General features: G+C 39.0%; 3 protein-coding genes across 3 annotated transcripts; 1 reads left to right on the top strand and 2 right to left on the bottom strand.

Moving 5' to 3' along the window:
- Window positions 1–2,038: 2,038 nt before the first annotated feature.
- LOC135442939 (ATPase family AAA domain-containing protein 2-like) lies at window positions 2,039–30,112 on the bottom strand. Its single transcript, XM_064703211.1, has 21 exons — window positions 29,884–30,112; window positions 19,991–20,099; window positions 19,010–19,121; window positions 18,714–18,829; window positions 17,305–17,479; window positions 16,603–16,691; window positions 16,095–16,254; window positions 14,826–14,916; window positions 14,097–14,412; window positions 13,386–13,511; window positions 12,730–12,910; window positions 11,103–11,288; window positions 9,745–9,880; window positions 9,405–9,601; window positions 8,010–8,169; window positions 7,486–7,612; window positions 7,342–7,427; window positions 6,505–6,795; window positions 5,672–5,793; window positions 3,533–3,661; window positions 2,039–2,077 (listed from the first exon to the last, which is right to left on the bottom strand). Exons 1-21 carry the CDS (start codon window positions 30,110–30,112, stop codon window positions 2,039–2,041), a joined length of 3,177 nt encoding a protein of 1,058 aa, XP_064559281.1.
- Window positions 30,113–30,470: 358 nt separating this feature from the next.
- TERF1 (telomeric repeat binding factor 1) lies at window positions 30,471–48,966 on the top strand. The gene is made up of 10 exons (XM_064703552.1): window positions 30,471–30,690; window positions 32,486–32,581; window positions 34,650–34,780; window positions 35,903–35,989; window positions 37,275–37,424; window positions 39,505–39,611; window positions 40,759–40,824; window positions 40,909–40,952; window positions 41,960–42,024; window positions 46,253–48,966. Exons 1-10 carry the CDS (start codon window positions 30,477–30,479, stop codon window positions 46,409–46,411), a joined length of 1,119 nt encoding a protein of 372 aa, XP_064559622.1. The 5' UTR covers window positions 30,471–30,476; the 3' UTR covers window positions 46,412–48,966.
- SBSPON (somatomedin B and thrombospondin type 1 domain containing) lies at window positions 48,544–57,161 on the bottom strand. The gene is made up of 5 exons (XM_064703553.1): window positions 56,945–57,161; window positions 50,969–51,163; window positions 50,319–50,409; window positions 49,333–49,509; window positions 48,544–48,684 (listed from the first exon to the last, which is right to left on the bottom strand). The coding sequence occupies exons 1-5, from the start codon at window positions 57,159–57,161 to the stop codon at window positions 48,567–48,569; spliced, it is 798 nt and encodes a 265-aa protein (XP_064559623.1). The 3' UTR covers window positions 48,544–48,566.
- Between the last annotated feature and the right edge of the window lie 61,472 nt (window positions 57,162–118,633).

Consider the following 118,633-nt stretch of genomic DNA (forward strand, 5'->3'; position numbering starts at 1 on the left):
CTGGTAAGTACTTTTTAATAGGGTTCTTAATTCTACTTGAGGCAATATGGAAATTATAGAAGACCAATTCATGCAGATATGTAAAAGCAAAGGAAGCCTTCAGAACAAGGAAATTAAACCACTGCAATTTCTAGTGTTTGTGGGAGAAAAAAAACAAACAATGGAGAATGTTTGGGGAGGACTGAAACTCCTGAGATGCTAGAATGCATTCCAAACCACATTTGCAGCAACAGTGCAAAATAGTGATGTGATGTAAACAGTAGTAAGAAAGAATATTGCATCTCAGCATATTTTCCAATATATATATAAAAAACTACTTAATCTAGCACTGTTGGAGACTAAAAACTTTATAGTCTTTATGCCTGCTGAAGAAGCTCTGCGTTCCAGCACAGAGTTCTGTCAGGCCTATTTAAAGTCAAGTTCAGACTACCCATGTGCTATACTCATATCTCTTGTTTCTCCTTATCTATTTCCTTCTAAAGGCCAGAAGAGAATTGTAAAAAAATGAGTTCATGCTATGTTAATAGTTAATACTCACTTGATAAGCAGCCAAAAGCTTTATTCTCAGTAGGCACATGCAGAGAGAGCACATGTATATACCATATCTATACATAAATATTCACACACATACATATACACAGTTGGACACACATTCTGTGGCATGGTTTGGGTTGGAAAATAAATAAATATCATCTACTTCCAACATTCCTGTGCTGGCCACCTGCAAGGCAGCAGTGTGGTCCAACCTGCCCGTGCCTGCACCACTGCTGTTGGTAAGGGCTGCTGGGGGACAAGGATGGGGCAAGTGAGTGCTCCCCTCACCCCTGTGAGGTGACAGGGTAGCCAGGGTCACAAGCAGGAGTGGCGTCCTCTGCCAACCTGTGGCACAGCTGGGAGGCTGATCTCAGTACTGCCTCTCACAGAATCACAGAATATTCTGACTTGGAAGGGACTTACAAGGATCATCAAGTTCACCTCCTGGCCTTGGACAAGCCTGACCCAAGAACTCCACCACATGTGTGAGAGCATTGTCCAAACGCTTCTTGAACTTTGTCAGGCTTGGTGCTGTGACCACTTCCATGAGGAGCCCATTCCAGTGCCCAACCACCCTTTGGGTTGAGAACTTTTTATCTAATATCCAACCTAAACCTCCCCTGACACAACCTCAGACCATTCCCTTGGGTCCTGACACTGGTCACCATAGAGGAAAGTTCAGTGCCTGCCCCTCCTCTTACCCTTATGAGGGCACTGTAGACTGCAGTGAGGTCTCCCCTCAGGCTCCTCCAGGCTGAACAGACCAAGTGACCTCAGCTGCTCCTCATACAGCTGTCCTTCGAGGCCCTTCACCATTTTGGTTGCCCTTCTTTGGACACTCTGTAGTAATTTAATGTCTTTTTTATATTGAGGAGCCCAACACTGCACACATGCCTCAAGGGGAAGCCACCCCAGTGCAGAGCAGAGTGGGACAATCCCCTCCCTTGCCTGGCTGGCCATGCTGTGCCTGAGGCACCCCAGGACATGCTTGGCCCTCCTGGCTGCTGGCTCAGATTCAACCATCAACCAGGACCCAGGTCCTTTTTGTGGCACTGCTTTCCAGCATCTCATTCTCCAGTCTGTACACACAACCAAGATTGCTGCATCCAAGGTGCAGAACCCAGAACATCCCAGCTCACTTCTCTTCATTAGAAATTAGAGGAAGAAGTTAAAGGAAAAATAAAATCAGTCCCCGCATCTCACAGTGACAAAAATATTTGGAAGCTTTGTGACAATATCAGGAGTCAGAAACAGGACCCTTTAGAAGAATTTCATGATGTTTCCATGGAAAGTAAACATTGTTGTCTTGAAAGGGGCTTTCATCCAGTGTCCAAGGAGATGATCCATAGTCAGAGTGGAGGTTATGTCTGGTTTCCTTCATACAGTAAAAGATCTTTCTTTCTCCTGTTCTTCTGTTCTTAGTTGTTGCAATTACTGAGACATTAAACATAATTTTTCCATTTGGGAGAAGTACATCAACATTGGAATATACTGAAGTCAAGTATCACAGATAACTTAACATTGCAATTTCTTTCACCATTGCCTAACAAGAAAAAAAGACAAATCAGGAGTCACAGTGTGAATGCAAGCAAGAGAACCTTGTTTCCTTCTTCATCAAAAGAATCAAGAGTCTGTTGATATTTAAAATTATTAGTAATGTTTAGCCAATACATGTTTAGCCAATACATGTGCTAACATCTTTCTAGACCTGTTAGCTTCAAACAAATCATTAGGCACCCAAAATACAGAGCAGGCTAGAGAGACTGGAGGAATCTATATTATGGGACTATGGATCTTTATCAATGATGGTTTCAACAATGAGAAAAGCAGCAGTTCCCAAAGAACCACAACTAAAAGCTGGAACTGTTCTTTTCTGCACTCTGATTAAGTACTTGTTAAAGTCTCTCTCTTCATATTCAGCAAAGGTTGCCCCTGATCAGTTCATGCAAGGTACTCTGAAGAGGAGGTGTTTTTTGGTTAAGATAGAAGTAGAAAACAAATCAAAAAATCAAGTCCAGTCACAAAAGCTCAAAAGCACTGAGATAACACAAGTAGTTCCCTATTCACACCACACCACATCATTATGCTAGATGAGAAAAGGGTGGGTGCATTTTTCAGGACTGGCCTGCACAATCAGAACAGAGTCTGTTCTAACTATCAGCTGTGGAAGAAGAGATTAAGATGGCTAGGGCCAAAGAGAACAGGCTTGCTCATTTTTTTAAGGCAGACTGAGAGGCATAACAAATTTCATCTATTCTCAGGCACAAGCATCTGAAAGACAAAGGGATTCAAAAGCCTTGAAGCTGAGGACTGAATATCCAACCTATCTTAATGAACTGAAAATGTCCAACTGGGACCATGGGTGCCTGTGGAAGATTTCTGCCTAGTTCTGACAACTCAGAAATCCTCTCATAGAGGGAAAGACTAGAGAATTTGACTCATTAGCAAACTATCATAGGCAGAAAACTCCGCATTTGTCAAATTAAAGATGCTTGGGCCATGCTAGTTAAAAATAAAGTCTGATGAGACTAGAAAAAAGTCTCAAGTTCTTGTTATGCTGTATCCTTAATTTCTTTTCAAGAACTGAATTACTACTATACAAGCATTACCACATGTGCCTGCCTCCAAGGGGAGAAAGAGGAAGTGACACACTCAGAAATGCACCCTCCTTTTACAATCTCCCACCCCTGAAAGGCTTCTGGAGAAGACTATTGACAGACTGAGGTTAAATGGTTTGAGAGCCCTGAGTGGGTGGACTCTGCCTTCAAGCCTTTTCCTGCTGAAACTGTCAAAAATTATGCTACATACAACAAAGGCTTTGCAATATGAATAAATGTCTTCCAGGCTGAAATGAAAGCCTTGAGAGACAGGCAAGTGAGCTGTACAGAGTAATGCTGAATAAGCATGATGTTCACAGTGCACCCACACACATACACAACACCCACACACACATGTACAATAGCATGTGACACAAAGGGCTACAAGACAAAAAATTTACCTTCACTAACTCAGTTTTGTCATCGTCCTCCCGATGTCGGTAAATGCACTGACTAAGAAGAGCATAGAGTCTTTCCATGCGAGATATACTGACATTCTCAGTTGCCACAATGACCAAATCCAGCACTCGCTGAAGCAAAAAAATGGAAATTGCAATTCAGGGTTGCACAAGATACATCCTATTTTCTTACATTGTTAAATAGAAGTGGCACTTCAGAAAACTGATTAAGTATCTTTAAGATTTAATTGGAGGAAGCAAATTAATATTCCACATGTCAGAGAAAAAGCTTACATTTCAGACAGGATTTTCTTACTCATCACTATATGACATCAGTGATCATAACTGTGATTCAACTACTTCTAGAACAGTGGAGAATGACACGATCCACTTTGTCACTGAGGAGCTGCCTCAGGGAAGTCATGGTTGCATTTCATTACAAATGCAATACAGGGCCCTAGAAAATGTATTTTTAGAAACAAGCCTACAGATCTCCCAGACAGAGCTGTGCCAGGTGGAAACAAGCATCTTTAGGTGCTCACCTCTCCCCCATTAGCTGAATCAGTGCTGTGACTAACATCAGTCAGCTCCTACCCTTCGATGAACTAGCACAGCAGTCTGTAAGAAATTACCAGTCTCTCACACAGTTCCTTGTGTTACCAAAGACATGAACGTGGTAATCTGGGGAAAGCAACACTAACAAGCTATCAGCAGCACTGCTGGGGCTGTTCAGTAGCTGTGTGTAGTGGGAGGCTGTATAGATGTATCTGGAGAGCAGCCACACCAAACAAAAATATTATAGCCTCACACCTGCTTGCCATCAGACTCAGCCTCCCTTATGTCAGCTATCACAAGATTTGAGTTCTACACCTAATATGAAGCAAATAAGTGAACACACATCCAAAGGAAACCCCCAAGAAAACAAATAAAATCAACTAAACAAAAACCCCGTACAAAACCAAGCAGATCCATTTTGGAGGGGCTCTCTGCTACAAGCAGTGAGTTCCAGTGACACCCATGTTATGGAAACAAGACTTCTAAAATATGTGTTTCATGGCTGCAGCCCTCTCTTCACAGCTGAAACACATATGAGCAGAAACATCAGTAAGGGCTCTACCCTACCACTTCTCCAGTCAGTAGGCAGTAAATTCAGATTACATGCCATTAGCATCCTGATTCTAGAAAAAAACCATGTAGCTTTTTTAATATACAAGCAGTCATGAACAACACAACCCCCTGAAATTTGCTTCCTCTGGAAGCCACCTTGGAAAGTTAATTCAACCTCTACAGTTCAGATCAACACTTAAAAATGTGACAGAAATTATGCTGGTGAGCCCTTTTACCAAAGGAACTTTCTCCCTGCACAAGGGAAACAACCAAGTAATACTCCCTCTCATCGTGGCAGGTAAACAGCAGCTTCCTCTGCTTTGACTGACCTCCAGAAATTCAACCCAGTAATTTCCTGAATTTTTCTTGTGGCTATATCACCTGGAGGGCAGGTCATTCTTCTACCCTCTCCAGTTCATGCAAAGGAACCTCCTCTTCCATCTGCAGCTAGGCCCATGTTTGATCCTTTCCCTGACTATACCTTAGGATAACAACTTCTATCCTACAGGGGACTAGAAAAAATGTGTAACTGTATGGATGTAAAATTCTAACACTGAATTTTGAAAGCATTTGAGAAAAGCAGATATTAGTACTTTATCCAAGACGATCTTTTGATCAACCTCCAAATTTCAGGTTTAAAGTCATCACTGCTAAAAATCAAGGTACTTTTCCAGGTCCTAATTAATGAAAGCATGCAAACAGCAAACCAAAATACCCATCTCCCCAGTCCATCATAAAAACTGCTAGCCAACAGCAGTAGCAGGTTGACAGTGAGCTAACTTAAAACTTAACAAATATTTTTACATTGAAAATTAGGAAGAGAACAGTCTCCTAAAATTCAGTTCACCAAAAGCAAAAGCAGCCACCAACACCAGCTCTGGAAACAACAGTCATTACAGGCTGAATTATTTCACAAGCTATATATCCCTCTCATTGTTTGAATTGGCATTGGTTAACAAGTGACTTAATTGACAACCATACAGGTAGCAAGAAAGCAAGCTACTTTAGTATCAACAAAATTGAAATTAGACTTACTCTAAGTTCAGAGTAATCCACAGACACTCCCTGTGTGTGAATTTTCTTTGCTTCTCCACATACTTGCAGTTGCTCATCCACTTGAGAATGTCCCACACAAGTTGTATGATGTACTTGTGAATCTGGAATTACACATATTTTTGAAATCAAGATTTCTTTATCTGTAATACAGTATCAGTGAATTATCCTGTACCTGGAAAAGACTAGCCCTCTGCAGTAACAGAGACAGAATTGTTATCCATTTTTTATTACAGAGAAATGCTTGACTTCTATCCTTCTAGCGCTGCTCAATAAAAACTAGGAACTCAGACATGAAAAAAAGCACTAGGGGAAAAAAGGCATGGTAAAACTAAGAAAAAATATTCATGCTGCCACTCCAGCACTGCACAGTAAACCTGAAGTTAAAAAAACCAAATATGGTCTAAAAAAGTAGTATTTTAGGTTAGGAAACACATCTACACATCTTACATTCCAAATATTAGGACATAATTCTTCTATTCCACAGGGTTCTCTGGGTCCACACTCTTTTAAGTACAGCTGTACAGTTTACACTTAGGCTGCTTATCACTGGGAAGAAACTTGTACAATTTGGTAGCATTTGAAAATAAGCTGTAGAATCAAAAAAAAAAAAAACCAGCCACTGTAAAAAACCATGGCTGTAGCCAATGTAACTACAGGAGAAACATCATTATGCAAGGAACACTGTGTGTTGATTTGAGAGAGACACAAAAGAAGTAACAGAATGAAATTCAAGAAGGCTAAAACCTAATAAATAGTGTAACCCTCCTCAAGAACAAAAAGGAGCTAAATTACCTGTTTGACCTTTCACTTACCACTTGAACCTGCATCTTCAACAGTTCTGGCTATTTGGCAATCTGGCATTTCACTCTCCTCTCTTAGGTCTGAACATTCAGGAAGCATGACACTCTTTTCTCCAGCAGGGGATTTAGCCACAAGGGTCACTCTCACACTTTCATTTTCTGTCACATTTTTCTGTTGTCCTTGAAGTACATTTTCATGTTCTTCAATGGGACTGTCCTGGGAGGATACAAACTGAACATTCTCCTTCTTTACTGAGACACTTGAAGAGTCTTCCTTCATTTTGCATTTTCTTTTTGACTTATCTACAAAGAAATACCAAAAAAACCGTAATCCAAAACATTCCCAAAGCAGTTCTTTCTTCAAAATGCAGCAGCAGCATCTTGCAAGGAAAATAACCACAGGAGCTTCAGTACCATCTCCCTGCGTGTGTCTAGAGAAAAGGTTGCAAGTTAACGAGATCAGTTCTCTATTAGAGATATTACAGGCAGGATAGGGAAAAACAGTTTCATGTATCTGAAAACTAGTTAAATATTCAAAACAGACACAGACAATGTTTGGAACTTCAAGATGTAGGTGCCATTAAATGTCAGTTGTGACATCAAGGCCAGGCTCTTACAATGTCATGCAGCCAGTGCAATTAATTTCAGAACCATACTGAATGAATGACCTCAGGATTTACCCCACAATTTGAAGCAGTACAATGAAAAATGCAATGCCTCTGGTGTGAAGAACCAAGCATCACAGGAACCTGCTTTTAGGCCACAGGAACAGAGAAGGTAGCAGTGACTTTAGCAACTTCTCCAAAAAAGACTGAATAAAATGCAACTAGCCATTAGAGCAGGAAGTACCAGTGTCCACAGGTGCTGTGGGCATCTTCCATTTCTCATTACACTTTGGGTTTGCTTTCTTACACCCGCAGTGCGAAGAACTGGGTCTTGTATGGCTGGTTACAAAGCATGAGACAAGTCTTAAAATCCTGAGCATCAAAAAACATACCTCTTTCCTTACGAGAGTCTTTAATTTTTTGGCAGCGTTGCTCAAAACCTTCATCCATTTCATTCCTCACTATGGAATATGCAGTATCACTCAAAGTACAAGCTTTGTGCCTCAGGAAATGATCTGAAATTTTTACAGCCAGAACTGAGCATTTTCTACCAGTCAATGAAACTCTTTATTTTGGTTAATTAGAATGACTTTTTTTTTCATGTGCAGGTTCTGAAAGATTATCTCAGTCTGTATTTTCAGAATAAAACCAGAAAAGTTATTATTTAAGAAAAAGCACTAGTTATCAATGAACATATCTATCACAATTCCATACCCAAACAATATATTTAATACTAAAACATTTACAACCTGGCAAGAAATGCTCTCTGGTGTTGTTTAAAATTGTCTAATGGGGCTCTTTAAATTTATGTGATACCATATCCACTGTGGGATTACTAAATTTCCACAGACAAAATCAATCAATTTATACATCTGAAATTTTTCCAAATTAGGCATAAAAATACACCCATACCTGCAGGCCCTTTATTTGGTTTGTACTCTAAAGCATTGCTACAGATTAGATCGATGTCCTTTAGAAAATCTCTTGCTGTTAAGTACTGGTGCATGTCAATCTTGGAGAGAACTGTCAAGAGGTCCATGGGCTGTTTAATGGTGTCCCTGTAATTGGGTGCCTACAAATTAAATATGCATGCTCTGAGATTTAAGCTACAAAAATTAATGACTTTCATAAAGTCAAATAAAGGACTTCATAAAAGACCCAAATATTTATAACACCCTCAAAGATGCAGAAAATAACCAGCTTCTTGAAAACAGAAAAGGTATTTCAGGGGTCTTTGGAGAGACAAACCAGGAGAGGGGGAAAAAAGAAGCAGGGTGGTCGGAAGCATGTGTGGAGCAGAGAGGGGAACTGGCAGGATGCATTTCACTTCCTTTTAGAAAATCACAGCAGAGAAACCTTTCTCAGTAATGTCATCTTGGATTCTCTTTGTTGTTGGCAGCAAGAAAAAAACTGCAGGATTTGCACCTTTGAAGCACCTGTCCTAAACATCTACTCTAGAATGAGATAACTGGACCCAGAAAAGTCAATTCCTTTACTTAGAGCTTAAAAGGAGCCTAATGACTACTTTAGATGATCTATATGTTTACAGGTTATTCACACCTTGGAAACTAAAGGAAAGAAAAAGAAAAGTGAGTGGATGCTTAGGGGAATGGGACTTTGCTGAAATGCACAGCTGTCTTAAAACTACAACTGACTTTGAAGTACATGCCCCGGCAGAGACTTATTCAATAAATTCAATGGGAAGTGTATGGGAGCAAGAAAAAATATTCAATGAGAAGTGTATGGGAGCAAGAAAAACAACAGCCCTCATGGTTGATTATGTACTGAGAAAAACCACAGATGAAACTGGAATAGTATCTGAAAATTCATTTGACAAACTGTTGCTTCTGTTCTCACAGAAACTATTTAATCAAAGAGCTTTAGACTTTATTAAAGCAGCTCTTTAGGTATTTTTATAAATATAAAGTGATCCCTCAGCTTTTTAGTGCTGTAACATACCTATGTATCCAAACCTTTCCATGGGCAAATTGTGTCGGTATTTGGTGTAACTGGCACTTGTACTAGACCTTCCTTGTAGATCCCTTCTAACTGAAATATTCTAAAGTTTTAAAGACCTTTTAGAAAGAACATAGGACTTTCAGTGAATACACAAATAATAAACATTTGAGAGTCTCAAGGAGTCAAGTAAAAGCAAAATTCACTTCTTTCTTCTTGGAAAATCAGAATAGTATGGTCCTAACATGAAAGATAAACCTTCCTAGAAAGAGCACAAGAACACCAAGAAACATAAACACAGAGGAATTATGAATACACACAGTTATAATGGCATTATAAGTCAATACTAACCTCCTCTGAGACAATGGGCTTTGTAAATATTTTGAAACGTTTGTCAATGACAAGTCTTTGAGCCACATCTCTTAAGTAAATCCTGAGTTCACGCAATGTATCCTCTTCCTGCTCTTCCAACTGTCTTATTTCTTCCTCTGTCAGCTTTCGAGGCTTAGGTGGTGGTGCTACAGGCAGCACTTCCAAAGGCTGGCAAGCTGAATTGAATCAGAAAGTTGTAGGTAGTTGATGGCACTCATATACAAGCACATTCATTAATAGAAAATGATCACCAAGCAAATACTGTATTAACTGTTAACATAGAGTTAACAAAGTATTATATGTAGAGTATCCTCCTCACTTGTGTTGGTTTTTAATGCAGGAGGTTGAGCAGCTTGCTTCATAACTAAGTCCTCAAAAAAACGTCTTCTCTCAGCACAGGTCGGACGCGGGATTCTGAAAACTTCTTCATATTCATTATTAAACAATGCTTTTATCTAAGGCATGAAGAGAAAATATACTTCAGTTATACAAGGCCATGCACACTTCTTATATTCTCTTCCAAACAAATTAGTACCTCTCTGAATTAAACTGAATACTTATCTGGGCAGACTATAAATTGACAGTTATCTTTGTGGCCTTAAAAGACTAGGTTTTTATAGCATGGCAATTTCAAGTGCCTTTTCTAAGGATCACATTCTAGATTTTAAACTCCATGAAGAAACTGAATGATAAACAACTGAGAAAGGAGTGACTGGGGATTTACCATCCCCAAGGCTGCTTATTTTCCATTTATGTGCCTTGCTGTCCTTTGGCTTGAATCTTTATGGCAGCTACAGAGGGAAAATGGCAAGGCTCAGAGGAAAAGTGCTGGCTTTTTAGTAAGGTGATTGGGCTTTCTCTGGTTTTATTTTCAATTAATTTAAATGAAGTGTCTCAATTTAAATACTTCCAAGTTGTATTCCATTTTTCTATTTCTACTACCAAAAATTATGGAAGGGATTTCAATCTTTATTTTAGAAGGCAGTTATTAACAGTATGAAAACTTCTGTTACTCAGACAATATAATCTGAGCAACACATTCACATTTTGAACACCTTCCTTTAATGGGCAGTCTCACATGTCTACAAGGCTTAGCATGTCTTCTTGAGGAATTTTGTTAAAGAATACACCTAAAAATTGATTTCCAAGTTGCTTAAACAGAAACTGAAACTTAGCTTTCTAATATGTTGAGTTCTCACCTCTATGAAGGAAGCAATTTTTTTAATAAGCTTACATTTGAAATTACATTCCATCAATAACACTGTGACCTCTGTATTTTTTCAGCAAAAATATATCTGACTTTTCAGTAAAAATCTTTTCAGAAAAACAGTCTTTCTTTCCTAGCTACTTTTCAAGCACCACACTCTTCACTAAGGACACAGCTAACCACCTTGAAACCACCAAAACCATTGTTGGAAGCAAGTCCATACATCTGTCTAATAATCTTGAGTATGTGAGAAGGGAGAAAAAGCTGGATCAAAGTCAATTTTTACTCAGAAAATATTAGGCAAATGCTTTCAGCACTGTTTTGTCTAAGCAAGTTTTAAGGGGCTGGGTTTGGATGCTTGAGTAACAGCTACGAATTTGCTTAAGAGAGGCATGTAACTCTAATGCTTCAGGAATTATAAATTATCAAGGAATTGAGTAACAAAGGAAGAAAAGTATCGGCTGTAATACCTCTTCTGGGAGATCTCTCAGTTGTACATTAGATGTTGCAAGGAATAAAACTGGAGTAAACCTTGGGATGTTCTGCAGTAGTGTTGTAAAAACAGATCTCAGCGTAGTTCCAATAGTGTCCCACCATGAAGGGATTTGTGGGACATATATGATACTCGGTGCTGATCTCTGAGCTTCTCTCATCAACTAGTAAAATGAAAGGTTTTTTGGATAAAAGAACTCCACCACATACAACAGACTACTAAATAAGTAGATAGCAGTGAAACTACCTTATGAAATAAGTATAAACACAAGACATGAAGACAAATTGATAAAATACTCCTTAATAATCAGGTAAAATTTGCACTTTGACTCCAATATGGACATTTTTATGCAGAGAGTAACAGATTTGAATCTCTGCCTGATTTCAAAACTACTTAGTTATAAAATAACTCTAAAGAGCCTAAGAACTCCTCACTCAGTGTAGTAGTGTGCCTAAAAAAACCCAAAGCTAACTCTTCAGCAAGATGTATTTGCCTGGAGAAATCACTACACAACTGCAGCTACATAATTTTCAGTTCAGAAGGGACACACACCCAATTCAGACTGGAGCACAGGCTCAACAAACAAAGGTGTATGTGAAAAGATGAGGGCTAACACAGTACAAAGTGCCTGGCTATAATTCATAACTTCAAGCACATTTTATGAGAGGTGACCAGTCCTTAGACTGTCTGAAGAGCTAAATCACTCACTGCCTCTCATTACCAAACGTGGGCTTAGAAAAAACACAAGCCACTGCCTACAGATGGCACCTCAATCACAGAAGACAACTCACATCTACTGCATGAGGGAAATGGAACAGTCCTTTCACACAACAAACTTCTCCATGCACCACTTCAGATTAACAATCTGAAAAAGACTTGCTCCTCCTATGTGACAAATGAGTATCCAGTCACATAATGTGTCTGATCTAACTTGTACAGCTCTGAAATGCTGCTACTAGAGATAACAATATTTTAACACAGTGATGCCAAAAAAGAAAGTGGATTTACTGCCCAAAAGTAAAAAAGCAAAACAGCACTACATTGTTTACATTTCCTTTTCCTAGTTAATGAAAACTCAATACCATACAAATCTAAGTATTCCATGAATTTTAACACTTTTGCTGCATGTACTGCAGCATTAAAAGCTGCATATGTAAAAAACTCCAAACAAAGAAAAAATTATTTGCCTCAAAACCTTGGCTGCCCTACAAACAATTAAAAAAAGAGGCTACAGAATGTACACTGACATGCTGTCAGGTCGATGCAGAGCCATCTACTGGTAGCACAGACTCTTAAGAAGGAGCAAAACCAACTTTCTAAATCCCCCATGAGACCAGCAGGATTTCTTGCCACAAAGAGAGGTTTATCAGCAGCAATTCCCATCTTCCTGAGCTTCTAGTAATGTTTTCCCTGTTACATTTCAAATGGATAACATGGCTATGTATAAAATCCTTACGTGGTGTCATTCTATCGGAAAAGTGGATTTTCAGACAAAAGTAAACAAAACAGCACGTTTAAATCAGGCCACTTATATTGAAAATGACTTTTGCTTACTTCACTAGTTTATACACTAATCCTATGAGACTAACAAGAAAAAAAGCTACCTGTACACATGTTTCATCTGGTAATGTGCTAGCAAACAAAGTTGGTGTATCTAGTGAATAAATTGGAAACTTTTCCAGGGAATGTATTACTGCAGCTGCCAAATCAGAAGCTTGCCCAGATCCTGGCTCTTCAATTAGTAAGAAGCGTGGCCTGTAAGATGTTGGTTGGTCACGAGGATTTCTACAGCAATAAGTAGAAAACAAGTTTAAAAATGAGTGATGAATAGGAAAATAGACATTAATTTTTTTTCCTATGCACTTTGTTTTGTAAATACTCTCCCTGTTCCACAAAATAATAAGCTGGCCTATGAACAGGAAAACTATCAAGGCCTACTTTCTCATAAACTGGTACTTTGCCTCTGCTAGAAATCCTGCCAGTCCCCAGCAGATCTGCAACTCTTTTGGCTGGGTTTAAGTAACAGCTCTTAAATCCCAGAGTGGGACTGTCCAGCCAAATACGCACACAACAGTTCAGTTTGATGGGTCAGGGCAATGTACTCAGAACAGGAGTAACCAGCTGAACCTTCACACTTATGTCTGGCAAATATTGATCACCCCACACACACCCTTCAGCTCCTTCATCTAGCATCCCTCACACCAAACAGTTTACACACTCAGCTGTCTTAAAAACAGAGCCATAACAGGGACAAACGTACCTGCTGAAAGTGAGGAATTCTGCCTTCTTGTGATCACATGTTTTATGAGTCTGCTTTTCTTCAGAGATTGATGGTGATTCCTCATCACTATCAATCACATAATTTCCTAAAATAGGATTTAAAGAGAGGAGAGGGTTGTTAACTTTCCTGCATAGTCCATCTCTGTCTTGCATTAATACACCTTCAAAATCGGTGCTGAAAAACACTTCTCTTGTATTTCATCCTTTGAATGCTATTTCCTGAGGAGTTCATTCTACCACAAATCAAAAGAGAATGCACAAGTCTCTACAAAGCTGTCCTATGTCCCATGATTTGCATCAGGTATTATCTCTCTGTTGACAAAAACTTGTGAGTTTTTCTCCTTAGAATAAAGATGGTTAGGAACAACTTATGTAGCTCCCAGACACTTGAAAAACATTTCTCCTGCTTTAAACATTTATTTGAAAAGACTTGGTAATAATTTAAAGCTTAGGTTCCTCTCCGCAAGCAATAAATGTGATGTTAGCTCCTGTCAGAAACAGGGTCTCCAGCAGAGAATGTGTAGTTCTTGACTGCTTTTGCATGTCACTCACAGCTCCCACCCAGCACTGGGCACACACAAATTATAAAATTGTGCTGCTAGTACATCTGAGTACATTTGTGTATGTTGATTACCCAGATCACAAGCTTTTGCTCTGGCAGATTTTAAAACAAGTGGATGTAGATGTTCTACCTTGCTGTTGGTCCTTCTTTAGTGCAAGCTCAGCATGGGGAAATACTCTCTGCAAGGTTTGTAAAATCCTTTCCAGGGTGTCTTCTAACAGTGGCTTTGAAATAGCTGATAGTGCTTGCCCAGGGGAAGGCACAGCCCTCCGTGAAGCTGGAACAGTCTTCTGCATGGCCATGGAAAAATCATTTGCTTTTATTTTAATTGAATCCATGTTTATCTGCAGTCTCTGTCTGCTTTCGTATAGCTGAGGATAGCGATGCCGCAAAGCACAGAGACCAGTTTCGGCACATAAGGCTTTAATATCAGCACCACAGTATCCTAATAAACAAAACAGGAATCAAATGTTATGCCAATCTCAGACAAAACAGAATTCTAGGCCAATACTTCTAAAGGGCAACACTGAAAGACTTTTTATGCAGCCAAAAATTACCAGGCTAAGAGACAATTTAAAGAGTAGCTGCACCACAGAAAAGTTATGTTACATGCCTCACAGCCTAATATCCTGCACTTAGGCAGCAGCCTGCTGCTCAAAACTTTGTTCCTGGGAAAGATGTCACAAACCCATTCAATGTTCTGAGAGACAAAAAGAAAATTGAAATTTGCTCCCATGCCAAGTTTCTCCTCACTGCCTCCCTCTGCCACAAGGTACAAGAGCTCGAGTGCTGCCTGCTACAAGCTCAGGTTCCCTAGGACTCAAGCCACATGTGGCAACCCACAGTTTTCAAGCTCACCAACACATTCTTCAGCCAGCTCTTCAAGTAAGTGGTCCGATGGCTTCGGCTTCCAGTCTCGTGTGTGAATTTTGAAAATTTCTTTTCTTGCCTGGAAACAGTTGCATTTTAGTTTGCTTTAAGTTTTCTTTTAAAGGAACAATGACAACACAAACCCACAAAATCCCTCATACCAATACAAATGCTTTTCTTATCTGCTAAACCTTTTAGTATTTTAAATTTTAAAATACACTGTCTGCTTCTTCAAGCAGGAAATTTAAGAATTCTGAACTTGTTACATTAAACTCTTGCTGGGGGCTGCAGTAAAGTAAAAGGCATTTACATGTACCATAAAGGTGAGTTTTCCCATGTGTGAGACCCAATGATTCCAAAGAAAAAAATCATTGTAAAATCTTTATTTGCAGTGTTTTCATCAAAGAAAATTCTCTCAAATTAAGTAAAATTTCATGAAACTTTTAGCACACAGATTAATTATGGCAGATTTATAGAACTCTATCACAGTAGAGAATCATGCATTAGATCTTTTTAATGGCACCTCATCTCCTCTTCCTGAAAGCCAATGAAAGCTGGAGAAAAATATTTGTGCACTTTTACTAGTTTTTAATCCAATAAGCCTTTTTGTCCTTTTTCCAAGAAGTGATAAGAAATATCAGAGACAGCCAGTGAGAAAACACAAAAAAGAGGTCACCAGTTTTGCATGCTATCTCCCGCCTTTCAATCTTTTTATTTTACCCATTTTTATATTACTTAACTATTGCCATAGAAGCTTCCCAAGCCCTGCACCTGTGCAGTATCCTTCACATCTTTTTCCAAGTCCCTGTCAATAACTTCCAGTAAGATCCCAACATATTTAATTAGCTCTAGCATCAGCCTTGATCAAAGTTTTTGCTACCAAGGAGGCATTCTCTCACCCTTTCTTTTGATTTCAAGATGCTAGAGGGGTAGTTTAAAACTAATTAATATACCCATTCTTAAACATTTCAGTCACTATCAGCATCCCATTTTCTTCACCAGTCACAGAGAAACCAAAACTAAGTAGAGAATCAACTACGTGTTGAAATCACCCTAATCATATATACTCAGTGCCAGGTCTGTCCTGTACACTACAATGAAATTTCTCCAATATCCCTTTTTGTCTCCCTATGGCTTTGTCCAAACTGTACACTACAGATGGAGACTTGCACTGCAGCACAATGCTGCCTTATTACAGGGATTTGTCATGAAGATGGACTTTGCCACAGAAGCGCAAGGTTGATTTGAAGTTCTGACCTCTTTGTTTGGCAAACTGAAGCGGAATTCTCGTTCAAAGCGCCCAGGTCTTCGCAAAGCAGGATCTATAGAATCCAGTCTGTTGGTGGCTCCTATCACCACAACCTCTCCTCTGCTGGCTAAGCCATCCATAAGTGCCAGAAGTGTCCCCACAATAGAGCTAACAGAAAAATATGGTTTTCATTCACCAGCTTAGTAAATTTTCTTCAGTTACACGTAACCTTGTCCAATGATCACTCAAAAAGGACAAGTTTTTACTGATGAGATGCTGTTTAGAAAAAGACTCATTTTAAGTAGTAATAAAATACAGGGAAGGTAACACAGACCTTTTGCTGATATCAAGCTCAGCAAACTGTTTTCAATTACTGTTTAAAAATCTCTGAGATTCATTTGCATGGAATTACTAATTTTTAGGAAAAATGAAATGTGACACTTGAAGTTAAATAAGTTGCCATCTCTTTTTCAAAAATATAAAGCAGCTTCTATGTAGATACAAAACATATCCTACCTATGAATTTGGTCTTGTTTACTGGACCGTACAGGAGCCAGAGCATCAATCTCGTCAAAGAAAATAATTGAAGGTCGCATCTGGTAGGCCTACAATGAAAACACAGGAATATTGACATCAGGAAAACAGCCCTATTTGAAAGAGAAAATGCATGAAAAACATCATGGTTGGAAAGGTAACTAAATTTTACAGACTCTCTTAACTGAGCTAACAGAGTAAAGTGGAATGAGTAACAGAAGACAGCAGTCTCCATTGACTCAAGGAGACTCGGTGACAAGAAACAAACCACATCAGAAGTTTTTACTGGCAGCCACAAGAACAGAGACAGGACTTAGCTAAGTTACAGGTTCTGGAAGCAACTCTGTGTTTTCAGTTTAAATGACCCTGCTTTCAGCCTGCATCTCTTTCCCTCTGATCTTAAGCCACCACATCTTACTTCTTGAAACAGTTTTTGTGACTTTTTGGGAGGCTGTTGGGTTTGTTGTTTTGGGGGAGAGGGGGGTGGTAGTGGTGGTGCTTTGCAGGATTTTATTATTTCCTTTACTAATCTTTCCCAATACATATGAAGATTTCAACCCCTAAAACTTCACTGAAAAAGGAAACAGTGACAATCTCATTTCAGTGAAAAGAGCTGACAAAACATGTAGACCATAGAAATTTATTTCCAACTCAGACAGAACACATGCCAAATTTGAACCTTACCTCCTCAAATAATGTACGAAGCTGTCGTTCAGATTCTCCTATCCATTTACTCAGGCACTCAGCACCTTTTCTCATAAAAAAGGTCACTCTCATGTCACCTTGACTGCATTCATTAGCAAGTGCACGAGCAAGCAGTGTCTTTCCTGTCCCCGGTGGACCATAGAATAGACAGCCTCTGCAATTAAATAAAAAAAATTTTTAAAAAGTCACATAAGAAAAAAACATCATGGAAAAGCACCTATTACAAACCCCATCCTTAAAACACATAACTCTGCTCTCCTAAATAAAACACCTCACGCAGAAGATTGCAGTAATTGCTGAAGTATAAGAAAAGTCAAAAATGTTCCTGCACAATTCTCCAAGGCAGCAAAAAAATCAGTAAAGAGGATAATGAGGAAATATAAAACCTTGATAAAAGCTTGCAGCATCCTAAAAGGCCACTCTCAAAACTTCTGGCAATCCAGCAGGGGTGGCTGGAACCAAACAAGAACAAACTTCCAATGCAGAATCTGAGACTAGGCTAACTTAGGAATCATCGGTTCATTTTTCAATTATGCACTCCATATTCTTTTTTTTTTTCAAATAAGTCAAGGTTTTACAGTAAAACATTTTATTCCCCTTTGAAAAGCTTTGAGTTACTGGAATTGGCTTCCCTTTGCTGGTGATAAAGGAAAAAGTATTCTAAAGCTGGAAAGATATTCTGCATTTCTGCATTTACCTCAACTAGAAAAGCACTGCTGCTTCAAAAAAGAATTTCAATTAATGAAGAAGCAAAGCACAGAAATATTTTCTTTCTATTTTGAAATACTTTTTAAGTTACTGAAGGCAAAGAATTTTAGGTCCTAATTCAATATGCCATGACTGAGTTTTGTTGACCAAGAATGTATAAAGCTAACAAGTAAAACACTGGTATTTTTTTTAACACAGAAGCCACTTAGCTCTGCAAAAAGAGGACAGATTCTTATTTTAGCTCAAGTACAACAAATACTGCAAGTTTCTAGCTGCATATCCTATCAGTTGCAAAAGTGATACTTGAGAACTTGAAAAAAAAAAGAGTTGGTGACAGAGACAAGTGGACTTTCACTAAACAAACATTTGACTTTGAGTAGAAAGTACTTCCTGCTTACAAACAAATCGAGTCCACTTCCATTTAGAGCTATAAAGAAAAAATCCCCAATTCTGCCTTTGAAAGGCAAGACACTTTGATAGGTTGGCCTCACCCTGCAGTAAATCTTCGGGCCAACATAATATATATGGATTCTATTTTTTTTTTTTAAATTACATTTTACTACTGTTGAAAAAATATCAACTGCTGAGAATTTGGAAGCATGAAACTAATTGATGCCCCAGTTGAATTCTCCTAAAAATAGGTAAATTAGAACTTAAGAGTTTTAAACAGTGTCTATTACCTTGGAGGTTCAATTTTCAATCTCTCAAAGATTTCGGGATAAAGCAATGGAAAAATGACCATCTCTTTTAAAGATGAAATGTGGTCAGCAAGACCACCCACGCCATCAAACTGTACCTAAAGATGAAGTCAACAGAACACATTTTATATGTTAAGGAAAGGTGCAGCCTTGATAAGGTTCCATGAGAAGCTGGATTGCTTGAGAGAAAACTCAAGGAAGGTATAGATGGACCATTACTAGAAGCTTTCATAAATACTGTAAATGTCTCACTGCCACAATGAATCAAAAATACTTACTGAACCATCTATTTGCATTTGTTCCATGTCAGCCAGACTTCCTCCAGTTTTCATGGTATCCTTGTCAGCTCCTGTTGAGGCACACTTCTGAAAGCTGACCAGAAGAGATCTGATTTGAAGTGAGGAAAAAAGGTGCTTTCCAACTTACAATGCAGATAGAACATTTTTGATTTTCTAAAGACCTTATAAATCAGCATGAACTTCCTAAATCGGTAAATACTCATTCCGGTGTTTTACATTTAATGGCTATGAGTAGATAAAGGAAAATGGTCTCTCCAGACATTAAACGAATTAATTATTTTAACATTACCACTTATGAATATCCAAGCCAGTTAACACAGCACATATAGGAATTCAAGCTTAGAACAATTCTCCATATGTGGAGACCATGGACTGACCACAGTTATTATGATGGAAGAATTCCTCCCCTTCCCAAACACACTGACATCTTTCAAATCGTTTTAGCTTTTACCTTCAAAAAGTTACAGCCCAGAACACTTATTTCAGTGGGTGTTAACATTATAAAGGCTGCCCTCAACTCTGGGCTTTCCTGAGGACTTTGGAATGTGTGTGCCAGAAGATACACATCTGAAAGATGTCAGCTGAAAATCCATTTGTTAGACTGTTATTAAATTAATATTCCAAGAACATTTGTTAAGTAACAAAATCTATTTCCCCTATTTTCTCTTATAGTGGTTTTCGCTTTGAAACAACAACAGCAAAACACAGCAGCAATGAAGTTTTACATCAAGAAAATACATCAACATGTGTATCTCTGTGTTTCCTCCCATCCCCACCTGGAAATTAAATTTCTTATTAAAAGTCAATCCTAAAAATCCAGTCTAAGAGACTCCAATTAGAGTTGTCAATACCAACAGGTATGATAATTTTGAAAAGGTACAAGATTAAGATAGCAACACTTCATAATTAGGAATATGCAAAGTCCTCCCAGGTACACTCCTCCCTCCCCTATTCACTAATTTCATTAACCTCCTTAAATTTCTCTTCTTCTTCTGTATTTCAAAATCCTCATCATCATCAGAAGAGGAAAAGGAATCACTGCTGAGGACTCCATATCTCTGTCTGGAAACATTCAAACAAGTAAAAAATTAAAATGCACTCCAAGTAATACCAAAATTTAAGTGAACACTAGCTCAGCGTGTACTTTGAAATATACAAAGTTTTCAGATCATTGGAAATTTTATCTTATTTCAAAGCACATTATGTGATTTTCCTTGTGACAGCAATATTTGATTTTTCTTAGGAAGGTAAAATGTATCACTAGTGTGCAAAGAAATTTCTCAATCATGTTACTCCTTTTATCCAGTCTCTCTCTCAGTCACACAAATCGAGTTTCACTTAGCATTATGTAGCCACTCTGTGAAACATCAACATTTTAAACTTATTTAAAAACTTGACTTCAAAACCCCTTCCTTCCATAATTGTCTGCTTTCAATGATACTAAACAAAGTGTTCCTATTTAGCAAGGGAAGGCACTCTCCGTGCTCTGTTTGAATGATCTGACACTCCTTTGTTATTAATACTGCAATTCATAAATTAGATTTTCATTTAATATTTTTCTGGTTTAAGGATAGTTTCATAACAGAAACATGAACTGTTTCCAAAGAGACATCAGAATCAGTGTTTGAGTGATTAAAAAAAAATCCATTAAAACTTCCATGCAGGCTCTCCCTCTAACTAAATTGTCTTTGGTTTTAAGAAAACAACTTTCATCTCTCAAGATTAAATAGTCTAAGGTTTTCAGAGGGAGATTCTGGCTTCAGTTACCCAACAAATTAACTTCAGTTACACAATCTTAGCCACAACCCTCATCATCACCTTATCAATGACCATAAGTACTGCATTCCCAAATAAGATCTGATGGCTAGTAAAAAGAATGGCCTGCCACTGCCAGCTTGTTTTCTTTATACTCTTAGACTACCACAATAATAATAATTATCTTATTTGCCACCGGTCCAAAACCCCTTGAAAGCATTATTGAGTCAGCACTATTGAGACAGAAAAACTATTACTTAACCATACACAAACCTTTTGTTCCCTTTGCATGAATCTCTCTCTGAGACAGATGAAGACTGGACTGAAGAATCTGTCTCACATCTTCTAGGTGCTGTTGAAAGCAAAGAATTTAGAATAATGTCACAAACAAGTTTAAGATAAAGCAGGATAGTCAAAGAGGCAGAAGACAGCATGTGTATCACCCATCTCTAAGTTCAGGAGAAGTTTCAAGGCAGGCAGGGGTTAATCAATGCACAATAGAAGTGAAAAAACACACACCTGATTTTTAATGAGAACGGTAAAATACTTCAGTAAGAATATAAAGTCTCTTTAATTACTATTTTTTCAAGGCTAGATAGGTCATATTTTTACTGGAAAACAATAAGGATCCAAAAAATTAAAAATTAATAGCATGTACACAGGATAAAGACATTTTAGAAAAGGTGCTGGCAGAATGAAGGTAAGAAATTTAAAGTTGAGAATATGCATGTATTTTATTTCAAAAAATCTTGCTTCCATGCAAGAAATTAGCTCTTCAGAAAAACTGTGGCTAAAATGTACTTTCCGATGTATCTTGATAGCACTCAACAAAGCAAAGCTTTTTTCTTCTTGATTCACTTCCTTATGATGAAATTACTGCACACAACATTAAACTCTTTAAGTACTGTTGCAAATAATGATATATTCAAAATGCCCTATGCTACAGGTAGTCCCTCCTGTCCACAGCCTTTTATCATGCGCTTCTTTTGGAAAAACACTGAGAATATTTTTGTCTGAATACCTATGAGCTCTTTTCCAGTACAGCCCTGAAATCTGTGGCTATGGCTTGTAAGGTCAAGAGCAACACAGATTTTTAATAGATGAAAAAATCCCAGTAATTCAGTCCATCTCAAATGTTTAAGAAAAAGCTTTTGGCTGGGGTAAAGTCAAGGAAATTTAGAACAGAAGTAGCTTACAATGCTACCTGGATTGTCAGTTGTTTCTTTACCAGTTGTTTCCATATGTAGACTTTCCTAATTAAAAGAAACAGGAAAAATCACACAAACATGCACAAAACCTGTGAGCATATCTGGTGCCTTTATAGTATCAGTTTCAAGGCACTCCATACATACAAAAGATTAAACTAACACACAGCAAGAGGGAATAGAAACACCACTCAAGAACCCAGGATTAATAACAAGGATTTCTACTCTAAAATAGGGTTTAGTAGATGTGAAACTTAAACACTTGGGCAGATACAAAACTGGCTGTATCAATAAGTCACAGGTTAATTATCTAAGAGTGTGGTAAAACCCAGGACAAAGCAATTCTTAGCAGAAAAAAAAAAATCATACTGGCATTTGCGAGATGATTTAGAAAGTACTATGGTAAATTCTGGTTGAAACAAAATGCAAAGCAATTCATATCTGACCAAAACTAACTATGAAATCAGGATATGGATGTGTATAGAAAACAAAGTTCCTGGTATTCAAGCAGACAGTGGAATACCTTGATTTAACAGAGCAAAACCAAGACAAGGAAATAATATTGATCAGTGTCTATAATTTTAACATGAGTTCTGCTTGGTACAGGGGACAACTTGAGTTTGCAGGCAAGAACAAACTGGCACAAGAACAAACACAGATAAAGCAGGTACCAGTAAATTCACTTTTTAGTAAGATTTAAATGAAACCCCAAGCCCTGAGACAGCTATTTGTAAAAAGCTGGGGGTTTTATTTATCCATTCAAATATCATAAGGCAATTCAGCAAGCATAGTATATTATATGTTTCAGCATTTCACTACTCTTTCTTGTCTTCTAAAGAAGGTATTTCCTCCACCTTAGAACGTAGCTGTGGCATGACTGTAATAGTAAGATGTTAAATTATAATCAGAGAACACTAAACTTTGGAAAAAGTTTTCAGCTAAATTACAATTAAAGTAAGCAATTCCTTTACATGAAATACCATTCATATAGAAAAATAGTAAATTATTTTGGTATCTGCTTTTGTGTAGTGGAACACCCACAGTCTCTTTGCTGTCTAGGTGTCTTTTCTACATCATCCCTTTATTTTGTAAGATTGCCTCTGCAGTACTAAGATACAAAGTTGACATGTAAGAGCACAGACAGGTGAGCACAAAAACCCCACTGAAAACAACACAAGTACTTAGCACCATATTTTAATATAGTGTGCATAAAGCAAGAGTCATCAACACTTCACCAAGTTTTTCAACACTACTTAAAAAATAGGTAAAATGTTCAGTTTTTCATAGAGAGGATTTGCAAACATAAATTGTTTTGAGTTAATTTTCCCCTCTTGCTGAACACAGTACAAAAAGAATATCATTTAGTAGGAAAAAAAAAGAATTCTGAAGATCATATGAAGATAACAAAAAGAAATCATGGCAGTTTTTCACAGCACTTAAGTTGCTCAGCATGATAGCATTAAGTGAATTTTAGTTCTCAGACAACAGGTTCCTTAGTCTTCTTTTAACTGGAATTAAGGTCTCATGCTGATTTTCCATGAATATACACACTAGAAAAAATAATATATCCCTGTTGATATACTTTGAAAACCTTTCAGAAAACAATGTCAATTTGGGCCTCAATTTGAGCAAAGAGAATCAAGTCACAGACACACAAGCAGAAATGTAGGACTGCTTCACTTTGCCTGTATCCAACTTTCTGACATTTCCTAACAAGACACTATTTGCAAGCATGAAAGAAAAGTTAATTAAACATTAAGCCAATGCTGGTGCCAAGAAGATAAATTTAGAGGGCAAGGTAACATCTAGTGAAAGTCTAGGCATGAAGTGGTCATATTAGTTCTCAAGAAACCAGCCCACATATAAAAGATGCTCTGGTGCAAAGATCTCTCTACAACTGGTAATACCAAAAGGAAGGCACTGGTGGCCAATTTAACCATTGACTGTGTCCAAAATCTTTACACATAAAGCACCTGACAAATACATCCTCCTGTGCACAGTCTGTGAATTGTAAACCTTAAGAGAAGCCGCAAGCAGGACACACTACCTGACCAAGTGCAGTGGAACGTTTATGGAATGTTTGTCAGGTTGCTTGGCAGTGCCCCCCCAAAGTTCCAAGCTTGATCATGCCCAACCCCCAAGTCCCTGGTGGGACTTTAGTGGCTGGCACCTGATGCCCAACACTTGGCAGTCACAGAACCATAGAAGGGTCTGGGTAAGAAGGGACCTTTAGTGACCATCTAGTCCAACACCCCTGCCAGGGACAGGGACACCTTCCTCTAGGACAGGTTGCTCCCAGCCCCATTTAGCCTGGCCTTAACACTTCCACAGCTGGGGCAACCACAGGTTCTCTGGACAACCTTGCCACCTTCACAATAAAGATTTACCATATACATAGTGGCACATAGGGAGGTCTCAGCCCAACCAATGTATGCATTTACCACTTGCTGCCAGGAATAAAAACATCTTCGGCCATCAAAAGAAAGTCCCTAGCCAGTAGTATGCCCAGCACAAAGGCTTGCTAGTAAGGCTCATTTCAGTAGCTCTGCATGATGAAAAAAACCCAACTTACTTTGTTCTAGGACTGCAAAACAAAATAGACAGATTTATAGTGGTGTAAAACTTTGTCAAAGTCTACAGCTTCAACAGACCTCTAAATCCTCTAATCAAAATTTTCTTCATCCTTTAAGCAACCAGTATTACAGAAAATATAATGTAAAGATGGTTTGATAGAATTATATTCTATATACAATAGAATTGACCTTGGGTTGAAGCCAGATGCCCACCAAGCCACCAAGCCCTGGGTGACAGGACACCGAAAATAAGATGGGGAACAACTAGTAGCTTGAGATAAGGCCATTTACCAAAGAAAGAAAGAAAAGGTGAAGTTTGTGCAGCTCAGCAGTAGCCAAAGCACAGGTGTGTTATCAGTACCTTTCCAGCTACCAACACAGAGCACAGCACTGCGAGGGCTGCTCTGGGAAAATGAACTCTACCTAAGCCAGACCCAATACAGATTACTTTGCATAAACACAAATGAATTTGCATTAATTCTGCTATTCACTTTTAATTATTTATTGATTCGTTTCATATTAAATCTTGCATTAATTTTCCAAGGATTTTTTTTTCTTCTATTCTGTGGGTTTTTTTTGTAAAGCAGTCAACACACATGGAGTTAGCATGATGGAGAACTACAAGTAATTTTAAAAAATAGAACTGATAATAATTTCTTTATAAAGCTGTGTTTTTAAGGAGATAAAGAATAAAAGAAAGGTAATGCAGATATATACACAAATATTGTGATAGGAAACAAAGAAACAAAAAAAGGGAGATTACATGTCAATGTGGGCCAGTACAATATTGAAAAAAAAACCCCACATTTTATCTTTATTTGTTGTGTGCTTGAACTTTTAAAATATGCAAGTATGAATTAAAAGAATTATTAAGTCACAGGTAAAAAAATGAATTAAAAATTTAAACTAATGTCTGATGCATTCTAGAACAGTCACATTTCTTTATAGTATTTTCAGAGGCATGTTCAAGTAGGAAAGCAGCTGAGACCCACCAGTGCCACTGAAACAAGCTGTAATATCAAAATATTGAATTGTCCTAGCCTTCAGTCATTAATATTAGTTAAAATATTGAATTGTGTTCTTCACAATTAGTGTTTTAAAATCTGTAATGATCCAGCAACAATAAGAAACCATTATAAATTTAATTCCGTATTTGCTTCTTTGTGATTTCACATTCAAAACAAACTCATGCAAAAGAAAGGCCACATTAAGAGAACATCAGTGACTCATTTAGGAAATCAGAAACATTTGACATTGCTTTTACAATGTTAATTCATCTCAGCTGTATGAATACCTTTTCAGGTCATTTAATGAGAGGGTTTCTTTCAGAAGATCCCCATTTCATTTATATCTGGCAATAAGTGAACAGTTTGTGGTGAAGAAGATGCTAAATGAGAGGTAGCCAATCCCTCATTTGCTGTAGAAGTATTTGATATAGTGAATAAGGTAACACTTGCAGAACAGTTGTCAGATTAAGGAATTTGAGTACTGCCCAGAGACATTCAAACTTCTCTTTCTCTATAAAATCCAAAACCATACTGGAATAATTTAAATCATAATTTTTTAAAAATGGTCATTAATTCTGTCTTCCTCATTTTCTATACTCTATTTTAAATCCACCCAGCTTGGGTTGTGGAATCTTAAGATCTCATTGTTGTAATTTAACATTTCATAGACTTCAGATCATAAAGGAATTGCAGCTATCCACAGTCAGAAGTCGAGCTTTAGGATACCTATTCTTCATCTAAACCAAACTTACCGAGAGAACTTGTCCTTCTTTCTTCTTTTAGTATTCTTGGAACTTGATTCTAGAGGACTATAGGTAGCCTATAGTTATGAATTTCTATGAAATACCAGGTCCAAGGCATCCGAAGTCAGTGAATAATTCTGGCTAGACTTCCTTTGTTTCCATCTAAAACATGGCATGAATGGATACACGAATGCACTTTATTTCATATTACATTTTATTGGGACTTTCTAGTTCCCTGATATGTTGAATCTGCTAAATCTCTAAATTCAAAGTTTGTATCTTTACCAGATAGATACATGTTCCAGTTACCCAAGCATACCCTGACAAATGTATCCACTAGTACTCAACAGTTCATGGAATTAGCTTATGAACAAGATACAAGAAATTACACATCCAACTAAACAACTTCCCTCTGATGCTTGCTTTTTCTAACCATCTGGTCTACACCACAATATTATTGTCACATACACTTTTTGTTCCCTGTAAATTTCACTTTTATTTCCATATTAAAATATGGGTTTAAATAAATTATTTTATAAAGATTAGTTGAAAATCTGTGGCATGCCAGGCACTACCTGAATTTATAGATTCCTGGTTGGTGCTTTGGTCACAGTAAAATCCTTCCTTCCTTTTATTACTCAGTAGAATTCAATTCTTAAAATATTACTGCTGGAAAACTTCATTGAGTCCTGTGATTTTTTAAATTTAAATAGCAAGAGAAATGTTTTTTCCAATAGCAATATTGAATGAAATTAGAGATTGATTCTTGTCTTGCTTTCAGCGGGATCCAATCTCCAGCTCAGCTTCTCACTTGCACAAAATTTACTCCCTACAGCATTCTAAATGTTCTAAATTTTAATTCAAATTTTCATTCTGTGTGCATTACCACCTGTGAGAAAAGGCACTTTCTTCACGCACTTCTTTTCATTTGTGTTAAGTCAAATCTCCTTAAATGTTCAGTTTAACATTCAGTTGGTTCCCAGCTTTATAGAAGGGTACCCTATCATTTGGGCAGCTATGGATAAAGTCTTTATCCATCATTCTGATCCCTATTTTTCATACATCGGTGCACTGAGTATTCTAGCAAGAACATTTCCCACCCATCCAGCAAACCAGAGCACCATTGTGCAAGGGAGATGTCAGGCTGGGGCCATCTACTGGTTGTATTGCTGAGCTTTCATTGACAAATTTGAAAAACTGCTTTACACATGTAATTCTATTGCATTCATAAAAATAACAGCACATATTAATGTATTAATCACCTAAGTATGTGATGTTTCTTGTGCAATGGTTCTTTGCTCTTAAGATTAAATACTGTATGAAGTTAATATGGACCATTTATCCAAAGAAAAAATAATTTATTTTACTTTCATAAACAAAATAAAAATGGGAGGAAAGGGGCCTCCTACTTCCCAATAACACCTAAAAGAAAATGAAGAATAAAGTAACCAAAAAGAAATTGAAGAATAAAGTGTAAGATTTCATCATGAATTTGTATGTGTTGTTCTAAAATAGCTAAAATGCTAAAATGCATTGTTTTCAGGGATTAAAAAAGATCTGTCAATTTTATGATGTACCTTAAAGATTCTTATTAAAAATAATTTCAAACCAAAAAAATTTAGCAAATTAAGAGAAGACTAAAGGCTTTTAAAATGGAAGTTCTAATAAATGAGCAACTACGAACCAAGAATAATCCAGACTGATTGAGTCTGGAGACCAAAAGTATATTTACATAATTATGCTGCTCAGCATGTATTTACTCATTTATTATATGATAATAGTGGTAGTTATTTGTGTTGTAATTTAGTCTTATTTCTTATTTTAACTGTGTCCAGGAGCAAGAGAGAGCATTTTACAGATTTTACAAGTTTAGGTGAGACTCCTTGCACTTATTAAATTGCTATGGATTTACATTAATGTATCCACAGAGACAAATATACATACTAACTCCCTATGCTAATGCCTATACTTTTATAAATATATATATATTTATGTATATAGGTATGCAATACATGTACATTCATATACATTAATGTATCCACAGTGACAAAAATATATACATACTAACTCCCTATGCTAATGCCTATACTTTTATAAATATATATTTATTTATGTATATAGGTATGCAATACATGTACATTCATTTACATCTAATATATGCATATGCACACATACATGCACACCTGTGTATCACATGTAACTTGTACCTTTTATACTCTCAGTTAAACAAAATCTTCTGTTGGCTCTTAGTTATACTGGGACTAAACACTATTCACATTTGCCCTTGGCAGACCCATCAGCAGGAGAGTTTTCTAGCAGGAACTCTAAGCAGCTTGTAATTTTATCAAGAAATGCAAAGTGCAATTTAATATGTATAAAAGGCAGATAAATAACAAGACTTCCCAGCATAAAGAGGAAAGTGTAAACATGTTGCAGGTTTGGAGATGAGGCTACAGGAGCCAAATCTGGGAAGAAATACATTGCCACCATCACAGACAAAACTGGTAGAAACACCTGCAAGAGAAAGAAAAAACTGGTTTAGGAATTAAACTGAACAACTGTGGGTTTCTACCTCATTCATAGGAATAAAAACGTTTTCTGCCACACTAGAGTACCTTTTCTCATGCTGCTGCAAGCTCACCCAGCACAAGAGTCATCTGACCTCAAAACACCTACAAGATAGGCCTCTTTTCTAAAATACTTCAGGCTCCCTCTACTGTCAAGGGGAAGAGATAGGCCTGGGATAGTACCTGAAATCCATTTGTCCACATATTAGGGACTCCTCAAGGACACTCGGGGCTGGGTGTTATGCTGCTTTTGGCTGGGCCAGAGTTAATTTTCTTCACAGTGGCTTGGTGAGGAGCTGTGTTTTGGATTTGTGTTGGACACAGAGATGATAACAAAGATGATCTTGCTAGTACTGAGCAGGGCTTACACTCAGCAAACTGATCCTGCTGTTGTTTATCAGGTAATTTGATCCACCTTCCTGCCAGTTTTTACTACAAAACTTATAAAAATCTACTCAATTAAACATTAATACATAATAATATCATTTTTATGTCCACCTGGTTTGTGTCAAACATTAAGAATTTTCATTCCTGACATTATCAGCATTAAGAAGTTGCCACAATATCTTCCAAAGTGCAAACCTAAGTCTTGCACTCTATTAATACAGCTGTCCAAAGAGAAGATTCTTTTAAGTTAAATTATGTGTCTTCTTGTCTCTTTGACCTCAATGTATTAATGCCACAGCAAGATTGCTGTGGGTGTAATTTAGTGTGAGCACAGGAGTCAAAGGAGTTAAAGGCCCATCAGCTGATACCTCCTGCTCTCTGACTCCACCCTGCTCCTCCATGGAGTGAAATAAAGCTCAAATTAAAGCCTTTCACCAGACCTAGAACATCTCTGAGATGGAAACCTCCACATCTCTGAGAGGAAAACTCTTCTGCCCTTCAGCACTTGCCCTTTGCAGACCACCTTCTTCCTCCCTGGGTTTTACATTTTAACATCTACAAACAGTTGACTTGTCAGATAAACACACTCAAACTAATACCGTCGCTCTCCACATACCATCCACGGCTTCGTTGCCAAGTCGAAGCTCCCACTTTTCAGTTTTTCCAGGCTCTGGTCTGTCCCCGCTCCCTCCCCTCCCTCCCACAGCCTCCTCTCTCCAGAGCCCACACGAAGACGCGCTAAGAGAAGCCCTTCGGATCAGACATGCAAGAAAACATCCACGTTTCGACTTTTGCTCTTCCAGGAAGCGCGGAACACCGCAGCTCTGAGAGCCGCCGCTCCACATGGGACACGGCACCTCTCAGAGCCACCGCTCCACATGGGACACGGCAGTTCTGAGAGCCACCGCTCCACATGGGACAGGGCAGCCCTCAGAGCCCCGCTCCGCACGGAACAGCGCTCCCTCAGCTTTCCGCCCCGCACCCTCCACCACTAAAGGGCACTTCCGAATCAAAACAAGGGCGCGGCGACGACGGCCCGGGCCGTGAGGCCCGGCAGTGCTGATTGGTTGCGGCTCGGTGAGCGGGGCGGGGCCAGGCGGAACGGCTTTGCTGATTGGGTGCGAAGCGGGGCGGGGCGGTACGATCGCTCTGATTGGCTCCGGCGCGGGCGAAGCTCAGGGCCGGCAGCCGTTGGCGCGCGGTTTGAAGATGGCGACGGCGGCCCAGGGCGCGCCGGGAGTGATGGACGGCAGCGGCAGCTCCGTGAGCAGCTCCGTGAGCAGCTCCGTCAGTTCGGCCACGCCGGAGGCCCTGGAGGCTGTGGCCGCGGAGTGGATGCTGGAGTTCGCCTGCTCCTGCCTGTGCCGGCACTTCGCGGAGCAGAGCGGGGCGGAGTTCTGGCGGTGGAGGGACGTTGCGCAGGGTGAGGGGCGGTGGCGGTTCGGGCTCTGCGCAGCCGCGCCCAGGACAGCGAGTCCTGAGGGGCCGCAGGGGCAGCGCCCTCCTGCACGCCGGGCACTCAAACACTCATTGCCCATCGACCACCGTGGTCAGCAGCGCTGGGGGTGATGCTCAGCTCTGTCGGGGGCCTCAGGAGATCCCCGGGCTGTGAAGGGCAGGTGTAGTATCGGCAGCACTCGCACACGACAGCAATACAGCAGTGCTGGAAATGTTTCAGAGAACTATAGTCTGTCAGACTGAGATGAGATGAAGTGTGGTAACTGGGTTTTGAATGGAAAAATATATATTTAAAACGGGGAATAAACTTTAGAGTGAGAGTGGTTGACAACTAGAAGTAAATGTCTAAGACTCAGATAAATTTGATGGATTTTTGATGTTTTCTTCAGTGAGAAGCAGTTTTCCTGACGATACCAGGTTAGAGCTTTGGGGGATGTTTTGTCTGTGTTCATTTCTTGACTCAAGGGAACATAGCAGTATGACTTGTTTAAACTTGTGCAAAGAATGGAATACAATGGCACACAGAAGGATTACTAAGTAGGTTGATATGGGATATGGTAAGAAATCTAATGATAACTTACTACAGTACTTTGAATAGGAGGCTGCTAGATTAAATTATTTATGTTGCTTCTCGGTGTGTGGCCTTTAGACTGCAGCTCAGCAGGAGAATTGTACTGAGGTTTTGTGCAGGTGGGAAGCAGAGATACTGTCAATGCAAAAGCAGAGTGAAAAGATCTCCTGGGAAGACTGAGTGTTTTAGTAGAAACTATTAATAAAGTTGTACAGAATTCAAGGCCATGTGGAAATAACAAGTAATAGCAAATCTTGAACTTGCTCCTACTCTGTTCAGCAACAGAGGAAAGAGTTTGGCACTCTAAGATTATTAAGTCAATATTGTAGAAGTCTTTGGGAAAAGCTTAGCACAGTCATAAGATTGTAATAGAAAAGTAGGTGTGTTTTTTTCCGTAGAAACACAGAATTGTTACTCTTGTGACAAAGGGAGACCCTACAGAAATAATGATTGGCTGTCAACAAGAAAGTAAATTCAAATTGAAGTAAGTGCAGAAAGGTAGGAAGGCTGTGGTTCCAGATCATACCCAGCAGCTCCTTTGAACCCCAACTGTTCTGTGATTCACTTTTCATTTTGAATGGTTCTGTATTATGCTGTGAAGATGAATTACAATATCCAGCACATTAGCATAAGAAATTCACAGTAACCTGAATGATGGGAATAAGCTCATGATAGTTCCCTTTTTAAAATACGTAATAATCCTTGTGACCTTCCACCCTTGCAAGGAGGATTTTCCTTGTAAATTTACATTTCTGAGTAAGCTTTCCATGTAGCTTTTACTGCTTTATTTCTGTAAGTTGCTATAGCAACATGCTATACCAGTCTGTCTGTGGCTCAAGGTTTGTGGGCATTCCCTGGAAGTGCTCTTTGGAGCTGACAGCTGTCTTTTGTAGTACCCTACTTACCAAAAAAAAACCCCTACATTTAATACTATGGTCTTTGAATTGGATGAATATAAGCCTGTGATTAATTCTGCTGTTTCTTCAGAAAAGGATATATTCTTCTGGTCAAGCTCTTAAATATTATTTCAGTTGTTTTAGCAAGGAAGAATACTATTTAAGTGGGATTCATTGGTTTCTTGAGGAATTAGAAATTTAGTAAAATCTGGTAACACAGTGTCTACTATATATCTAGCCACACTGTGGCAGTGCTGGAGCAAAACTGACTTAACTTTTCTCTTCTTTTCCAGTTCTTATTAGTGGCCTCTCCCAAATACCTCCACATCAGAAAAAAACAGTCTATCTTTGTCAGCTTTTGATAAGAATTGCACAAGGAAAAAGCCTAGGTAAATACTCAGGTTCTTTTTTTCAAGTGTTTAAAAATACTTTGAACTGCATGAACTTTTGCAGAGGTAAATTAGAAATGTTTTCACATAGCCTTTACTATGCATATATATATATTTAAAATATAGATATAGCTATATATAAATAAATTGGATAAATTTCACTTTTTGGACTATCTTTTTTACACATGTGACTGAGCTGTCTGCAGCACTGGTGTTACTCTGTGCTGACTGACTTAGCTGCATGGAGTTTGAATGACCATATACTTCTTAAATTACCAGGCTTTTTTTGTCAGAGTAGTATCAACAAAAGAAATATACTGGAAAGACCTGACTGACTCTTAGTGAACAATACTTACAAGTTTAAAACTCAGGATATGTGTTCTTTTCTGCACATTTCACTCTAGAGATTAAAGTAGGACAGACAGCAGGAATGAGAAGGTGGATGAAAAGGATGTCTGCCCATGTTTCCTACGGAAGACTCTAAGATCTCAGCTGGCAGCAAGTCCTTGGGGCTCTTACTCACTCCATCTTCTGTTTGGCTGCATTTGCAACTTGTTGGTTTAGCCAAAATAATTTTGTTTTGAGTTTCTGGAAGACTAACTTCTTTTTATTGATAAAGCTCTTTGGAATGTAAAGACTTCAGAAGTAGTCTTGAAAGCATAAGCATGGAAGAAAAAAGTGTATTCTAGCCTAGCAATGCCGCAAAGTCTTGTTTTTATACAATTAAATTTCCTATGTTGTTTATCAGGTATTATGGCATCCTGATTTAGTTTAGCTTGGGAATCAAATTCTAATATTTGAAATAGTTCATAAAATTATTTAAAATAGTATACAAATTATGAAATTTTTGTCCTAATGCTCTAAATTGTATTATTGCATATAACACTTGAGAATATTACTTCACTGTGTGTTTTTCTTATCAGTGGAGAGTTATCTGTGTGGTGAGGAAGATTGCATGTGTATATGGAAAGCTAATGTATGGTAGCTTTGCTATTTTTCTAGTTATTAAAATATTTGATCTGTGATGATCACACAGACGAGGCTGTTTCAGCTCTCTAAGAGCTCAACGCTTTTGTTTCACACTATTAAACAATATGAAGTGTCATGTTACTTGAGACGTTTTTGTTTTAGTTATGTGTGTACATGCACATAATACTGTTTGAAATTTCATTGTTTGACATTGTAGTGGATAAAAAATAATTTTTCTCTTCATTATTGTGTAAATTGCTTACCTTCTGTCTGAAAAATACTTAATGAAAGGGATCAGTTATTAAGAGAGATTCTGCTGATACCATAAAATGAAGACATAAGTGAGGCTGTAGTTCAGTGAACATCTTGAATTAAGCCGACACTGCCATGGGAAAGAAGCACTTGTGCACCTGCCAGCTCCTCCTGCGTCTGTTACATTGGCACACTCACTTGTGCAGGTGTGCAATGACCAGGCTGGGAAACTGCTTGAGTGTTAAGGGGATGAATATTGGGCTAGACTAGATTTCTGCCAGAACTGGTCACTGATCCTTTGCTGGGAGTTTGCAAAACCTTGGTGTTGGCCCAGCAGTACAGTGGCATGGGGGCTTGCTTCTGCTTTTTAAGTGACACTCCTGTGTAGACCTGTTTGAGTTTCCCTCTTGGTTTAAGCACTTCAAATGCAACAGAAAGTTAAGACATGGAAATAGTGATAGACACAGGAAGAAAAAACAACTTACCATGGTGATTGTATTACAAAATTAATAGTATCAATATCAAATGTTGTGAAATCTCATGCTAAGTTTAATGCATTATTAATGCCAGACCAAATACCTAATTGCAAGTGGCATTTTAAGTGAACAATGATTAGCTGACATAATAGCCCCTGAAAATGCATCAGTAATGTTAGTAGCAAGGGTAGGAAGAACCAGTCTCTGAAAAGAAGACAGTTGCTTTGGGTTTCTTAAACACCTAAAACTTGAGGAAAAAGGAATTGAAATTGTATAGCACGTATTACTTTACTGCATATTACTGCATACTGTAATCTATTTAATTTTTTCCTTTAATTTTTATGAGTACTTTGGTTTTTTCTCCCTCTAAGGATTACAGTTTGAAAATGATAAAAGAATTTCACCTTTGGAATCTGCTCTGTCTTTCTGGACTTTACTTGAAAGGGAAGAAATTAAACTGGAAAAACTTCATGAAGAAATTCGTCGCTTGATTCAAATTCAGGTCTGTGTGACTTACTCATAATGCTTCAGGATGCTACCTACTGATTGGGAATGAGTAGCTGGAAAGCTGCCTGGCAGGAAAGGGCCTGAGGGTGCTGGTCAACAGCAGCTGAACAAGAGCCAGTGTGTGCCCAGGTGGCCAAGAAGGCCAATGGCGCCTGGCTGGTATCCAGAACAGTGCGGCCATCAGGACCAGGACAGTGATTGTCCCCTGTGCTCAGTGCTGGTGAGGCCACAGCTCAAATCCTGTGTTCAGTTCTGGGCCCCTCAGGACAAGAAAGACTTTGAGGTGCTGGGGAGTGTCCAGAGAAGGGCAAAGGAGCTGGGGAAAGGTCTCGTGAAAGGTCTGGAGCACAAGCCTTACAAGGAGCAGCTGAGGGAGCTGGGAGTGTTTAGCCTGGACAAAAGGAGGCTCAGGGTGACCTTGTTATTCTCTGCAACTGCCTGAAAGGAGACTGGAGCCATGTGGGAGTTTGTCTCCTCTCCCAGGTGGCTAGTGACAAGGATGAGAGGAAATGGCCTCAAGTTGTGCCAGGGGAGATTTAGATTGGGTATAAGGAAAAACTTTCACACAAAGGGTTGCACAACATTGGAACAGACAGCCCAGGGAATTGCTGGAGACATGATCCTTGGAAGTGTTTGAAAAAAACATGTGTATATGGCACTTGAGGATATGGTTTAATGGTGAACATGGTGGTGTGTGATAGGTTGATGGTTGGACTTGATGACCTTAAAGGTCTTTTCCAGCCTTAAAAATTCTATCTTAGTAAAACAGAGCCCTTTTTACCAAAATCTTGGGCTATTAGCAGACTGAACTGAATTTTCAGTTTTAGTACAGAGTAAATAGATCTGTACAGGGCACCTTTTTTATCTCATATAGTTCCTGTTTGGCAGTTTTTCAAACAAATTTTAACTGGTAAAATCTGAAAAAGATACCAATTGAAAAAAATTTCAAAACTAATTTCAGAACTAACTGTTAGAAGTAGATATGTGTCAGTAACTCTTAAATATATAAACTGAATTTTTGGAGTCTTAGAAAACTGTAGAATTGTGAATTCTCTTGCTTTTTCTGAATCTCAGGTGGAAAGTATTTAATCATATCTTTTAATTATATTTCTTGTAGATTGTGGCAGTCCATATGGAAAACAGGTATTTCAGGGAAGCTGCTGAAGTTCTTGAAAGGCTGTTCACAGACTCTGAATCAGATAAGGTAGTAACTTGTTTAAATTGCATTAAAAGGTCTTGACTTTCAGAGGAGAAAAAGGGGAGTTGGTTTCCAAAGCTAGCAAATCCTACCTGCATAACTTCAATCTCATTATTGTCTGTCCAGTCACTTTCATACCTATGTCTCTTTAGAATACAAAAGGAAATTTGTGGCCAGGATATTGATAGACAAATGGGATGATTTTTGTGGGAGTAAAATGCTTTTAGCAGGAGTTGTCTTTCATCCCCTCTTCCACTTCATATGAGGAGTGAGATGGCACTACAAATTCTGGGAATTTGATAGTGCTGACTACTAACAGCCAATTTGCAGATTTCTATTGTAGTGGACTCTGTCACCTCTGATTAGTGTTCTATATACCAAAGCATCCCAGGGAAGGAAAACTCATTAGCTTCTGTAGTACAGAGTGAATGCTATTATGCCTCTGACAGGAAAAGACAACATATATGTTGGGCCACCTCCTGGTTTGAAGTTGGCTGCGTCATTCAGAAAGTTGCAAGTTTGAGTGAATAACTCTCTAATATAATAGTTGGTGCATAACTCTCTAATATAATAGTTAGTGCACACACTTGAATTTGCTGGAGTAGAGAAAAGAGCAACAGAAGAACTGTAGGTGAAGAGAAGTTAAAAATGCTTCCTATATCCTCAACTGGTATATTAGGACACGTTTTCTATGTAAGTAGTAGCCTGTGTATAACTTACTCTTCAGATACACTTCCATTCAGAGCATTTGGATGTTTGGAAAGTGTAGATTGTGGTAATAGTGCTCAAATTCATGAATAAAAATGTAACCTATACACAGGCTGGATTGGCTTCTGTAAAATTCAAAGGGATTGGTAGACAAAATGAGAATTTATAATTATCAATATTGATGTATCCTTAATGCTGCTGTACTAAGTTTTCCTTCTCCTGAATACTGTACACCCCTTTCAATGGCAGTTTTTTGAGATAGCAAATGAGAAGAGAGAACTGAGTAATGGGTGGCTTTTTCTGAGTGTTTTTCCTCCACTGACAGCCCTGCTTTCAGTGTTATTCATAAAGGAAATGAAAATGTAAATCTCTGGTCAGTTACACTTGATCATTTATGAGCACATAAGGTAAATAACTGGCAAAATGTCTAGGTGACTCTAGAACTGTTTCAAACTGCAGCAGAACTGTATAGGGATATGCAGGAAACTGTATAATCATCATGTTGAGCTTTCTGTATTTCCTGTTTAGCATAGATACCAAGTTTGCTGCAGGATTGTGTTGTATAAAGCTGTGCTTTTCTTAGCCTTTAAGGGTGAAGCTGGCAACCATAATTAAAACCAAGGATCCATATGTTCCTCTTCTCCAAAGCTTCAGTTACAGTCTTTTGATAAGTAAAATCAAGTCTTACATTGAACTTTTCATGAAAGAAAATGAAACTAACTTCTTAATGCAGGTATGTTGAAAGTATTTTGAAAACTTTTGAAAAAATTTACCTGATACAGTTAAATAGATTTCTCCTTCCAAGGGAGTTGTTTAGGCAATATTCAATTACTGTATTAGATGAAAAGAAAACTTTGCCTTCCTTTAGATTGTCTTATTTTCAACCTTTTTGTTATAATTAATATGTCTTGGAGGAAGTTAGTAGGAAAGAGACTCCTCTTAAATATCTTCTATGAATGTTTTTCCCACAACTTTTTGATTAGAAAAATAGTTAGGACATTAGTGTAATTAAAACGAGAGCTGCTTAAGAGATGCAGTTCTGATATGGGACTCCTTTAAAAATGTAGCTTTATATTTAATGCTTATTTTATTTAAGCCTACATGTCTTCCCATACTAAAGATAAAAAAAATCAAGACCTGTTAATTTGAATAAAAGCTTTAGGAATGTCAGGGGAGTTAGGAGATAGAAAACTATTATTGCTGTTTTCCTGTAAATACAAATGTTCCTTACAAACAGTCTCGCTCAAAAGTGATTTAAAATTGGCAAGAACAACATTCCTTCTTCAGTTCATCTTCAGGAGGATTGTAAAGAATTTCTCTTATGTTTACTTCGTATAAAAGAATATTGAATTATTCAATTACAAAAGCACAGACGTCTAAAGGTAATAAGAAGCAAATTTTAAATAAACAATCCTGAAGTTCCTCTGTGTTTTTCATTCTCTTACCAGAGAGACTGGACAACTTATTACATACACTCAAAGTATAATACAAGGAATACTTTTTAATGGTTTCACTTGAATGTCAGTTTTCAAGTTTATTTTTCAAGGCTCTTTCTTTGAGTCTAAGAGGAAGTGGAGGCTTGGAGGTGTCAGAGAAGGCCCAGAATTCCATACTAACATGCCTAAGGCCCTCGCTGCCTGCATCCCCACTGCCTGCATGTTTGTCCTGCTGTCACCCACATTGCAAATCTTACTTTGAACAGTTACTCTGGCACATGGAGGAGAGAACTTTGTGAGGAATTCCCACTTCTGTGCAGCACTCAGGTCTCCCAGCAGTGCACCCTGTCTTCTCTGCAGAAGAACATTCTAGCTTTAACTGCTAATTTCTCTTTCTTCTAGTGCCAGATGTAGAAGTATAATCATAGAGTAATTTGGATTGAAAGGAATCTTTAAAGGTAGTTCAGTCCAACCCACAATAAGCAACCCTGCAGTAAGCAGGGACATCTTTAATTAGATCAGGTTGTTTAGAGCCCCATTCAACCTGGCCTTGAAGGTTTTCAGGGATCAGACATCAACCACCTTGCTGGGCAGAATGTTCCATGTTTTGCCACTCTCATCATAAACAAAACAAAATTCTTCCTTATATCTAATCCAAATCTACCCTCTTTTAGTTTAAAACCATTAACTCTTGTCCTACCTCTACAAGCCCTGGTAAGAGGTAAAGTCCCATCATTATTCAGTGTAGGAGGTCCTTTTAGGTACTCTATAAGGAGTAATGAATTACTACTTCCTTCTCTTGGCAATGGAGGAGAAATAATCCTAGTTTGTGGCTAGAAGTTTGAGCAGGATGTTAGAAATATTTTTTGCCAGTGCAAAAAAGGTTCTATTACAAGCCTCAAGTCTGCTTAGACATGTCTTTTGAACATGCTACATGTATGCTTTGTCCTGCCATGTGCTACAGAACTAGATAAACTTGACACCTGTCAGTTTTAGTTTCTAACCTAGTTATAAAAACCAGATTTGGAGTACTTTGATAGTATTTGCAGTCTCAGTTAAGTTCTGTAATTTACTTAACACATTCGTAAGTTCACTCATTATGCGACTATTTGTTGTATTTCTTTGTGTCCATATAAAAATCAGTTGCAGCTATGACTAAAATTTCTCCAAGTTATTAGTTGATAAAGATCTTTATGGATTTCAACTTAACATGCTAAAGTTGTTTTGAAACTACTTCTTTAATGTTAATACCTCTGAAATGTCTGTCAAATAAGCACTGCTAGTTCTAATAAAAAGTATGCATGTTAAACTTAGTGCAAACTCCTATCTAGGTGCTGCCTGGCTTTAATTTTAACATATCAGTTGTATTTCTCACAGGAAGCCACAAAACATGTGGTGTCTAAAGGATTGGGAGCAACAGCATTGCAGAACAGACCTGTGAAAGTCAATGAAAATGGCAGAAGTGATTTGGAAACAAAACATAGGTTTGTTATTAAGTATTATACTGCTAAGGGATGTACTTGGACAGTGACATGAAACTTGTAGATCAAAGAGTAGGTAAAAGGGAGGGGGGCACTAAATTCCAAATTGCTGTCCAATAGAAAATTAGTTACAAGCACATTCTCTATTTTCTTTAAATTTGTGTTCTTCTGTGGTTGTTACTTTTGGCATTTACATGAAAAAGCTCATCATTAAGTTTAATTATTTGTGAGGTTGCACAATTTGCAGTTTAAACAGCTGTCAGTCCATTATAATATAAGTACAAAAAAGACTTTGCTTTTTTAATGCTTGGTTGAACTCCTTTTAGTTCTAATTTCAGGCTATAGGTCATCTCAAGAAGAAAAAGAATAAGGAAATTTATTAAGTCTTGCATTTTTCTTACAGCTGAACCCTTAATGATGCTAGTGTGGAGGGAAATAGTTACATTGCTTCATGATTCTGACAGTGCAAACCTTCAGAACAATTACATGATTATTTTGGAAAATGCTAATATTCTAGATTTATCACCACTTGTTCAGGGTGAATAAATTGCTGGCTTTAGCTGGGATAGAGTCTCTATTTCTTCATTTTTGTACTTGGAATACTTGGCATCATTTAGTTAAGAAGACACTGATGCAGACAGTATAGAGGAAGACAAGTCATAAGATTTTTTTTAATTTGTTTTTTTAGAAGGGCAGCTTCTGACACATCTGAGAGATATGATTAAAGACTCGTTCAAAAATACCTATGGAAATAATTCCTAATGAAAAATAGAAGTGCAAAATACCTCTTATCTTCAACTTAAATGTCTTGGGGACAGGCTGCCCAAGGAAGTGGTCACATTACCAAACCTGATAAAGTTCAAGAAATATTTGCATAGTGGCCTTGGATACATGGTGTGAGTCCTGGGGATGTCTGTGCAGAGGTAAAAGCTGAACTCAGTGATCCCTGTGGGTCCCTTCCAACTCGGCAGATTCTGTATTTCTCCTCCAGGTATAGGGAGGCAAGGTTAAGAGGGTGAATGCATTGATGCAGTCAGTTATTGTATGCCACTGCTTCTACAGAGAAGATTCTTTCATTAAAATATTGTTGAATTATATAAATGGCAAGTTGCTGCCTAGGAAATAATTTTTTTTGTCTTTTCTTTTTAAGGTTGGTGAAAGAGAAACAGTATATCACAAATAAGTCATCTGGAGTCATAAAAAAACCCATAGCAAGGTGAAGAAATTTGTGTTATTGTTCTGGTCACAGACTTTTCATCAAGTACTTTGTATTTTTACTTCAGATCTGTGTTCTTTGCAGGAAATGTTCGGGACAGAAGCCCAAAGAGTGCAGAGTTCTTCAGAGTGAGTATTAGTTTATTTTTACAATTTCAAACGCTTAATCCAATCACATTGGATAGTACTTAAAAATAATGCAGAAATGGTTGTGGTGGATAAAAACACTCCAAGTTGTGTATGGTTTCTGCACAAATGCAGATTTGGTGGTTGCCATATTTACGAAGCTATGAAGTGGCTTAAGGTTCTCCAGCAATTAATTTTGCAAAATCATTGACTGTTTTCTGGTTTGCTTGGTTGGTTTACAGGACTTATGGTATCCTGTCCAAAAGAAAGCTGACAGCAGTACTGAAATTCATTTCTTTCTGAATTCTGTGCTAGATAACCTGATTGGGAAGGAACTGAAGAAGTTAGCTGATTGGAAAAACAAATTGTATTGTAAAATGTACAAAGTCAGGATGTTTGTGTGATTTCCTGGTATTACTTCTTAAAAACCTAACACAGATAATATAATAGTTATAAGTAAGTTCTTAAGACCATTAGCGCCCTCTTACCACAGCAAGATGATGTTATAGTTCCTGCACGAGGCCATGTTGTATAAAGAAGAACAAACTCTTAAGATGCCTTGAGTGCTTGTTGCAGTTAAAACCTGATAAATCTACTTGGAAATGATGGAATTTGTATACAAAGAATCATAGCTCTCATTGGTTCTTACTTCCCATTCTATGTAAAATGAAACTAGTGCATATAGTAAAAATGTTTTTACCAAAATTAAATGTTTTGTTATTATGTACCAATTTTTACCTAATAGTTTAAAATATTATTCTGTGAGCTCTATTGTATAGAAATTAGGGTGGGTTTTTTCAATAGTCTGTTTTTTGAAGCCCTTGGATTATGGCAAGGTTCATGTGTATTCATTTATAAAAGTATGTATGTAAAGAGACATTGAAATTTTCCCAATCTGTCAAAGCATATCAAAATAGTGTACATCTTGTCAGGTCTAAATAGTAAAATGCAAAACTGCTGCCTTGATGTTGACTCCTCTTTGTTTTGGATTTATGTTAACTGTCTTCTAGGTCTTACCAACATGCAAAATGTGGGACAAAACGAAGTTTCTTTGGCATGTAGCCGAAGAAGACAGGTTTGTACCTATTCTCTCTTCTAAACAGAGATAAAATGAATCAGCATGCACGGATTTTTTTTCCTCAGCTTTAATTTTTAAATCTAGTGCTTAGATTTAAGACTCTGTAGCTTACTCAAGCGCTACAGTTCCTGAAATTGTTACAGTCCCTTTCTTTTAAAGACAGGAAATATAACATATTTTTACTGTCTCAAGTACTGCTGTTGCTAATGCTTCCAAGGCTTTTATTTGTTGAAATACACCATTACCAAAGCTTAGTGTGAAATAAAAAATTCTTTCCACGGTTTGGATTAAAGAATTCAGGATGTCATTTGCCTGTGAGAATTTTGGGCAATTATCAGAGGCAACTCATTTTCCATCTTAAAAGCTTAAAAATTTAGCAGTTTTATAACTCAATACTTTTTTATGTGATGTAAAAACATTTACTTGGGAAACTGCTCTAGTTTGTATAAACCAAATGGTAGGGTCTTCTTATAATGCTACATTTCAAATGGTCCTTTGTGCACTCTTCGTGGGTAAGCCTACTTCATTGAATTATATTAAAATAACCCTACTGGGTTCACTAATGCTAGAATTCCCATTGATAGGATGTGCAGAAGTGTATGCCTTAATAGAATGCAATTTGAAGTTGATTTGATGTTGGGGTCTTTCAAGCTGATTTTTGATTATAGCCAATTTTCCTTCATGAGCATTCAGCATTTTATCATGGTAACTGAAGAAATTAACATTGAATATGTGTATTGCCATTGTTGGATTCCTCTTCATAATATCTCTTAGGAAGCAATGTGGAGTCTTTCTGTTTAGATTATAGTACAAGTTGACATCATATATCCATTTTGATGTGAGGTGTTTCATTTTCTGTTGTTCATTTTGATATTTCATTTTTCATATAACAGGGAAGACGAAATCTGTTTTGTTTTTTTTTTTTTTTCTGGAGGAGAGTTATACTTCCTTCTATTTCTTTAAGCATTTTTACTGAAGTTGATGTACTGATTACATCTTCAGTTACATGCTGTCCTCAAATGAGTTGAAGTCCTAATGAGACCTCATTCTTGAAGTTTAAGCCCCTATAAAGAGATTTTTCACTTTTTCACAAATCTCAGGAATAGTTAGATCACTGACAATCTGTTTAAAAGCTGCAGATAAAACCAGTGCCCTAAAAAAAAAAAGCATCACTTACTGGATTTGCCTTTAAAGACAAAATTACTTTATTCCTGCATATACTTGGATAGGTACCTTGTTAGGCAGTTGCTGGTAAGCATGAGCCCTTCCATCAAGCTTGTTTTCAACATCAAGAATTAAACTGTTTGGACCACAATGACACAGAGCTAATGAAAGCTTTGTAGTCACATATTTTTGTGCTGAGCTAGTCTGTTACGGGGTCACCTACAAGCACTGTGTCTAGGTCTAGGGCTTACACACACATCTTGTTAGAAAAAAATAGGAGTTGTTTGCTTAATTATGTTGTTAGAGTTCAGCCTTAATTGAAATATAAGGACTAAATTTGTAGAGAACTGCATCTGACAGGGGCATTGAAAATTTTAAGAGAACTTAAATGAAACTTAACATTCAGAACTGTGTTTCTTTCAACGCTTAGAAAAGTTGTAGGCATCTGCTCCTCTGTTATATTTATGCCTTACTCCCTACCACTAAAACCTCATAAATGTTTTATAGAAAGCAATGATAATTGGCCTTTTAAACAATAAATCTGCTCCTCTTCTTAATCATCTGGGTTATAAAATTGTCCACATGCATGAAAGAATGCAATGAATGTCAAGCTGTTGACTTCTAGAACTTCCTTTTCCATGTAGTCCCTCATTCAATGTTGGCATTGTTTGCTCTTGTTTTGTAAATGGCATTTCATTGCAATGGTTCAGTGCCCATTTTCAGCCTTTCATTGCAGTGTTTTCAGTTAGCTGCATAGAACAATCTGCAGTGCTATTGAAGGGACACATACTTTATTTTCTCATTCCTAAATTAGGGGATGCAAGTGTCACAGAATTTAGAGAACTGTTTGTACTCAATTTTATATCCAGCAATTATATGGCAAGTCCTTTGAGTTGTCTAAAATCTAGATGATACTTGATTTAAATTAGCAATGTGTCTGAAAATCTGAATGTTTAGAGTTTTGTCAGACTTGTATGGAATAAAAAAATCATATATTTAAAGCTGAAGGAGAAAAAGCTCTGACTCCGAGCAGAGTCCCCTAATGCATAAAGGAAGACAGGTTACTAGAGCAGAACTGACTCAAAGGAATAACAAGATCTTCAGATTTGTGAGCGAATGTCTTTACATTCTGCCTGGCTAAGTGAAGCTTGCTCTGCTGGTGTTCAGAGCTGGCCAGATGTCACATTGTTGCTGTGGACCAGGCACTGTGCTGATGTGAGCTCAAGCGTAGTGCTGCATTACGTCCAGGCTTTCAACCACTCCTGTAACAGTGCAGAGCTGGAATCTACATCAGTTCTGTCCCAGAAGGGACAGAGAGCTGGTCAGTGAGTGGGGCAGGGGGCAAGTTACTGCTCTGTTCTGTTCCTCACTGAAGAGTCAGTCCCTGATTTACCTGTAAAGCAGGCCCTCATTTATACAATAAATGGAAGAAATTTATTTTTTTAAAAAGCTCAATGTGAGCAATTAAAAATCAAAACAAGCTAAAAACATCCCTTTTAACAGCAAATGTAATTAATCATTGCAAGTAACAAGGGCTGTGATTGTCTCTTTTGATGAAAGTATTTGAATTATCTGGTGCTGTAGGTCAAGCATAACTGTGTTACTTGAATAAAGATTTTATTTAGTGAAGTTTTCTGGCATGCTCTGAAATGAGATGAACTACATTATTCCAATGGAATCTGTGGCCTTTTAATAATAGTAGAAAAAAAAGCTATTCACTGCTAATGTTGCAAAAGATCTGTGGAACAGGAAGAATTAGAAAAAGGAAGTATTTTTGATAAAGGGTAAACTACTTTAGTGAAGTTTTAGGTTCCTAACTGTGTAGAAATACAGTTGAACTACTATTACTTGTAATTCTTTCACTGCTTAGTGAAGTTTGTCAGTGATCAGAGTTTACTGAAAAGACCCTGATACTTGCATTAAGCTGGAATAAATCCAGCTTTGAGATTTGAAGTTTGGTCTTTATACACCTCAGTTTGCACTTTGTGTAGATGCCACATTTTCCCCTTTTGGAGAAAAACCAGGATACAGTTTTGATCTGTTACAGTTTTGAGGCTGAATGTTATCTAAGTTCCTTCCCACTCAGTGACTCCCCCTTGTCTTGCATGTCTGAGCCCTGCTGCAATTTTTAGAAGTTTAAATTAACAGAAGGGTGGAACGATGCAGAATAGCACTTAAAATTTTCACTCGGCCAGAGACTGTACTGATGATGCTTACAAGAGCAGAATCTTTCTAAGATCCCAAAGGGGTTCCATGTCATTAAGAAATAAATTTATTTTTTCCTCCTGTTTCCATGGATATGGGTTCTTGTGCCACTGACAGTCATATTGGCTGGGTGTTCCTGCTGCTCATCCTCCCTTTGTGCACAAGCAGGAGGGTATGCATTTGTGTAATGGCAGCAGCCATAAGATTTACATTTCCACTGGGTACATTATTTTCAGAGTTAAGTGATGTTTGTCCCCCTTTAATTCACATTTCCTTGCACTTACCAGATCTACTAGCTGGCTTTAAGCTGAGGCTATTCCTTTGCACCTGCATTTCCCTTTGTGCCCAGTTCTTTACAATTTTGAAGTTTTCAATTGTAAAGGATAGCCATAACATGATTCTGTAAAGTTCTCTTCTGCTCCATAGCCAATGCCATTTATCCATTTGATAACTGGAAGTGATCTGTTACTTATAGGAGGAGGTTTTATACATACTCTGGGAAACCAACCTTTTATTCCACCAAGCTATAAATTTTAGGCTGTAAAATTCAGCCATTTACAATTCTTATGGCTCTTGTAATGTTCTATAAACATTTTTTACTTCCAGTCCTGTTACTCCAATTAACCCAGGGCTTTATTAACACAGATCCCCTTTGGGAGCCCCCATAAAGCTCTAAAGGTTCAGTTAAAAATGTATCATTTATCTCTAGTTTCAAGATATGGTGCTCAAAAAAAACCCTCTGACATGTGTACTCTAACAATTAGAGAGCTGTTTGAAAGCTTACTTTTATATTTGCTATAAGCTCTCACATTAATACCTTTCTCTGTTCAAAAATCTGCTGTTTTTCTTGCCCTAGAAATGGACTCCAAAAGAAGACCTGGAGCTTAAACTGGGAGTAAAGGAGTTTGGAGTGGGTAACTGGGCTAAAATTTTAGCCCATGGTGACTTCGACAACCGAACAAGTGTCATGTTGAAAGACCGGTGGAGAACATTGAGCAAGATCAAACAAAGTTGATTTGGACTACAGGAACCAACTCTTCTTGACCTTTCCCTACATAAGGACCTACTCTAGCTTTTCAGAATAACATCTTATTTTAGTGTCAGTGTGTCCAGCAGTGCTGCTGACATAAAACATGAAACAGAATAGTAATACGTGTAAAACATTTGTGTAAGCTCACCTACTCTGGTAATGATGACTTAAATGTAAAGTCTGGCCTTTTTTGCTACATGCAATAACAGATAACCTAGATTCTGAAATGTGAAAATGTTTGTAGTGATTTAAGAAATGTCTGTTATGTAAATAGGGGTATTAGATCTGACTGGCAACATTTTTAGTTTGATGGAGGCTAATAAAAAGTCAAATGTTCTGTATTTTTAAAGGGCTGTATCACTTTTTAGATTGACCTTTTCATTATTTTACTTCCTGCCATATAACCCATTCTAATTTGTTTTGCTTCACTTTGAAATTTAGGTCAGACTTGACATTTCTATAAGTTTTACCAAAAAGTATGTATGTATTAGTATTGCTAATTTTCTGAGATGATGGTTTGTTGGGGTTTTTTTTCTGCAGTTAAAAAGCGTAAATTCATATAATATTTTTAAGTAACAAAGGGACTGGTTAGTTTTTTACATGGAAAGAAACCCTATTACACTAGCACTTAGCATTTCTTGGTTAGCTTGTGACACCTACCTTGTCTTGATCAGTGCCTTCTTCCAGACCAGCAGGAAAGGGAAAGCGCAAAAACACATGGCCAAAGTGGGGCTCAGTAATGAGTCTACACTGTCAGTGACAGCAAAGATACATTTTAATGGAGGTCACTATCAAGGTCTCTGCTGGCCACTGCAACTCTCCTGCTCATGGGAGACTGGGACAGATGGATGATGGCACTAGCCTCTATCTCTGGATTCAGATCATTTGGAAGAGATTTCCACAATCTCAGAAAACTCATGCATTCCACTGTCATACTGGTGTGAATCTAGTGACTTGAACTAACATAATACAGCATTCTTTTAAGAGCGAAATCCCCTGAATTCAGATATTTTCTGTACTTTTTTTTCATGGCTAAGGTTTTTATTTTCCAAGAACCTTTTAAGAACAAGCACCTGTCTGAATTGGTCATATTAAAACAAAGCTCTCTGAGCTACTTTTCCCCATTAAAAAGGAAAACATATAGTTATGAAGTCTGAAACATTCAGAAAGTATTAAAATAATCTCTGCTTTCTGTTTTGGAGGCTTGCATTCATTACAATAAAATAGTAAAATGCAGTTTAAAGGTTTGTTTCACAACACACTTTTTGTGGACAGAACCTCAAGCAGATCACCTTCCTCATTCTGGCTAACAGACTCTATGGCTTCTCCTAGTAAGTCTTTATGCTGTATGGAGAGATGCTGCCTATCTTAACAGGATATTTTCTCCACCTGCATAGCAGTCTTGCCTGTGCTCAGCTGTTGCAGGTTCATATGTTAGTCATTGTAGATGAGCATTTTTAACTAGTAATAAGTAATTTTTTTACTCTTAGCCAAGGCCTTAGTCACAAGGTCTTGTCTAAGTTCATCTGCCAGAGAAGTTACAATGTGTATTACTGACATGAAGTTCTGAGGAGACCAATTCCTTAACAATGCTGTCTGGGTCTATGTCTTCATGAAGGCTGAACGTGAAAACTGCAGGGTAGAGGAAGAATACTTACAAAATTATAGTGTAAAAAATTGTCTAGATGATATGGACAGTAACAAAGTACCTAACCTGAAATCAGTTTTAGCTTTCAAAAACTTCATTTTTATTCTCCCTTGCTCTTAAATGTTGACAGTAACTATTCTCAGACTTGAAAATATTTGACTGGCTCACTACTGAGCAGGAGCATTGCCTGGAGACAGGGCTATGGCCAGTAAAGATGGAGAACTAAAGGAAAGCAATGACTATGGTTAGAAACATTAGCTCTTTAATTACAAAAGAGAAACATGGTAACATGCTTCTAGTGTTCTAATACAGAGATCAGTTTTTGCATTTTGTATTAAGGCAAAGAGAATTTCCTGAAATGATTCTGCTGAAGTCCTGACTCATTTAAAATTTGTTAAGGCTCCAGAAATGCAGCAGAAATATATAGATTTCTTGGCATTGGTGTTAATTTTCTTTGTCTTTTTGTTGCAATTTTAAAGGCCATTTAAACTTTCATGTAAAAATAAAACTATGCACCAGGGGACAGGAACAGTGGTCCAGTTGCCGGATCTTCTTCCAGGTTCCTTGGCACTGAGAGTTGCCAATTGCTTCCCAGTGTAGGATTTTATCTCTGAAATGAGAATAAATATGAAATTAGAGGAGTAAAGCTGTGTATTTAGTGTTTCTGGATTGTGTTGTATAAAATGTCAGAAGATTTAATCATGTAAGACTTTACTAAACTCATCTAGCTCTTAAAATGCTTTCTGGAGCAGACATTCTATTACTAAGTGGAATATCCAGGATGGTGGGTTGAGCAGCTGGTTGTACAGGTATTAAGTAGTATGCATATTAATAAATGTATGGATCAAATAAAAATCAGTTCTGAATAATAAATATCTACTTTAATAATAAATATCTGCTTTCACAATTACTTTTCTAAAAACCAGGTATTATATGCTTGAGGGGAGTACCAATCCACCACTGTTAAATCTGCAGTCAGATTTGGACTATGGCAGGAAATACCTTTTTTAAGTAAAAGTGCACACAACTGTAAAAAGTCCTCTTCCACTACACAAATTCCATCACTTCTTCACAACAGTGAATAAAGCATTAAACTCTTATGTTAAAATGACTTCACAATTTTATCTAGGTTTTAAAAGCAATTTCTGTGAGAAGCAAAAGGATAAAACTTCTGAGCTCTACAAACGGTTTGAGCTGTTCCATCTTTTAGATCCATTTAATGCATCTCTAATGAGATACCCTGAGCAGTCTGGCTCACCCGTGTGCGCCGTGGCCGTCCCCGGAGCAGCGCCGCGTGGCCGGGCCCATGGCCGGTGGCTGGCAGGCCACGCACACGGTGTGGCCCTCGCGCAGGTACTGCATCCAGCGCGCGTGCGGGCGCGTCTCCAAAGCACAGTGCTGGGAAAGGGATTCCGTCCGGAACTCCACGCAGTATCTGCTCCGGAGGAAAAGCACCAAATCATGAGAGATCAAGCACGAGCGAAGTAGGCACTTTGAATGGACTTACATATCGTAAGGGTGGTTGGTGCAAATTAGACATCGTTGTTGCTAACAAATCTCCTTCTGACCCTAACCCAATCAGTGGATTCTTAGAAACATTATGCAAACTATTTCTCACTCTATGCCCCAGTCCAGTGTTTAATGTATAATCTCACTTTCTGGTAGTGTTCTGTATTCCTAAATTATTTTGAAAAACAGATCTCAGTAACCCATATTTTTTCTTCTATGCTGCTGAAAGAAAATGGAAAAGAGACTAGGAATATCAATGAGTTTTATTGTTCTAGGAAAAATAGCACAGGACAAAACATTACAGACCCAGTAATAGCCTAATTTAAACTTCATTACCATCTCTACTGGTAACTAAACAAAATTTTTTACTGCTTGTGTCAAACAGTTTAAAAAAAAAGGTCTCTTGAGACCAATCCCATTCAGCCCATGTTGTTCAGAGACCTACATCTAATTTCTCAGACTTACACTTACAATACATTCAGCTTTGTTTTAGCATTGTTTACTGCTGGCTTTCAAAAGCAGCTATCATCAGACCTGCCATGATCCCAATGTCTAATTCAGGACAATTAGCAAGTAATAAACAATATGTAGAACATGCAAATAAGCTGCGGGAGAGAAAACCAGTACAAGCCATAGCTTATTGTTTAATGATTGCAAATTTAATTACATTTTTCTCTGTAGACAGCTGTTTTCTGCTGAACAAGATGACCCACATACATATGATAAATAGATTACCCTGCTGCTTCTTTGTCTGAAGGCCAGAGAGAAGATGCTGCTCGTCTTTTTCTTTCTTTACCGTATTCAGAGGTAGTTATGAAAGCAGGGACTGAGGAAAAAAACAGTTATGGTAAAACAGCAAGGCACAGCTGAGTCATATTGCAATTCCTGTAACAGTGGGTGAAGGAATCAGGAACTTGTGGACGGTGATGCTAGCTCACTTTATTGAAAAAGTGATAAAATGTTGGCAACATTAGACCTCAACCCCATTCCCTACAGCTAAGCTCTCTTTATTCAGAAAAAAAAAAATCTAATAATGCATGCTATCTAGCCAGTGAGGAAAGAGGATGTACTGGAATCCCACAAGGAGTACTATTTCCTGTTTCATAGTGAATTTGTGTTCTAACTTCGCACAGAGATAATTTGATACTTAGATTCAGTTGAAGGAATGCACACAGCATAGTTGTTTGCACAGAAATTAAGAAAAGCTAGAGTAGAAAAACAAATTATTGAATAAAAAGCAATATGTCAGTAGAAAGTTCTAAATTATAATTTTAACCAGCTAACTGCAGACAGATGCTTGGTTTTTTGCCGTTCATTGACATCAGTAAAATTTGTGATGGCTGTGATGGACACAATATACAGCAGAGAGATGAAATTGAGAATACCATGCTCGTGGCCACAGTCCTCCCCCTGGTAAGTCAGGTACTCCAGGCAGCCAGCCTTCTCCTCCAGAGCTGGGCACGGCTCCCCACCGTTTTGAGGCTCCTGTTGTACATAGCGCCGACGGACCCGCAGCCCAGGATGACATTGTTCTGCACAGCCACTCCAATGACTCCACTCCCCCACAACACAGGGAATAGCTGCAAAGCAGTATTAAAACATTATCAGTGGTCAGGACTTCTGTTTTTATCCTAATTGCTCTCAAAATCTTGAGATAATCAGATTATTTTGAAGGGGTTTTTGTTTGGTTTGGGTTTTTTTACTTTTTCTTTTCTAATTTTATTTATATGGGTTTGAATGCTCTTCTGGGATTTTGCATACTCAAATTGAAAGTTCAAACCTGCTTGCAATGCTTGGCTCCCTATTACATCCCTTGTCCACAAAGAAACAGCTGTGGGGCTCTTCTGTACCCTCTTCTGAAGCATGAAGCATTAGCCTCAAAGGAGACCAGTTCATGGATTACCTACACCAGACTGGTCTGATATTCTTTGGCAGCTCCTACACCACTAGATTTTGCTTAAAGGCTGGAACATTAAACAGCATCATGCTTGATTCCCTTCAGATCAATTTCTGTCTAATTTTTCTTCAACACTTACTGTATCCACTGCCACCTGTTTTAACACAGGTCCTGCTCATATCCAACTACAGAACAGTCCACTGGATATTTGAATTTCAATTCTCATGGATCACAAACTTCCTCTGAACTTGGTCAAAAATTCTGGGGAAAGTACCATTATTTCTAAAGTAAACTTTGAATTATAAGAAACTGCATTTCCCTCAGGGAGGGAAGAAAAGGTTTTGTGTGTCATTCCCATAATACAAAAACACGTGATAGATACCTTATTCCTGAGTGAGAAGCTACATAACACAGAAGTCTTCACTTCGTTTTTCCATTAAATCAATACGCAACTGTAAAGAACATACAGCCATTTTACTTCTTCATGAAACTGCTTTCCTCAGCCTCATCTCCAGGAACATCAAGTCCCTGTTTTTGAAAACTGTATAACCTAAAAATTTTCCCTTTCCCTAGCAGTTAGAATGAATACTACAACTTTTCAAAGCTTCACTGCAGGCTGCACCCTGAGGGGTTAGATCAAGATGATCTCTGGATGCTCACTGACGGAACAAACACAACCTCTCCATCTGGGAGCTTCAAATCTGCACAGCTGTGCCAGGAGGAGCCATGAAAGAGTAGATAAGAAAAATGTCTCACACATAGGTATCCATCAAGTGGAAGAGTTCTCTGAGGATAAGCAATCATTTCCCTACACGAGTCATCCTCAATTTGTGGCCTACAAGGACATTTAATCTGACTGGTGATCCATTCCCAGTAGCCTTTTTTCCAGCAGGCCACCTGGTAGGTGCTCCAGGTTAGAAAAAACATTATCATCAATAGGTGGGCTATCTTAAACTGGTTATGGATTGTTTTGGGTCATGCTTCTCATTATTTAGTTAAATAAAACTTTTCACTTCCCAGGTGTACTATTTCTCATTAGCTTTCAATGGAACATATCACATGCTTTCAATTTTTTTCTGCATTTCCGAATTCCAATTTAAATCCCCATGAAGATTTACATTTTAACCACTAGTCACATCCTTGTATCAGTGTTGCAGGAAAGTGATGGGACCAAACTAGTCTTTCAGGAAAATATTTTATGCCCTCTGGGATTCTGCCAGTACAAGACACTGGGAAGGAAGAGTAGAATATGATAACCTCCTTGGGGTTTGTGACTCTTCTCATAAAACATAAAAATTGCAGTGTTTGCTCTGTCATTACATCTCTAATTTCTTGGACCCTTACCAATATCATAAAGCAGATAAAACCTCTAAAACCTCTGAAAAAGGCTACTTGGCAGATGTCCTTACCACTTCACTAAAATTCCCTTCCTCTGTTCTCACTGTGCACCAGCTGTTCTGACCAAACTCGCCCACTTTTGAGAGCCCTGAGCACCAGGTGTATTGTGGCTGAGGGTGCTGCATCCCACGCCCTGAGGAATTCCACTGATACAGAATCACAGGGCTGCCCTGGGTATTGCGACACCAGTTGTCCATCCTCCTCAACAATTAGTATTCTCTGGTGTTTTCCTCTACTTACTGAGGAACACCTTCCCAGACAGCTCCTGAGTATGATTTGTGCTGGACAATCACAGAAAAAGCCTCCTTTGGCACATGCAGACACCTGACACTGCACCACAAAGTCCTTGACTCCACTTGATTTATGGTACAAGCACAGATTTCAATGTCTGATCACACACCCTAGCTCTACCCAAGTATCCAAAGGACAGTAAGTATCCAGCCTGTTTCCTTATCTATTGATTCTCTTCCAAGTTGGCTACATGAATGACCTGCATAAACAAGAATTTCCACAGAACTTTAATCCCATTTTAGCACCTTGATATGCAGATAACATCAGTCTAACATCAAATTTTCCATGAAGAAACTCCCAAAGGGACTAAGTGCATAACAAATAAAGCGATGACTTCATGTCTTACTGGAATCAAACCAAGCTGACAGTTAAATATTGGTCATCTGCAGAAATATATGGTAATTTTATGGTTATCAAGACTTAGAGTAAGAAGGATGAATTGCCCTAGTCATGTGGAAAAATAAGAATATTGGGTTGCTAGAATGGAATTTAGGCAGTGAGATAATAATGTCGCTCTTGCAGTCAGTACCCAAAAACTGTTAAGGGACAGTGGATTGATTTTGTGCCTTGCTGGAAAGATGTCAAATTCCTCAGCATGACAGAGACTGGGTCCATGAGCTGACATAAAAGGAATGGTGCCATCTCTTGACACACAAAAAGAAGTATTAGGGATCCATAGCTACATCTTTATAGATCCCTCTCTGTGCTGCTATTTGCTCAGCTTAGTTAGCACGACGATTTTAACTATGTTTAATGGTGATTCCTTAAAACAACGGGGAGGATGCAAGTCAAAGGAAACTGAAGGAAGGGATTTGTTCTCAGGTACCTGCCAAAATGTGGAAGCTAATACAACACTTGAAATTAAAAAAAAAAAAATCACAGAAAAAAAAATCACAGAAAAATTACATTGCTATGTTATGAAAGACAGCTTGAGTAGCAAAAACTTTGGTTTTGTCTTCCATTTGCAGCACTATGAAACACAGATTCTCAGAAATCTTTGATTTCTGAGTTAAAGTCTATTTAATTTTTTCCCATCTCTGGAAAAAGAAAAATGGAGGATTGTAGTATGTTCATTGCACAACACATATTGTAATATGTAAGGATCTCCAGCTTTTCTCAGAGTAACCACTTTGATTCAAATGGTGAGCTGATTCCTTTCTCAGTCTTTCTCATTGGACAGTAGTTCTAATTTAAAACGCTATGTACAAAAATATTCTTTCTTCAAAAACATTCTTCATTTATTCAAAAATATTCTTCATTGTTAGAACTATAAAGAAGTTTATTTTAAAACTCTTGAACTTGGGTTCAGCAGTCCATGAACTTCTGCTGAGCCATCTATTTATAAAGTACCAAACCTACAACGATTTTTAGACATGACAGAATTTAACCCTGCCGCTGGCAGCTTTAGGATGTTCGTTCTTTCAGAGGTTTCTTTTATTTTGGAGCGTTGATTGTATGATTCCTTACACTCTTGCATCCTAGCATCTCTTGATAACTTACACTTGAGCCACTTTAAACTTTCCCCAGAGGATGAAATGTCATTTCTGCAGGCACTGAAATCATGAGTTGTGAACAGGATGACAAACAAGCAGTAGCATGAGAACCATTGGTCCCCTTTCTTCACATTTCTATTTTAAAGTTTTGAACTCTACATTTAAAACAATGAACTATGCCAGTGAACACCCCTGGTGTCATTAAACATGTAGATTTTAACAAGACGCAATGGGGAGACCTCAACACCCAATAGGAATAACACCCAATAGGAATAAAAAAGAGTCTAACATTTTCAGCCACACTTGTGTAAATCAATAAAAACTTCCACTGGAACTATTTAGAATTTCTGTCTATGCAGAATACAAGCTAATGACTACTTGCCATACAGAGTATATATGATAATTTGCCTTTAAAAGAACAACTTCTCATAAATTTAGAATTGTGGATGTATGAATTCCAGGACCACCTTGCCAGGGTGCCAGAATTCTGCCCTCCCATGCAACATCCATGAATGCAAAATGTGCCGCTCCCTCTGTTTGTGTTTGCATTGGTGCTTGCACAGCTGGGCAGCAAGGCAGTGCAGGGAGTCAAACCGGGCAGAAACAGGCAATAGGGAGAACAGAAATAGTTCCCTGTGAGCTTAGCTCCCTGAACTGGGCCACCAAAGACTGGCAAATTCCAGCTCTGGTGCAGGAGAGGCAGTGAGACAGGGAGGCTCCACTGGAACTCATCTTCCTGACTGGATCTAGGGCACTCACCCCCTACACAGGGTGCAAGCGTGGTGTGCTTATATTGTAGACATACAATGCCTTTCAAGGCAATTACCCCTGAGCCTGAGACAAAAAAAAAAAAAAAATCTTGATAACAGCAGGGCATCATCAGGTGCCAGAGAAGTCATGGTAATGAAAGTGTTCAAACTAGAACTTCTCAAGCACAATCTTGAGCTTCTTTTTGAAGAATTTCAGCTCTGTTTTAATGCTAACACTATGCATGTTCATCAACTCTCTCCTTTCATGCTTAAATAATAATTTTATTTACTGAAAAGATGCAATATGCTGTGGCTGTAGGACAAGCATCTTGACATTTCTCCCTCTAGTGACTTTCCTGAAAGAAAGAACAATCTATTTGAAAAATGCTGATTTCAAAAATGCTACCTTCTGTCTTACTTTGTGGTGCATTTTTTCCCTTCTGTTACTCTGAGGAGATTATTTAGCTGTGGAGGAGCTGACCATGCTCCTTCTATAGACCTGGGGTCATAGTTCTGCTCTGCTGAGTTCTTCTGTGCAGTTCTACACCCCTTAGGATGGGTCTACACCATCTGAGAATTGTACTCTCCCTTCCCAGTCCAGGCAGATGTAAGCCAACTTGGGTCCCAAAGCTATGTGGCTATGTCAGCCTGGCACTGAGCCTGCTAAATACACCCTAATTAGCAGGACTGTGCAGCAGAGGCTCATGACTTTTTGGCTGAGACTGGCGTGCATCCAGCCAGCTAGGAAGAGACATTAAGCTGACCGAGTATTCGTACTGCACCTGCAAAGCAAGGTCTGTGTCCTGCATCCCAGGGCACAGAGAGGTCTTCAAGTTGTGAAGACTGCAAAGGGTAGAAATCCCACAGAAAGAGGCACTGTGAATACCTACAAAGCAGACAGTTTGGTAGGACAGGGATAGTTTTCCCTCCTTGCCATTGCTCACTGGGAGGCTTTGCCATTCCCCAAGAGCTGGCAAAGGACCCTCTCACTCATGCTCCTGTGCTTAAAGCCTTTGCCTTCACAGTAAATTCCTGCGGGTTCATGCTCCTGGACAAAACCTCACCGTGGGGACTTCCCCAATTATTTCACTGATATTTGTTTGTCAGGATGTGAGGAATCAGCTGAGAGACACAGGGGTGCTGAATTAATCTCCCCGCTGTCTCTGCAATCGCACATCCCCCCCTGCAATCAATCTGTGTTTGGGACTTGCCGGAGTGAAAAGTAACATATTTTAGAGGGAAAATAACTTCAGACTGTCACTGTACTACAGCTGATCCGGAAACCTTTTCTCTCTAGTGGGAGAAGAGTCTCAGTCTCCCTTCCTGAGCCAGCCTGGTGCCCGGCTGGGAAAGGAGGAATCTGGCCCCCTCGCAGCCCTGAGCCCATGCCCGCCCGAACGCAGCGAAACCCGCACCCCGCGAAGCCCCGGCACGCAGCCCCCGGGCCGGGGAGAGGCCAGAGCCGGGCCGCGGGGTCCCGCCGGCCGCCCAACACCGCTAACCCCTGCCAGGGCCGGGGCCGGACGCACCTACCCGGGCACGCCTGGCCGTGGTCGTGGCAGCAGTCCCCGGCTCGCCGGCAGCCTCCGTCGCAGTAGCAGGTCCCGTAGCCGCCTCCCTCCCTCCAGCCCTCGCCGACGCAGGTGGCATCCCGGCCCTGGCAGCACTTTCCCTGGCAGCTGCCCCCGGCCCCGCTCCCGGCCCACAGCAGCCCCAGCCACAGCGCTCCCGACAGCGCCGTGCTGCCCATCACCGCCAAACCGGCCACCACCGCCACACCGGCCACCGCCACCGCCACACCGACCGCCGCCCCGACGTGCGGGCCCCGCCACCGCTGCGCGCCGCGGCCGCCGCCAGCCCCCGGCGGAGCAGAGCGGAGCAGAGCGGGGCGGTCTGGGCGGGCGCCCGGCGGGGGCGGGGGGCGGCCGGCGCGGCCCTGCCCTGCCCGGTTGGGCAGGGGCGCAGCTGCCGCGGCGAAGCTTCGGGGTGCGGGGGCAGCGGCAGCGTGCATTTTAAATCTCTCGTAAATTTTAAAATCTCGTAAGTTTGAAATCACACACCCGCCTGTCCCCGCCTGTCCCCGGGGGGTGTCTGCCAGGTGGTGGGTGGGTGTTTCCCGCGGGATCCGCATGGCAGGACAGCTGCCACACCGCGATGTTCGGTATCAGGATGGATACAGCACAGCCGGAACCATGTCCCACACTGCAGGACTCCCGCAGGTATGGCCGTCGTGGTAATGTCCTGCACGGGGATGGCCCTCACGCCATGACCCACACTGCTATGTCCCACTGCAGGGACTTCCACAGTGATGACTTCATGTCCTCCCCATGGCAGTGTCTCCCACATGTTGACAACCTTTACAGCAATGTCCCCCTCAGCAGTGTCCCACACTCAGTGACCCTCCACAGCAATGCCTCACGTAGTGATGTCCCTCCCACAGAGCCATGTCCTGCGAAGCAGTGTCCCATGCAGCGATGCCACAGAGCAATGTCCTTCACAGTGCTGTCACACTGTCGTGTCCTGCACAGGACTGATAGGCACGGCAGTGTCCCAACCAGCAGTGTCCTGCACAGCTGTGAACGGCCCAGCCACACCGTGTGCAGTGGTGACTCACGTCACAGTGACCCACAAAGCTGTTCCTGGGCATCCCCAGCCGTGTCCACACAGCCCCGTGGGTGGGAACCTGGTGCCACTAGCCATGGTTTATTGGTACAGGCACTTTCTCATTTCCCACACAGCATTTGTCTGTGTTACATTTTTCATTTTTGTTCTTTTTTTTTTTTTTAATCTGTTTCCAGAACAAACAAAAGAAGCTGTTCTTGCAGGTGCACAAGAAAAGCGGGGTGGATTCCCAAGTAACTTCTTAGTAACAAGAGGTTTGGATTCTGGTTTTCAGTTCACTTCAGTGCTAAGAGGTTTTCAGGATTAATGGAACCTGATAATTTTAGCCAAAAGTCAAATCTCAAAAGTAAGTAGTGAGGTGACTGCAAAAATATGTTAGCTTTGCACACTTCAATTTGCAGATAGCTACTAAAGCAAGAGACATCTGGTCTCCCAAAGCTGCCTACGAGGGGAGGTAACAGTTTATTATATTATCTACTACATGTAGGTACTTGGACCCCCTGAGACAGCTCAGGCCAGACAGAGTTTAATTTCTTCTAGCCATCAAATATTACTGTTAAAATGTTGTTTAAATCCCTGAGGATTGGGTCTGATCTGTTATCCAGTGTGCCACTAATGAATTTGCTGGCATTCTGCCAGCCTAAAACTTGAACTCCTGAATAGCAAATGTTGGGGGAGTTCCTGGGGTGAGTGAGAGGAGAACAAGATGTGCAACCTGCCTTGGTAAAAGCAGTGTGAGAGAAGGAACGCCTCTTTATGCTTTCCTCTCCTTTATTGTATTCCTGTGCTTCAACAGAAAGGCAAAATATTAGCCAATAGTAGTAGAAACTACCTTTGTAGGTGGATAAATTGTGTGCAGATGACTTATGCTGAAAGGATGAGTCAATAAAACTTGGATGAGTCCAGAACAGGTCAGAGGGGCTTTCTACTAATGGATATGTTTACAGAAAAAACAAGAAAATATGTCTGCATAGTCTAGTAAAAGAAAACAGAATACAAATGAAAAATGTTATCATTTCTACTGGATATAGTAAAGCAGATTCTTCAGAGCAACCAGGAAAAAAGAAATCTTAATTAAAGGAGAGAACAAGCTCACTCAGTTTGTTCCAGCAAATACTTTGTGGTTTTTTTTCTTTTAGTCAATTTCTTTCTATTGGGAGTAGCACTAGGTAACTAAGAAGGACAAAGAAACACAGTGATGTTCCCTCAGCAGTGACTCAGCATAGAAACCCTTACAGGCAATTCCATCAAAACAGGCAGAGATTTCTTTCCAGTCTGACATGAGATGGTCCACAGAAAGTAGGTGTTGCTCAGTGCCTGCTGTTGGTTATCTTTTTGTCGTGCAAATAACTTTACAAGAAAAGCAGAGATTTAAAATGCTCGTGTAGGTAAGCTTAGGGAACATGCAGAGTCCTTGCTTTTTCTTGTAAGACACAGAAGAGCATTGCATGGAGCAGAGGTCATCAGGCATCTGTTCCACATGTGCACTTCATGCCAAAATACTTCTTAATCCCAGAGGTAAGGAGAAATCTAAGGATTATATTGTAGTCCTCTCAAAAACAGGTGTTGCTGTTGGCTCTGAGATTTTGAAAACCATGATCAAGCTCAAGTTGTCAGCCGTTTTTCTCTCTATTTCTGCTCTATTTTAGCTTTGGAATCTCTAAACTCAGATTCCCAAACTAAAGAGGGGAAAAGAAACCAAGACTGTGAACATTTTTAAAAATTAGTTTTTCAAACATGTATACAGTTCCAGTGAGTTTTGTTCCATTGTTTTATTTCCAATCCAAGTGTCCCCATTTCCTTACATGGAGTTCTCCCTGGTTTAAAATATCACAAATACAAAACTGAGCCAAGTGTGTTCCAACAGTAAATTAGAATGAGAACTAGTCTCTGTTATTTACCATGCTTACCAGTCTTATTATTTACCATGATTGTTTATGCTTTGTCTATATAAAGAATGTAAAGCAGAGCCAAGCTTTTACTCTCCGTCTATTCCTGTGGCACACATCTACCCATAACAGTAGCTAGAAGACTGAAAGCAGCTGCAAGTGGGAAAAGCTTCAGACTAGGCACAAAATACGTGTTTGAAAAATACGTGTTTGAAAAACCTTTCTTATTTTTTCAAGTTGAACTTACAACTGCAGTGATTCTGAGTGCCTGATGTAAGGTCTATTCAAGTAAACTTCAAAGTCTTTTTACAAATATATTTTCTGCCAGCCAGCAGCATTCCACATGACCACACCTCCACACTAGCAAACCATCTGGAAGGTCCAAACTTGCACAAATAGAGCTAATTTTTCTTTGCTGCTAGGGAAGTTAATCCAATGGCATCAAACTGAGAGGACTTCAAAAATCCTGCAGGGCATTTCTTTTTCTTTCAGGCTCATGTTTGCACATAGCTTTATTTATTTGAGAGAAATACCCTTCCGAAAGCAACCTGCTTGCATTTTACATTGAGACAGCATGGTGACTGATGTAACAACAAAGGCTACAGGCTGTATCTTTACTGCTGCACAGGGCCAGGCTTCCCAAGAGCCCCACAGTCAGCTACAAGGTCATTTGCCATATAAGGCCCTTGTTCCCATTGTTCTGAAAAAGTGGACTTTTTCCTGATAAGAAATAATCCCTGCTAAGGTGGATAACCAAATCATGGTGTTTGCCAGTGTAGCTGACAGCTTAAAGCAATAGCAACATTTTGTATGTAAGAGAAATAAGGATTATTTTTTCTTCACAAATGATCAACCTGTATAGAAACACAGCAGAGGATACATGAAAGAGGGTTTCATGGTCCATGATGTTATACAGAAGTCATGATGCTGTTTCAATGACTAGCTTGAGCTGTTCTCCATTGCATCACTCCTAAGAGGGCAGGCTGAATACCTGGCTGTATTTGAGGGAGGTCATTTGCTGTGCATCCACTTCGCCTTGGCAGTCCTTTCAAGCACCAGTCTGTCATGGGAGATGCATTGGCTTACTGCATCTCAATTACGACCACTGATTTTGGTTGGAGTTGGTAATGATGCACAAGATTGTTTGACTTGGAGAAGTTAATGGAAATATAGAAGAACTATCTATCAGGATATTTTCAGCTGATTTTTAAAGGCCTTCACCCTCCCTGTAAGTTATTGAAGAAATGTCCAAGTAGTGTGATGAACACAGAGCTGCTGTTGAACTTCCATGCAGAAAAAATCAGGCAAATCTGTGTGTCCAGCCTAAGCATGTAAGGACTGGAAGCCATCCTTGTTCTGTCTTTTCCCCTGAATTTCTCATTTACAGATTCAGGAAGCCAAAAGGAAATGGAGCACCTGAGCCAGCATGAGGAAGAGGAAGTAACCCAGGGCAGAAGGATGCAGAACTGTGTCCAGCAGCAGCAGTTAAAGATGGCTCGGCTGGTGCACATGGTAGAACTTTCCCCTTGCTCTATCAGGCTACAGCTACATCTCCTGTCTGAATTAACAGCCTCTGGCTTATGGAATAGTAGTAGTGCATTAATAAGTACATTTTCTTATGTTAGTTTTTATTTCATCTTAATTCTAAATGCTATATAATCTAAAAGTCACTAGTGTTCCAATTTTCATTTGTCTTAGTAATTTTGAGAAAAATATTGCCCCAGGGGTCACTCATGAGGGAACATACTGAGTACCTGGCTGTATTTGGAAAACCAATTATGTGTTTTTAAACTCCTCTCCTGATCCTGGAAAGTCAGCCTGTTATTCAGACAATCTGTTCTGGTTCTTCAGGCCAAATAGGACACTGCTTTCAAAGGCTTTGCTGAGATATGAAGGCATCTATTCATTATGTGTGAGGAACACAGTCCACTTGACTCCTGTTTGTTAGCTATCTTCCTGCAGGGTTTCCCAGGTAGTTTTACACTTTAGAGGCACATGATCAGCCAGAGTAAGAGAGGGTGGCAGTTTAACACTTTCCAAAACAGAACTGCCTCTTACCAAATAAGCATCCCAGGGTGTTTTGCCCCACACTTTCCTGTTTCCCCTACTTTGGAGTTATTTTCTTTAGTATTTACAGACCTCCTCTTTTCTGCAATCATGACTAAATAAATTATTTTCCTTCCTGATGTAGGAGTAGTTATTACTGTTTTAAAGATGGGATAAAAAGATACTGACAGATTAGGGCACCTATCCAGCAAAACACTTAAGCACTTGCATAACCCAAGGCACATAATAACACCACCATAGGACTGCTCACTTGTTCCAGGTTGTGCAATCTTGAAGGATTTACTGAGCCGGGGCCTCCCGGTGTGCCGGAGGGCTCCGAGGCTCGGCTCCCTCACTCTGCAGCCACCGGCCTCTCCATGCACTACCTCTGAGCAGCCACGCCATTCTGCCAGACCTAGAGCAAACAATAGCCCTGATTTGCGCCCAGTCAGCTCCTTTTTTGTCAGCATATAAAGCCAAAGAGATGAATAGCTCATCCTCAAACCCACTATTAAATTCATGCAAAAAGTAGCTAAGACTTTATTTCTCATTAAATCCAGAGCTGATTTTCCCTGCTGTTTTAAACTGTAATCAGTATTAGCACAGTCCAAAACTCACTCAGTTTCTTTCTTTCTCAATTATCACATCCAGTAGCAAAGATTCTTCATCTTGGAATTATTGGATGATTTTGATGATGGTGCATTTTGCAGAGAATGCAGCTCCCACTCCTGCAGTGAATGAGCATGCTCTGTTAGCAGGAATAAACACACATTTCTGTCAATGAAGAAAGCAGGAATAACTATGAGTTTATTAAATTAGGGCACTGAACTGTTGAGAGAAAGAGTAATTTTTTTCTTATCATAATCCCACTTTTGAGAACCTCTGCCAATCTTTCCACTGGACTGATAAAAAGATGAATTCTGCTGACTTGAATAACTTGAAAGTAAATGATGATTCTGGTGTACACTGGCTGGCAGAGGGAACTGTTTATATAATTCTGGGCTTGCTAATAACCCTCTTCATAGCTAGAAATGGTGCCAGGAAAGCTGCTGGCTATGTAAAAATGCTCTCCCATTTCCTTGCCTTTATTGTTTTCTGTCACAGCTTGTTTTTTTTTAATTAGTACGAGAACTATTTTTAGTGTCTGGAGACAGAAATGTATTGTTCAGACTAAAATGAGGCCAGGTACCATGAAAATATTTTCAGGGAGAAATATTTGGAGGCAGTTTATCTTTGGCTTTTATCATTGTGTGCAGTGAAAGTTTGCCTGCTTAGTCCAATTAGTTACAGCCATGTCACTTCACGTAAGCGAATGTGGTTGTGTCAGTGCACAGGGCAGATTTTGTCTCTCAAGCTGCAGAGGAATACTCTAAACTACACACAACTAGAATCTGTAGAATCTCGAGCATTCTGAATTTTTTTTCCATACAAATTCCATGCATATCTTGGACGAATTAAACTTTTCAGTCAGATGATGACTTAAGCAAATGTGAAGTTTGATAAACCACCTCTTTGTAACTCATCTAATCAGCGCTAAGAGATCTTAAAGTCCTTGCATTGCAGCCAGCCTAGCTGCACTGATTTCTACCCTTATGTGTCCACACACCTGAGTGCACCATGCAGGTAAAGGTGCAGCGAGAGTTTGTGACCCACTAATTCAGCCTGGGAGAAATAGAAAATACTCCTCCATATGCAACAGTCTCAGCTGAGAGACAAATTGTGAAGCCCAGCCATATCAGTTCCCTTCAGAATTTCAAATCAAGCTCAGTCTTGACCATTTTCTTTATGGTTGCCTGAAGCCCAGTCCCACACTAGCCAACCATTAAATTCCTCTAATGTGATGAGGGCTTTATTACCAGGGTAGAGCTTATCTGTGTGGAAGTATTATCCATAATGGGAATCAGAGGAGAAATCCACAGGAAATACAGAGTTTATCCAAAGAACCAAGCTCCTCCTGAACTCCAAATATAACTGCATTCTTTGATTTTGCCTAATTAAAAAGAAGCATATCTATTTACCAAGAAGACCCACAAAAGCTACAAAAATAAGTCGCTCCAATGTACAGACTTGCATTTTAAAAAAAGATAGCTATTACCCATGTTTTTAAACACATCTGTGAAAGTTTATCCAACACTAGGGTGACCAGAAAAGGAAGACATGTCAAATTTAGAATCTATCCTTGCTGCATATATGAAATGGGTCTGGTTAGTATTTTCATTAAAAGAAAACAAATATTTCAGAAGGAGAGAAAAAAATATTATCTCCTGTCATCTGTCATCAGTGCAATGCAGGCTTTTAACACTTCACCAGATAATTCCCTTGCAGAGGCAGATGACTTGCAGTTAAAGTAGCTCTACTTTGCAAGTAGCAGGTATTTTCAGGTTGAGTCCCTAAAATATTCCATTAGATGCACTGACCTCTGCAAAAAGAGCTTTAGTTTAGAGACCAGAAATAATGGACAAGTCACCAGATCCTACAATAATCCCAGTAGCTGTGTTTTCATGTGTCCAGCTGTGTTTTCAGCCTCCCATCCTTGAATCCTGCCAGCAGCATAACTACCAAACCTGCTGTAATTCACTGGTGGCCTTCAGCCAAAATGGGATAGGGCTGCATGGAGAGAGAAGAGAGGGCCAGGGATGAGCCTCATAGCTTGGCTTGGCTGGAGGATCTGCTTTAGATCTGCCACAGCCAACTCTGGTCGTTCATTACCACAGGACTGGAGTCTCCTTTTCTGCCTGAAAGTACCAGGGCCAGGACCTGAAGTCGTCAGGGGATGTGTAGGTGCCTCAGCAGTAGAGAGAAGCTCAGAAATAATGCAGTTAGTCCAGCTCTTAGCACGTTTTTCTTGTGTTCAAACCTGTCTTGGTAGCAATAGCCTTTGACTAAGATGCCACAAAACCACAATACGTGCATGTGGTAAAAAATTAGCTTAATCAGCCAAAAAAAACCAGTTAAACTTGCAGGCTTGCAGCAAGATCTAGTGTAGGAAGATCACTCCACTATCACCAAGGCTTCTTTCAGGAAATTCTCTGCAGCTGTCCTTGGGACTGCATTGCCCACCAAACTGCCTCCTACCACCTTCTCCACATGGCTCCTTCTGTCTGTGGCATGTCCAGGCACTGCCCCAACAGCCATGGGCACTCACTGCCCTTGCAGCACCTGATGGGTTTGTGCCATGTGGGCAGTTCAGCTGGAGGCAGCCAGCTGGCTTGGGAAAAAAAATTTCTGCAGAGACCCTGAATGACTTTCCAGCTGGTACGCTCCCATCCCCTTCTTTAAAGCCTGTCCTTGCAGAGTGAGTGGCCTCTCCTGGAGGAATGCACGTGAAGGGCTGAGAGTGGATTAGTGATTTCTTAGCACTTACCTCACTGAGAAGACTATTATGTGCCTCTTTCTTTTGGGCTATATCCTTATTTCTAGAAGCACTAACTTGGAGTGCAGGCAGGGGCAGTGATCACAGAATCAAAAGTCCCTCCTGCTGCAATGCAAATATTCTTGAGTGCTTTGCAGTTCCACTCACAAAGCACAAAACCCCATGCTTTGTTTTAAAGACAAATAATATAATATTTAAATAAGAGGACAATCCCAAGTCTCAGCTGGCATCACTCCATCTAATTTACATGGAAATATGTTCTTTTACACAGAGGTCTGCCTTTTCATATTTTACCTAATTCACATGCTCAGAAATTTTTGCAGTGTTCTGCATTTCATAAAATAATGTGGGTTTCTTCCTGATGTGTAATACCTGCATGCGCTCTCCTTCTTTTCAAAAGGTGTTTTCAAATTAAGGTGATTTGGAGGAGCCTTCTTCCCAAATGGCGGCAGGAAGAGGTGAGGAAGTGAAAGTGCCAGCTGGGGATAAAGAGTGAGAAACAATCTTTTTTTACTGAGGTCTTGAATTTGACTCCAATTCAAAATCAGAACTCAGGACAGATTCATGTAATTTTGCTCCTTCTTCAGTAATAACAGCACCAAGTCTGACCCAGTGTGGATGCAGTCTGCATGAATCTTTGTCACCTAAAATGGAGATAACCCAGAATGTACTCATGGTTCATAAAACATTGAACAGTGCTAAAGAGCACAAACAGTTTATGCAGCCTGAGCCAAATTCTTTCCAAAACAAATTTACTCTTGTGCCATTTTTGAAGATTTTATTCTTTATATCACACCACCAACAGGTGGCAATTTGGGTGCAAACCTGTGACAATTCATCTCCTTCAAGCATACTTCAGATGGATTCTAAGATGGTAGCTACTGACTCCTAGGTCTCCCTGCTTATGAGGAAAATCTAGGACTTAGTTACTACCACTGCATAGTTGGAAGAAGACAGAGCTGATCAATGTGGCTAGGCTTTCCATTCTGTTGGGTGAATGTGTGGTAAGGGCAGATAGAGCACTCAAGAGGAGTCAGCTCAGCTTTGCCTGTAGCAGATGAAGCAGAGCAGGCAGTGCCTACAAGTGTGAGGGCTTTTCCCACCTGGGAAACCCACTTATCCATGGCTCTGAATTTATCTCAATATCCCTGAATTAAATGTACATGTCAGACATGTAACTGAATAGTATATAAACAGGTTAAACTGAATAATATATAAAAAGGTTATTAATTTTAGGGCTACATCGTGTCTTGATTTGTTTGTATCTCTTTCTCTTAAATGTCTGATTTTGTTATCTAGCTTGCATGTGTGAGTACTACAGCTATATTTCTTTCTCTCTCTGGATTTGAATATTGGCTTAGCTACAAAGCAGAGGTCTCTAGGGCAGAGGATGCCTGCAGTTAGGCTGCTCTGTCTGAAACACGTTTATCAATTCTTTGTACAATTATCTGTGCATTAATTTGATTGTAAACCAGCAGAGCATGTCTACAAATTTGATGCTGAAATTTTTTACATCATTTTTGTGTTCGGCTAGAACTATATCCATGGAGAGCAAAACTAGATATAGTGCACTTAGTGCATGGAGAAGCTTTTATATCAGAAAGCAGAGCAATTTCTTTTCTCAAGGCATAACATTTCAGCTTTATCCACCACTCATGAAACTCACAGAACTGTCCTCCTGCCGACTGAATGTATATCAATACAGAATGGGCCACCAGCAATCTGGTAGTGAATTTAAATTAAATTGAAAAATTCAAATTTGTATGCTTTTATACACCTAAACTTCACTAGCTCCAACGAGAATATGGTGTAGATACTCTTTGGTGTGACTTTTGAAGATTCTGAACACCTACATTAACCAAGATACCTATTCATAACTGTTCTTTCTGGCAGACAACATCAGTCTCAGAGAGATCTTTTTGTTCATCCAAAGAAATCAAAAATACTGCAATCACTCATATGGAAAATAAAGAAACCCCTACACCCATTTTGAATGCCTTCAGATTTGCAGCATTAGCAAAATGTTTGACAGCACCAAGTGTTTAATTTTCAAAGGGATTATAGCTATCTTCACAGCGTGCACACATCATTAATGTTAATGGGAACTGCACCTCCAAGACTCACCCTAAAAGAAGGGCTGTAAATTGCATCCCAGTAGGATAATTAAAAGTCTGGTAGAAATGCAGCAAGTTCCAACAAGCATTTTCTCCCAGGGTAAGTGATCAGACTATTTGGAATTGAAAAACATAATAATCAGTTTGCTTGCGAAAGGTAGTGCATTGGTTTTACAAACAACATCATACACAGCGGCTTTTTCCTACTTGGGTGTAATTTTGGTTGGAAAATTTTGTTGTATGTTTCTTAGCCTACTTGTTTTTTCCTTCATTTCTGTAATCCTATTTGACCTGAAGTTCAATACTGGGCTACGTTTGCAATCGTTATTGTATCAAGACTGACGATTCTCATTTCTATTTCTCGCATTCTAACTACTGGTAAAGATTATCCAAACTGTTAGCAGAATTATATATTTTTTTTCCTCCCTTAATTATTTTTTTCTCAGGCTCAACAGAAAACCATGTTTCCTGACTGGATGTAATTTCTGGAATAGACTATGTCAAAATTAACTGTCTTCTAAAATTATAGGAGCATCAGCTGATAAGTACAAAATTGGTCTGTCTCATTTTCTTATTCTGCAAAGATTCATGATGAAGGTAAAGCTAGGAATTAAATCTAAGTAATCATCTAACATCCATGAGGTCCAAATTACACTGTCAGAAGGAAGTAGCCTAGAGCCTCTAAAATGTGTGTAATGGGAACAAGTAAACTGTGGGAATGGTTTTCCTAATCTACAGAGGTATTAAAGTTTCTAGGAAACATTAAAGGTCTTGACACATTTTCAGTTGATCTAAGATGTTCATACAGAGACTCAGAGCTTATCCAGTAACCTTTAAATCTCCATCACTGACATCAAGAGACTTCAGACTGTCTCCACCCTTGCCTTTTTTTGGCCTCAGGAAAAAACAAAATCTCCCAGCACATTACTCCATGTATATGTTTAAATGTGTGTATGAGAGGAGTTCTTTAGCACAGGATATAAAATGCTTCAAACAAAAAGGGACTTGATTGTTTACAGGGAAAAGAAAATTGGTTTGGAACTTTGGAAGTTCTGCCACAGGCAGCATCTGATTGTGCTGCAAAACACAAGGCCTCAAGCAGATTTTGCTGAAGTTTTTCTAGTGATAAAAAAACCCTAATTTCTTTAAGTGGATATTTTCAGCAAGCATTTCTGCAAAAATTTTTAAAAGAAAAAAAGATACTGTTTCTTTGTTTTGTTACTTGTTTTCTTGAGCTCCTTTCAAATCAATTCACATTCTCTTTAAAAGTTTTTTGATAAAACATGTGGTGAGCACTTTTCTGAAACAGATGTTTATTTGTTTACAGAATAGGACTTACTGTACACAAAAACCAGATTAATCAATTGTACTACTCTGTTGAAATCAACAGGCACTCAGTGGGGAATTGAATCAAAAAAGATTTTAAAAATGGTGTTCAACTTCTTTATACATCATCACTTTTTTTTTTCAGATTTTTTTTTCTCTTTCTCATTGACCCAGACATCATCCTCCATTTCTGCACAGCACTGGTGTTCCCACTGCCATCACCCAGCAAGTGACCCAAACAACCTCACAGTCCTGGGGGCCATCTTCTTCATGTCTCTGGTGCCACCTGTCCCTCCAGCATTCTGGCCAAAACATGTGCTGCCCCTCTTCTTTGGCTCTAATGCTTCATGCAATCCCTTCTTTCTCTGGACAGAATCTCTGGGGAAGAACAGACACTTTCTTCATGGTTAAAGTGGTGAGACACTGAAAGTGATTGTTCAAGAGGCTGTGGTGTCACCACTATCTTTGGAGATACACAAAATTAGTTTGGACAAGACCTCAGGCATGTAACTTTGAAGTTGGCCATGCTTTGGGCAAGATCTCTGGATGTCCTGTTAGACTAATATTGCTTTATAATTTTAAATAAATCTCTCTTCTTAATCAAATCAACAGATGTCTGTAGTGGTAGGAATTGAGGAGTATCCCTTTCACAGCTTGCGAAGCATCTAGTGACCTTGACTGTTTTCTCTGTTTCAGAGTCATCAGAACTCAGCCAAAAGAGTGTTGTTTACATGTTGCTTGGCCTTGCACAGTACACACTGCGGGCTTACAGAGAGTAAATGGAGACATTTAGGTTTTACCCACAGTGTTCCTATGAACTGTACACCGTGTGAACAGGAACAGGCAAAGCAGGGAGACAGGAGCCTGCTATACAGTGAAAAACGACAGAAACTACAGATACACCATATTTCCTTACCATGTTCTCTAGGTTAGCAAAGGATTTGTCTTAGAAGGGATTTCAATTGCTCAAGTGTATGATTTCTTTCTGATGAGGAAAAACCAGTTGTTTTGCCTCTAGTAATTCAGAACTGCTGTGTGTTTGGTTGCTCACATCAAACAGGTGTACATCTGGACACGACAAGTCATTTACAGCATACAGTTAATTTTGACTTCACTACACCCATTTTGTTCCTGGCAAAGTGACAAAGTAAAAGGCACAGCAGCGCTCCTCAGGCCTTCGCTTGCACTAATAGATCAATTGCCTTGTGTTCTACCAAAAAGCATCATGTTATATTGTAGAATTTTCTTCATCCTTAATTTTTCAAGCACTGTTTTTTTTTGTTTAGTCTTAAGCAACACAGTGGGGAATTTTCTCTGGGACATGGAAACTTACTGGCTTAAGATTTTCAGTAAAGTATATTCAACTCCCTGCTATAGTAAGTAACAAAACCATGTGTTGGAAGCTATTTCAGACTATTACTTTGATTCATAATAGAAATCATGTCTTTAACATAAAATTAATTTGATATAGACAGGTAGAAATAAAGCAAAGAGTAAATGATCCCCTAAAATTTGAAGTTCTGGATTCTGGTACTATGCAAACAACTTTTTATTACGATTACATTAATTTTTACTACAGTAGTACAAAATAGTCATAAGAAAGAAATATTAATGGAGCCCTTGGGCTTTCTGCTTAGCACATGGTGTAGTGATTTATACCTGCAGAAAGCAGACAGAATACACTACCAATATCAGAGAAATATCAGTTCACCTGCCCTGGTTTTGAAGCCCAGTTTGCACAGGTTTCCTAACGTGCAAGGTAGTGAAAAGGCAGCGCAATAAGAATGAGACAGACCTAATTACCCTGAGCAAACTTGTGATGTAGAGGTCCAATTTAAAGAATAACTTGAGATTTTTGTAAGACCATGCTTCTGTTGAAAGGGAAATCCTGCCTTTCCAGTGCCACTGCTACCCCCATCTCTGCTCTTTGGGATGAGCAAAGAGCCAAATCAGCTTACTGATTCAGCTAAATGTTAACTTTTTTTTCTTTTCATGACTATTTTCATGTGCAAGCAGCTGTGCAAGCAGATCCAACAGTTCTGAGACTGCATAATTGCCAGTGCTAATGAGAAAGATGTGGTAGGCACAGGATTGAAGCACAGGTTATTGCACAGACATTTTTGATGGCAACATGTCCTTGAACTGGATGAAGAAACCACCTTTAAAAAGCATGTTGCGATGCCAAATATGACTTGGCACTAGCATTGCCATAAAGTTTTAAAGATCATGAGTACACAGCTTATATGCTCTTCACTGCAGTGACATATTTACCCTTAAACTTACACTGTTATACCCCTTACCCAATGAACTCACTTCGACTTCTATTAAACATTTAACTTAACTTGATAAATTCTTCTTTTGTTAAAAATAAACAGAAGCACGCTATATTCTGTATAACTTTTCAGTATTTCACCACAAAGCCAGTAGCAGAAATTCATATTGGTAAGGAGGAAATAAAAAAAATATCTGTGTGTGTGTCTGCCAGCTTCTAGAGAGCTACAGGTTTGTCAAGCCAAAGAATATCTGAATTTCAATTTGGTAGCAGAGTACCCTCTCTTCCCTTGAAGAACTCCTTAAGTGAGCTAGCTATTTCAACACTGGAGTCAGTGAGAGCTGATTTTGCAATTTGACTTCACTGGAACTTTGAGCAGACCTTTTACAAGATGCTTGTCTTTCATTTCAGGGGAAAAGCTGACTGGGCAAGACTATTTCCTGCTGGTTTATCACTTTTTGCACCAGAAGTATGGTTTTGGCATTTTTCCTTTCAGCTTCAATGGAAATGAAGAACAAACTTGATTGAGGTGTTGCCAGGTCTCACAATTTCATCACAAGTCTCCCTACTTATGGGTTTTCTTAAAACCTCAAGATTCTGGCTGAAAGAAAACTAAAACTTTTCTATTTCATGGGACTCTCCCCTTGAATTCAAAGCAAAGCTGCTGTCTTTTTTACTTGCAGGCAAAGTATGAAGAATGTGAGACAATTACAGTTTCAGGGCTGAAAAGTCCCAAGTCAGCTATGAATAACGCACTTTTCTTTTTCTTCTTCATGACTTTTACACCATTTAAAGGCTATGGGGATTATATTCTTGTTTTCTCTAAGTTTGCAGTTGGCAACACTGAAAATGTAGCAGGAAAAACATAGGCAACTTTTATCAGTTTTCAGTGTGACCTATCAAATTGAAAAAGTAGGGCTAGGACTTACAGTGCTGACTCCAAACTAGCAAAAATGAAAGGAAATGGTGCAGATGAATGAAATTGGTTTTCTGTCAAGGGCAACATGATGTTTAAGAAATACCCAAGTTGTTGATATTTTTATTTTATTTCAGTTCAATATTCTTTTTAACTCTAAGTCATGAAGGTCAGTAATCTATAAATACTACAAAGAGGTTTTTGGAAAGTACTAGTCTTCCAGAAATTAAAATGTTGCTGTTTGTTCTGTCAAAGATACTTAGTAAAATTTCCATATCCAGTGAATCATCTGGAAATATCTTATGTAACAATGTATATAAATAAAAGAGAATCCTATCCTACCTGCAGCAAACTTAGTCATTCAAATATTAATATTGGGGAAACTCCTCAGAAATGTCATTCTTTTATTATTTTAGATTTATTTATTATGTTATCAAAGACAATGTACAGTTCACAGGCTCCTAAGAGTTCAGGTTTTAACAACTGAATCACGCATAAAACAGGCATAAACACAAGCCAAAAGTGAAAAACCAATATTTTGAACATTTTCCATTGTTATTTCCCCCATCAGTTTCACCTTTTTATAGAGCAACCCACAGCCTGGAAAAGAATAAAGGTTTCCTGTCTTTAACTATTCCCCATAACTTATGCTACACAAAAATCCAAGCAGCAAGTTGTTTATCTAGTAAATAGATAAACTGTTGTTGGAGCAATTTACATGGCGATCATGAGACATAGGTTTTTACCGCCATTTAATTTATACTAAATGAACACAAGGAAAAGTAAATGACTCAGTTATGCAACCAAGCTAAAATTTGCTAATCAAATGCAAATTATTTTTTTAAATTTCTACAAAGTAAATATTGCTGCAAAAAGTAGTACATGTTCATGGCTCTGTATTATTTGTTTAATTCAGGATCTTTAACTCAGTCATAAATATGAAACTCAACACCCACTGTATCACCCACACAACACCCAAAAGAAAACTGGTTTTGGAAACTGAAGATGTCCAGTTAAATGAAAACCTGACAATTGTGATTCTGTTGTGATTTCTGATTTTTAGCCTTTAAAAATCAAGAACTGAAAATGTGAATCACTCAGGACTGACCCTTGAGTGCCGTGCTTTGTATCTACAGCAAAAGATTTTCCAGGGGAATGAAATGTCGTAGTTCTCTCAAACAGAGAGACAAGCCACACCTGAGGGAAGCAGTTTGCCCTCTCCATGGTCCCAGCTCCTCCATTTGCTTCCTGTATTGTCCCCACCTTTGCAGCACCCCAGAATGTCTTGAGATTGCAGTACAAAGTCCTGATCCCACTGCCCAAGGCCATTGATAACAACCCATATGCATTGATCATCCACCATGTTGAAAGGGCCATTTCCACTGGAAGTCGGGAGTTATGGAACTCTTGGTCCAGGACTTTGGAGGAATTTGTTAATTTATAAATAAAACACAGTGGGATTTATGGTTAGTCACAAATGAAGTCTGGTGCAGCAGGGGTGGAGAGGAGCAGTGATAGGGAAGCTTCAATCAGCTCTCTTTTCATCCCACTGGGAGAGGCCCAAGCTGAAATCCTGGGAAGACTCTCAAGCAGCAAGGCCAGCCATTGCGCCCTGATTGCAGAGGGACTGCTCCCCTCTGCCCTAGCCTGCCCATCCCCAGCTGCCAAAAATCCTCCTCCTCCTCTGCCTCTCCCTCCCCCAGCTGTTTCTGTCCTCTGTAGCAGCAGAGTCCAGCAAGGACATCCACCTGAGGCTCTTCTGAGGGCTCACTGGCCCAGCTGGATTTCTGTCCCTCCCTCTCTCTCTCTACCCTATTTTTGCCCTCTTCCACCCTTTTCCTTTGGCCACACATGCCACATCAGTGGAGAGGTACAGGAGGGTGACAGGGTATTTTGTGCAAGAGAAAGACTTGATGGGAAGGTGGGAGATGAAGAAAGAAACATTGTTCCTGGAGTTTCTCAAGAAATATTCTCTCAGTTGCAGGGCCTCTTATATCTCTCCCCACTAAAGCTTCCTAATGGTCCACCAGCCCCAGAAAAAGCACGGCTCTGCTTTAGCATTTCAGCTCCACCTTCCTCCCTCAACACAGTGTTTCAGAACACGTTCCATTCCCTTTGGCTTTTTATAGCTTTCTTAGAGGCAATAAACTGAATTGGATTTCCTCCTACAGGAGAATCAATCAAACCTGCATTTTTAAGCACTCTGGAGCCTGCAGAACTGGAACATGTAGAACAAAATATGTCTCACTTTCCTGGGAGGTCAATATCTCTTATTTCTGCAGGCTGGACGTATCTCTGAGACTAACAGGATTTGTGCCCTGTCCTGCTGGATTTGCAATATCATACAGTCCAACACAGCCTCTACTTTATTTTTATTGAAGATCAGAATGGGATTCATATAAATAAACTATATTTATTTTAACCCTCTTGGAACAGGTGCTCATGAAAGAGTAGAGATTTTCATAACATTTACTCAAAATATTTATTTAAACTTTGGAGGCCTTCAGCACATACAGTTTTACTGTTAGCATTTCACAGGCATTATCTGTAGATCAACTATGTTAATTTTACCAGTTCACACCATATGTGGTATGATATTGGGACTTTTCCAGGCTGTTGCCCATTTTTATGTATTTTCCTCACTGGTAAAGTCAAGTCATTTTATTTGTGTGGTTGCCTCCACTAAAAGATCTGGTTCTTTATTGATCGTTTTGTCCATACAAGGAAATGTTGAAGGCTTTAACTCTGAGACCAAACATGCAGGGAAGGAAAGAGGGTGCCAAAGTTGTGACCCACTTTTTCCTTCACTCCATTTATATTGCTATCCCCTTAAATGCATGAGAAGAGTTAAGCAGCTCTTTTGAACAAGCTCCATAATCCAGATTCAGAAGCCTGTGGAGTTAACTCTAGACTTCCATTAGTATAAAGGAACTGGTAGCTGAGAGTTCATGTTGTATATAACATATGCCCTTCATATGAAGAAAAAAAATCCAAGCGTGATCCCTGCCCAAAAAGGCTGCAAATGAGATTCCAGACCACTTCTTGAAATACATTTTCATGTGCCAATACTATTGCTATTTCTCTGCTGAGTACCAATTAACATCTTTTTTCCAACCTTATTCTGGCTTTTTTTTTTGTGCCAAAGTGCCTTGGACCCAGTTGATATGCATGAATCCTCTTAGTCCAGAGGCTAATACATTCCAGCAACAGTGAATTGTTCCTGCAAGGATTAGAAATGGGCAAAACATTCCCACTGTGTTTGATTCTAGTGCAGCAGACCTTTGGGAAGAAGTGCTCGGTCCAGCTAATAGTGGACCTCACAATAGCCCACTTTCCTCCCAGCACGTTTCTGGCATGTTTTCCATAGCCCCAGTCCTTCCTAGGGGATCATAGGGGACCAATCTCTCCTTCCTCCTCAAAATACATCCATTTCTGTGTAGCTGTGCCAGCAGCAGAAGGCTTCCACAATATCTTGAAAATCAGCTTGGAAAGCTTAAAAGAAAAGTGGCAAAACACATTTCTTAATGTTTGAAAATGACAAGGAAACACTGAGGGTTTCCCAGCTGCAGTTCTAAAATCACTTTCATGGGGCAGTCCTGCTGGACTTTGGCTGAAGCTAATGGCCAAATCACAAAACTATGTCCAAAGAATTAGCAATTTTGTTGCCATAAATTCTTGAACATCTTGCATTGACACTGCATTTAATTTTAATTACATTTTCATTGAACAGTAGGAATATACTTCTGCCAATTTTGATTTGAAAATAAAAGGTGGGGAGAAATCTTCCAAATGTTTCAGACAGAGGTGTTAAATGTTGAAATGTGTTTTTGCAGCATTCCACAGTAACACAAATAACTGAGGAGAACATTTCTGACGACTTCAGGTATATTTTGGTAAGACAGTTTGACAAAGAGATGAAGAGTTTTCATATATTTGAAAAACTGAAAGTATGCTAGAAGAGAGAGAGAAATCTCCAAAACATTTAGTACCTGTAAGATTTGGGAAAATCAGAAGATGAATAGAAGGACAAAAATAATCTCCCTAACAAGGAAAGACAGTTTAACATAGTGGTTTCTACTCTCGTGCAGCATCCATTTGATCAATGCACCCTGCTACTTCTTGTTAAGTTAAAGAGGGTAACAAAGGAGCTGATTATACTGCAGTGAGAAGAGGGGGGCTGAGAGAGAAGCTTTATTTGTTCAGCTAAACATAAAATCATTTTAGTTTGCAATATGATTTAGGGTTATTACTTGCACAGATAGGTTTGATGATTCCTTTCTAATTTATTTGTTGAGGGGTGTTGAGGGGTTCATTCAGCGCTAATAAGAATACTGCAATACAGCATTAACTGCCAAAATGCTTATCTGAAAAGGACCTTCCAGTTACTTTCAGGTAGAATATGTGTCAGCAAAGATAAAGATTTAGCTATTACTCAGTAAAGCAGTGCTTGAAAGTTTTCCTGAAATGCAATATTGAAATGTGTTTGAATTTTCAATTATGCTGTTATTGCTCAAATAAACTTTTTTGAATGCATTCAAACAATTTTATATCTTGCATTTAAAATTGCCTACAATTAAGCAAAAGTCAAACTGATTTCAGATAGAGCAAGACTTGGTCTAGTTCACTGACAGACTTACACTTCTGGGTGTGGAACACTGCAAGCAGCTAAATATCCTCCCTGCAGGAAGGAGTAGGAGGCTACAGTGGTGTGTTCATAGGAGGTTAAATGCTGCTGAACTGGGGCACCTCTACTCTGCTGTGTCTAATTTGTATTAAATGGGAGTTCCTTGCTATTCAACAGGCAGCCATTTGGTTCACATTACATGAATCACAGAGGCACAGAATATTCTGAGTTGGGAGGGACCCACAAGGATAAATTCCAACTCCTTAGTGAATGGCCCATATGGGGATTCAACCCACAATCTTGGTATTTTTAGCACCAGGCTCTGACCAACTGATCTGATCTCAAAGGATGGAAACATGATTTGACAAAGACAAATGAGATGAACAAGGTATCAGAATAGTATACTTTGTGAGAAATGGTACCTTAAAAGGGACTTGGTTCAGATCTGGAGACACAGGGGAGATAAGATTAACCCTTAAAATCTACAAACTTATTCCTGTGGTAAACAATGTACATTATTCTACTTTTTTCTTAGGCTTAGAGAAATTCAGCAGAAAGCTTTGAGGATGGGCATGAGCTCACACTTCCTACTGGACAAGAATTGTGTGGCTATGCTAAATGCATCCCTAAAACATCACTAAAATACTGTCTGTCAGCTTTCTTAGCCATGGGATTATGCCAGGTGAGAGGACAGGAAGAAAGAGCTCATGTTTATTTCCAAAATACTTTTTAAAGTGTGGTAGCAACAGGTAGATATTTGTCACAGTAAGAAATGCCAACTATTGGTTTTGACATCCTTTCTCTACATTTCCTTGCAAGGAGAAGAGGATGGGATTGGTCAGACACTGATCTCTTCTCTCTGGCCACCAGTGACAGAACCCAAGGGAATGGCCTGAACTTGTGTCAGGGAAGGTTTAAATTGGATATTAGAAAAAGGTTCTTCACCAGGTGGTTGTTTGGGCACTGGAAGGAGGCCCTCAGACATGGAGTCACAGCACCAAAACTGGGAGAGTTTAAGAGAGTATTGGAAAATAATCTCAGACATCTGGTGTGATCCTTGTGGTTCTGGGCAGGGCCAGGAGTTGGACTTTGATGATCCTTATGGGTCCCTTCCAACTCATTATATTCTATGATTCAATTAATATAACCTAATACACTTATAGTAATATTCCAGTCAGATCACAAAATGCACATATCTTTTAGTGGAATGATCGTGGCTAGCATTTAGCAAAAATGAAATACTCAGATTGTAATTTTTGCAGTTGCATAGGCAAAAATTCTGAAAGTTACTGTGATGAAAGGAGTTTGAGCATGAGGAAGAGAGATGCATGCATAATGCCAAGATACAATATTAGGTTTGAGTGCAATTATGTGTGCCAACAGTTCTTAACATTAGTAGATATTGTATCCTAAATAAGCAAGTTCATTACGTGGGGAAGAGCCCCTTTATAGTTTTATAGCTAAAACTACTTGCAGGAACAAATATATGCTCAGTTAATCTCCTCAAGTCACTGGCCTCAGTGGTCTCCCATGCTGTCTGGGGGCTAACCAAGTCACTGGGACTGGAGGCAGACTGAGCACTTGGATGCTCCTTTCCTTTTTTTGTGGGTGTGGAGAACACCCACAAGTGCCTTTTATCTTTCAGGTTGCTGTCACTGGTCTTTGAAGACCATCTTTTACTTCAGTGGCATTGCTACTTCTTGGTTTTGTGAATAGCATCAGTTTTTCTTCATCCTGTTAACAACATCATTCCCATGTGAGCCAGCTGTCTCCTGCAGCTCTTCCTCTCACACTCTGCTGAGGGCTGGAGCATCTACCTTCACAAGGTTCATTGCTCTTCAGCTGGATCATACAGATTGTGGCTCTTTAACACCATGCACAAACATTCTCCCTCCATTCTGCAGGCACAGTGCTCAGACATTCCTATCACCTTACAGAGGTTCCAACAGGCCAAACAATTTACAGGGAGCCATCGTATTGCTTAGGCGAGAAATAATTATTGAGTGGACAGGGAAGTTTTTTTGCTAGCACAGTGTTTCTCTGTTTAGAACATCTTCAGAATTTTTTCTTTATAACCACAAGTAGTCACAAGTTTATTAATCATGATATCCTATTTGAAGTTATCTGATTGCACATTATATAAACTGTGGAGTGGGAATAGCTTCTTTAAAGACAAAAATACATTAACACAATCCTGACATTTTGTGGCTTTGCTTAATTCCAGAACAGGAGGTGAGCTGGTCCTTAAGATAGAGAATTATTTGTGGTTTTGAATATTTCTCTTCAAGCAGGTGAACTTAGGTCAATTCTTTGTGTGTTTTCACCAGATCTCTTTTTTTAGTTACTTCATTTGTGGGTTTGGTAGATACTGACAGCAGTTTCTGAGTTCCTCTGAGGTTGTATATCCCAGCTGGGTGGAGCTACAGAGGATAACTTTTAATAGGATTACATAGTATTTTTTTATTTGAATATATTTTTTATAAAATAATATAGTCCATTCAAAGGATTCTTGTGGCTGAGTGACTTAAACAGAAAAGCTTAGGGAAACCATCCTTTCTTCTGCAGAGTATTTCCAGTAAGCTCTCTGTAGCCTCAGGAAATGTGACAACATGGTGCTGCAGAATTCTGAAAGGTAAAATAGCAGCTGAGAATCTGTCTTGTAGTCTTTACATTCATTTTGTGGTATAGAAAGAATTCTTGAATATATCTCTGCTGCTTATTAAACAGTACAGAAGAAGCAGTAAAAATAAAAGTACAGATATCCTGAGATCACCACAGTCCTTGAGCTCTGGGAGGCAGCAACTGCAGCCAGAGGTCCCTGAGAGAGTGATTACCTTATGATAATGGTAAGGTCAGTCTTTCTTTTACAGGGAGACCATTTGCACTTTGATAGTGAAAAATAAATAATGGTGTTGACATTTTAGAGTGGTTTAAAGTGGGTAATCCTTTGTTTGGAGTCAGCATTTCATATGGTAATCTTAATACCCGTTTAAGATACCACTCAAGAGCTTAATATCCATTCCAGTCCCTCCCTCTGTTCAGAAACACAGTTTGGGTATAAAAAAGCTGTGATGTTTCTGACAGCTAGAGTTTTGTGGCAGGCACCAGATGGATACACATCCATCACACTGGAGTCACCTGGCAAGAAGGGCTGAGGAATTTAGGCAGGTCCCCCCTGAAAGGTAGAGCAGAGGCAGTCCTCGGGGGACTAAGCTCCCCACGCAGATTCAGGGACAGATACTATAAATTACCAACCCCCCAAACACCTCAATGTTTGACAATTTGCATAGCTTGAGCCAATTCTAAAATCCTCTCTGGCTGTATTGCTGCAGTGACTTAATTTTTCTATGAAACTGGTCTTGATCCAAGACACTCCTTGGAAACTTGACTTCCAGAGAAGAAAACAGGGATGTTCATGATAAAACACCTGTTAGTTCTTAATTTAGTAAGGACCTTTAGAACCTTAGTCTGTCATGATTCTTTCTGGTTCTCCTTAAAGACACAAGTAAGTAATGTAGCTAAAAGTAATTTTTCAAGCGCCTTTCATCTCATTCTTTTAAATGTAGTTCTGGTGCAAAACTAAGCCTTTCATTCTGAGGTTTTTGTAATGTGGGACATATGCCAGACACTAATAATAATGCAAAGGGAAATTTTACATCCAGGATTTTTGAAGTTTCTACCCAGGGCTGAGCCAATTCAAAGATCTAAGTGCACAGAAACTTTCTAAAGACTAGGGCTAGAGATGTTATTTTGAGGGAATAATTTATTCTGCAGATCTCATATCTTTCTAAATGTGGAATCTTACAAGCAGCTGCCTTGTTTTCTTCTTCTTTTAATTACCCAAGCAGGTAATTAATTTTATATATGCCATTTGCTATAGAAATTACGACAACTGAATTGCATCCTTTAGATATCACAAGTTAGATACGTGCTCAAATAATGCTCAGATTTCTCAACATGCAAGTTTTTAATACTACTGCATTCAATGTTCATGGAAAGTGGGTTTAGTTATTGGAACACTATAAATCAGTAAAATGCTACCAGTGCAGGAAAAGCCCAGGCTGTGCTGTAAGGGCTTCCAATTGTCCTACAGTTCTTTCCAAAGGAAGTGGGCAAGTTTATATCTGAATAAACCTGTAAAGGAAAGATGGAAAAAATATTCTTGCTTGGAGTAAACTCTCCTAGGAGAGGGATTTTTACTTGGTTTCTTGATGAATGTTTGTCCTGCAAAATCCTAGGGGAAAAAAGCCTAATTAAATGTCATTTAATTTTTCTTTCTAAATTTTTCTAATTTTTTTCTATTTTTTTTTCTTCTAATTTTTTTCTAATTTTTTTTTTTAGAAAGAAAAGGAAAGAAGGCTATTCCCATAAGAAAATAGTTTGTACTCCCTAGTATTACATCACACCAAATATGGAAGAAAGTGTTCATCACTGGAGGTATCCATGACAGTCAAGGACCTTTACTAGGGTGCCGAAAAAAGAGTCAAAACTTAAATTGCTGCACCTGATTCAAGAAGAGGTACAGACCCTGTGGGGAGAAATCCAAAGCCATGCATTAGGCAAAGAAAGAGTTTAATGAAATTGCCCACCTAAAGCTTTGGTATTCGCATGCTCCCTAAGTTTCTTGTTCATTCCAGTGATGATTTTTTTCTGACCCTTTGCCTGTAAAAGCCTGTATTACACAAGATTTCCATAGCTAGTCTAATTCTCACTACAGTTCATGTTGCTGTTCCATAACAGAGATGTCTGTTTTGGCTGAGTGGACAATCCTGGGTGGGTTATTTCAGGCTACACTTCTGGTTTCTGCATTCTGGGATAGAGAAACATTATCACTGTAAATACTGCTGTTATTGCATTATCTGTAGCTATTCCAAAATCCACTATAAAGGGGCACTCACAATAGGCTAAATTTTGCACAAATTGGGTAAGATAATGACCATAATCTGTACAAGGATTCATCTTCTTTGTATTTACAAAAAGGGTTCTGCACCTTACAAGTTCCTAAAAGTATGACTTTAAATTGTGTTCAACTGGTTTAGAAAGTTAAGGTTTGATCACAGGCAACAAGTGGATTCCAGTTGCTTCCCTCTCCTGAAATAATAAGTTCTCATAATACTGTACTTCAGGTCCCCTGTGCACAAGGAAAACATTCCCCAGCCAAGGATGCCTAATGAAGTGCAGTCCTTGTTAGTCACACAGGTAAAGCCTCCAAATGTAAAACACACGAGGTAAATAATAAGGTATTTGAGATTTATTCTAAAGAGACAGCCATTATCAGTGATACTTTTAATGTGTTCTGGTTCACCAGGAAGGCTCTGAAGACACATACCATTGGATTACCTCCTCTTGTGACAGAATGGCACATGCTCAGCTGTGTTGTATCATATTTGGATCAGTTCAGTCCAAATAGCACCCAAAAGCCAAATGCCAAATGCCTAGATGAGACGTTGGACTCACACATAAGGATTGAAGCTTCACTCCAAACTTTTGAGTTTGGGCCAAACACAAACTACAAAAAATGCGTTTGCCAGATTTTTTCCAGATCAAACCCAAGGAAGTAAGAACTTCACAAGACCTGAAAAATCAGCAGGTTTTTCACCATTTGGATGCAAAAACTTCATCCATCAATTAACCTTGGATTCACTGTGGATTTGAACTTTGAAAGATGACCAAACACAGCTGGACTGTACTTCTTGCATCAATTTCCACACTTCAATGAACTCTGTTTAAATCTCAAAAAATTTAAGTCAATTGTTCTTCCTTGTGTCAGTGTCTAAATTTTTCATCTAAACATCTGAAAGCAAATCTAGCTTGACTACAAGTCTGCTGGGTTGATGTAAAACCACAAAGTCACATCTGGTTTTCCCTCAGCCAGGGCTCACTTCTTCTATCTCCACCAAAACTGAGATGAAACTTCACCAAGCAGCGGCTGAGCTGTGGCCAAGCTGGAAAATGCCAGCTGGAAACTTTTCCTCTCATGATGATTCAAGTCCAGGTTGGATGGGGCTTTGAGCAACTTTGCCTAGTGACAGGGGGTCAGAAATATACTATCTTTAAGGTGCCTTCCAACCCAAACTATGTCACAAAGCCACTAGTCTATTAATTATTTCTGTGCACCATCTGGTGGTTCTTTGCAGTCGATGCAACAGCAGCTCCCAGTGTTCCAGCGGTGCTTGCAGCTCTCCCTGCTGACCTTGCAAAAAATCTTGGGCTAATGCAGGAGATAGCACCTGTCACCAGACTACTTAATGATGTAAAATAACACAAATCCCCCTGGCATGGCAGCAATCCTGCTTTTTGTTTCAGGCTGCTCTTCTAACATTCTGACCACAGAGCTCTTCACAAAATCGCATGGAGAGTAAAAAATGAAATCTGACGAAACTCTATAAAGGGGAAAAAATTCAGTAAAGGTTTAACAAATGCTTTAATCAGGGTATTCTATAAAGCCTGCCAGAGATATGTGCCAACTAACAGCAACTTTTGACCCTGATTTTTGGCTTCATTGACTCTTGGCACTCAAACAACGTGCTGGCTCAGCACTCCGACAAAGTCGACCAATTGGACCGGGTTGTGTTTAAGTGGTTTTGGAGGAGGACGGTCGTCATCATTAGGTGATTAAAAAAATCTCAGGCTCAGGAGTCATCCAACAAATGCATGTTGAACTATCTGACTATGGAGCACAGGTCATAGGATAGCTTAAGGAATTGAAGAAAAAACCCAGAAAGACATGTACTTCCCCATAGGAATGTGTGACATTGTAAAACAAGTGATGTCTTCACTTCCTGCTTATGGAACTTGAATCTGGTGACTGTGGTGAAATGGTTTAAGGTCTCAATTGCTAAAAACAGCAAATCCAAATGGATCTGATTAGACAAGTTCTGCAAACATTGCCAGATGCTAAACTGCTCAATTAAAACCTGGACTAACTCCACCAAAGCCAATAGAGAAATTATGAGCTAATGGATTTCCTTCAGCCCAGAGTTATGTCCTTCTTGTACTTTATAATATATTCAAAAAGAAAGATTCCATGTCTTTCTGCTTTGGACACCTTTCTTTTTTGAAGTCATATGACTTCTGTACATTCTGATGGTCTCTGGATATGTGAAAATGGACCATAACACTAATGGAACCTGACATTTGAGAGTATTCCCTGCACACAGGGAACAGCTCTCAGAATGGTGAGAGCCTGTGGCTCCTGTCCCTGATACAAGAGCTGTGAAGAGACTGGTGAAGCTCTTAGACTGCTCTGACTGTGATTGGGATAAGCAATACCCTTTCCTAGAGACACACACAGCCCAAAGCTGCAGGAAATTTCAGAAAAGGCTGAATCCTCCACTTCTTCCTGTCCTTGCACACCCAAGTCAGTGAAGGCTTGTTCTCTTTCCCTCCCAGATCAACTAAATTTTTGACCAGAGGCAAAACAATATTTAAACTTTCCAGCATGGGAGGAAAATCTCTGTCTGTCAGTTTTACTGGGTCATATCATTCCAGCATTAACTACCAAGTCTATTCCCCACCTGGACATCTGTGAGAAGGACCTCACACAATCAGGTTGTTCTCTCATATGAAAGATTTTCCAGTCAGGCACACCCTTTTTGAAATACATGGGATACAGTAAAAGTTCTTCAGAAAACATTTCCTCTTTCCCTGCTTCTGAACTTGGATAGCTGTAATTTCACTGACTTGCCAGCCCTGTTCTAAGGAAAATACTGTACAGACATCTTCTGTTGGAAGAAATAATTGAGCTGTTTAAAAACCTCAGCAAGACACAAACTGAAAACCAGGTTTGTTTTTAAATCTAGTGGGTTTGATCTCAGCAGTAATGTGAGTTCTCTGACCTGTCATATCTCTCTCTTCAGTACTGATATTCTTCTCAAAGAAAAGTTCCCATTAAATCACTTTCATGAGGAATGCAGAATACCCTTCTATTCCTAAAATAATTGGGAGTTTTCCTTGGTTTTTGACCCTCATCTAGACTGTATCTTTTAAACCCTTTTTTTTTTAAGTTGATCCAGCATACACATGCAGGACATTATATGCCACGAACCCATCTTTGAAACACCTTTGCTGAAATTTATATTTGTTAGTAGTCATCTTTTAAAAAGATTCATTTCTCAAGCTTGCATTTACATCTGAATTCAGGGTAAGGATTTGGCACTGATAAGAGCACAATTTCTGCTGTAACAGTCCTGCCTCCACTGGGGACTTCTTTCTTTGATCTGTTATAAACTGATCAAGACTTAATAGTCATCTGAGAAAGTTCATAACTCATTTTTACAGCTATCTGATTTCTTTTCTGTTTTGGGTTTATCTTGGATATGAGGCCCCTGAAACAAATTTAAACTTCTCTACAAAACTATGAATATAAAATCTCCTGTGAAGCAATCCAGTTTATCTGTTATCGTGATTAATCTGACTGTGACTCCCCAGCAAAGCTGTCACAAGGCCAGAGCAATTAGCAAACTTTCTTCCCTTTGCAGTTCCTGTTTTGTATTTATTTTTATATACTCTCAGTAACTACCTAGTCATTTCAGTTTAATTGCTGTAGCTCTGTACCCCTACCTCCACCTTGAAAAAGGAGCTCTTCATGAACTTTTTGTCCCCAAGCACTAATCTGTTTTCGTGACCTGAACAGTATTTATCCCCTGCTTATAAATGAAATCTGTATTTCATCACATTCATCACTCTTTTTCATGCTACAGCCAAATAGCTGCACTCCTACAGCTTCAAATGATGGCACAGAAGAGAATTGTTAGATATGCACATTCCAGCTATCCCACATCTGCCAGGTCTGTTGTGGGCAAAAATGAGGAAACCAGAGCCAAAAAAACAACCCTGCTTTGTGTGTATGTTTTATTTTAAATCGTTCTGAAGCCAAGAATGTGAAGATCAACCAAATGCTGACATGCTAGTAATATTTTGTTTTACACAGATCTATAAATATACTTATCACTGTTTAAAGTAAGACTGAATATACTGTAGTCATAAGAAACACACATGTTTTAGAGGACAGATAGAAATAATTATATGAAAGAAAGACTGGAAACACTTTCTTTTCTGGGTGGGGTTAGACTTCCTATAAAACTTCATTGGGGATAATCTTCCATTCCTTGTGCAGGTGAACTTAATGGGAGCTTTCTCTAGGATTGGGCCCAAAAGCAAATATAATTTTTGTGCTTTGGTTTTCAAGTTTTCTGCAAACTTCTTTTATTCTGGACCCACTTCTAAGCCATCTGTAGCTATAAATAGCAAAATCATTATCAGTAACTCTGAACTCACCATATAGGAGCACCTCCATGGGAAAAAATGTAGGCTCCCATAAATAATAAAAAAAAAATGTTCAAAAGAAACACAGAATTGCCTCATCTAGGATTCAGCCATGATTAATGTACTTCACTCTGCTGTCTCTGACAAAGACCAGCACCAGACACAGGGCTAGAAAAATGGTATGAAAGGATATAGCAGGACTGGGAAGAAAAGGATGAAAAAAGGTAGTGAGGTACCTGCTTTATGGACAGCACAGAACTGACCTTCTGGAATCTCCTTATACTGAAACTCAAGGAGAAGGGAGGGACAGATTTCACAGACTGTCTTTGGTATAGACAAAGGAGAAAAAAGAAAAACTGTAATGTTAATAAAGGGTTGTAAGCAAGAAAGAGAGACACTTCTGCTTCTTCTGTATAGAAGGGACAGGGCAGGCAGGAGTGGAGGCAATGTGGCAGGAAGTGCAGGATCTTTGGATAAGTTCCACTGGAAAGAAAGAAAGAACATGCACACACCTGTGTGCCTCTGGGGGAGGCACTTGAGTAGGTCACTGCCAGACTAACAGGTAAGAACAACCCATTGGTAAAGGGAAGAATGTTAGAAGGAAACCAGATCTCGAAAAGGAGGAATTAAAGGTATCAGATGAGATTTGTCAAAGTTTAGCGGGCTGCCTGTCTCTTTAGCAGTGACTGGAGAGCATTTCTGTTTCAGAAAAATAAAATGCAGTTTCCCAAGTCAGTGCCTGAGTTGGCTGAGCATTTCCAGATTGCATAGGTCTGAATTCAAGGCTCCTCTCACCAAGTACCACACAAGGTACAACTCCCTGGGTTTGAGGACACCTTTGTGAGTAACTGTACCATTGGTAGCTCCTGGCTCTGAAGCCAGACCTGCATTCAGTTGTAGCAGGAGATGCATTTCAAAGCACATCCCCTTCTTCATTCATGGAGCACAACATATGCTCACAAGCACAGTAAGAGGCAGCTTGAGTGAAGGAACCAGAGAGCTCTCCTCTGCTTGCTCTTCAGAAGTGGCAGTGGACCAGGGGGAAGCATCCAGTTACCCAGATCTGACTTGTGTGCTGGCAGCTGGGCCACACTGCTTTTGCATATGGTGTATAAAATGAACAAACATAAAAATGGGTACTGATGAAGTGTGATTCCACCCTTAAAGTGCAGCTGAATTCACTGCATCAGCCCAGGCAAGCGCCAAAAATCTGAGGGAGCTGCAACAGCATCACATAATCTGTGCAATGAAAAAGCTCAGGGTTAAAAGGACCTCACAGCATGAATGTAAGATTACCCATCTAGTGTGAGAGTATGAGTAAAATTCAGAGATAAATCCTGCAGGAATTACAACAAATGGGATACATAAACAAATTTCAGGCCTGTGCAAAAGTTGTTGTTCCAACTACTTAATGTCAGTACCAGGGGAGTATTGAGCTCTGCAGGTCGTACATATCCATGGGTAAGCCAGTGACCAAGCTGTGTGCTTATTGTCTGCACATTTACACTGCTCAGTACTTGAAAATTTGTCATCTTTGTATGGTTCTATTTACTCACTTGGCCCTAGGGAAAAAAAAAAGTTGGTTAGGAAGGAATGAGTAACTTTTTTTAAACTTGTCTTTTTTCCCAATAAAGGAGCAGAATGATCTCCATTTTTTCCCCCTTGTTTTCTGCCAGCATGCTGAAAGATGGGCATATTATCAGGCTGATAAATTTTCCAAAGAATTCTAAAGAGCTGATCTGAACCAAATGTAAATACTAAGCAACACAATTCTTGTCTTTTTTTTCATTTTTTTGTTCAGTGCGGTTACAGAAATCATTAAGTTGACTAGGGCTTGGACTGAGATCTGTAATACTTTTTTCCATGTTCATCAGAGGCCACTAAGTAACTTGAAAAATGTTCTTTTGTATCTTAGTAAACAAAAACAAAAATTAAGACCAAGTTTTTCCTCTATGTCATTCCAAGGTGAAACATTTTAACTTCCTTTGTGGATTGTTCTTCCCTTGAAGGATGATTTAGAGTTTTAAAAGTGCCTTTAGACTGACAGACTGGCATGTCAAAACTGGTTGGGTTATTACTGATGCTTTATGCTCTCTGGAGCATGACTGCCACAGTTATTTGGTTCTCAGTTAAATGTTCATGTGGGTAATTCCACTGCAGTCTTCCAAGGAGAAGTTCAAAACCATCAAGATTTATGCTACTTCTGATCCCTGAAATGTGATCTGTACACATTGTTTGTAAAGCACCTGAAGTTTATTAAGTGCTTGGCCCTCATGGGCATCTTTTTCACCTAAAAGCATCCACCTACTGTTTACCAAAACCTACGTAGATCTAAACAAACTAAGCCCAGGGCTGTATCATCATGACAGGCAGCCACAGAGGAGTTAACTAAAATGTGCAAGCTAAGTCTCAGTTTGTAATTAATAATTAACATTCATAAGATTGCAAACCCTTTACTCCCACTGTCAGGCTGTTACTTATCAAAATGTTTTCAGTGCAGTCAATGAAAGGTGTGTAACTGCTGACAAACTTGAAAATGAGTCTGCAAGTCTTCAATGCTTGGTGTACACTGCTGAGTCTTAAGCAAAATCTTACTGTTGCTTATTCAGGACAAACTAGATCCATTTGTTACTTTGAAAACTTGTACTATTCATTTTTTTTTATTTTTATTTATTTATTTTGGCATTCTGGCAGGTTTTTAAGAAGATTCATAAAGGTTTGGAGTAGCTCGGCTTTGTCTACAACATGTGTGGCTAACAATTGGGCAGCATATGTTGGTAAGTCAGACCAGCGTGGAACTGGCAGGATAAACCCCCCTGTTTTCTGTGGAAATAAATCTGCAGCAATTCCCTTTGATACCTCAAACCACCCATGCACACAAATTGTGCCAGAAATTTGACCTGATGTGTAACAACATACATATCATGACACTGAATAACGCTGGCTACATCTTTAGTTGCCATAGGAGGTTGCATTTCTTCCACAGCCAGCTTCCTTTACTTCATCTGTCAGTCTCTTCACTTGATAATTTGCATTAACTGAACTACTGACAGCTAAAAGAAAACTGAAATGGAATGTGAGCATCTCCTCTTGAAAGCCAAAGCAAAATAGACACCATGATTTTTCTCCCTCTTACCATACTTGCATCGAGGCAAAGAGAGGCTGGCCTGTGACAATTGCCCTTGTTTGCACCCTTTTCTTACACATTTTTGTGCTATACCATATACTTTGGCTTTGGAATATCTTTCATAGACCATAGGTGCTAAAGTCTTTTACTCACAGTCGATACCCCCACTACCCAACCAGCTCTCAGTGCTGTTCTGAGAAACACAGCACTGTAAGAAAACTGGTATTGGCTGTGACTCAGCTGAACCTTGCATGTGATATTTGATTTGGGAAAAACAGAGAATAAAATGCACACTGGAACAGAAATACCATAGTAGCCGCCTTCTTACATTTTCATCCCTCTTCAACTTGAAAAATTACTGTGGGTCCTAGAACTAGGTGTTTAACTTAACATCTCCTACATGTCAGGTCCCCTTGTGTTCCCTATTTCTCTCCACTGATCTCAGCAATACAAAGGAACTGAAACCTTAATTTTAGCTGCTGCATGTTGATAGATTGGCATGAGCCACATTAAGTTAACACCAAGCTGTGAGCCCAGACACAGATGCTTTATCAGCATTTACATCAATGGTGGGTGATCACAGGACATAATATGAGAATCGTATTCTTAGAATGACATTAGCATTAGAACCCTTGAGGCACAGAATATTCACTAGAAATTTCAAACTTCTCAAGCATCTAGAAATGTGTCTTATCCTGCCAAGTACTGAACATCCATCTTTTGTAAAAAGCTGTTCCACGCATTTCTGAAAGCTGGAAAAAGGAATGCCACCTCCACCCTTAAGCCACTGGGAGAGATAGCAAGTTGTCAGTGTGTTTTATTTCAGATGACTGAAGGTTTAAGTCTGCTTTCCTACAGTTTTGGTAACAAAGATCTATATTTACTGAGGAAGTTGTTCTTCACCTCCCACACTCTATTTCTTCTATTTCTTATAATTAAAATGATTTGATTTTTAAATACATTGATTTTGATTTTTAAATATATTAAACAACTAAGGCTCATGCTGACTTCATGGAGAACTCTTAATTTCTCAATACATCTGGTCCTCACTCATTAGTCCCCTACTTCATTTTCTCAATAATGCAGACCTACGTTCACTTTCCATGAGATTTTTATGCTCTTTAATGTCTCACACTGAAGACTCTTTTTTCCTTCAGCTGAATGTTACTAACATACAGCTTCTGAAGGCATTCTTTATTTCAGCAGTTAGATACCAGTTATTAGCTATTCACCTGAAAGTTAGATGATAGGTATTATCCCTAGTTTTATTAAAGAAAGCTTGTGACCTGTGGGCAAATGGGGAAAGGTTCCTCCTTCTTCTTATACATTTTTTTCATGAAATCTCATTCTTCCTGCTGATGGCTGTGTAAGGTTCCTCTCAAAACTGGAACAATTTCTTTATAACTGAAATTAGTTGCTAACTGAAGAAGCAGTGGAAGATCACAGTGCTGTTGATGAGAAGACTGCTGGAACTGACTAGAGAAGCTAGTAATTAGTGAAAATTAATCTCAACAATTACAGTGGGAGAAATAAATCTAAGGTTCTTGCAGGTTTGAGGTACATTGCAAACTGTGAACTGACATTAAAAGCCTCTAAACCTGTTATTTCCTTGAAATTAAATAGATTTCCTAGCTATTATTTAGAGTATCTTTGGGAAGAAGTTATTTTCTTGCAATTTTTTGTGCCTAGTGCTTTTCCCAACCTTCTTGTGAAGCTTGACTGACAAAGCCATGGAGGTCCACCCACGTTTGTTTCAGTACATAATGTAAGTGATACTGCTTACATAGCACTGTTTGCGCAGTGAGACTGCAGGTGGTGAGAATGGCATAAAGGCTGCTGAATAAGCTTCTCATTTGTGGGGGAAAAAAGCTTATAGAAGACTTTTCTTGAGGAGAATAAACCCACCTTTTATTCAGACTTTCATACAACACCTATTTCTTTGGGCATGCGGTACTTTTCTTACACACTAGTATTCTGGATAGCTATTCTGTTCGACTGCATAGGCCTCCCAGGGATAGCCTTGGATGGCTCAATCTGAATATCTGGGCAGTATCTCCAACAATTTTGCTTCTCTGTTTCATGAGACAGAATCCAGCTTTATTAGATTTTTTTTTCCCCCTGATTTAATGTGCTGGATATGTGCATGGTTTGATGTGCAGTGTAATGCTTGTTTGGCTTTATTTCCCCTCTGTGACATATAAAATCTAATAAGCAAGACTTTTTCTTTTGTTGCTATGGCAGGAAGATTCTTGAAACACTTAATGATAGAAAAGAATTTAAAAACAAAAACCAATACCAAAAAAACCCCAAAACAGCAGAGGGGCATCTCACTTCTATTTTTGGCAAGTTTGATCACATGTGTTTACAAAGCCAGAACTCTGAAACGCTCTAAGCTAAAAGTTCCACAGTGAAACCAAGCCAACCTCATAAAGTTCAGTAACTCCAGAGTCTGAATTCTTATACTAAATGTATTATTGTTCAAAAGGAGCTTGTAAGGATCATTTACATGGGAAGGCAGGCCTTCCTAATAATTTCCAAATAAAGAACTACCTGCTTGTCACAATGATGCAACACGTAGGGACTGTGCTTTGCATTCCATAATTTCATCCATGCAGTTGTTCAGTATTGCAGAACCCCATTTATAAACTTTTCAAGAGATTTTCTTGCCCAGCTTTATCTGAAGATTGGATGTTTTTCCAGGTGTAACTGATACAAAAATTTCTAGCAATATTTATATTGTTTTTTGGTTTTAGGTTTCAGGAGGTACATAATTAAACTGTGATATAAAATTAATAATGCAGAGAATTACAAGATGTAGCTTCTATAAAAATCTGGTGAGAAAAGGTACTGAGTGGGATGCCCTGGTTGTGTGGTGTTTTAACTTTGATGATTAATTTTGGTTTGAAATCACATTTGATTACTATGTGGAGGAAGAGGGGAAAACTTAAAACTTACCAGAAATTTAATGCTTTTATTTCTTCCCTTATATTTACAATGCTTGCCTTCCATCTTCCTGCTTATTTATCTCATTTCCCATCTTTTCCAGTACTCCCCAAAAACTCTCCTGCAAAATCTGTTCTACCATGTTTTGTCCAGCCTAACCTCACAGGAAGCTACAGCCAGCCTTTCACACTGCCCCCAGAGTGCACACACACTCCACAGCACCCCTTTGGATCTGAAAATTTCCAGAGAGAGCAGGGGTGCAAGGGAATGTAGTGAGGATGCAGGGAAAAGCTGTAAGAGAAGCAAGTTCTCCTATTGTGGTGAGACCTTTCTGCTCTTCCTGTGCTTTCTGCTACTCTTGTTTCCTTCAGGGCACTTCTTGAACTTTCCTGTTAGAGCCAAAAAAAGAGCAAATAAAGCATGTGGAATCTTATCACTGTCACATTATGTTGATGTTACCTTTCCACACAGGAAAATATTCACCCTGTTTGATACCTGCAGGTATCAAATTTGTGCTCACCCTGCAGGCTCAGTGGCTTCCACAAGTCAGATAACTCAATTAAATACTCCATGTTGCAACCAGCACCAAGGTAGTCATGTAACTTTCCCTTTTTGTCACATTCATGTACTTCTAATGCTTTTTCCTGCTTGAGGAGACTGGCAGGGCAGTTGCTAAGTGCTTGAATAACTCATCCTTGGTGAATGCGCAATCAACAGAATTAACAGCTTCAATCAACAGAATTAACAGCTTCTCTGGCACAAGCAAAACTGTGTGGCAGGAATTTTCTTAGTAAGTGTCCACCTTAAGTCAGTAAAGTGTGGCTGCCTGGGGCAAAAAGCACATCAGAGAGCCAATGTGGTTTGGGCTGACTCCATTTTAAAGAAACAAGATGAGTGTACAATTCTGTTAAAAGCAACTTTTAACCAATTGCTTTTTTTCATGGAGGTGTTAGGAGTAACCAAATAAGTCATACACAGCTAGGTATGAGTTTGTTGTTTCCTTGCAATCTGGCAGTCATGTAGGAGTTTTTTACAGGGACAAAATCTTGCAGCACACAACTTCTGAGGCTAGGACTCAAGAAAGGAACAAGGAGAACCTGGTACTTCTTTAAAGGGCCCTAGGAATTGCTGGTGCCAGGAAAAATTAACATCCTGTTTAATGGAAAAATATTTTTTCATGGGTCAGAGGCATAACACTGATATAATACAAAAAAAAAAAAAAAGTGGAAACAAGGAATTTACAGTATCTTGTTGAAATATAATCTGAGGAAATGATGTAATTACATCTTATAATAGGAATCTGGTTTTGATTATTTCTCTCAAATTCTTCTCAATGTCCCAAGTGCAAGAAATGTTGCTGCTATAGCAGGCACAGCAAGTTAAAAACTAAGCTCAGATAAGCATACACAAACTACAACATGTTTTACTAGGTTATGAATTAAGAGATAGTAGCTGGAATTTCAGATCTTGTTCTGCAATACTTTGTGAGAGTGGGAGCATCACTTCATCTCTGAGATATTATAAATCTCTTTTATATTTGAGCATGGGGAAAACAATGAAAATAAATCAGATTATGGGCCTATTAAAAATTGTATAAACTGTTCTCTACTATTTTTTCTCAGATCAACAGACCTCATGAGGCTGGCAAGGCTCACCCTTTAGTTGAGTCAAGACTCAAACTTCAGACTCGGTTTCATCCCAGCACCCCACAACAGTTCTTAATCTTAGGTTTTGAAAAATGAGAATAAGAAAGCTCCATCAGGATTAAACCCTTAATGGGCTGTCCCCAGGCCTGCTCAGACCCAAAGTGATAATTCGTGGGGGCCATCAGATCAGTATAATGGTTCATAGAAGATTCAGCTTAGGGGTGGCATGAGGAGGATGCTAGATACAGAAAGAATTCTGGGTTAAGCTTGAAGGTTAGGCAGATAGCTCAAAACAAATAAACAAAACAAAGTTTTTGAAATTCAGTGATGGTCTTTCTTCATGTGAGAGGTACTGGAGCTGCCTGGCAGCATCTCCCCACTGAGAACAAGGCCCTGAATGCTGTAATGAGAGGGCAAAGGGAGAGTGACTGGAAACCCAGCCTATTACAGGGCTGTGAGGTTTAGCAGTGGCATGGAGCACACTGCACAACAAAGGCCACATCAAGGAAGAAATATCAGCTGTGCAATTGGGAACACAGGGCATTTGGGAAAGAAATCAGTATGCATTCACAGGAAGCAGGATCTTCAGGAAAATGAACCATAAAGCTGTTGACTGAGCACAGGTGATGAGTTCACTTTAAAAGCTAACTAACATTTAAATTGTTTGAAATGTTATTAAGGATAATGCTTTAAAAGTAATTTTCTAAATGTTGTCTTTATAGCCTTTTGCATCTCAGAATCATATAGAAAAAAATTAGCACCCAGGATGCTTAATTTCCTTCTGAAAGGTGAGTTTTTTATTATGGTGTGTAATGTAAACAACTTGATACTTCCCCACAAAATAAGTGGAATTTTACAAAGCCAGAGAGCATCTTTTCTTGTAGTTAGTCTGCAGTTGTGTCAGTCTGGCCCTCTCTGCAGTACTGCTGGTTGGAGTGCACACAGGGATTTCAGGCTCTGTTGTGCTACAGCCAGATATCTCTGCTTTCTGAGTGTATCAGGCTGCACAGCCCTGCAGGGAGGGAGGCAGCTCTGGATCATGGGTGAAGGCTGGGAGGGCCCTGGCACTGTCCTGTGCTGTGTGTGCTGCCGTGTCACAGCCCGTGTGAGGATGGCAGTTTGTCCCAGCTCCACTCTGCCTGTGGCCGCCAGCTCAGGGGAATACACCAGTGGGTTATTTGCTTTTTGCTCTCTCCAGGTTCCCACTTCTCCATGCCATCTCCTTTCCAAAAAGCTGTGATACACTTCTAGAAATTTAAAGAGGCTTTCATGGCACTCCTGCAGTTTTTTGCAGTGTGTCCCTCAGTGGGAGGTGTGGAGGTGTGACACGATGCAGTAGTGAGCTGCTGCCACCCACTCTGGCACCCTCTGCAGAGCCTTGCTCTGGCTGTAGCAGCCCGTTCCCCCTGTTTCATTTCCACCCAGCATCATGACTGTGTGGCTCTAGGATCAGTCTGTTCATGTGGCCCATGACACAGGAAACTATTCTGGTTTTTTCTCACAAGTAAGGGTTTCTCTTGGATTGGTTCATACATGGCTGCACCTTTTCCAGATTTAAAACGTAGTAATGTTGAGGGGTTTTTTCTTCTTTTTCTCTTTCTTTTTCTTTTCTTTTCTTTCTTATAAATACAGTTATAGAATTGAATTGGTAAGAGGCAGAACCTTCGTTTTTTGCACACATACCATGTGTATAGTAACCCATTTTCAGTGACATTCTCACATGCTAAAGTAAAGAAAAAATAATATTTATTCTATAGAGACGGTTTTCAAAACTAAACAAGTGGACAGCACAATTCATATTAAAACCTTGAGGAAGGTGCTGCCTATGTTGCTGTCACCACTTCTTGTCTCCCCTGTAAAGTTTTTAAGCCCCAAGAAAATAATGACAGAACTTTTCAAAGAATGTGGTGAGATACACGTCTCATTGAAAGAATTGAGAACTCTCAAAATCTACGCTCTTCACAGCTTTCCTTTGCTTTAGATGTTGCAATTAGTGCAGACAGACCTGAAATGTGTAATGAGAGAGATCATCCAGCCCTAATTAATCTGACTCATCTGTCTGCAAGGGTACTGTGCATGTGGGCAAGAAGCAAGTTTCTGTAACATGATTAAAATTGCAAAGCTCCTTTCTCTCAAAAGCAGCGTGGACACTGCAGGGGGACAGAGCTGATCCAGGTGGTACCTGCAGTTCTACATTGACAAAGATACCTGACTTCTTCAAGAGTCCACCTCACAAATACGAGATGTCATGACAGCCTTAGTAATGGAGACCAGATCTCTTTATAGCTGACAGAAACATTTGTTTGCATTCCACCACATGATTCTGTTTCCCATCACTAAGAGCTTTAAGAAATTCTTGACATTATGAGTTTTTTAATAGCTTTTCTTTTTATTAACTTAAACAATTTTCCATTAACGTGCCAATGTTCTAACTATTTGTTTAATGTCTGAGGGTGATGTAAAATCACCTTAATGGCTGCTCTATCACCATTTTCTGTGCTGGTCTGTTCTTTCCCCAATGTGTAACTTGAGTAATCCTGTCTTTAAGAATCCTGTGTTCTTGCTGGAACAGTATGTTGTCATTATAGTAAAAACAGTATAAAGCTCAGTCAGCCTCAGACAAGTTCTGACTCATAAAGAAACACAACTGATATCCAGAGGATTTCAGGATGTGTGTCAATGTAAGATTTTTTTCTTTTCCCTTTCAAGAAAAAATGGGGAGTTTTATATTATTTTAACTAGTTTTGACAGGTTTTTAATGTTCCTTGCTAAAACCACAGAAAACATTCTTTGCAAACTCCCATTTTATTCTGTATTATTGCACTGGTGTACTATTCTGAATCTTTTGAATGCTTTTAATGACAGTCTTTACTGACAGGAGAGAACACTTTATCATTGCAGAAAGTTTTCATGGGAAGGATTGTGGGATTCTGAGTCAATGCAGGTCATTCATACCCATGGTGTATTCATAGCAGTTACATGCTCAGTCATGCTTCATTTGTGAATTTGTGGCACATAAATGACTTATCCAGAGGTAAACAGAAAAGTTTCAGCTGTAGAGGGAAAACTTTATTGATAGATTCAATTCTATTTTCATTGAAAATATGTCAAATTTTGCTTTGCTTTGCTTCAACTATCAATACACATAAATCAGTTTCTATGTTTAAAAATATAAAATTATATCAGCCATCAATGTCAGTCTTGTGTAACTGTGAACCGCAAATCATCTGACTACTGAAAGAAATTTATTACATTAGACATTAAGAAAACACATTAGCTGGATGGCAAGCAAAGTAAACAAACATGGAAATTTGGAAGAACCTATTTGGGTGCCTGTTAGGGGCTGTCATGCTTCCCAAGGCGTGTTGTGAAACAGTTTCTGTCTGTCTACTGCATTTATTGGCACTATCACATATCAGATCTGAAGCAGACATGCATATCCAGTCTTTTATTTCTAAAGAACAGGAAGCAAGTAAACATGGACTGTCTGGGTGTGAATTTGAGGAAGAACAATTGATTTTTCGCACACTTCCCACTTTTTCCTTGCCTTTAGATTTACTGATATGCATTGGTTTGCAAAAAAAAAAAAAAAAAAAAAAAAAAAAAACACAACTCAATACGCCTAAGAGTAATCTGAGAAAGACTGGATTTTGAGAAGCTCTAGCCCAATATGTCTGCACAAAAGGGAAATATTACATGTTCTTTTGAAAAAAAAAGCCAATAAATTTAAGCAGTTATGCACATCTACTCTATTTTTTTAATTTCATATTTGAAATATATAATTTTTATCTTGGGCATCTTGGGAACAAAAATCAGGTTTTATTTCTGGTCATAGATATCTGACTGAAAAGATTGCACCAAGAATAGGATTTGTGTGCTTTCATTTCAAAGTAGCTGGAGGAGTGCTGTGTTAAAGCCACAGAGGGTGAAACAAGGTAAATGGCTAAACTTGTCCTTTTATGAACTGCAGTGTGGGTCACTTAAGCAACCTCTCAGTCTAAAACTTCCTCAAGGGAGGCAGTGGAGGAGGGGTGCTGATTTTCTCTCTCCAGTGGCACATGGAATTGGAATGAAGATGCATCAAGGGAAAGTCTGATGGAAGATTTCTTCACCAAGAGGAGGGTTGGTCACTGGAACAGGCTTCCCAGTGAAGTGGTCATGGCACCAAACTTATCAGAGTTCAAGGAGTGTCTGAGCACTGCTTTTTGTGATATGGTTTAATTTTTGGTAGTTCTCTGAGGAGCAGGGATTTGAACTGGATGGTCTTTATGGATCCCTTCCAACTTCTTATATTGCATAATTCTCCAGTGACTCCACTGGACAACTTGGTGATGAGATCCAATTGCTGTGTTTTTCTGAGTCCATTTCTCCACATTAAGTAATTTCTCCTTAGAAAGTAATTAGGGTCTGTGTGGGCTGACTAATTACCCACCTTGAATTGAATTTTTGCTGCCTGCTCTGCTAAAGGTTGCCACATTCTGCCACCCAGTTGCTTATATGAGCACTCCCTGATCACTGTCTGAGGGACAGAAACAAGTCAGTTTAGCAGAAACCTACCAGTTTGTATTAACTCTGTAAAATTTTTATGAAATTAAGGTGGGAAATGATCACACAGCAGCTCTGGTCAGAGGGACAGTGTGCTGGGCATGAAATTAATGGCAGAAGGCACAGTAGTCCCAGGACATTATAGAACTTCAGCACATTAATTCAGAGGACTGTTATTTTAGATTACTAATACATCTTGCATTTCCTGCTATTTTTAAACATTTCACATTATTATACTAACCTTGCCATCCCATTACATTAATGCTTTTTTCGCACAAAAAGCTCCCTCTGATTTTAAATTTATAGTAAGAGTTTAATAGAAATTAATTGCTTAAACTCTTTATTATATCAAATATCTTTGTTATGATCTGATTCTAGCATTCTGTGTGTGTCTGTTAACACACATTTTAAGCAGAATATACTTCAGCCTTTGACATGAGGCAGACTGAAGAAACCTTACTATAAAGAGGGGGTTTTGGATTTAACTTGCTGTCCTTTCTGCCACTTGGCAGAAATATTCTTAGCTTTCTAAAAACAGATTAGATATATTTATGTGACCCCATGTGTTCCAAGCAGCAGTGAAATAACTTCTCCAGTACCATTGGTGCTATCATGCATTGTCCAAAGAGATTCAGGTCCTTCCTTTACATGCTCACAATAACAAGAAGCAATATTGTGCTTACAATATTTACCCAACAAAATCCAAATAGTTGAGCTCAGCCCTTCTCACCCTTTGTACTTCTCCTACCAGGAGTGTTCAGGGCGTAGATAACCTACAGGCAAACAACAGCTCAGTTGTCTATTCATTAGCTTGCTTTCAAGGCTGAGTTCACTATTACCTGTTCCTTTGAAACAGGACACACTGGCTCTCTATCCCTTTATGCATTCCTTCCCCTGTGTGTCTTTCAGGTCTGGGGCAAATGTTAGGTTTTCTTACGGTCTTCATAAAACCTCTTCTTTCTACGTGCTTGTTTTAGACATTAGGTAATCTAATATTGACTTCGTCTTTGGTGCCTCCGTTTCCACCCACTGAAACAATAGAACAGTTTACACTTCAAAGCTGCTCTTTGTGTTAACTGACAAGTGTGTGCCCATGCAAGTCATCCATTCTGGCTTCGGTGGAAAGGGAATAATGGTGAAAAAGAGAATGCCCACGTGTTTTCTTCATAATAGCAATCAAAATAAAAACCTGGTCCTCTCATATCACCGTATCAGAGAGACTGTTCCCTGTGGGGGAGCTGTGTCTGTGACCGATCTGCAGGTGGGGGGAAAGAATCCTTGAAGCTGAGCATTAGGAGGACTGGAGGCACACATGGCGGAAGGGAAGATGGAAAACCAAAGGTGTCTAATTTGTAGTATATACAGGGGAATAAACTTTTAATTCATAGGAAGGGAATGTCAGTTATTAGGCTACTTCAGGAAAGTAAGGTCTTGCAGAGAGAAGCAACAAACAGCTTGTGTTTATTTCTCTAGACAGGCTCACTGAGGTCAGAGGAATGCCAGACCATCTCTCTTTTTCTGTGCTGCATATTTACATCTTAAGGGTTGGTAAAAAAATTTGGAAAGAATAAGGTGAGAAAAGAATCCATATAAAACACAGTAGGATAGCTGTGAGGAAAGATGAGTTCCTACAAAAATAGTTTTTGTTATTGCCATGGCGGTGCATTCTTTGATAATACAAAACATACCATAGAAAATCCTCTCATCTCTGGCTTGGCTTTAACAGGCTGTTTAGCAATACAGAAATCACTGCAGTTTACTGTACTGTAATTTCCCACCCTGGAATTTGACTAGGAAATTGGTTGTAACTTTATATAGGCAAGGAGACATACTGACCACCATGCAAAATCCTTCCTCTCCTACATACTCCACCAGAAAAAGAAAGTGAAGTTTATTGCAGCTGAGAAAGTTGAAGCAACTATTTCTCCCTTGTGGCATGAATATGTGTATATGGCATGTCCAAATTCTGCCCCAAATTCTAGGGAATTTTCTTAAACAGTGATAATTCATTTAGCACCACACTTAGGACTAGCTTACAGATTGAGCACACACCTGTGAGACACAGGAGTACAGGAGTGAAATCCCTTCACTGGGCAGGAAGGAAAACAGGAATTCCTTACTTTGCCATGGGCACTGGAGGAGGCAGCATAACCACACCCAAAGAGGCAGTCAACGTTGTATTTTATGTTTAAGTACGATGCCATTACACATACATTTATTTCAGGACTTTTTGTTTTAATGCAGCTATTGGTGCAAGAAAAATAAATCCACAAAAATTCTACTTCGTCCCTACTTGCAGAAGAGCCCTGCCAAAAACTTGATAAGAAAAGTACATATAGTATTTATGTTTTCAATAGTCTTTCTTACTTTAATTCTGTTAAAACCAGAATTCTGTAAAAATTGCAATGACCATCATTTGCCAAAAAGATTTGTATCTTTTTATACACAATTTCATCCTTTTTTTCTAATAGTTTCCCCAGTTATAATAGTGTGTGCATTCATTTAAGGGATATTTTTACTGTACTATGAACACACACATTTTTGTGTGACTTTAAACATATTAGAGTTGAAACTGTGAAAGTCACTTTGAAAGCAATTTAATATGGAGAAGATTCAAATGTATAAATACAAATTTATTATAAACACCTTTCCAGCTACCAGTACTAGCACAGCATTATGAGACCTTCTATGGAGCGAATTAACAACATCTCAGCCAGACCCAATACAGTGACTCATGAATGAAAGAAAATATCTACAAATAAAATGGAAACTCTTAGTGGGTTTTTTAAGTGCTTTGGCAAAGTAGAATTTCTCAAAGTGATCATAAGTGCCTGCAGAGCAATAGAGGCAGGGAAAATAAAATACAGAAGCTTCAAACTTAATTATCTTTATTTTGTCTGTAGAAAATATTTTAACTGCATTTTCATACCTTTTCAAAACATTTGCTTGTCCTCTGTCTTTACTTTAAGGTTCAAAGTAGTTACTCTGTTGAGATCGTGTTAGGTAAGCTCTTTCAGTCTGTCAGCTTTGCTGTAACTTCACTTTCCAATATTAAGGTCTAATTTGAAGCCATAATACCAAAATTCAGTATTAGATTAATCATCCACTAAAGGAACAAAAGAAAGTCCCAGATCATACTAATGAGAACTAACTATTTTGTAAAGTACTTGATTATGCATGATGCAATAAATAGTTCCTGGTTTGAGGCTTTCCCTTAGCTACCATTACACAGATCCTTTAAATGAAGCTTCACTTGAATATCTTTGAAGACTTTCTGAAACAGCTTTATTAGGATGTAGAAATGTGTATTGTTGGAGATTTTTTTCAGAGATGGCTTAGAAAGCAGCTGTAAGGAGCAGATTCTCACAGCCTGCTTCTGTGAACAGCAGAGGTTCTCAGGTTATTTTTAACTACAGGTAAAAGTGGCGAACATGAAGGCCTTGAGAGCCTTGCACATCAGAGTTCTCAGGCAGCTTTCTCATAACAAGTGGATGTTCTCTTTGGCTGTTTTGGGAAGGCAAGAATAATTTTGAGAACCCAAATCTTGGTATTGGAAACATAAGGAGGAGTTGGTATGTTATCTCTGACCTATTGTGAGCTCAGATTTTGCAATATGCATGAACTTGATTAACACTGTTAAAAAAGGTGATTGATTGATCAATAAAGTGGAGTCGATGCTGACCAACGCAAGGTGGGTCGTCTCCCCTCCAACTTCAATATGTGGTGAACTTCAATAGTGTCTGAGGAAAGAAACAAAACAATTACAAAAGAAAAAGAAGAGAGGCTTGTGGGCAAAGTAGCAGGAAAGAATAAATGAATTATACATTGAATAATACATAAACAATAATTCATTGTTCAGAATATTATTCTGGGAACTAAGAATTTCTGACCACTGAAATCCAAAAATTATCTTCCTGTGCTGTATGGTACTTAATAACTTTTCCTTAAAACCCTGCCAGTGGAAGCAATTCATAATTACCATCATTTGATGTTATGGAATTTTGTATTTATGTATATTGGCTTTACATCAATAATTATAGTTATGTAAATACATATTTTATAACACTATTTATATCAAAATTTTAGCAAATATTGGCTATTTCTGGTGGTTCTGGATGTGCCTGTGTCTCTCTGGGTCTAGGCTTGCCCTAAACACGTTCATTCTGTGCTGTGCAATGAAGGCTTGCTCAGTCCTCTCTCTCTCCCCTCCCTGGTCACACACACACACAGAGCTTTATTTTCCATGGAAGAGAAACTCCAGGGTAACGGAGATGCTGCACCATATTCCAACAGGTGTGCTCGTGGCAGACAGAGCTGCAGTCAAAGGTCTGGTCAGATGTCTTCAGGAAGTCTCAGTTACCAAAAATTTTTTTTTGGTCCAATGCCAATTAAATCAGCTGTGAGAATCATAGTAGTTTCCTCATATAATTTTTGCTATCTTTTGATGGTCAATCTTTTAACTAAATAAATTTATTGGTTTAATTTCTTAATTTCAAATACCTAGGAAATCTTTTACCACCTCAGCACTTTTAGATGTATAATTTTAAACTTCCACTGGGTGGCATCGTTTCTCCCATAAAAAAAAAGTCCAGTACTTGAGATTCTGCAGCAAACTTGGAGCTTTGAGCTTCTCTGCCACAACTATGGCTCACACACTGATGGCATAGATGGTAAGAGAATGCTCCTAGTGAAGCATGTTCCTTCCATCTATTTCTGGCTGTGTGCAGATGGTCTCTGCCTTGAGTATTTTAAGACTCTGCTGAGAAGAATTGCTAGGTAGGTTTATTTCGTTTTCTCCTTTTACACCCAAGATATCTGGGGAAACAAGCACAACTCAACATAATTTATTTGTATAGGACAGATTGTATTTATGAAGTTTTCTCTGGAGATGACAGTATTACTGAAAATGGAAACAAAGAAAAAATGTAAGAATTGTGCTCTTCAAGGACTGAACAATAGGCATTTGACACTCTTTCTAATAGATTTACAGATTACAGCTGGTTGCAAAATGCAATAAAAAAACCTTGCAGCCATGCTGGAAGAATTCTTAGAATCTCAAATGAGAAGTAAAAACTTCAATCATCACCAAAAAAAGGGAATATTCACCAAAAAAAGAAAAAAAAAGAAAATTTAATTAGGGGGTAACAAGGATCTTTTTGCTTGAATTGTCTGTAGAACTTAAAACCAAGTTGTAAAAATGTGTCCATCATTTCATCAATTAGAGCAAGCAACATTCTGTGCCTGAATCTAGTTTCTGTGAATATTCTTAACCTGAATATTAAGAATTGATCCTAACTAGATGCCTACTTTTCTACAAAGAAACTATACAATATTTTTGACATGAAGTTGCTACTTGATGAGAGGGAACTAAAATATTTAAGACCTGTTGGCATTGTGCTAGGGCAGCACTCTGGCATGAAACATGTACTGCCCTAGTCCTCTTCAAAAGTCACCAATTGCTTAAAAGTTGAGTGTCAAATCTTCCTCTAAATTCTTCAGTGAAACCTGGTGAAGTGATCCTTGACATTGTGCACAGCCAGAAATCTGTTATTTCCTCATTTGCTTCCAGGCCTTTGGATGGCTTGCCAACCTCTTTGAACCCACAAAAAGAAAATTTCTGGTGCATAGTGTTTGTGCAGCTTCTCATTTCTAATTATTGATGATAACTTCTTTCTCCACACTTTCTGGTTACTGGTGGCATGCTCTGTCCCTGCTCCCCCTCTTCCCCCTGTTCCCAGTGTTTTATCCAAATCTGTTGTGGGGGCAACAGTGCAGTTCTCCAAAGCAAGAGATGCAAATGTTCAGAAAATTTAAAAAAAACAAGCAGAAAAAACCTCTTGTGAATTTTGTTAATCATGTGTAGCACCAATCAGTCTGAAGATCCGGAGAAACTGAGTTTAAATTTGATATATACTTCACCATTGATACACCCTTTGCATTGTAGCTGTTTGTGGTTCAGGGTGCTTTTCAGATGAGATGGGTAGAAAAGCAATGGGTATATATCATTGTTAAATGTTCCATATCTGTGGACAGCTGCTCAGAAACCAGATTAGTTCTTAAGTAAAGCACATTAATGCCAATTATCTTATTGCCAAGAAATTGGCATCTTTAATATCAAAACTTTGCAATAAATATTCTCTTTAGTGACTTACTTCTTCATCTCCTTCGATTCATAGAGGACTCTGAAGGATTTGCAGAAAAATGTCACAATATGCAAACCAACTCTGAAACTTGACACAATGTGATAGCTGTTTTGAAATCCAGTCAGACCTTTTAAGAACTGTCAAAGGTTTCACCCTAAATTTAGCTGGTTTAGGAAGATAATGCTAGTATCTCCTTTAACATGTAGTGCCATGTTGTGGGGAACCAAATATGCCAAGTTTCACTGTGTGGATATCAGTCTCTGGAGGAAAAAAGAGAAGCTTTCTTCTGCTTTCTGAAGAAGTCTGTAGGAGCTGCAGGTACTCTACATTTTTAAAATTCAGACAAGTTAACATAACAATCAGGGGACATTAAACCTGCTAAGCATTTTTATTGAATTAATTAGAAATGTGGTCATATTTCTGAAGAAACAAAACTATTAAGTATATTAAAGAACCCAGGCAGAAATATAGGTGCAATACATAAAGAATATGAAAAAATAGTAAATTAGTCCAATCTTCATGCATGTAAATATTACCACGTTGGAAGTTAGAAGAAGGGCTAAAATCACAAAATACCTAAAAGTTTTTTAACACAGTAGTACAAAATCAAATGCCAAACTGTGGAATGGAGATCTGAAGGACAGCCCAAATTTAGGCACAGACTGAATTTTTTAAATGACTAGGTAATGTGCAGACTGAAAAGACCTATAGTTAGGTAATTTATTGTTGGGGAGATAAACTTTTGCTTCTACTGAAATATTAGATATCAACAGCTATCAAAAGAAGAAATTATGGTGACTAAATCATTAGGTCTTGTCCAGGTCTTGTAACAGAAGTTACATTTTGCTTCTTGAATAGTTGTTCTAAGTCAGAAAGTACATTTATTCCACTTCAGGTCAGCATCTATGGGTCATGGAAGTGAATGAAATGGGTAAACCCATGTAAATTAAGCTGATCATACATAAATTAAGCTGCGATACCTTGCCAACTGCTATATAAATATCCATACAATCTGTTCTTTGTATCTCACTATTGCAAAGAAATGTGTTCAGGAATCAGGCTATAAACCTTCTGTCCTTCTCTGACAGAGTATCCTCATGACTAAGCTGTTAAAGCTGTGGGGTTTTCATGGGGTATTTCTTTTTTTCTGTTTTCTTTTTATGTATTTTTCTTTCTTCTTGCAGTGTAGCTAAATGGAATACTTATGGATGATTTTCAAAATTACCCTTAGGACATTTTGCCAATAAAGGGAATTGACTGGCTAACCAGGCCTGGATTTTATAATTTGAAAAACCTGTATTGTGTTGTTTTAATATTTTGTCAACTGCCTCATGTATCTCAAGGTTTTCATGTACTTTCATCTGTCTCTGTTTCAAAGAGGGTGAATCTTGCAGGTGGATATGGTCATTCTCTTACATGTTGAAGGTTACTTGTATAAGACTTTGTCAAGGTTTTATTTTCCACTTGACTAGATCGCTACAAGTTTTCATGACATTTCAGTTCTGATATCCAGCCAATAAGTTGCATGCTTAATGAACTCTGTTCTGTTTTCTAGAGTATTTCCTCAGTAACTAATTTTTCTGTTCAGTTAAGATAAAATGAGAAAACCACTACTTTTGAGACAGTTTATTGTAACTTTATCTGGTCAGGACTCTGTTTTCAGAGGCCTTACCAAAAATTTTCTTAGCTTGTACAATTTTAGTTGAAGAAGGTGTCTGTCTAGATCCAAATTCTTGGATAGGGTTGCTGAACTGGGACTCAAAACTGGTACTTAAAGCTGAAAGACATATTCTTCACTCTTGCATTTAAATGAATTTAACTAATTCTCTCTGACAGCTAAAATCCAGATCACCAAATGAAATGTAGATACCTGCATTAGTCTATGCTCCAGTCCTAGCCAAATATATCTTTTTAATGTTTTCCACTAATGTTTTTTTAGGGATTTGGATGTACAAATTCTCAGAGTGAACCACCACAGGTTCAGAAAACTCTTAAACATGTAACAAATATTTGAACATATGGCCCATGGTATAGTTCTGTTGCTGCAATAAAAGTGTGTTCCTTCTCATATATTTCATTCAGAGAAGTAGAACTGTTATTTCACGTAGCTGAATTATTTATAATTTTTCTCTAGCTTTTCCAAATTTCAGGTGTTTATCTAGTCATACTCCCCCTCATCCTGCTGGTCAGATGCAGCATCCTGGAGTCCCCTAAGAAATCTGAACCATGAGCAGGTCAACTTATGGATCCTGAGGACATCCTCCTTCCTGAGGAACTTTCTTTCCATTTGACATGACCACGTTTATCAAACAGAGTGCAGAAATTATTTATCCTTAATGCTGCTTCTGATCCTCTGTGCCTAAGGCTAAATCTGCATGGAAGCAATCAGCTGGGATGTCAGTGCTGCCCTCTCCTGCTCTCCCTTCAGCCCCTTAGACTGTTTTCTCCACTCCATATCTTCACTTTGTTTGAAATATCAGTCCAGCTGATGCCTGTGGCAGAGCTCCCTGAACCAGGGATTGCAGCTGATTGCATTTAACATTCTCTTGCATTTAACATTCTGCCCTGCACTGGGCTCTTCGGCTGCTCCCTAGGACAGAGAACTTTTTCTAGGAATCCTTCCTAGAATCTCTAGGATACAAATATCTGAGAACTATTGCATAATCATCCCTAAACTATTTCTAAAAAACTGACTACCCAGGAAAATACTTATCTCTCTAGTGTGTTAGCGAGATAAGGTGGAAAGCTTTTCCTTGGTCCCTTAGCTAAAGTATCCAAAGCCTTTACCAAGGCCTGAACACCTAGATCTTTTTCTTGGTCATTTCAGCAGAACTAATTCATTTCATTCTTGTAAAGGCCTATTCCATGATTATTTAGATGAGTCTTTTATAGAGTTTGGTTTCAACTGATAGACAAAATTTAATTCATAAAATGGTATTTTTAATGCTGTCAATTGAGTGTTTGGCATTATTAAAATCTTGGGGCTTTTTAACTTACATAGTTGCTAGTCTATAATAATAATAGACAATACAGGAAAAAAAACCCAAAACAACATAATTTTGTTCCTAACTTTCTTGCTGGAATCGGGAAAATTGTGGCCTCTAATTCAGAACAGCTGGATCCAAATATGTCAAGTTTTGGTTGATTGCATTAGCATTAAATAATATTGAAATAAATGGCTTATCTCAATGAAACTAAGCAATCTGATGCCTTATTTGGTAAACAGGCTTGTGTCTCTGAAAGCTAGAATTAGATTCAGCCTTAAAATAAATATTTAAGATACCAACAACATTTTTAATGATTTTGGTTTTAGAACATGCTCAGAGCTCTCATGCTGATTCTTTTGTTTAAAGAGCACTAGCTCTAGTTTCATGCATAAGTGCTGTGGCATGCCTCTTCCAGTTTTTGCTAAACAAGGCAAATAAAGAATTGATAGACAATACATTAGTATCCAAAAATAACGTTTTCTTGTCATTACATGGGCTTTTGCACTGACCTTTATTAGGCAATATTTTTTTATGTTTGAAAAGCTCAATACATTTTAACTGATAAAAATTTGATCAAGTTCAGCCTATTGGTTTTCCTGAATCTGTGCCAGCTGTATGAACTGAATCATTCTGGTTTGAGTTATTCACAACTAAATAACTGACAACAGCATTTAGATTCAGTTGGATGACTGAAACAGTGAAAGTGCTTTAGAAACACACCAATACACTGTTCTTCAAAGCTCTGTTTAAGGCTTGTGAATTGTGTCACTAAAGAGAGAGAAGCATGTGTGAAAGGAGGAAAGGTAGAAAAAAAAGAAACTTCAAAATTTTCAGTCCTAAGGTTAGAATAGGAGGGAGGAGATGGTCAAGATGGAGGAGCTTTGGTGAAAGTGTATTTGGATGATGATCTCATGACAAACCATCCTGAGCTGCTTTGGTTTGGTCTTTGTGACAGTGGGGAAGGACATCAGCTTTTGCTTTCCTGAGAGGGCTGTTCTGTCAAAGATTAGAGTTGTCCAGGTTTCTTTTAAATTCAAATCATTTAATTGGAAAAAGATTTTAACTTTAACCTTTTTTTAAGAAATGTTCACCTTCTATTTGAATCAAGCACTACTTGAAATATTTTATTAATCCTATAGGTAAAAGCCTTAAAACATTCCCTTTGGAAGGATTTTGTAAATACCAAACATTTCCTGTGTAAAGCCATGCAGTTTTTAAAAGAAAACACTGAACAAGCAAAAAGAGTTAACCTGATTCCATTGAGGGAGAATCTGCTTGTGAGAAATCTCTACAGCAGACTGAAATCTAGCTGCTGTTAGTTTATTTGTTGGAAGAAAACCAGACCATCATTTTGCCCACTTCCCAGAAGAGAGTGTCTGTGGGTGTTCTCTTTTCTTTCTCACCAGTAATAGATGAGATCTTGCAATAAGACCTGACTGCTAAAGAGACTACCTCAAGAAGCTATTGTCATGGAAAACAATGACATCAGCCCAAGATCTGTGTTGTTGCTCTTGCACCCTTCCTGTGGTGCAACATCAGTAAAGAATAGTTATTTGTTTTTTGGAACAAGAAATACAGCAGAATTACTAATTCTTTGCTGGATTGTTTTGCTTTCTTAGAGCCTTTTTTATCCTAACCTCTAATTATGTTTCCCCTGTGTAAACATGGGTAGGAGACAAAAAATTATTACAAATATTGAGTTCTCCAGGAACATGTGGTATGAAGATGATGGGAAGTGACTTCTTCTACTTGTACGTGTGTGTCCCCAAAATAAAGTATTCCTCTATTCCAGAAAGAGACATGGAAATTTATGTGAATCTTTTATCCCATATGACAGGGAGCCAGCACCATGATTTTGACTGCTAAAGGAAACCTGGATTCATTAGTCTTTGTAGCATTCCTTATAATAGCTGGATACCTCATATGAGCATGGAAATTCACTCACTTCCTGTTATGAATCCATTAAACAAAACCAAACAATTTAAAACCAAACAATTTGTTTCTGTTCTCCATATAGTTTAGTCATCTTCCTCCTGGTAGAAAAGGCTGACTTCAGTGGATCATTGCTCTTAGTAAGTCAGCAGAGAGCAAAGCAGGTTTCACCATAAGAATGAAGGTAATAGAATGAAAATGCATACAGTGACTTAAGTACAATTTAAATACACAAGAACAGTGCATATGAGGTGGAACATGAAGGCTCAGAAGCAGGATCATCTGCTGGAGGAGATGCTGGCTTTTTGGTAGCCAAGATGTTTCAGTGGATGTGTCACAGCTTGCTAACTGTCATCATTCCTTCTTTTTTCCATCTTTCATCCTGGACAGATAACTCAAATTCACCCAAGTTAGAAAAAGGTGATGACTATGATGAAAATGTAACCATTCAGAAAAAGGCAGCAAAGCAGAAAATATTAGTTTAGGCTTTCAGCCTTACAAAAGTAACCAAATTTGACAGACACAAAGTCACAAATTCCAGCCCCCAAAAAGCCAGGATCTGCTCCAGCTGACAAGCCTGATGATCTTACTGGCTTCTTTTCAATAGTTATGTTCTTGTCACTGTCATCATCTTCCTGAGATCAATTAAGGTCATTAACGCATGAAGGATGGAAAAATGAGTGGGTGGTGGGCAGGGAAGGCTGTTAAACAATTAGTGGTGTAACTAAAAAGGCAACAGTGGGGAGTGTTGTTGTGCTGTATATTGAGGAAGTGGTATAAAACATCCTGGGGTTGGTGTGCATTCAGCAAAAAGGCAAAGTCTTTCCTATGCTTAACTCTGGTGGGAAGCCTACATCCAGCATAAGCTCTCCATAGTGTACTAATACTAGAATTGACATCATGGAAGTCTTGTTCTTCCTTCACTGACCCTTGGACTAAGCTGTAGTGTCATTATTTAGCTACAGGCTTTTTATTCAGCAGCACTCCTGCTTCCTTTGGTGCATCAGATGAACGATGCTCACTTAATGAACAATAATCCAGTACTGGTTTCCCTTTGATACTCAGTGTGTGGCCCTCCAAATGATTTAATACATATTGTTTTGAAGAAAGAGCTATGAATTCTCTTAGGAGTTTTTCTCACTACAGTGCATGCATGTGTTCCACAAAGTGAATTATTTCACCGTTGTTGTAAAAGAGGGGCTGTTCCACACAAAGAGTACATTTCAAAATACCTGTTGATTTTGGTTGCCTAATCTGAGGCATGCTGGATCTGGTTTGTTCAAGGCACTTGCAATGAGTAGCCCTTAATATGCAAAAATGTAGATCTCATTACTCTTACTGCAAGCTCTCAAGGCTTTTGCAAGTAATATCCTGAGACGTCCAGGCAGGTACCTAGAAAATTAGGAAAAACACAGTTGCAATCATTAAATACAGTGGAATTCAATTTTTCATGGTAGTATGAACTGAGGCATTTTTCTCTCCCAGAACCTCTGTCTCTTACACGCTGCCTTTAGGTATCAGCAATAAAACACAGGAATTCTGAAACCAGTGTCCTTGCCTCCACAAACTCTGTTTGTGCCTAGAGACAAGGGCTACAAACAGATTGGAGGGCTGAGAAGAGACAACATAGGGAAAAGGAGCAGGAAGGCCACAGTGCCGAATTCTGAGGTCCCTTTGACAGACAATGGCAAGCCAGTGCACGCAGTCATGTTAGAGGGACCAAGACAATTCGAAGCAGGAGGCAGCTGAGCTGTGGGTGTGAGGTGACTGTCTGCAGTCCTGTGCTTCACCCTTTCCAGCAGTGCCAGCTGCTGGGAGGCACAAGGTGAGCAACAAGTTGGAGGAACAACAGAGGAGCTGAGCATACAATAGCATCAGAGAAGATGAACAGAAGGAAGGACATTTGTAAAGAGAGACAAAATCCCAAGCCCCACATTGTGGATGGAGGGATAATAGGACCAGTTGTCCTCAGGGTACTCAGCCCTCTGAGCTGCAAGACAGGAATGGAGAACTGAAGGAGGCCTCCATAATCCAAGGGAAAATGGTCAGCAACCTGCTATATCACACACACATGTGGGGCTCTGTGGGGCTGAATGGGATCCATTTATGATCTGTTTTATCCGTCCTGCTTGACCTCCTGCTGTGACCAGGTGACCCACTTAGTGAGTGAGGAAAAGGCTGTGGATGTTGTTTGTCTAGCAAAAACGTGATTCTTGGTGGGCATGAGTCCGTGCAATGGTGAAGGCTGACTGCACACAGATCAGTGTTAGCCAGAGCATGGCGAGTAGGCTGAAGAAAGAGATTATTTCTCTTTACCTAGCACTGATGAAGCTACCTCTGGAGTACTGTGCCCAGTTTGGGACCTTCCAGTAGATATGCCAGCACAAAAGGAAATCTAGAGGGTTACTAAGGTAATTCAGGAAGATGGAGCATAGCATCATAGAACCATAGAATCACAGAATGGTTTGGACTGGAAAGAACCTTAAAGATCATCTAGCTCCAACATCTACACCATGGGAATATATTAGCAGAGACTGAAGGAACCAGGTCAGTTTAACTCAAGGAAAACACTAAAGGAGAACAAAGAAAATTGCAAACTCAAAATATTTAAAAAGAGCTTAGAGAATGACTCTAAGAGCACAGACTCCATTATCATAGCACAGCAATGGAAGGAGAGGCAACTGCCATATTGCAAGAGGGAAGATTAGTTATGTGAGAATAATTGGATATCATGTAGAAAGGCTGTATCATTTCCATCCCAGGAGAATTTCAAAACTCAGTGCTCTGAAAGCTTGATCTAACTTGGAAGTTACAGTACTTTAAGCAGATGATTGACTTCAAGAGCTTCCTTCCAAACTATTTTTTTTCATTATTCGTCTCCGTTAGTTATCCAAGTTCTCATTTACTTTAAAGTTAGCCCCTTGTCACTGCAGAGCACACTCTTCTGTTCACATAAATCACATTTCATTGTTGCTCTGAGATGAAAGTTCCACTCTTTGACGTTTCACTGTGAATGTTTTTCTGGCTTTTAGTGCTTCGTCAGGGATCATAAAGGAATGCCACGGTAGAAACAGAGTTGCCATATCACCTAGTACAGTTACCCATATTCAACAGCAACCATGGCAAAGCCACTCTCTGCATACGTAGGGAGACCTACCTCATTCTCTCTTTGCAGGTCACTATGATAGGAATAAATCACTGTAACAGACTGTGGGTTTATTACCTTGACCAAGTTCCCATAATTTTGTGTCTAATGGACACTTTTCATCAGTGACACATTGAGTAAAGGCAGTTACTGCCCTGAAACTGAGACTGCAATGAGATGGGCATGCTTACAGCTCTTCTATCAGTCAATGCCGTGATTTGAGCAAAGATCTTCCACTATTAGGGACAAAAACTTTCTGGGTCACTCAGCATGTAATGCTCTCTGAAAAGAGGAGTTATCTTGTGCAGTGAAATCAGAAATGAAATGATGTGGTGCAGGACTTTTGGCTGAACAACTAAGAGTTACACAGTTGAATGTTTCAAGGATTAGTGCTAGATGGATCCCAAGCAAGGCAAAGCTCGTGGTTCTCAGTTTGCTTCACGGGGCATTCTGCAGCACCTGTGAGCGCAGTAACTGCTGGCATCTTCTCTCTTTGCCAAGGAGGAAAGCAACTGTGAGGCTGCAGTTATCTCATGAGCCTGAGATCATGCAGTCTAAGCAGTTTTTCACAGACACTGCAAAATGCTATATATTTGAGAGCTGTAATTATCTCTTAATTTAATCCAATGTGGACCAAACTCGCAATGTCCCACAGCTCAGCTACCTTTAGCTCCAGTGAGACAGCAGGATAGAGGAGACTCTGTGCCAAAAAGGACCTACCAAGTTGGTTTTAATTTGACCAGTTTTAATATAAGTGCTTTCCCACCCTTCCACATACATCAGTGACCACTGTGAGCCTGTGAAATCACATATTTTTATGAAGTTTTATGAGGGATAAATGAAAGGAAACACAACTGTAAAGAGTTTCTTTATTATTATATTGTCTACATTATGAAAATAATAAAGAATAACAAATAAAACCAGTCAGGGGTTATTTTCCCTCAATGTTATATTTGCAGTCCGCAATTTCTTTTCTCTAGGAAAGAGAGTTTTAAGCATTTTTCTGTCCTAACCTGTCAATAGATACCACAGACAAGAGGAGTGTTAAGCCAGCACATATAACATATAAGCTGGTAAATTCTTTTCTAAAACAGTGGGCTAGTAAATGACAGGTAAAACAGATGTCACACCATAAACACAGCCCCAAAAGGGAATGTGTATGACTAGCACATATCAAAGCTGACAATTCAAAAAATCATTAATGCGCAGGCAAATATTACAAGACGCATCATAAATTTTTCCTACTGATTTTATCTATGTAATGGATGCATATGTGAAGATTGACTGTGAGATAAGGGATTCTGACACTACATTAACCATTAATATGTAGTAAAATGTACCGATACGCAATTTTTTAGACTACAAGCACTGCAATTTTTTAGGCTTTAAGCCCTAAAACAAAATCAGTAAGGAACTTCAGTAATTTACAGGTGGATACAAAGATTTGGTATGGAATTGAATGTTTTCTCATAGCTGTAAGCCTTCAGTAGAAAAAAAATCATTTCTCTGTCTGCAACACTCAGGCATGAGATCTGTTTTGGCTCCATCTAGAGATTCATTTACAAACTGACTGTGGTACAGTCACCTGCCATGTCCCTACAGGCTTTGTGTAAGTGACCAAAAGGTACATGGTGTTGAGTACCTACAACTATTTTTAGTGCTTAGGTTATTACTTTCTTCTAAACCATGTGCCCTGCATTTCCCAGCCATTCCTAGAATGCAGACCCCACAAAATGGCCTTGTTCTTTCCAACTGAACTTTCAGAAAGTGACCAAACCTTTGTCAGAGTTTGTAGCTTGACATGTGCTCTGATACTTTATTCATCAGCATCCAAAACACAAATTGATTACAGGATCTGCACTTCACTTGTGAAGGCTCCAGATGGATAATGGGCAGCTTTTGGACTGGGGGCTATTTTCTCTTCCCAACTGAGGCCTGCTCTGGATGCAATTCTAATGAAATTTCATGTAACAAATAGTAGTATTGTTGGACTCCAGTTTAAGCACAATTGCTTAAAACAAAATGGTTTCAACACACTGGAGCAATAGCCCTCAGCTATGTGTAACTTTGTACAAGGGTGTTACCAGGAGGAGCATTTCCACAGCGTGTTACTGCAGGAGCCTTTCTGTCTGATAGAGCTGTCACCACCAACTTCTGCATCTCGACAGGGTCCTGAAGGTCCTAAAGACCCAGGAGCAACTCATGGCACTTCTGTATTACAAAGACACAGGTTTAAGTTCAGCACTTCAAGAGCAGACATTGCAGATGGCTAAGTAACAGGAGCCCTTGGGAAAAATAATCTGTGTAGGGAGAATTTAATCATCCTGACTCCCAGACAGAGAAATGACCTGCTTTTCTTCAGAGATACATGGACTTTGTCGACAAATTTCTGTCCATTTCCCATGTAGGACAACTGTTACCCACTCAGCTTTATCTATACTGTTAAAAAAATATCACATAAAAAATAAGAAGAAAAACTGAATATATTTATTTGGTTTATTTCAGAAGTAACAGGTTACCATTGAAAAAAATATATATATTCACTTCAAAAGTTCAGCTTCTGAGCAACAGTTAGAAGAAGTTCATTCCCATTGTTAAATTTTGGTTCAGGAAGACTCAGATTGAAAACATGAGGAGAAATGAAACACAAGAATCAAAATTTGCATTCTGAAAAAGTATAGCTGAGGCAGAAATAGTCTATTTTTCTCAATCATGCATGCTTTGTGAAAGCAAAAAAGAAAGCGACAAAGGAATGAACAAAACCAGTAGTAATCAAGGCATTTAGCAAAAAGTGAATTTAAATCTGACTGCATATCAATGTTTTTAATATAACATGATTCACTAAGATTGTATCTTAAAGATCACATGTGCTATGTATGTGCTATCACTTGATTTACAAGTTCTGCTTATTTTAGTTTATAGATTCTTCAGTACAACAGGTCTTACAGAAAGTGCTCATACAGCATCCAGAACAAAAGCTCTGCAAATTTATCTCAGGTCTTTGCTTGTTTGTCTGACACAACAAATTATTAATCTATATTACTTGTATAGTGAAGAATCAATGAGCTTGGTTTAAACCAACATGTCAAGGGAAGAGATAGAAATCAAAGTGTTATTTCATTTTCATACCCTGTTTTTCCATAGCTTTTCACAAAACACAAGGGCAGAACCTGTAAGAAATTAGGCCAATTTAAGTTAAAAAAAATCAAGTAGTGAGTTGTGGTCGAAAAAGAGTCTTGTTCATTTGAACAAACAAAAAAGAGCAGAGCTAAGAGGGAGCAGGCCAGGAATATTTCCGCTCTGCTGGTCCAGACCACCTCTCACTCCAGCTGAAAACCCCTGGCTCAGACCTGGGTCTGGACACAGTCCCTTTGCAGATAGGTACCCAAACTGGTACTTAAAGCATTACTACAAGCTCAGTCCTGCAGGACTGCAGCAGCCAAAATTGTCTCCTACAATTGTCTTGCTGTGCCTGTCCAGAGTAAAGCACATTTTGGCAGGGCAAGGAATCTCTGTATTTAGATCAAGTCTAAATTTATTTAACATCCATGATAGATGTCTATAGACCAAAAGATACTCAAGCCAGTAGGATAATTCAAACCATATGTAATGCTAACTTCAAAAGAAAGCATGGCCATTACTCAGAAAAACTCAATTTGTCAGAAGTGTGGGTAATTTTTGCTGCAGAATTATACATGTGAATTTGAACCCATCTCAGTCACAGAAAATTATTGAATATACACAGACAACCTCATTGCAGTTACAACTTGCTCAGGAGGGGAAGAGGAGAGGCAGACACTGATCTCTTCTCTGTCATGACCAGTGACAGGACGCGAGGGAATGGCCTGAAGTTGTGCCAGGGGAGGTTTAGGTTCAATATTAGAAAAAGGTTCTCCCCCCAGAGGGTGTTTGGACACTGGAACAGGCTCCCCAGGGAAGTGGTCACAGTCCCAGCCTGGCAGAGTTCAAGTGTTTGGACAGTGCTCTAGGGCACACGGTGACTCTTGGGGTTGGTTCTGTGCAGGGCCAGGAGTCAGACTTAGTGATCCTTGTGGCTCCCTTCCAACTCAGGATACTGTTCTATGATTCTATAATTCTATGATTCTATGATTCTATGATTATGCACTTGCAATTCTGATGGCTTCTCCCACAAAGCATGTGTGTAAGTGCATATCAGGAGACCATTCATATAAAGAAAAGCCTCACCCACTGTATTTCAGAAGCAGGAGGGAATATCAAAATTTTTAAAAAGCAATTCAGGTTAAAAAAGAGTACTTAAAATTAGAAATTTAGGATTGACACTAAAAAGGCCAATATTACTAGTTAAACGTGTTCTCTTATAGTTCAGTTGTTAAATAATACCTAGCAAAAGAAGATAGAGTCTGTCTGTTTTTCAAACTAAAACCAGGTATGCTTAGAGCCTTCCTTGAATCCCATTTTCCTACTTTTCTTGGCTCATTGTATCTTATTTCTTTTTATCTTGGAGGCCTTGTTATTATGACATGTGAAATACAGTGTTAGCATCAAAAAATTAAACATGCATTGCGCTGAAATTATGAGGTACTACTGTGTTATTCTATTCATGAGATATTTGGAATGATCAGGACTTGAAATCTTCTATTGGATTTTATGGTGCAATAAAGAACATAATATTGTGGATAACAGCTACCATCAGATATGCACAGCCCCTAACAAAGTGCAGCAGGAGTGGAAATGTGCCACGGGTAGAGCTCCACGGCAGGGCTGCAGGGCCTGGGCAGCACACACACACCAGGAGACATCCAGCACCCCAGGCAGGCTCCAAGGACTGGTTAAGTTGTACAACACGCCTCTGACTGCCAGAGCAACTCAGGAAGGGAAGCATGTAAAGCATGTAGCATGTTGGCCAGTTCAACTGGATTTACAGCCCCTCTGGACTGCCAAAACAGTGCTAAGCAAGTGAAGAGTTACACTGCTGCCTACACCTCCCTCTGCTCCCTTTCCCTCCTCTACTTAACTTTGCACGTGACTTCCTCCCCATACACAGCCCATGGCCCTATGATTGCACATGCCCTTATTTTTCATTGTTTTCCTCCAAGTACCTACTTGTTTCATCATGAAAGATATTTTCTGCAATTATTTTTTATATGAAGAAATACTTAGCAGTATTCATACTGCAATAACATGCAAAAGCAGATTTTTTTATCTTTAGAAAAATAAATCGGGGAATATTGTTACAGCTTGGGACTTCAAAAATTTGCTCTTATTTGCAAGATAGCCAAGATCACAAGTACTTAGTTTTCACAAATTAGACTAGAAATGGCTGGTGTGATCATCTACAGACCAACTAAAAAACTACATGTAGAAAATAGTTCCTGAACATCCTAGTTCTTAGCACTTGCACTTCATGAGCTCAGTGCTTTCTCAGGCTTTTCACTCATGAAAAACTGCAACATGTAAAAGCTCGCTTATATCAAAACCTGCATGTTTTAGGGATCAAAAAGGCCTGGAATAGTCTGGTGCAGTACAAATACTTTTAGAAAGAATCAAGTATGCCAAGAATGGGAACATTATAGAAGAGACCTGCACATAATCATGCAAAAGATCCAGAAAGACAAAGAAATCCTGACTACAGTTTAGACCTGACAAAACTAGTTAAGTAGAACATTTTGTCTGGGATTTGGGAAATTAAGATTTTGTTCCATTCTAAGCTTGACTGTTTTCAGATTCGTACCTGTCTGCTCTGCAGTTTCCTAATCTAAACTAAAACTTTAATCTTCTGCCTGCCTTAGAGTTTTGGTGCAGCTTTAAGAAGGAGCAACATGCTGAGATTTTCTCACCTACAGTTCTATGGAAAGGACAGTCTTCTGGAAGATGGGACATGGGAGGAGTGGTTTGAACAAACCCATTGCCTAAGTGTAAGCAAACCTGTTGGATAAAGCAGGAACACCATTCTGCTTGCTGGGACTCAACATGGACAGTATACACTATTCATTTCTTGAAAGAGCACACAGGTCCCAGTTTTAGGAGACAGCTGCCAGATCTGGATTTTAAACAGACAGAAGCAGCAAAGCACATAGAGGCCCCATATGAAGTCCTACCATCTCTCTCCTGAGCAATGTTTACGCTGAGGTTTAGGTGTTTCACCCTTTTGTGCACTATGATTGGACTTTGTAGTCCAAGTTCCCCTATGAAGCATGTAACACTCTGAATAACCATTCTGAATGTCACTCTGGGGGGCCAGACACCTTAAAACAAGGCTCTAACTTGTATCTCTCAAGTGCCTGAATGGCCTGCATTTAGTAACTTCTGCTGAGCAAGAGCCA

The sequence above is a fragment of the Zonotrichia leucophrys genome, chromosome 2 (assembly GCF_028769735.1).
Source record: "Zonotrichia leucophrys gambelii isolate GWCS_2022_RI chromosome 2, RI_Zleu_2.0, whole genome shotgun sequence".
In the NCBI taxonomy this organism is placed as follows: domain Eukaryota; kingdom Metazoa; phylum Chordata; class Aves; order Passeriformes; family Passerellidae; genus Zonotrichia; species Zonotrichia leucophrys.

What these genes read in the sequence shown, in the direction of transcription:
- LOC135442939 (XM_064703211.1), bottom strand. Translation starts at nt 30,112, where the DNA reads ATGTGGAGCGGCGGCTCTCAGAGCTGCGGTGTTCCGCGCTTCCTGGAA. An exon ending in TGCATTAAAAACCAACACAA is followed by an intron (nt 9,602 to 9,744) that starts GTGAGGAGGATA and finishes GATTCAATTCAG; the next exon opens with CTTGCCAGCCTTTGGAAGTG. An exon ending in TCTCGTAAGGAAAGAGGTAT is followed by an intron (nt 7,428 to 7,485) that starts GTTTTTTGATGC and finishes CAGCCATACAAG; the next exon opens with ACCCAGTTCTTCGCACTGCG.
- SBSPON (XM_064703553.1), bottom strand. Translation starts at nt 57,161, where the DNA reads ATGGGCAGCACGGCGCTGTCGGGAGCGCTGTGGCTGGGGCTGCTGTGG. An exon ending in GGACTGTGGCCACGAGCATG is followed by an intron (nt 50,410 to 50,968) that starts GTATTCTCAATT and finishes TTTTTTCCTCAG; the next exon opens with TCCCTGCTTTCATAACTACC. An exon ending in TCAGACAAAGAAGCAGCAGG is followed by an intron (nt 49,510 to 50,318) that starts GTAATCTATTTA and finishes CCTCCGGAGCAG; the next exon opens with ATACTGCGTGGAGTTCCGGA.
- TERF1 (XM_064703552.1), top strand. Translation starts at nt 30,477, where the DNA reads ATGGCGACGGCGGCCCAGGGCGCGCCGGGAGTGATGGACGGCAGCGGC. An exon ending in GTGGAGGGACGTTGCGCAGG is followed by an intron (nt 30,691 to 32,485) that starts GTGAGGGGCGGT and finishes CTTCTTTTCCAG; the next exon opens with TTCTTATTAGTGGCCTCTCC. An exon ending in GTCGCTTGATTCAAATTCAG is followed by an intron (nt 34,781 to 35,902) that starts GTCTGTGTGACT and finishes TATTTCTTGTAG; the next exon opens with ATTGTGGCAGTCCATATGGA.